The 144,179-nt window shown below is 39.3% G+C and overlaps 4 protein-coding genes and 1 non-coding gene across 6 annotated transcripts in view; 2 read left to right on the top strand and 3 right to left on the bottom strand.

Annotated features, from left to right (window-relative positions):
• Window positions 1-36,565: 36,565 nt before the first annotated feature.
• LOC137960487 (uncharacterized) lies at window positions 36,566-39,553 on the top strand. The gene has a single exon (XM_068808123.1). The coding sequence runs from the start codon at window positions 36,764-36,766 to the stop codon at window positions 39,197-39,199; it is 2,436 nt and encodes an 811-aa protein (XP_068664224.1). The 5' UTR covers window positions 36,566-36,763; the 3' UTR covers window positions 39,200-39,553.
• Window positions 39,554-51,442: 11,889 nt separating this feature from the next.
• Window positions 51,443-54,227, bottom strand: LOC137958990 (scarecrow-like protein 3). Its single transcript, XM_068806233.1, has one exon. The coding sequence runs from the start codon at window positions 52,941-52,943 to the stop codon at window positions 51,528-51,530; it is 1,416 nt and encodes a 471-aa protein (XP_068662334.1). The 5' UTR covers window positions 52,944-54,227; the 3' UTR covers window positions 51,443-51,527.
• A 23,052-nt stretch (window positions 54,228-77,279) lies between these two features.
• LOC137959811 (crossover junction endonuclease MUS81) lies at window positions 77,280-106,906 on the bottom strand. Of its 2 annotated transcripts, none has more exons than XM_068807175.1 (15): window positions 106,579-106,906; window positions 106,379-106,467; window positions 106,174-106,252; window positions 105,989-106,075; window positions 105,788-105,913; window positions 92,971-93,211; window positions 92,383-92,587; window positions 92,193-92,311; window positions 91,927-92,081; window positions 84,994-85,051; window positions 83,639-83,797; window positions 79,003-79,082; window positions 78,624-78,861; window positions 78,201-78,287; window positions 77,280-77,679 (listed from the first exon to the last, which is right to left on the bottom strand). In XM_068807175.1, exons 1-15 carry the CDS (start codon window positions 106,830-106,832, stop codon window positions 77,578-77,580), a joined length of 2,079 nt encoding a protein of 692 aa, XP_068663276.1. In that variant the 5' UTR covers window positions 106,833-106,906; the 3' UTR covers window positions 77,280-77,577. The 2 variants fall into 2 exon arrangements, with proteins under 2 accessions (XP_068663276.1, XP_068663277.1); XM_068807176.1 differs by having other exon boundaries at window positions 91,927-92,060.
• Window positions 106,907-110,251: 3,345 nt separating this feature from the next.
• Window positions 110,252-110,358, bottom strand: LOC137960706 (small nucleolar RNA R71). Its single transcript, XR_011114256.1, has one exon. It is a non-coding gene; the product is annotated as a small nucleolar RNA R71 (small nucleolar RNA).
• Window positions 110,359-143,872: 33,514 nt separating this feature from the next.
• LOC137959378 (uncharacterized) overlaps window positions 143,873-144,179 on the top strand; it is a 3,899-nt gene continuing 3,592 nt past the window's right edge. Inside the window, exon 1 of the mRNA XM_068806774.1 lies at window positions 143,873-143,986. Coding sequence (XP_068662875.1) covers window positions 143,873-143,986 — 114 coding nt within the window. The remainder of the gene's footprint in view (window positions 143,987-144,179) is intronic.

Raw genomic sequence — 144,179 nt, 5'->3', positions numbered from 1 at the left:
AAAGAGATGAAGTGCAAATCCAGAGAGCTCTCATCCGAATTGACCTACCCTTAAAGAAATTAGAATGGATATGGAAGGGACGAGATTGGCACTTCCGCACAATTTATCCAATCCACAGAGAAGATGTTTGAGATAATGCCCTCTAAGAGTATTTCTTCTAGGAACTCTAGGTTCTCTATTTTTATGATGCACTGGTATGCACAATTTCATGTGTTCCACTCCACAGACTTGTTTCTTCCAGGAACCAGCACTGCACGTCTTGGTTTTAAATCTGAAGCTTTTGTGTACAATGCATTGATTCATATTTGTGCAACGTTGGGTTGGGCCGCAGAGGCCTACCCCGTATGTGATGACAGGGCACACAACGATCTGGTAACATGGAACTATATGCTCCCTGCATATGGACAACAAGATGACCCACTAACTGAACCAGAATTTTTCAGTGGGGTGACCGATAGTGGTCTTCAACCGGATGTGTCATCTATTGCTTTTTTGAGCGGGGACACTCAAAGTGGGCAGTCTTCTCATTGTTTCGTTCTCACAAGAGGATGGTTGGCAGAGAATATGGTCTGGAATGCTCTTGGTGCTTGCCCAATATATATATAGGAATGCTTCGAATTATTCAGACAAAAAGCTGGGTGGAGGGTTGCAATCCTGCCAATTGAGATGGGAGAGGCAGTGGCAATTTTACCCTCCATTGAAATGGGAAGTCTTCACCTTGCCGAAGCAAGGAACACCAAATTCCCTACTGCTGCTATAGTAATTTACCAGCGAGCACTCACTGCTCTTCGTGCATCCTCTCAACAAACTTATAGCACCGTTGCTGCTACCAACTCTGGCCTAAACCATATTGGTCTGCAGATGGAGAAATTACTTCAACAGACGAAGTATGTTGCTGTTTTTTAGCACATCATCAAGTATGGCAGCTTTGTGCAAGATTTTATTAAGTTCCACCTCATGATTGTGAATGGACGTCTTCTACCCTATACAATGCATATCCACAATCAAATGCAGATATTGAATGTCTTTGCTGATCTCTTGACCTATACCATCCTCCTCATTGCCTATTGTTTGGCTGGGAGTGTAAGGAGGGCACAAGACATTTATGAGGCAGTCAAATTAGTTGGGTCTTGCAGATATCATGTCATCCCCTATAGCAGAATTATAAAGGTCTCTGTAGAGGCCACAATGTGGCATTTCGCACGGGAAATACAAGCAGAGATGGTCTCAGATGGTGTTCATCCTACTACTATCACCTGGTCATCCTTGCTTAGTGACTTTGCTACAGCAGATCTAGAGGAGTGTGCAATTCACACAGTTGATAAAATGCTCCTCCTTGGCTATGAACCTTCATGGAACTGGTATAACACTAGCACTACTTACAACACTGTCCATCATGTTGCTAGTTCCTCGCAGACAGGCGCTGCCACAAATGTGCATGTCCGGCTTGCTCTGGGATATAAGTCTATCATTATTTCAGATGCTGATATGAATTTTTGGACAACAAAAGCAATGGGGCTCCTCCCCAATGCCATCGCAGTGCTACATGGCCTCTACACGGACGGGTTGATTCAAGGCGCTATGACGCTATTTGGGTTAATAAGTAACAAGTGTACAATCCCTGCAATTGTAATCTATATGGTTGTGGTGGACGGTTGCTGCAAGGCACTCAAGTTTGAAGATGGCCAAGGGGTTTTCTGGAAAATGCAGATAATTGGTATCTCTTCCAATGCTTGCAGCTCTACTGTTTTTGTTCATGGATTGTGTCAAGGGCAACAGCTGAAAGATGGGATTGAGTTTGGCATTGATATGTTGGAGGTTGGGCATTCACCAATGGTTGCTACTTTAATTGGGTTGGTTGAAAGAGATCCGTAGATGCTCAATGTGTCATTCAACGGTTAATAGAGAAGGGGAAGATAGCAAGGGCTCACGTAGGTAGCTTGGTCAGCTTCACAGTCTGGATTTTCGTTACTGCTGTTGTGACAACGCAGCAATGGGTTCAACACTTTCCCATGTCTGCTGCTATCGCATTCTTGGGGTGGGCAGGAGTGCCACTTCTCATTTTTAAAATTGCTGCGGTGATGGCAATGCAGCAATGGACTCCACCGAAAAAACTCAAACCGGTTCGAAGTGATGACGATGAGCAGCACCTAGCATATGTAGGAAATGCACATATATCACAGGTTGCATCTATACCTCTTGCCAATCCAAGTCATCCTGTTCAGATATGTGCACACAAGTTGCCCAACAGAAAACTAATATGTCCCTCTTTTGACCTGTGGCATAGCCGCGTTTATTGGAAGAAGGAAAGTGCTACCTTTTGTTCCAGCTCCATCCAAGGCATAGCTAGGTTGTCCGGCGCTATTTTGCCCCAACACAAAACCGTGCTGCCAACAGTGGCACTGCTGAAAACAGTGCTCATAGTTCCTATTGCAATCAGCCTACTGCCCAGTGAGCAGCAACTGGTGCTGTCTGGAATATTGACAAGGGTCAATTGGTTCAATTCATGGAAAGCTGGGTTCTCTACTGATGATGGTGATGAGGACCACGCATGTCGGGACTTCCTAGTGTTGTTTCCGTTACCTGACTGCTCGTCTGAATTATAGGACACATGTAGCATGGATAGTTCTACAGGGGGGGAGGGCGAATGTGCCAGTTTTGGGCGTCCAATCAGCGGGCTTGGCTACCGAGGACGCTACTTGGGAATAGGTGGAGACACCCACATTCAGACCCTCCTTTTGAGCTTGAGGACAAGCTCTTTCTCTAGGAAGGGGTGATGTTATGGACTCCATAGCATCTAGAGTAGCTGGTAGATGTAGAGGGTAAGTTATGTAATTTTTAGATTCCTCAATTAAGTGGTATTGATGTAATTTCTTTCAAAACTATGGCCTTGTCGTTGGCCTTTGTTGGTGTGCGTCCTTAATCTTTTACAGGGACATCGTTGAATGAAGAAAGCAAGTAATGATCAATTAGAGTAACGAGATCGAGTTCTCTCTCTGACGAGGCCCAAGGTGGAGCTTCCTTCGAAAGCTCAATAGTTTCATAGATTGGTCGATCGAAGAACACAAAGTCGTCCTCCATGAAGCAGTTCAATCTGGAATCACGGGGAGATTTTCGGGTGACTCGATCCATGGCGAGGAAACTCAACATCCAGATTATGTTTGATAGTATAAACCCACGTGCAACCAACATGTTTTTTATCTGTGGGAAGAAGAACCAGTGACCAAGTATGATTGTCATTAAGGGCCTTCATTTATTCATCCATTGTTTCCTTCCATCCTGGATGTTGTAGAGCCTCCTGATATAACTGTGGAACAGATATGGAAGAAATAGAAGAAAGAAACTGAAAACATAAAGGTGAGAGGCGATGATGAGACACAAAATTGGAAATAGGATGAGAAGTAGAAGGTTGAGAGCATTATCAAGGTTCTTTCCATATAGCAATAGGGCGAGTATCATATTGAGGACCAAAAATAACTGGAGATGAAGGACTTACCTCTGGTGGATCTATTAACTCGGAAGGTGTGGTGTCGGCCACTTGCTTTGGGGGTTGAATGATTTCTATATCACGAGGCACAACCGGTCTAGGGGAACTTGGTACTGAGGATAGATCAGGAGGAGCGCTATCAAAATAATATGAGTAGTCTTAAAAAAATGTTACATCCCTGGACACAAATAAACGTTGAAGAGTAGGAGTATAACAAACATAACCCTTCATTATGAGAGAGTAACCCAAAAAAATACACTTGATAGATTTAGGATCAAGTTTTTTTGTTTCTAGGTAATGAGTTATGAACAGAACATTGACATCCAAAGACTTTCAATGGTAATGAAAATGGATCATCATTCGGTAATAATCTAGAGTAAGGAGATTTATTACCAAGAACAGTAGATGGCAGACGATTAATAAGAAATCAAGTCGTAAGGACAGCATGAGGCCAATAAAAGTATGGAACTTTCACGGCATATAACAATCCTCGAGCAACCTCAAGACTATGACGATTTTTTCGTTCGGCTACACCGTTTTGTTGAGGAGTGTAGGAGCTTGATGTTTGATGGATAATGCCATTTTCTTGACAAAAAAAGTCAAGGTCTTTGGAAATGTATTCTTTGGCATTATCATACTAGAGAATTTTTATTTTCTGACCAAATTGTGTGAGTACCATAGCATGAATGATTTAAAAATGTATGGTATCTCAGAATGCTCCTTAAAGACAAACAACCAAGTTGTGTGTTACGGTCTCGGATCTGACACAAGGATTCGTTGTTACGGTCCTGGATCTGCCACGGGTTATTGTACGGATACCATGTGAAATTGTAGGAAGACATGGAGAGGAAGACAAAGATCAAGCCAAAGGGACGCTTGAAAACCCTAGAGCTCGTTGAGGAGAGCCCTGAGCCTGTTTAACCTAAAATCAATGTTTTTCTATCTCATTACTCTTACCCCTTAAATAGGGTTCACCCTATTAGGGTTTAACATAAAATATTACAAAAATGCCCCTATAAATAAAATATTCCAATAATACCCATGTGGCCTAAAACTGAAATAAAATAATGTAAATTAAATAAAAAGAACTAAATATTAATATTACTGCGTGCATAACAATACACCCCCTGGAAGAAAAAGCTTGTCCTCAAGCTTGAAAGTAGGGTTTGTATGCCAACGTCTCCACCTATTCCTAAGTGGCATCCGCGATAGCTATGTCCGCCCTCTGGACGCCCAAAACTGGAGCATTCCCTCTAGGATTTTTTTTTTTGGTCACTTGTAGGAAAGTGTGTCGAATGTCGCTACATCTCACCCAACAGCAACGGTGCCCTCCCTCAATCCTAGACTGGTGTGAAAGAGCCCCTCACGGCGGCCCCCCAATAGCAAAGTTGCACTGCATACCCATTGCCAGCATGGCAGCAACAACATCATGACCAACATCACTTCCAGAAAACCCAAACTGCTAAGCAATAAATGACAGTATTCCCCCTTTCTGCCAGGCATTTCATCAAACCACTACCCGTCGTCTTCCATTTTTCTTGTCACCTCTGCAGTAGCTCCAACCCGACCATCTAGTGGAGCCCCTTTCTGCATTATAATAGCAGCCACCAATGGACCCTTCATCCTACTGTTCAATTCAGCCACAAAAGCCCAATACATCAAGTCATACACTAGGAAAAATTGTTCGTGCAGGGTCTTTCACATTTTCAAGTCCACGAAGAACATTTCCACCAGCAGATTCCACAATGGCCATTCAGGAGTCAGCTGGAGGCTGAACATGGTGGCCTATGCAGACATCGTATCCCTTAAGCAAAGCATGTCGTCTTGCTTGTGCTCTAAAAACTGCATCTTCTACCCCAGACCTGTACCTCTGCTCATAATCTTCATCTTTTAGGACAAACCATGACTCACCAACAAATCTTCCCTCCCTGAAGCTTGTTTTCTACCAGTTAGGTGAGACTATCCAAACACCATAACACAAGGCAGTCCAGAAATTAAGAGTTCTTCTTACTTTTCCTGTGATAACATGGGTGATAGAACTTCCATGAGAGGTAATAGAGTCCCCCCAGGTCCTCAACTATCTTTGTAAGTTGTGCTGTCGTCACATCATCAGCAATATTCATTAACATGACTACTGAATATTCACAGGAAGATCTTTCCTCATTACCAACATCTTTAAAAGAAGTGTTAGTCTCTGTAATTCCCTCACCATGAACTTCCATAAAATAAATCTGCAGAGGACTTCTAGGAATTACATTTTATATTGATTTATCCCTCACCATATCCAAAGATTTCTTGACAAAGTTTGTATCATATCTACATTCATTTTCATCAGCCAGATCCCAATGGAAATCTTTCTCACAGTTGATATGATGGCCACCTTTAACTTGGTTTGACCTTAATGAGGACAATGAGGATTCCCAAACTTTCCTCTTCTCACTTGGTCCAGAACAAGAACAATAATTCGCAGATGTACCACATCCAGTTTCTAGAGCTTTGGCAGGAACAGATATGCATGGTCTTTCACAAGACCGTAAAGGAGAGTGTAGGTCCACCTGCTTTGGAAGGTCAGTGGGAATAGAAGTGTCCTTGTCAAGATGAGAAACCATCAGGATAAATGCACCAAGACTAAAACCTTGTACAAGATCGGGCAAGGTTTTCTATAATTGCATCAGCATGTCACACTTAGGCCCACGCTCATCATTGCTATTGGTCCACAACTCATACTCCACCCGGTCGTCTGGGTGGGGCACTGCTTCTGTCCAGTCAAGGCTCACATAAACCATTTCCCCATTGGCAATTGCCTTCTGTGCAGAACCAAGAAATCTCTCTCCATACTTTGTCGAACCAAGAAATGACAAATTTAACTTACTATCCTGTGAATCTCCTTTTAGAGAAGGGCTTTTAGGACTACCTATTATGATAGCATATGATTTCTTTAGAACCTTCCCAAAATACCACTTGGTGTCATCAATTTGTATGTCATGAAGCCCCTCAATGGTAAAAGCAGCATCTACTGCATTCTCAAAATTAACACATCCAAAACATTGTAATTTCCCATCTCCTTCGCACATTACTACATCTCTTGTAATGTTTCCATACCCACCAAATAGTTTCTTCAAATCTTCATCACCAAAAGGCACAACACCAGCTTGAAGAATTATGACAAACAATGGTCGAGCATCATACAATTCATCCAAAAAAATTAACACCATTGTTTTAAATGGACTGTTACTACTGTAAAAATTACCCAAAACCACCACACTGCTGTTGTAGTCATTTACCACAATAGAAGACATCCCATTCAGCACGAACAGGGCCCAAGCAGCAGCACACATATTATCCAAAAAATTAGATACAACGAATTCAACTTGACGATGAACAGACGCATCAGTGTTGTTCTCATTAACCAAAAAATAAATCAGCACCCATAGAAATTTTGTGTTTACCATTCCTGGAATCCCAAAAAAATTTCCCTCTTACGTCGCAACCCCAAAATTTTCACAGAACAATTTCAACACCATTGGAGAGGAATTATGTAGAACATAAAGGGATTTGAGAAAAGAGAAGACGAAATTTGGAGAAATTCATCGCAAGAGTTTACCCCAATTTTTTTGGAATTTCGTTTTCCACTGTGCTACCGAGACTGAGAGTGAGGTTGAGAGGGAACGTGAGAGGTGGTGGCCGGAAGTCAAATCCCACCGGAGTTGTTTCCGACATCGCCGACGGAGCCTCCTCCTCAGTTTACGATGGCGAATAGCCCCTCGTTGTGGCTTCGATGCTTGAAAATTTTCCATGTCGATGGTGAAGAGCAGACCCTTATGGTGTCTTGCACAGAATCAATTTGAGGTCGAGCCCAAATCGACGAAATTCGCCGACAAAATCCTCTTTTTTAAAATTTCCAGAGAGGATGGATTTCCCGATTGGAGACCGAGAGCAGCAACGAGGAGTTGGCGCTTGTCGTATCGTCCCGAAGGCCGCTTTACCCCAAAACCCTCCGAATTTTGATTTTCAGTGTCTCCACCGTCTGATTTGGGAAGTATTGAGGCCGATTTGAGATTTGAAGTCAGAGTTCGAGTTCTGATGTGCAGGTCCCTCTCGTCTGCTTTCCCTGATTCAAAAATCAATTTTATTTGGCCCGTCGTTGTGCTCAAACATATTGAAATTTTCTGGCCCATGGCCATTCCACTCGTCTAAAATAGCGTATGCTGCCTCTTCAGCCCATATGTCAGGCTTGGAGAATTGAGATCGTATGACCTTCTTCTTTTCTGTGGCATCGATCTCCCTCTTTAGCGCAGAAATTTCAATAGAAGTTCTACGCATTCCCTCCTGTAATGATTCTTTCACTTCTCTTAATCCTTTGCATATTTTTTCCATTGAATCACATACTTTTTCCATTGAATCGCGTACCTTGTCCAGAACAATCCATTCTTATGGGGAAAATGAATAGCCTATTGTTCCTGCTCAGATACCAGTTGTTACGGTCCTGGATCTGACACAAGGATTCGTTGTTACGGTCCTGGATTTGTCATGGGTTATTTTAGGGATACCATGTTGAATTGTAGGAAGACATGGAGAGGAAGACGAAGATCAAGGCCAAAGGGAAGCTTGAAAACCCTAGAGCTCGTTGAGGAGAGCCCTAAACCTGTTTAACCTAAAATTAACCTAAAATCAATGTTTTTTTTCTCATTACTCTTACACCTTAAATAGGGTTCACCCTGTTAGGATTTAAGATAAAATATTACAAAAATACCGCTATAAATAAAATATTCTAAAAATACCCCTATAAATCAAATATTCCAAAAATACCCATGTGGCCTAAAACTGAAATAAAATAATGTAAATTAAATAAAAATAATTAAATATTAATGTTATTGCATGCATAACATTGTGTGAGTGAAATCATCAATAAAAGTAATAAAATATTTTGCTTGAGAAATATTAGAGACACTCAAGGGCCCCCAAACATCAATATGTATTAACGAAAATGGAGTATCACTTTTGGCTTTTGGACGAGGAGAGTATATACTCCTTTGATGTTTACCCAATTTACAGACCCCACAACGAAATTCTGACCTGACTTTAAGGGATGGAAACATATAATGAAGAGACTGTGCAGAAGGATGTCCCAACCAATTGTGCCATAAACATATCTCATTTTCAGTAGTAGAAACCATATTGATTTTTGGCACGTCCAAGTAGTAAAGCCCCCCTTGTTCATGGCCTCCACCAATCACCTGCTTCGTTACAAGATCCTAAAAAACACGTGAAGTGGGTGAGAAGGTAACCGAGCAATTAAAATATTTTGTGAGCTGACTAACAGATAATAGGTTCAAAGGAAAAGTAGAAACAAAAAGAATATCAGTGAGTTGTAGTGATGGGGTGACAGAAGTGGAACCTTTCCCATGGAATTTGGTTTAAGAACTGTCAGCTATGGTAACAAACTTGTGTGAAAGACTTGGAGATAGAGAATGTAATAAATTTTGTTACCTGTAAGATGATCGGAGGCTCCTGAATCAATTATCCAGGATGAAGATGAGGTAGATAGCATACCTGAAGCAGTAGTGGCAGCAGTAGTTGCAGAGGAACTGGGAGAAGAACCTAGCATGGTCTTCATTTTCTGAAATAGCTCATACTCTTCGTCAGTAATATTTTTCTGTGCAACTGTTGTTGTGAGATGTTCTTCTTTTGTCTCACTCATAAAGGCTTGATTAACCCTTGTCAGTTCTAATTTTTCATTTGCTTTACAACATATTTCTTTATAATGACTATATTTTCCACAGTAAGTGCATGCCCTGTAATGGCTCTGATCTATAGTGTGACCAAAAAATTTACAATGAGTACATTTGGTGTCATTTGTTCTGCCAGTATCAGTCTTTCCACCTCTGCCTCTACCCTCTATAACCTCTACCTCGACCTCGACCGCGGTCAGAGGATGATCCTCTATGATCATAATACATAGTGAATGATACATCATTAGTGGAGGAAGAAGTGTCTGGAATAGGAAGTAGTGTTGCGCACACATCATCAAATTTTGGGACAGTAGAAGCACTCAAAAGTTGAATTTTGGCAATCTCAAGATGAGGTTTAACATTTGCAAGACAAATAGCAGTAATTAATGCTTCCTTCTGTTTGTCTTGGATAGAAATATCAGTGGTGGAGGGCTGAGCTAACTTTCACTCTTGAAGAAAACCTCTAAAGCGGGCCAAGTACTCATGAATATTTTCTCCTTGTTTACTATTCAACATTCTTTGGAGAATATCATAGGGTCTATGTAGTGTATTCGGGCATGAGTATAGTACATGTCTCCTAAATTTGTTTAGCAGTGTCAAGATGAATAACATTACTAGAGACATGTTCTTCCATGCTATTTATTAGCCAACCAATTACCAAAGTATCGTTCTTCAGCCATTTCATATCAAAAATATCATCTTCATCAACAGGGGGTCCTCGGGTAGTGAGGTGACCAAGTAGGTCTTTTGTTATATGAAACCTCCAAACTGATGTGGACCAACATATAAATTTTGATACCCCACATAAGGGTATGGTGGTGATTCTCAGTATATCACCTTTGATATTCATATTTTCATTAGCCATGACAGGCTCTTCTTAAAAAAAAAAATCTAATAATAACACCAAGTAGTACTTCTTCAATCAACTCGATGTATGGGAAAATTTAGCATCAATGCTAAATTATTATTCTTATTTAAAAAAAAGCACTCATAAGAGGCTCAATAACAATCTTCTATATCAGGGAACTCTTATCCCACAAAAAAAATTCCATAATATGATAATGAACTGGTCTCGATTAACAGAATTTCCAAACCGATAAAACTGTTTTGATAGCTCCTTCTAGATAGAGAGGCATGCATATCCATAACATAATAAGATAAAATCATTCACATATTAATCCTTGAATCATCTTCTAAATTCTAAAGCCAGTAGCATAAAAAAAAAAAAATTGAACACTTATCTCTCGACTTGTGTTCTTCCTTCATAAAAGAGCCTTCTTTGAATGGTGTTGATCATCACTTCTCTAGAGCATTCCTTTGATGAGGGATCCTAAATATAATGCTATGATACCATGTTGAATTTAGGATCGCTTTTCCATAATTTAGAGCAAGAGAAAGAAGAAAGAAAAAGAGAAAAGGGAAGAAGAGCTCTCGGGTAGAGAGAAGAAAAAATAAAAGAGCATAGAGAGGTTGTGCCAAGCAAGGGAGAGAGAGAGAGAGAGAGAGTAACTCGAGAATGAGATGTGTAACTTGATTAATTCAGAATTAAAAAACCTCTATTTATAGTAGAGGAGGAGGTAGAGTCCTTATACAACTTGTCTTTCAATTCTAATTACATTGCAACTCTAACTCTTTAATATAAGTCTATTCAAACTAAACTACTAGAAGACTAACTTGAGTTGAACTAAGAGTCCTTTTTCATTCACGTGAATATAAGGGATAAGCCAGCTCGTACCCTTATCCTTGTGGGTCCCTCATGATCTCCTAGCGCATCTTGATAAGAGTGTCAGCTCATGAGATATTTGTGGGTCCCACTTGATCTTCAAGTCTTCTAACTCAATTCACCTTGTGCTTCTTGATTCCTTAACTCATGCTTGCTTTGGGTGAGGACTCTTCTTGGTGTCCCACGTCCTCTAGGACTCTTCCTGATGTCCCACGTCCTCATGGTGGGTCCCACCAGCTCGAGCACCATGGTGGGTCCCACATTGTAACAAGTGGTGAACCAGTTTCTTACTTAGACTTATGTCGCTCATGTTCTTACTATGGATTGGAATTTCATTTTGTTCTAAACCTTAATCCTCTAGTAGTTGTTTCATCCGTAGAAAATTTTCAAACCACCTCCACACGCTACGTACTCAGATTCAGTAGTAGGTAGGGCAACTGAATGTTGTTTCTTGGAAAACCAAGAGACATGCATATTTCCAAGTAGTTGACAACCCCCACTCTTACTCTTTCAATTAATTTTGCATCCAACAAGACCGGCAATGGAGTAAACTACTTGGTCTATGGTAGAAGAATTCTCTAGGGTTGGATTGAAATCTAGCACATAGGCATACTGAAAACATTATGTTCGGTCATGCTTCTATAATGGTTTTTATCTATGCCCTACCTGAATTGTCTGAGTAAAGTTTAGAGGACGAACTCAAGGGTGAGATAATTGATGTAAGATTTTCAAGGTTGAATCTCTTAAGAAATCCTTTAGTTTACTTGGACTGATTTATGAAGGTTCCATTTTTGGTTTGCATTACTTGAAGTCCAAGGAAGAATGTGAGTTCACCCATGCAATTCATTTCAAATTCATTCTTCTTTGAACCGAAGATGATATCATCCTCATAAATATGGACAATGATCAAGTTATGATCATGGTTCATGGTAAATAATATTTTATCTTCACTACCTCTCTTATATCCATTTCTCTGCAAGAATTCGCTTAATCTTTAATATTACGCTCTAGGAGCTTGCTTTAACCCATATAATGTTTTATGTGATTTGTATGCATGATCAAGCTTGCTCACGTCCTCAAATCCTTTGGGTTGTTCAATGTATACTTCTTCTTGAATTTACCCATTTAGAAATGCACTCTTGACATCCATTTGGTACAATTTGAATTTCATGTGACAAGTATAGGCCAATAGGATTCTAATTACCTCTTGTCTTGCCACAGGTGCATAGGTCTCTTCAAAATTGATTCCTCCTTGATTTTATTCTTCGATAACTAACCTAGATTTTTTTTCTCATTTGATTTTCCTCAATACCTTTGTTCCTAAAGGCCCATTTACTTCCTATGACTTGTTGTTTATGAGGTCTAGACACTAGAGTCCGAACTTTTTTTCATTTAAATTGGTTTAGCTCCTCTTGCACTGCCATGATCCAAAAATCATCTTTTTTGGCTTTGGCAAAGCCTTTGGGCTCTATTTGAGGAACGAAGGCGCTATTCGCCATAGCTTCATGAATTGTTCTTCTAGTTGCATATTTTCCTTGAGGGTCACCAATTATTTGTTCTAAGGCGTCATCAACCATGAACCTAAAGTTATTTCGCTCCATAGGTGGTTCTTCATGGTTATTTGGTTCATTTGGGTTTTCTTCAAGATTTTGGTCTTGTGGTTGAGATCCCAGAGATGAATCAAAGGGATTTGCCTCTTTGTCATTGGAAATTGGAGTTGGGGTTGGATTTGGTGAATCAAATTCATCAAACTCAACATGCACCGACTCCACAACTCTCCTAAATGTCTTGTTATAAATTTTATATGTTTTGTTATACCTCAAGTTTGGAAGGTTTGGGGTTGCTTTGTGACATCTAAGTTTTGTGATTTTCAAGACTTCCTAAACTCTAGTCTTCAATTCTTTTCTTCTTCTTTTTGAGGGTGCTTTGTCAAAAACACTTTGACACTATTATGTAGTTTGAGGTCTTTGAAAAGCTTTTACCAGTTAATTGCATAGACCTTTGACTTTTGTATATCTTGAAAGAAATGCATCTGAAAGGCTAAAATTACCATTATTAGATCAATTAATTTTTTATCGACAAAATCAAGAAGGGAGTCAATGCTTTGTCAACAAAAGCAATGTGACAACCTCCATGAATACTTTGCTAGATTTCGAGGTCTCTTACACAACTGTTAGAAGATGGGCTCAAGCCCACATGAGTACGGAGAAAGCCCACACATCCGCGACCAACTTAGCATAGACCGTTACTTAGGCTCCACAACTTAATAGGATGTGCCTCATATAAATGTTGTCTCCAGTCAGCACACTAAGGCAAGTCTATGGCTCAATCGGTCAGGACATCCATCTGCAGAATCTCTTTATCTTCTTTTTCCTACATTCAAAATTATGTCAAATTTAAATTGTGAAGCGTGTCAACTGAGTAAACATCAAAGGGCCACATACTTTCCTCGGCCTGAACTTAAAGGTGTTGCTCCTTTTTCGTTGATTCACACAAATGCATGGGGACCCTTGAGTATCCCAAATATTTCCAAGTCAAGTACTTCATTACCTTCATTGATGATTTTATTTGTACCACATGGGTATCTCTTTTTAAAGAGCGTTCTGAAATTTCATCAAACTTTAAATCCTTTCATGCTATGATGGTCACTCAATTTGGTTAGAAAATAAAAGTACATCAGTCTGATAATGCCAAAGAATATCTCTCTAGTGTCCTTGACTCTTTTTGTCAAGAAAATGGCATTATCCATCAGACATCATGTCTACACCCCTCAGCAGAATGGTGTAGCAGAATGAATGAATCTTTATCTTCTAGAGGTAGATTGTGGCTTATTATATACCATGAAAGTACCATACTTCTACTTGCCACATGCCATCCTTACTACATGCTTTCTTATAAATAGGCTACCCTATTTCATTCTCTGTCATAAATCCCCATATTCATTATTGTTACAATGTGGGATCCACCATGGTGCTCAAGTTGGTGGGACCCACCATAAGGACGTGGGACACCAAAAAGAGTCCTCACCCAAGCAAGCACGAGTTAAGGAATTAAGAAGCACAAGCTGAAATGAGTTAGAAGTCTTGAAGATCAAGTGGGACCCACAAATATCTCATGAGCTGGCAACCTTATCAAGATGAGCTGGAAGATCATGAGGGACCAACAAGGATAAGGCCATGAGCTGTCATCCTCCCTTTATTCACGTGAATGAAGAAAAAGTTCTATTTCAACTCATATTAGTCTTCTAGTAGATTGGTTTGAATAGACTTATCTTAGAGAGTTAGAGTTAGAATGTAATTAGGATTGAAAGGCTAATTTTATAAGGACTCTACCTCTTCCTCTACTATAAATAGAGGTGTTATAATTTGGAATTAATCAAGTTACACATCTCCTTCTTGAGTTATTCTTTCTCTCTCTCTTTGCTTGGCGCCACCTCTCTTTTCTCTTTTATTTTTTCTTCTCTCTACCCGAGAGCTCTTCTTCCCTTTTCTTCTTTTTTCTTTGTTCTTTCTCTTGCTTAGAATTATGGGAAAGGGATCATAAATTCAACAATTATTATTTCCACATGGCAATCCTTTTTCACTTCCCTTGAATGTCTTCAGGTGTACTTGTTTTGTTCATGTTACCCCACCACAGCGAAGTAAACTTTATCCAAAATCTGTCAAATGTACCTTCTTAGGATACTCTAGGGTTATCTTTGCTAAAATCCTATTTTCCAAAGGTTACTTGTGTCTAGGGATGTGACCTTTTTCGAAGATTCTTCATACTACTTAGAAAATGCCCCTCCAAGTCTCTCCTCTATACAAGCCTCTCCTTGACCGTTTATGCCCCATGTTGTGGAAACTATTCAACCCCTTGAAGCATTGGCCGACACCACACCTACATAGTTTGTGCTTCCCATCGAGGTAAGTCCATCTCCTCTTATTCCTTTTAGACCACAATATGATACTCTACCCATCGCCTTAAGTAAAGAACCCAAAATTTGCACTAGGCCTTCTACTTCTCAGCCCATATCCAATTTTGTGTCTCACCATCATTTATTTTCTTTATGTCGTCAATTTCTTGCACCTATCTCATCCATCCCTGTCCCACGGTCCTATTAGGAGACTCTGAGACATCTAGGGTGGAAAGCGGCAATGGAAGAAGAAATACAGGCACTCTATGAGAATCAGACATGGTTGTAGTTCTTCTTCCTTCGGGCAATAAACTTGTCAGTTGTAAGTGGGTATATACAGTTAAACATAATTCAGATGGGTCAGCTGCTCACCTTCAAACACGGCTCATTACCAAAGGCTATACTAAATGATATGGGCTCGATTATGAAGAAATTTTTTCTATGATGGCAAAAGTGAATGTGGTACGTATCTTATTATCCCTTGCTGGTAATTCTTCTTGGTCATTCTATCAACTTGATGTGAAGAATGCTTTCCTCAATGGGGATATAAAAAAATAAATTATATGCAAAAACCTTCTAGATTTGTGGTTGAGGGGTAGTCGGTATGTCAAAAATCCCTCTATGGTCTAAAACAGTCTCCTTGTGCATAGTTAATAAATTTATTTAAGCACTGATATGGGCCGAATTTCACCGATGTTCTGTAGATCACTCCATGTTTCTTAAATACACCCTCAAAGGCCAAGTACTTCTAGTCATCTATGTTGATGATATTTTCTTAACCGGCAGTGATTTTGATGGCATTCAGAAAACCAAAGAAAAGATATGTGAAGAGTTCAAGACCAAAGACCTTGGACTACTTAAAATACTTTTTGGGTATTGAGGTGCTACACTCCAAACATGGGATTATACTATCGTAGAGGAAGTATGTTCTTGATCTACTGGAAGAGACAAGAATGATGTGGTGCAGACTAACAGAAACTCCTATGGATTCCAATACAAAATTATTTGTAGGCATTGGAGAATATGTGGATATTAGTAAATATCAAAGACTTGTGGGGAAACTTATTTATCTCTATGTAACAAGGTCGATATCTCATATGCAGTAAGTATGGTAAGTCAAAATATGCACAAACCACAACTTACTCATTGGCAAGCACTGGAAAGAATATTGTGATACTTGAAAGGAGCTCTAAGAAGAGGGCTTCTCTATAAGAACCATGGTCACTTCAACATAGAAGGGTTCTCAAATGCAGACTGGGTCAGATCCCCGAATGATAGAAAATCTACTTCGGCATATTGTACAATGGTTGGAGGAAAATTGATTACATGGAGAAGAAATATGCAGAATATAATTGCAAGGTCCAGTGAAGAAGCAGAATACAGGGCTATGGTACACACAATCAGTGAACTTCTATGGATCAGGTCCCTTCTCACTGAATTAGGATTCTATAAAGGAACTTATATGGATTTATATTGTTATAATCGAGCAACAATTTATATCACCTCAAATCCGGTCTTCCATGAAAGAACAAAACACATTGACGCGGACTACCATTTTATACGAAAAAATTCTAAGTTGACATATTATCTCTCAGACATATCTCCTCACAAGGACAAGTTGCAGATATACTCACAAACCCAGTCACTCAAAAAATCATGTCCACCATTTGTAGCAATTTGGGCATCTATGATGTTTTCTCACCCCCAGCTTGAGGGGAAGTGTTAGGAGATGGGCTCAAGCCCACACGAGTATGGAGAAAGCCCACACGTCCAAGAGGAGTAGCATGATTGTAAATAAGGTGTCATCTCATAAGGATGACACAAGGGTGTAATTAGTGAAGGTAAACATGTCTACTTATGTCTTTTCTCATGTAAAGCTTGTAGTCCTAAGGGCATTGTAGGCATTGTAAATTCCTCTCAAAAACAATAAATAAAGGCCCTTGGGTAGAGGTAGAGCATCAAGCTCTCTCCTCTTCTATCAATTCGTGGAAGACTCTCTCCCTTAGCCTAAAGGCTTTCTTTCACTTTTTCCCTTCTCTCTTCTCTACCTGAGTTCCCTCTTACCTCTTCTCTCTTCCATCTCTTATCCCTCTCTTATTTTTCAAGAGGGTCTAAGCATGGGGTCCTAAATTCAACAATACCCATATACTACTAATACTGCAACCCGAGAAAGGCAAAGGGAAGCATCAATCTCTATCATATATTTTTCCTACTTAATGCCCTATCTTGAAGTTACAAAAACTCAAGTACTTAGCTCCTCTGCTAGACTTTCTTTTGATGAAATTTGTGCTCCAATGCTTAGGATCCCAAACAAAAAGGCTATCTTTGAGTCAAATCCGTCAAAAACTCAGCGATGTTGTCCTAAGGTAGGGGGAGTGGCAACTGTGGTAGAGGAAAAGAAAGAGGAGGTCTATTTGGTTGCAGAGGCTGAGGAAGAAGTAGTGATTCAACCTCTACCTCAAATTATGGACCCAATAGAAGGTGCACTTTTTTGAGGTCTTAATAACCATAAAATTGGGAAGTGTTGGAACTTACATGGAAAACCAAGTTTTTACAGTGCTAATCGGGCCTCATCATTAGCCACAGACATAGCTAATGAAGTTACTTTTGACCATTCTAAAGGAAAAGTGACTATTACACAATTTTCTTACAAAAACTCAAGACTTTAATGGTTGCTCCCTCAAGAACACATACAATCCTTGTTGCTACCATGGTACATACTTCCTTGTTTCATGTTCAAGTTCATCACCTTGGATCATAGACTTTAGAGCCTCTAAACACCTCATTGGAAAATTTTGTAACTTAGCCACCTTATCTCCTTGTCTTACGAACCAATTTGTATCTATTGCAAATGGTCCAAGACCAAAGTTCAGGGTACTAGTACATCTTATATATCCTCCTCTCTATCCTAAAAAAAATTTTAGTTGTTCCACATTTACCAATGAGTCTTATGTCAGTTAGTCATTTAACAAAAGCTCAATTGTTTTGTCACATTTTTGTAGTTTTATTGTGTTTTTCTGGACATCAAGATGAAACAAGTGATTGGTGGCAACCATCAGAGAGGAGATCTTTATGTTGATTTTCAAGACTCTATAGATTACATCATAGAGAAAGAAGAAGAACATACATTGGGGAGAAAAGAGGAGGAAGAATGAGGTTATGGATGTGTGTCCAAATCCTCCCCCTTAAGCTCTATTTATAATTGATAAAAGTACAATATTATAATTATGCCCTTCGCCCTAGTAAGAGTGAAGAAGAGACAAGAAACATAAACTAATTACATCAATGACACCCAAATTATATCATGTCTTCCAACACTCTCCCTCAAGTTGGGAGGTAATGGCAGTGATCCTAGCTTGAAACAAATAACATAGACCTAGTAATAAGCTCCTCCATCACAGTGTCCCAAGGATAAGTATGACACCAGATACACAAAGGGTAGATATGGGAGATAAGTCAAAACCAACCTCAAATGATTTTGAACAAATATAGTGATAATAATCACTAAAGTGGGAAATGCCTATCATTCACAAGAAGACGATAAAAAACCGAAGGGTACCAATAAAAAGTCTTAAAGTACTTAAAAACACCCATATAAATAAAGGGACCAACCACAGCAACACTCCAAAAAGGGTTGGCCAAAGGGGTAAGCGAGATTTAAATAAAAGGATGGTAGGAGAAAGGTTTTCAAAAGGGTAATAAGGAACCAAAGGAAGATAAGGTATAGAAGTTGGGGTCATCATGTGCTTCAAATTCTTCATCAAATGAACCAATGCCGACAATAGTCAACATATAATGAACCCCAGGCAAACAACTGAGGAGTTCTTCTTCAGTCATAATGTCCTAATCAAAGAGACACAATAGCAACAAAAAAAAATAGGCCAATGCTAAAATAACACGTACCAAATGTGCAGTTGTATAGCAACAGATATTTGATAAATAATGGAAGTCCTTAAGAGTAATAAGAACACTTGAAATAATCTCCAGCACGTCCATCCTTGAATAAAAAAGATGTGCACCAAATAATAAGTTGGAACCAAGTAATAATTTGCCTATACTTCAAGATAATAATCAAGTTGGAGCCAAGGGACTAAGTTAGAATGAGGCAAGTGATCGAGTCAAGTTGAGTCAGGTATCAGACCAATATAGCCAAGTCGCAGGAGGAATAAGTGGAGTACTTCGGACCTAGACCAATATAATAGAGGCAATGAACAAGTGGATTGAGTCAAACTGAGTCGATTCAAAGGAAAAATACCATTACTAGATCAGTATGAGTGGCTGGAGATCAAGTAGTAAATTCTAGGTCAAGACCGAGTTGACTCGATCCGAACCAACTTAGTCCGAGTTGACTCAAGCTAACCTAGCTTCCCTTCTATTTCTGCAACGGAACAAGAGAAAGAGAAGAGCCAAAGAGCTCACCAATGACACAAGCCAAACACAGCAAGAGATGTGATTTGGATTAAGTAGTAGAAATCTTCCCAGATTAACAATAGTAAGCCTTCTGAGGATAGTAGAAAGATCCCAGAGAGGTAGCAACGAAAATATTGTTGGATGCTGGCAGGAAATCAATAGTAGAGAAAGATCCTGGAGAGCAGTGATATACGAAATATCAAGATGGATGAAAGAGCATTGAATATTCACAGAGACATAAAAGCAATGTGAAACTTCCACTTGGGATGGAAATCTTTTTCTTCTAGAAATAGACAATCATCAAAAAAATAGCTGGGGAAAATCAAATAATGTGAGTATCAACTTCGACGATACCCAGCACAGAGAAAGATTATCGATAAATCAGTGTAATAACTATTGGAAATTAATTTGGAATAACAAAACACTGAACAGGCAGAGAAAGGCCAGTGAAGAACAAAGAGATTGATTTTGTTATCAATTAGAGAAAAATGGCAATGAACAGCGACGAGTGATATACCACCATAAGGGGGTGAACGCCACTGTAATAGAAGCCTGGAGACCAGGCTTCCAGTACCGAAACCGAAGGAAGACAACGATCGAATCACAAGTGCCAAAAATAGAAAATTATTGTTTCCAATTTATGTATAAATATATGATGTAATCTTGGTTTCCAAATTGTGGTGAATAAAGCTTTCTCATTAAAATCTCACATGGTATCAAAGAAGCTCAACGATCTCATCTCCTAATTTCTTCTTTTTTTTCTCTCGATGGGAACCCCTCCTCCGTTCCGCCACTCATCACTGACAACCTCATCACCACTCTCACCACCAAGCTAGCCTCCTACGTTTCTATTATTGCCCACCTCTGCGCATCGACTCTCAGTCTCGGCATCGCCATAGTCGCCGCCCCTCAGATTTCGTCCTAACACAACGGCCCCCAATGTTCCACCTTTCTCTACCACTGACTCCTCATCGCTTGCCGCAGCACCAATTCCTCTCCCGATCGATCACCGGCACTCCCTGATAAATCGATGTGTTTATTTTTCCTTCCATCCTAAGGTCATTTCTTCTTGAGCCTCCTTCGTCCAATCCAAGCAAGCGAACTTGGGTTTGCATTGGCTCATGGTTCAATCCTGTGACTGGTCCAGTTCACAAAGATTCAAAAAAAAAAAATCTAGTCAAACCTCAATGGCCTCTGAATCATTTTCTCATCTTCTCCCATTTCATACCCTAATCCACTTGATCTCAATTAAACTCTCCTCCACAAACTACCTCTTTTGGAAAATCCAACTTCTACCTCTTCTAGAAAGTCAAAATCTCCACAACTATGTGGACGGCACCCTCGTGCCACCACCTCAATTTACCGCCACAAATTCTACCACCCCTACAACCTAATATTTGGCATGGAGAGCAATGGATCAATGCCTTCTAAGCCTCCTCCTTTCCTCCCTCATAGAGGAGGCAATGGCCGAAGCCGTTGGCCTCTCCACTGTACGCGAGCTCTGGCTCACGTTGGAAAATGACTTTAGTCATCGGTCGAAGGCTTGAGAAATCCATCTCAAAGATGATCTCCAACAACTAAAGTGCAAAAATCAATTTGTTGCTTACACCCGTGCATTTAAGGATCTATGCGATCAGCCTCACGTAATTAGTAGACCTGTCGACAACACCAACAAACTCCATAGGTTTCTCCGTGGATTGGGCGCCGAATTTTCCACCTTCTCCATCACACAAATGACACTCACTTCTACCCCATTTCTCAAACCTCGTCACCAGAGCCAAGAGCTTTGACCTCTTTCAGAAATCTCTTGAGAGCTCTATTTCTTTTGCTGCTACTTGCACTGCCGCATTCCATGGATCTGACTGGTCGACCCATCGTGGCTCCGGCCGAACCAATGGTTTTGGCCGTCATTATGTCAATCGCGGCTGAACTCATTCTGGACAAGGGCTTCGCCTCCCCGCTATCAGATATGTCATCTTGATGATCACTATGGTGATAGATGCAACCAACGTTATGCCCGTAGTGAGTCCAATGAGTTGCATGCCCATCTTGTTGAGGCTTTCACTGGATCTACACTCTCTGACTAGTTCTTCAACACTGGGGCTTCCGCTCATATCTCCAATAATGCATCCATCATGGATCAGTCTGCTCTATACACTAGTAAGAACTCTGTAATTTGGGGAATGGTGCCTCCTTACCTATCTCACATACTGGTATTCTCTCTCCTACCCCAAATATTTATTAGTTAGATATTTTAGTAGTTCCACATCTCACAAAAAGCCTTCTCTCCATCAGTAAATTAATGTATGATTTTCCTTTAACCATGACATTTACTAACAATCTTTTCAGAATTCAAAATTGTCTCATAGGAATGGTGGTGGCAACCAGTAAGAGAGATGGAGGCTTATATGTGCTGAAACGTGGCAACCCTACCCTTCTTTCTATTCTTAAAAAATAAATCTTTACATGCTTCCTATGATTTATGGTATGCTCGCTTTGGCCATGTAAATCATTGTATTATTTCTTCTTTACATAAACAAAGACATCTCTATCTTACCTCTTTATTACCTTCACCATCATTATTTAGTTCATGTAAACTTGCAAAAAATCATCATATGCCTTATCCACGTCATGAACATATGTCATCTCATATATTAGATCTTATTCATTGTGACATATGGGGCCCTTCACCTGTCAAATCCTATTTAGGATATGCATATTATGTTATCTTCATTGATAATTTTTCCTGGTTCACATGGCTTTATACTTTGAAATTCAAATCCAATTTTTATGATATTTTTACCCAATTTCAAAAACTTGTGGAAAATCAATATTCGGCACATATTAAAAAAATTTAAAGTGATGGCGGGGGCGAATTTACAAATACTTGCTTCCAGACTCATCTTCGTACCTCTGGGATTTATCATCAACTTTCTTGCCCATATACACCTACCCAAAATGGACGTGCTGAAGGAAAACATCATCATGTGACTGAGACTAGTCTGGCACTTCTTTTTCACTCTCATCTCTCTTCTCGCTTCTGGGTTGAAGCCTTCAGCACTGTAGCTTACATCCGTTTGCTCACATCACTTCTTAAAGGTAAATCACCATTTGAAATTTTATATGCTTCATTTCCAAATAATTAAAATCTCCATCCCTTTGGTTGTCATGTTTATCCTTGCTTACGTGATTATATGTGTAACATATTTTTACCTTGTAGAATTCCCTACATTGTTTTTGGGTTATAGTCCCTATTATAATGTGTTTCGCTGCCTTGATCCAATCACCTCTCGAATCAACATTACCTACTATGCGCAATTGGATGAAAATAACTTTCCTTTCATACAATCATCTCAAGTTCAACCCCCTTCCTCTCCATTTTTCCAACTTTCTGAAACCCAGTCTTATCCAAACAAAAACTCTTCCTTCCACCTCACACCATTCTTCGCACATTACACAATCTGGATTTAACCCTTGTTCTATTTGTGCTGATCCAGTCGATGATTCCATGCATGCCACTAATTCTTTTGTAGGTTGCTCCTCGCCACACCAGACTTCTAGTTCGGAACCTACCGAGACACGAATCTCTTCCTGCTCCCATCTCTACACTACCGTTGGGTTCTGTTGGAAGATAGAGCCCAAACCCACACGACCATGGAAGGCCCACATATCTAAGAGTATTATAAGATGGGCCACACGACCAAGGAAGGTCTACAAGATGGACCCAAGCCCATAAGAGGTAGGACCCACCATGATTACCATGAGCAGGCATCCTTATCACATAAGTTGGAAGATCAAGAAGGACTCACAAAGGCATCCTTATTTTATGGTCACGTCCTAGAAGAGTTCTAGTTTGAGTTATGTTTGTCTTTTATCAATATTGAGTTATTTAATTATGCTAGAACTTATCATTAAGTGTTAGAGTTTGGGTGTAATTGGGACAAAGGTAGTTTTATTGTAATTGGACTCTACTACCTTCCTCTATTATAAATAGAGATTCATGTACTCTGATTATGATAAGTTAATAAAGTCAATAAAGTATCTCTCTTTTCCATAAATTCAACATGGTATCAGAGCAGGTTCTGTGAGTTGACTTGGTCAACCCACAAAGATAATGAGATTCTTTTCTCTAAACCCTAAACCCTAAGTCTAGGTTCGTAGTTATTTTTTTCAGTCTCTACACCCATAGATTGCTTTGTAATTTTCACCTCTATAATGAGATTTTCATATTTCAAATTATATATTGACGGAAAGATATTTTAGTCTACTTTCCAAGGAAAAGTATTTTCTTTCCAATAGGATTTATCTAAAATGATAAATCTATATTTGAATGAGCAAAGGTCAGAATGCAAAAGAGGTTCAAGCATCAGTAGAAAGCTTCAGCTTCCGAGGTATTTTATGCTCTCAAGAATGAGACTTTATATGGAGAATTATATATCAAATGAAATATATATAAGTCTATTTTATTACCTATCCAACCAATTCTCTATCTGAGATTTTTATAAGGAGATATTGATCTTGGAAGAATCAATGATCATGCGGGGAAAAAGGAGAAACAACGCTTAGTTCGGCCAGATGACAGAGACCGAAGTCTATCAAATTATTTATATTTTGATAATTATATTTTATGAAGTGAATTTATACTTGGATGAAATATATTTAAGTCTAGTTTCTGAAGAAAACATTTCATGCCAATCTGATCTATATTGAAAGATATATTCGAATTGGAAGAATCAAAGGTCATGTTGGTATCCTATTGCATTGAAAATCCGAATTTAAGCCCATTGTTTTTCGTCACTTTTTGAGTTGCTTTATCAGGAAAATATCTCACTTTTCCCTGGTTTGAGGGCTTATTTATACATCTATGTTATTTTGGCTTATTGCTACATCTATGATATTTGGTTCGAGCTGGGATCATTGCCATTACCTCCCAACTTGAGAGGGAGAAGTAAAAGAAGTACAAGAAAGAGGTATTGTATACCATATGTTGTGGATAAGTTTTATGTGACCAAAATATTCAAGAAAGGGGGAGAACAAATGAAGCATGTTCATCCAAGAAGAAAGTTTTATATCGGATTATTTCATGGGTTCTTTTACAAAGTTTATTATTTGGTCCGTGTTATATGTGTTGGAAGATGGTCGTGTTGTATTCAGTTACAACTATTATGTCTCTTTGGGGACATTATTATTGAAGAAAAGGTGGCGTCATATCATTATTTATTTGTCCTCGTCAAAAATATAAAAAATGTCAAAGGTTGGGATTTCGTGACAGAGGAACTTAATACGCACCAAAAATATCAAAAATGTCAATGGTTGGGATTCCATGATGGAGGAACTTAATACCCCTTCAAAAATATCAAATGTCAATGGTTGGGATTCCATGACGGTGGAACTTAATACCCCGTCAAAAATATAAAAAATATCAACGGTTGGGATTCCATGACGAAGGAACATAATACCCCGTCAAAAATATCAAATGTCAACGGTTGGGACAACCATGACGGAGGAACTTATTATTACATCTATGTTATAACCACCCCCCACCCCCCCCCCCCCCCCCCCCCCCCCCCTGAATTGGCCAGCTGGGCCTTATGGAAGAGAGCACCAGTGTGAGGGGGAGTGTTGAAAGATTGGAGGACTGCCATTTTATAAAAAAAAAAATTAATACATCATTTGCAGCAAGTTGGGAGTTCTTGATGTTCTCTCACCTCCAGCTTGAGGGGGAGTATTGGAAGATAGACCCCCAAGCCCACACGACCAAGGAAGGCCCACATATCTAATAAGATGGGCCACATGACCAAGGAAGGTCCACAAGATGGGCCCAAGCCCATAAGAAGTAGGACCCACCATGATTACCACGAGCTGGCATCCTTATCACATAAGTTGGAAGATCAAGAAGGACTCACAAAGGCATCTTTATCTTATGGTCACATCCTAGAAGAGTTCTAGTTTGAGTTATGTTTGTCTTTTATCAATATTGAGTTATTTAATTATGCTAGGACTTATCTTTAAGTGTTAGAGTTTGGGTGTAATTGGGACAAAGGTAGTTTTACTGTAATTGGACTCTACCACCTTCCTCTATTATAAATAGAGGTTCATGTACTTTGATTATGATAAGTTAATGAAGTCAATGAAGTATGTCTCTTTTCCATAAATTCAACAGGTTCTCACCCTATGCTTACACAAGGCAAAGCTAGTATTTTCAAACCACGTCATCCAGCCAACCTCAGTATCTTGGGCTCCTCTGGATTTCTCTCCGCTCTCCTTGTCTCTACTACATCTAAAGGATTCAAATCTACTGCTAAGAATCATTCTTGGCTTGCTGCCATGGATGAAGAAGTTCAAGCTCTACAAAACAATCGGACTTGGATTTTAGTCCCTAGACTTGCCAACACCAATATTGTGGGCTCCAAATAGGTGTTTCGGACCAAATATCTACCTAATGGATCCATTGAGCATCTAAAAGCATTCCTCGTTGCCAAGGGTTATACTCAAGTACCTGATCTTGATTACACTGACACCTTTAGCCCTATGGTAAACGCTACTACTGTCTGAGTTGTGCCCTCTATTGTTGTGACCAACAAATAGCTTCTTCACCAACTTGACATCAAGAATGCATTCCTCAATGGCACTCTCACTGAAAATGTTTTTATAGAACAACCTCCTGGGTATATTGACCCTTGTTTTCCTCATCACATTTGTCAGTTGCAAAAAACTCTCTATGGTCCCAAGCAAGCTCCTCGTGCCTAGTTCCAGCGCTTCAACTCCTTTGTCACTCAACATGGATTCTCCTGTAGTCGTGTTGATACTTCTTTGTTTGTCTTTCATAAGCACTCAGACACTATATATCTATCTACTCTTTTATGTTGATGACATCATTATTACGGGCAAAAACTCAACTCTTGTTAAGAATTAGACGCCCTAATTTCAAACTAATAAGAGAAATAATAATAAATGTGGAAGAAGGGAAAAAACAAGCACAAAAAAGCACAACAAGATTTATACAGGTTCGCCTCAAGGTTCTACATCCTGTCTTCCGTTGTTGCAATAATCCACTATGAAGATGAAATATTTTACAAGAGAAATCGCACACTTATAGGTGTGTCTCTCTAACCTCTCAGGCTGTAACTCGAGATGCTCCTTGGTATAAGACGATAAAACCCTAATAGCGGCAACCCTCAATTATAAAGAGAAAATTAGGGCAACTGCATTACAATAGTGAAATTCCCAAACTGCCCTTAATGAAATAACAATTAATATATATTGGACCAACTCAACGTAGGGCATTAATTAGGCTCCAAAACTTAATAGCTCTTATAACCAGGTTCACTCATGAGCTTAATTCTAAGTTTGCCACTAAAGGTTTGGGTCTGCTCAATTATTTTCTTGGCCTTGAAGCTTCGCCAACTACCGATGGATTATTTATGAGTCAGCTCAAATATGCACGGGATATTCTTACTTGAGCTCAACTACTTGATAGCAAACCTATTCCTACACCTATGGTCATTTCATAGCATCTATCCATTGATGGTTCTCTATTTTTGAATCTCACTCTTTACAAGTCTCTCATTGGCGCCCTTCAATACTTGACCATCACTTGCCCTAACATAGCCCATGTGGTCAACTCTGTTAGCCAATTCCTGCATGCCCCTACTGAAGATCATTTTCTTGTTTTCAAGCATATTCTTCACTATGTTAAAGGCACCATTCACTTTGGCCTTACCTTTCACCCATCTGTTACTCCTTGTGCACTAATTGCTTAATCTAATGCTGATTAGGTTGGCTATCCTGATACTCATCGCTCCACCTCTAGTTTCCATTAATCTTGGAGACAATTTGATTTCTTGGAGTGCTAAAAAGTAACCTACAGTATCACGTTCCAACTATGAATCTGAGTATCCTTCTCTTGCACACACTGCAGCTAAACTTATTTGGCTTACGCATCTCCTTTGCGCTCTACATGTTCATATTCCACAACCACCTCTTCTCTTATGTGACAACAAAAGTAGAATCTTCCTCAGCTCCAATCTAGTTTGTCACAAGCACGCTAAATATGTTGAATTAGATTATCATTTCCTTCGAGAACTTGTTATTACTGACAAACTTCACACGCAGTATGTGTCATCTCACCTATAGGTTGCCGATATTTTTACCAAAAGTATTTCATGCCCTCTCTTTGAATTTTTTGCTCCAAACTTCACATCTGTTCCAATCCGACGCTCAGCTTGCAGGGGGTTTGAACGATATACCATCGTAAGGATGTTAACGCCACTGTAACAGAAACCTGGAGACCAGGCTTCCAGTTTCAGAACTGAAGGAAGACAACGACCGGATCACAAGCGTCAAAAATAGAAAATTTCCTTTTCCAATTTATGTATAAATATATGATGTAATATGGGTTTCCAAATTGTGGTGAATAAAGATTTCTCATTAAAAGCTCACATAACCAAGTTGGGATTAACAAGGAATTAACCAACATTAATCTCAAAAATATTTTTTGGATTGACAGTTGAAGTCAACCGAGCAGAATCATTAGCCAACCAACTAGATACAGAAGCAACAAAAAATAATTCTAGTTGTAGCAGAGGCTACCGACAGAGTAGAGTGATGTTAATCCGGTAGAGCAGAGGTTGCGACCTTCCGACAATAGGAACACCTTACTTTTGACAACCAGAAATTGGTGATCGCAGTACTCCTGGGATGACAAATTAGAAGTTCTTCTGGGATGACATATGCGTAGGAGCCAAAGCTGTCATTGAAAAAATTGGTTCGCGCCTGCACCAACAACAATGGAACAATTGCATCTCTGCCAAAAATTGTATTGCATCTTCACTAGAAACAATGGCATCTCTGGGGCTGGATAAAGATACCAAGAGAACCAGAGAAAATAATCGTGCATCTGGTTTTCTGATCTTCGAGTCTACAACCCATCTTTCGTTAGTTGAGGTGTGTCATGGTCTTGAAGAATGTCGCAAGCGAATGATGAACAAGTGTAGCAGAAAAAAAATGTTGATACCAGTTCGACGAGATTGACGAAGGCTGACCTGTTAATTTATGCATAGGAAACAGCCGTGAGCTTCCTCCATTTCAGACTAGATGTAAGAGCATCAGGTGATATCTATGAAGAAGAACAGTGAGTTATGAGTTGACTCAGTTTGAGTTAAACCGAGTTAATAGAATCCATATGATTCTCCTGTCGTTGGCAGAACAATATCTCTCATGTCACTGGTTTGGATCCAGCAGAGTGACTCAGAAATAAGAAAATTATCAACTAGGGAAGCTATCTTCCCAATGGAAAACCTTCAACGATGGCCCTCCTCCTTCAATCAGATTACTGGCAACGTCGAAAAATAAAAACAACAAGATATGGGTAGAGCAACTCGGAATGGGCAATAGTAATAGTCCAAGCAGATAGCAAGATTGGAATTCTAAAAACTCATAGCTACGAATCTAAAAAAGCAATGCTCTGATACCATGTGATTTTCAGGACTCTATGGATTACATCATGGAGAAAGAAGAAAAACACACATTGAGGATAAAAGAGGAGGAAGAATGAGGTTATGTACGTGTGTCCAAACCCTCCCACTTAAGCTCTATTTATAACTGATAAAAGTATAATATTATAATTATACCCTTTGCCCTAATAAGAGTGTAGAAGAGACGAGAAACATAAACTAATTACATCAATCTTCCAACACGTTACTACCTAAATTCTTCAATCCCAATGATAGTAGAAACAACAAATTCAAATGAAAAATAGTGGCATAATAGTCTCACTCATCCCTCTTTGGTAAAGTTACAAACTTTGGTTCCTTCCCTTAAATCTATTTCTCAGTTAAGTTGTGAGTTTTGTGAGTTTGGAAAGCATCACAGGCCTATGTTTCTTCCTAGGCAAGATAAAGTAGCTTCTAGTTCATTTTCTTTAGTTTATTTTGATGTTTGGGGACAATACTTTACAATCTATGTATTTTGTGAATTTTTGGATGATTTTTCTCGCGTAACTTGGCACTATTTAATGAAGGGTAGCTCTGAAGTTTTATCCATCTATGAATCCTTTTTGTTTTTGAGAATCAATTTTAAAAAAATCAAAATTTTCAGGTTAGATAATGCCAATGAGTATTTCTCTTCTCAGTTTCAGTCCCTACATAAAAAAGAAGGGCATCCTTCATCAACCCTCTTGTGTTTACACACTGCAACAAAAATTATGTCAAAATGAAAGAATATGTATCTTGCTGATGTTACACGAACTATTATGTTGTCTATGAATGTATCTTTGTATTATGGGCCTCATGTTATTCTTACTACTTGTTTTCTTTCTAATCGAATGTCTTCCAATGTTTTAAAATGTCAAACACCATTCTCAAAATTATTTATAGATGTGTCTTCTTTTTCATTACCCTCTTGTATGTTTGGATGCATTTCTTTTGTGTGTAATATATCTAACATCCAAAACAAATTCAGTTCCAAAACTGTTAAGTGTATTTTGTTTGGTTACTATAAAACTCAAAAAGGGTATGTTTGTTATTCTCCATCTATGGGAAAAACCTATATTTCAGCAAATATCACATTTTTTTGTGGACCAACCCTTCTACTTTAGTGCTTGTCCACTTGATTTTGAACCCTTGATAGGGATGCCAAGACATTTTATTCCACCGGATCAACCAATACTACATGATGAGCTGTCCATTAAAATTTCCTCTCCCATTGCTAGTCACTCTCTTGTGGAGTCATATAATGTTCCTTAGATAAGTCCCATCCACACAAACCCCCCCCCCCCCCCCCCGGCCCAATCCTCTTTGGTCCAATATATGACACTAGGCACATTGCCCTTAACAAGGAGTCTCACTCCTATACCCATCATCCCCTCGCACATTTTTTATCCGTTCACTTTTTGTCTTCTAGGTGTGTCACTTTCTTGGCAGCCTTGTCTTCTACTAGACTACCTACCAATTATGAGGAGGATTCCCATGATCCACTATGGAAAGCTGCCACATACAAGGAAATACAAGTTATATATCACAATAAAACTTGGGAATTATCCTTACTTCCTTCCACAAAGAAAGTAGTGAGTTGTTGATGGGTATTTACCTTAATTTATAATCCGGATGGAACGATTGTACATCATAAAGCAAAGTTAGTAACCTAGGGGTTAATACTCAGTCATATGGCATAGACTATGATGAAACTTTTACACCATTGGCTAACTTAAATTTTGTATGTGTTCTTATATCCATCACCTCTAATTTTAACTAGAACATCTTTCAACTCGATGTTAAAAATGTCTTTCTTAATGGTGATTTATGTGAAGAAGTTTATATGATTCACCCACATGGTTATGTGGTGGATGGGGAGAAAGTATCTTGCCTCAAGAAGGCAATTTATGGGCTGAAACAATCATCCCTTACTTGGTTTGATAACTTACCAAGGTGGTGGTCGTCTTGGTTTTAAACGATGTGAAAGTGATCATTCCATGTTTACTAACAGCAGAAGATATGGCATCATACTTATGGCTATTTATGTAGATGATATTATCATCACATGAAGTGATTTTGAGGGCATTCATCAAGTTAAGAAAATTTTGAATAAGGTATTTCAAACAAAACGATCTTGGTTTGTAAAAATAAACCGACGATCTTGGTTTGTGAAAATATTTTCTTGGTATAGTAGTTCTCCAATCTAGCCGTTGCATAGTTTTCCTCAAGGGAAGTATGTGGGTCGATTTACTAAAGAAAATAGGAATGCTTGGTTGTAAGCCAATCAATACTCGTATTGAACCAAATATTAAGTTTTGTGCAAAATCTGGGATGATGTGGATGTTGGAAAATTTCAATGGTTGGTTGGGAACGTTTTTATCTCATAGTTACAAGACCTAAAATCTCTTACTCTGTTAGTGTTATAGGCCAGTTTATGCATCAATAGCTACAACCTCATTGGTTGGCATTAGAAAGAATTCTTCAGTATCTTAACAAAAATCCAGGTCAAGGCTTATTATATAAATGTCATATATGCACTAATATTGAAAGATTTGCATATGCAAATTGGGCTAGGTCACTTGATGATAAAAAAATTCAGTTCAAGATATTGCACTACTGTTTGAGGTAACTTGGTCACTAGGAGAAGCAAAAAATAAAATGTGGTAGATAGATCCGATGTTGAAGTAGAGTATAGGGTCATGGCACATGCAGTAAGTGAGTTGCTAAAATCCTTAATAACATAACTTGGTTTTTCAATAATGAAGCCCATGCAACTTCATTATGACAACCAAACATCTATTCATATTGCAACTAATTCGATTTTTTTATAAAATAACAAAGTGCATTGAAATTAATTGCTATTTTGTTCTAAAGAAGCTACAAGCTAGTATGATATGTATGCAATGTATTCCTTCTAAAAATCAGCTGGCAAATATTTTCACAATGGCCATTGACGCAAAACCAGTTGCTACTACTTGTACAAAGCTTGGTATATTTAATATATTTGCACCATCTTGAGAGGGAGTATTGAAGAAGCTCCAATGGCACATCTTTTAATTAAAGGATAAAGTGACATACATTGTAATTACTAAGTGTTTCAATTTCTTTTTCATCTTTATCATGTATTAAGGTTTTCACCCTTAATTAGAAATAATATATATTAGAAAGGGGAGGCTCGTACACGAGCTCTTCTTGTTTAAACCCTAGCTCATCCCCTCTTGATTCTCCTTCTCTAACCCTTCTCTCTTTTTTTCCTCCTTCCTACCTTTTCTCCACCTCAACTCCAACTCTTTCAAGCATAAAACCTTAGAATCTAACACATAATAGGGATGACACCCAGCTTAGGAGGGGCATTTTTTACTATTATGAAAAGTGTTGGTTAACCCTAATAAAAATAGAAACAAGCAGAAGACTGGGCATTCTAGATTCCCGCAAGAAAATCTGCCTCCTTCTCGTGCCTCTTTCCCAATGAGTAGTTAAATTACAGAATTTTTTATCAACTCTCTCCGTTCCTCTACTAGAATACAATATTACTCAACAGGTCTGTAAGACAAATCTTCCAAGTCCCAAGTTCCAAGTTCCAAGTTCCAAGGAAAGCACAACTTTTCGTCATATAACGCAATGTCCTTTGTCCCCATTTACATCAAGCTCATAATCAAAGATCCGTCTAGACCTGGTTAGAAAAGCATTATTGTCACTGTAAGAAAGGAAACCTTGACGAAAAGTTCATAAGGACTCCATTAACAATTCACTTCTCTCTGTAAGAACTTTTCGTTGAGCGTAAAGCTTTCTTCCATTGTTAGAGAGAATAATGGACAAAAAGCTTATCTGTTCTCGCAATAGAACAGGTCCTCTACGGTGGTTCTCTTACACTCCTTATGTGATCTTATCAATTACCAACCAGGTTGCTCATGTTCCAAAATGAACTTGAGAATGCTCAAGTTTTATACTAGTTTTTGGGGTAAAAAGTTATAGAAACTCGGGAACGAATTTCGACCGCTTCTGCATTTTGTGATGTACCCAGTGCAACCCGATGTTTCTTTTGTTTCTTATTCATGTTCCAATTCAGACTTTTTTTTTTTTTTTCCTCAGGGCGTGGGGGAGAAGGGGGGTTCTTAAATCAATTCAATTCTTGCTTTTACTCAGAACTGCTCTCTCTCTATATCTTTGTAGCTGTTCTTGAATCGTGATACTGGTCATGTATCGAGCAGATCTTCCATTGATGATTGAAATTGGCTCATGGGCATTGCTGATTCGATTTATAGATAGATGAGCATTCTACGACGAGCCTTACAGATTAAAGTATACATAAAGGGCACAAAAAAAAAAAAAAAAAAAAATTGTTTCATGCAAGTAGGGGTGGCTTCGAACTGAGCTGGCTCGTGAGCGGCTCGAGCTATGTTCAATTCGCTATACCTGGATCTCGAGCCAAATTCGAGATCCAGGATCAGCTCATTTAAATTAACGAGCGGAGCTCGATCGAATCAAGGTTCGGCTCGAAAACTCGCGGGCCGGTTCGTTAATTTAACGAGCGGCGCAGGATTCGGGAGAGTCGGGACCCCCCCCCCCCCCCCATGCACGAAGACGATTTTCGTACGTGTGAATTTTTCACACGTGCGAGATCATAAACAAGTGAAACCCCCTCGCGCGAAGACGATTTTCGCACATGTGAAAGCTCTTTGTCCCTTCTTCATGGTTCTTGAAAAAATTAAAAAGATATTTTAATAGAAATATGTTTCTAGAGACTATTAGTGGTTTTTTCAAGAAATATTAAAAAAATATTTTTAGTAGAAATATATTTCTAGGGACTATTAGTACCTCATGTTTTTTGGAAACATTTTTCTAATTAAATTTTTTTATTAAAAAATCATATAATTTTCTAAGTAAGATTTTCCTACCAAGATGGGCTAGAAAATCGTATAGAAAAATTTTGAATAAGTATTTGACAGTTGATGCTATAATACTTTTAGCATGAGGCAATTTTTATAGCAATTTTGTGTTTGACGTTTTATTTGATTAAAAATTTATTGATAAGTATATTAATATATTAGATTGATTATTAATTTTTATTTATTTCCCTATAAGAGGCAATAAGAGGTTCATTTAACTTTCCTAAGAAACTTTTAAAATATTTATTGTAATTTTCTAGTAAGTCTCTAATAGTAATAGGATTTTATTTAAATGTTTTTTTGGAAAATGTATCATAGGAAAAACATTTCTAATTTTTCCAAGAATATAAATTTTCAACCAGGGGTACTAAGGAAGCCATAGTAAATTTATGGCCAGATTCAAAATTTACAAAATAAGCTAGACAACATTTGGGGTAAAAAAAATTAATATTAATGGGTTCTAATCCATTATTGAGATTCAATCCTAAACCTTCCCTATCATTCTTTTTTTTTAAATGTATGCATAATTTTATAGATAATTTATTTGACATGTATTTTATGTAGAGTATTAAATGTAGGTTAAACTTGAACTCAGCTAGAGCTCGAGCTCGAACTCGGTTAAAATTATTAGGCTTGAGCTCGATTATAATTTTAGGCTTGAGGCTAGGTCGGCTTGAGCTCGATTATAATTTTAGGCTTGAGGCTAGGTCGGCTTGAGCTCGAGTTCGAAATATTTAAATGAAGCTCGGCTCGAGTTTAGGAAGGTTCAAACTCAACTGGATTCGATGCACCCTTATGCCTAATTTTATGTAAAATATATGCCCAATTTTATGTAAAATATATGCATAATTTTATATGTAATTTATTTGACATGTATTTTTTGAAAAGTTTTAAATGTATGTTGGAATTCAAACTCGAGATATGTAATTTTTGAAAAGATTTAAATGAATGTTGGAATTCCAGCTCGGTTAAAATTATTGGGCTTGAGCTCGATAACAATTTTAGGCTCAGAGGCTAGGTTGGGCTCGAGCTCAAATTCAAAATATTTAAATCAAACTCGGCTCGAACATAGGCAATATCGGGCTCGGCTCGGTTACATGCCACCCCTACATGCAAGTCGAAGAGGCCTCGTGATTTTTGTTTTAACTTGTGTTCTCTTCTGTTTTCTTCTGAAATGGAGATTCTTTCGTGTCATCGATCAAGCAAGCAGGACAGGAGAAAGAAAAATAATTCATATCCATCTCCATGAGATAACAAATCACAAGAGATTCAACAACCAACTTTTTTTATTAAGAAGACATTGCAGATTACAGAAGGCCAGAGCTGGGTCTTGTGGTGGCACGCGGTCCTCTTCTCTTTGATATTGATCCAGTGTTCTCCCTAGTGGATCACAGGGCTCGAGCCCTACTCTTTCTGCCACGGTTCCATTCATTAGGCAACCAGAAGCAAAATTTTGTTAATACGATTCTAATGCCAGCCGCAACATACACAGAAAGACAACCAGGCAAACGGAGCAAGAACCATTTTCTCTTCTCCTTTTTGTCCTACTAAGCTTTTAATGGGATCGTTTTTAACTTTTAAGGCTCTCGATTATTCATCCGTGAATTTAGTTGACTTGTTGTTCGGAGTTGGTGACTGACTTTGATCAAACCCATTCACGGAAGAAGGGAGAAATTAAATATCTACTAACTACTCCTATCTTCCCTGTTAATGCTTGTTGTTTTATTGGGTTTTTTCGTTGAATATCATATTTTTCTCTGGGCGTGCAAAATCCTTTTATTTTATTTTATTTTATTTTATTTTATTTGTGGGTGTTGTTTGGAAGGATGATTGCAGGACACAGCAAAACCAGAGCGTGGAAGTCTGTAAACGCTCAGTCTCGCTTTCCTTTCGATGAGATAGGGAGGATGAGGATGGCTGTAAAAGTAGTAAAGCGTGAGGAGTCCTAATAATGGAGTCCTTCTGCTGTGCACCATCTTTCTTTTGATTTTTAAGAGGGAACTTTTGCTGTATCCGATCGGAATCCTACCCGGAAACAGAAAAGCAGGAAAGGAGGAGAATGGAAATCCAAGTGGAGGGGGGAGAGTCGGTGGAGGAAGTCGTAATGTAAACAAAAAGAAGAATGTGTGAAGGAGATTAATCAAGAGATGCCGAAAGATTTTAAGGAGAGCAGAAAAGTGGTTTGTTTTATAGAAAATGATCTTTCTTTCACCTTTCCCGAAAAGGAAATAGAGGTGGAGCGTCACTGCCGGCCATTTTCTTCACTGTGTGGAGCCCAGTCCGGCGGTGCCTCCCAGCCGACCAAAGGCCCCTCCTCCCACCACCGGACTGGGCGACATCCCTCTCGACGGATTTCTTCTGTTTTGAGAAATGTCTCACTAGGAAAGACCGTCTGATTTATGTTATGTTCAGCCACAATTTGGCTGTCCCATCAACGATATCAGGATCACTTTATCATTTTCTCTGCTTCGGCCCTTCTTAACAGAGGAAGAACTGAATTTTTTTACTATTTCCTCTAGGGTTATTCGACGCCGACCCTCTTTAACTCCTTCCAAAGTCAAATACGGAGTACCTCAACAGCTACGCTTCCTTACGGTTGAAGAGTCTTCAGCCGTCCCTGTGTTCTCTCGTAAGAACATATGTAGATTATTAAGAACTCGTAGGTCATTCAACACATCAAAGGACGACGGTTGAGGAGCCATTACAGAGCTGAGAAGCATCTTGATTGCTAATTAAAATCTGTACTGACATCGTTGTTATTTGTAATAAAACATGGTTTTGGATTATAAGAAGCTGAAAGAAAAGGATAAAAGAGAATTGGGTTTGCCGTCGGCTGAGATTTAGCCCATGCAGTATTTGCAACGCCACCAGACCAAGTCAAAAAGACTCAATACTGACCAAAGACTACCTAATTCCTCTCCCCTAGTGCTTGTCCTTATCAGCCTCTCATCTTTGGCATATTTCAAACTTAGAAAGCTGAAAGACCCACTGTAGCAGAAACCAAACTTTGAATCCATCTGGTTGTTGGTTTTCTTTCTCGGAAATACTTGGCCAAACCTCCTTTGTTTGCCAAGGCGGAGGAAGCGTGGGCTTCCTCCGAAATCTTTCCCTCCTGTGATTAATTTCCCCAACCTGAAGTTTCTTTTCTTTCACGATGGTGCAGCGGAAACCGGTTAACAAGCTTGGTATCCAAGCTGAAACAAAGAACAGCATCAAATCCGAGAAGATGCCGTCTTCTCAACGTCAAGATGTTCGAAACAGAGGAAGTGATCATCTGATCAAGAAGATGAAGAAGGCCAGGTCGTTCAAGCTCTCAAACTCGGAGAGCAAGGGCCTGAGGAAAGAAAATTCGAGGTTCAATATGCTCACTATTGATATCTCCGACGCTGTTACTCCTCAGAGAAAGTCATCTCCAAGCAGAGTTTCGGATGGGTCGTCTCCAAATTACATGAAACCCACAAGCAGCTGGGACGCGAGAAAGGAAGGCTTACAGGTAAATCCTAAATCTCAGATTCATGATAAGAGTCGGAGTCCCAAGGGATTGAGTTTTTCCAAGCCCTCGACTTCTGGGCAAAAACCAGTTAAGCTTCTCAGAATAAATTCCAGCTTGAAGCCAATTAGACCTTCGATGAAGAAGAGCTCTGGGATTGCCCTGTATCCCAAGCTCAACGTGGGACGGGCTACTTGTTCTTCCACTTTGAAGGATTCAAAATTTCCGACATATGTGGAGCTTAGCTCCGGTGGGACTGAGTTGGAGGGAACTTCAGTTATGAAAGTTTGTCCATATACTTACTGCTCGTTGAATGGTCATCTTCACGAGCCTTTTCCTCCCCTCAAGCGATTCTTATCAGCAAAGAGGAGACTCCTCAAGGCACAGAAGAGTATGAAGTTTAGAGGTATATCTACCCCTAAGATGGAGGACCCCACGGAAGGTAAGGAAATTGATACGGGTCAGATGGAATTTAACGGAGCTATGTCCGTAGACGTAGATTTGGTTGGGTCTGTAATTCGTCTGATTGAAGACGACAACACAGATTTCTTCATTGAGATCTATGCCAAGTCAAAAGCAGAGGACAGAGAATCAAGACAGAATTCTGAACCGTTTAAAGTTTCCGATGATCCCGAAGAAGTGATGTTCATTGGAGATGATGAGATTGCACGTAGTGGAACGGAAGAAGGTGGTAACCAGAACGAGAAAGATGATCTAAACAGCCGGAAGACTTCGGAACCTGATTTTGACCACCATGACATCTCTGGTTTTCTGACCGAAAATCTCAAATGCTATGGACAACTTCGAGGTCTGAATGTGGGTGAAGCAGAAGCAGAATCCTTATGTGACTGTGAAAGTAGCTTAGATGGAGAATTTCCACCAGGAGAATCGAACTCTGAAGCCAGTAACATGGATTGGGAGGAGAAAGTCATTTATTCTCCAGATGATGAAGGATTTGATTCTTCCGCATCTTCTGGTGATGGATTCATTCTGAAAGTTAATCCATTCCTAGTGGATGAGGACTATGAAACAACAAATGGCGCTGCTCTTTTGGAAAACGATGCTGACGAAGAACTTATATTTCCGGAATCCACCATTGGAGATTCCGTAAGTAACAACGATGCTAATCTGGACGATGGGCAACTGAGTGTGTGGTTCGAGATGAGTGGCACATATGGGGATGAAGCATCTGTTGAAGTGACAGCAAAACAGCAAGAAGAAATGGTTGATAAGAAGAATGAAGAACATGAACCAGGTATCGTCGTCTTGTCAGAGCATCATCCTCTTGATGATCTTGAAGAACTCACTCACACAGATGATATTGTATCTGAATCACATGAGGACACTGAAGAAGAAGATGATGATTCTCTTAAAGGTGATTCACAATGGGATGAAGGTTTTTACATTGTATCTGAATTCCCTGAAGTCACAGAAGATGATGATGATTCTCTTAAAGCTGATTCACAATGGCATCCGTGTCTTTCTGCTGAAGATCAAAGGATAGCCAAAGATGAAGTTGATGTAGAAGAAAATGCACGGGAGCTTGGAGATCTTTGTGGGTTGCATGACGTCCAATTAGTTTTGGATTGTACGTGCTTTCCTGAACTAGTTGAAGCAAGTGCAACAGAAGAAGCCAATGGCCCTGATCACGCGCATCTGGAGACCGGAGGCACAGAGGAGGATGGAATTACGGCCACCGAATTCGAAGTAGAAGACCTATCTGACGAACCTCTGCATTTGGCCAGCTCTAAGACAAAACAATTATACAGGAGAAGTAACAGGCGGCGTACAGAGGTTCCAAACGCAGTGAAGGACTTCAACCTGCGGCCACCCCGCTTTCTCCCCCTAGAGCCCGACCCTGAAGCCGAAAAAGTTGATCTAAGGCATCAGATGATGGACGAACGGAAAAATTCAGAGGAATGGATGATAGATTACGCACTCCGGCAGACCCTCAACAAGCTAGCTCCTGCTCGAAAGAGGCAAGTAGCACTTCTTGTTGAAGCATTTGAAACCGTCATGCCAATACCCACATGTGAAGCTCATCTCCGAGGCTCAGCAGCGGGTTTCCCTCGTATCAAACACATCCAAGCTTGCAGTTAGTAATTGCAGGCAAGAAGCTACTCGCCTTTACTAAACAGTTTAGTTGCAGATGGATGTAGAAGGTGCTGAACGTGGGGTTTCAAATGTAAATACAGTATTGCGCGCACGACTAACAATCCAAGTTTGCAGGGATCAAGGCTTGGTGGAGTAGATTATAACGAGGGTATTTGGTAGATGTTTTATCATCGGATTCAATTGCTGTGTGTATGAACTGTGTTTAAGTTGATGTTTCCGTAGTTCACCAAAACCGTATTTATTTATAATGCGTGTTTGTTAAGAGATTAGCTAAAGAAGATTGACGCGACGTTTTAGAGGTAATTCTCTACTAATTGATTCTGAGATTGGATCGACACACTTTGCATGATATCCTCTTGAAACAACTTAATTACATCTCTCATAGAAATTGACAATACTGATTCGTTTAAGCTCAGCTACTTATCCCTGGCTTCCAACTTTCCAACCATCTCTTCCTTCAAATGATTTGGGTAGACAGGCAAGTGTACTTGATATAATTGCAAAACTAAATAAACTCAGAGAAGCAGAAAAAGTTTTTACCTTGTAACACCTCGAACAAGGCCAAAGTTATAACCAACAAACTCAGATTGCTTAAAAGCCATGCTGAAGCCTTCTTGAACAGACATCTCTTTCCCTGACAGTAGTCCATCTCGATATCCAAACTAATAAGTTGTCAAGAATCTTAAAATACTTTCTTCACTTCCCAAAGAAAAGGGATTACGGTAATATAAATACCAGTTTAAAGAGAATGGAGAACCTGGGAGTCTGTTGTACATGTCCCAAGTGTCATGGCCACCGGAGCAGCTGACAATGCAATATGACATATCCACATGGAGGACAGGGCACGGTCCAAAAAGAGCCCCAGAAAGAGCTCTGGACCTAGTTATTAATAAAGGCTCACCATCATCTTCATGTCACTACTCATCACATCAATAAGTCCCCCAAACTAGAAGCCCAAAAGGTATTCCTTTGCGGTGCATGGATCCTTGATTAGGATCACTCATGCTAGAGGTTGTCAATCTCTCCTAAGATCTGGCCTGTCTTAGCCTTATAAATCTGAAAAGGGAAGGTAGCGTAGGACAAACCAAAAACATCAGTAGACACAGTAGACAACTCTTCACAAGTAGATGCTCTAGCAATTCTAGACCCAACTTCTGTTTTCTCACACAATCAACGAAGCAACCAATCAAGAGTTGAGAAGAGCTCCCAAAAATCCTAGCACACTAGAAATAAATGTTAATAATAAGCTGCTAACCTTTGTTAGAAGGCTCTAATGCAAGCACCTCTATCTCTTGGTCGGTCTTAGCTAAGAGTTGCACCTTCCATCAGAGCACACCTACCAAATGGTGGGTATAGATGCCGAACAAAGCCATAGTTGAATTTTGAGCTCATCAAAAACCATTTGGAATTCCTAGAATAATTTCTTGTACAAGAGTTAGTACCTAACCAATATGCCAAATGCTCTAGAACTGATAGAACTTGGAAAGCTAGGCCCTTAAACCTATTCCGTACTACGCTGGCCTAACTCGATGGCCATACGCAAAGTAAGGCTCCACAGGACCGTAACAGTCCACCACACTTTTGTGCCAACATCCATAATGGCCTACTCAAATGACAGTTACCAATCAAGACAAAGTAACCTTTTCATCTTTGCAACAATTCGCACTCTGGCACTTTGTAGCCCTTTTCATAGCTCACCCCCTCTGGGATTTGAACATAAAACGTGGTGCCTCTGACACCAATTTTAGGTACCTACTTATATGCCCAAAGCTCTATAGAGTTGATAGACCGTGAAAAGCTAAGCCCCTAAACCTATCCTACAGTAGGTTGGCCAAACCCACACCCATACCACAAGTTGGGCCCCCAAAGACCATAACAAGTGTTAGAAAATTGGACACACTTGAGGGGAACGACAAATAAGTCATCTTCATTAGGCAGGATACTGAATAATTTTGGTTTTGCCTTCTCTCCCATTCTCAGTCCAAGTCAAGTCAAATTGACCCAAGGCATTATGAGAATAGTTTTTATAGGCCCTTAACACCAAATGTCCACTATCTGGAACCAAAATACTCACATATGTCAACCATACAAGTAGCTCAACAACAAAGCAAGGTCTATTCAGGATATAAAAACTAAGTTCAGCTATGAACTCACATCCACCCACCTTAAAAAGATAATTCTCAAATATCCATACAGTATCTGACTAACAATCAATAGAAAATAAAACTGAACTCTTAAATTAAACTTTGTTTTTTTTATGATAAAATTCAACTTTGCTACCCTTATTTATCTTTTCTACTCTTTACACTTGCACCTTCAATTCTTCCTTTTAAAAGAAACAAAAAATTATCTTATCTTTTTTGAAAGCAAGTCTCTCATCATACTACCTTCTAAATTCAGCTTACGGCTGTGATTCAACTGACAATGTTTTTGTACTATTACTATATGGGGTAAAAGGGGAAACAGTTATAGTGCTTGACAATGTACTAAGAACAAGAATAATTGAGAATTTTCAAACTTCAACAGCTGAATTACATGGTGCTTTCTGAAAAAAGATTGTCAGAATTCATAATTTTCGTAGTCTCACAAGGAGAAGAAAATATGATATATCTTTGGTCTCACCAAATACAAAAGAGAGCTTGATTATAAATGAGCAATTCCAAGTCAATAAAATTTCCAAGGCTTCTGCAAGGGAGTGTGTTCTCTGATGTATTATTTTAATATTTTTGGTTGAGCTAGCAGGTTGACTCACTATCAAGTGGTATTAGAGTAAGACAATCTGCATGAACATTGAGAAGACGATTTCTGATCCAGGTCTTCTTTCAAGGCAGTTCAAGGACTAGGAAGATTTTCTGTTCAATCTTCAGTAGCAAATGGCCCCAATTGAACTCTTAAAGGCAGTTCGTGGTCCACAGAGGTGCATACTTGCAGGCAGTAGGCACTAATCAATGATCTATGTAAGCTCAAGATTTTGTCCATTGAAGGTATTCCTGGCTTTGATTTTAATAGGAAATGTGGGGTCATTTCCTCCCTTTTGTATAAGCTGAAACATTGCTTACACTTTTTCTAATGTTTTTTTTCTTTCTTTCTTTTTTTCTAAGATGTTGATTACACGCACACTTTACCCAGTGAGGCTTGAACCAAGACCTCACATTAAAACCTCTCCCATGTTCCCATTGAGCCAAAGGCCCAACCCACACTATTCCAAGGGTTACCAAAGGGTTTGTACTTCTTTGTTTTGTTTTTCATTTTATTCACACCTTGCTATGATATCCCGCATCTGTGACTTGGATACAACTCATACAAACCCAACACAATGCCCACCCACCACAATACTAGAGAGTCACCCAGTGGGGCCAAATACACTTATCCGCCTGATTTAGAAAGTTCATTACACTCACTCCCTTCACCTCTTTGTGAGCTAAAAATGACATTTACCCTCAAAACAAGCATTTTAAGCAACTTAAAAAAAAAAAAAAAAAACCTATCTTAAAAAGAGGAAAGAGCACAATCCCTTCCTTGCTTTCTTTCACTATACTCAAACAGCAAGAACATGAGATATGTTGTAAAAGAGAGCTTCCAAGTGGAGAGGAAAGGGAGAGCTTGCAACCCTTCCCCCCACTCTCCTATTTCTTCTTTCATAGAAGAACAAGGAGGGTTGAGCTAGTGGCCCTCAAAAATGGAAGAGGGGGCCGACCTGTTCCCCCTGACAACTCTGAGCAGATGACATAATATTTGTTTACTCATTTTGCATATCAAAAACTTTTATGTGAATCTGAAGCTCATCCACACGTAAATTTTGCTTCATAAAAAACCTGGAAAATGTTTCAAAGAGTCCAATCACAACTAAAAATTCCTTCTGGAGCACATATGAGAATGATAAGTAAGAGCAAATTAAAAGGGAAAAAACCAATTAGGGCTCACAAGTAATAACGTAAGAGAAACAAATCTTTTGAACTAATTCAACAAGGACACTCAGACAGCAAGAACATGAGATATGTTTTAAAAGAGAGCTCCAGAGAGGAGAGAGGAAGGGGGGAGCACACACCCCTTCCCTCCTCTCTCCTCCTTCTGTCAGACAAGAACGAGAGTTGAGCATGTAGCTCTTGAAAATGGGAAGGGGTTCCACCTTTTCCCCCCTGACAACTCTGAGCAGATGCAGTAATATTTGTTTACTCATTTTGCATATCTAAACCTTCTACATGAGTCTGAAGCTCATCGACAGGCATATTTTGCTTCACAACAAACCCAGAAAAAGTCTCAAAGAGTCCAATCATATTTAAAAATCCTTCCAGAGCGCTTACAAAAATGATAAATAAGAGCAAATTAAAAATGAAAGAACCAATAAGGGCCCGAAAAAAATAATGGAAGAGAAACAAAGCTTGTGAATTAATTCAACAGGGACATTGTCCAAATTTTATAATGCCATAATCAAGAAGATAGAATAGTCAAAAACAATTTTCAGTTCACATCACCTCATAGCTCCTACTTCTACCAACAAAAATATAGTTCCTAGCAGTCATGCACATGTGTAAATTGTGCAAGAAACTGGCAGCAAAAGAAATATTAATGCAAAAAATTAAAACTTTAGGAGCACGGAAACTGCAACAAGAGTGGAGACAAATTAATTAAAATTAGAAGACAAGGAAACAAATTTTACAAACGGGATGCTTATCCCAATATGCAAGGAAAATAGTTTGCTGACATTTGTTAAATCTACCATTTAAATTTACCTGCACTTGGCCTGATACTAATGTTGTGCGACTTTGACAGGTCATTTCTATTAAATATTAACTGGATGGAAGCATAGAGAAATTGGAAATCATGTTAGTTGCAAAAGGCTACATTTAAACATATGAAGCTGACTATTTTGTGGCATTTCTAGATGTGGCCAGGATGAGCTTGGTAAGACTTCTTACATCAATTACCATTAATAAAAATTTCCTTTGTATGTAGTAAAAAAATGCCCAGGTTATCTAAACATGTATTATGGAACAATCAGCTGAGTTTGTGATCCACGAATGGATTATAAAATATGTAGGCGAAAACAAGCAATTCTTAATCTGAAATAGAATTTGCGAGTTCGTTTTATAAATTCAATAAAGTTGTAACAATTTGATTACAAAAGGAGTAATTAAGATAGGTGAGGTAATTTTATTTGTATTCGTGGACAATATGGTTGTTTTTGGAAGTGAGGTAGTATGTTTAAAGAAACAAAACAACACCTCGAGAAGCATTTCAAACCAAAGATTTGGGTTTGTTTAGATAGTTCTTTCAGATTGAGGTATGAAGGAGTAGATGGTGTTATGCCTTTCCAAAGTATATGACCACCACTTAAGCAGGTCGATATGGTTCAAAATCAATGGATAAAACCATAAATAATATCTGTCTACTAACCAACAATATAGGCAACTTGGAGAACTTTTTTTTTTCATAAACTCATATATTTGATTGTTACAAGAAAAGAATTTTATTTTTCAATTAGTGTTGTGAGTCAAATTTATGGAGACTCCTCGGTAGATGGAACCTATAGAGCACCAGATGTTTAAAGAAATCATCCAAGTAACGGAATAACATAAAGTTCGCATGGGTACTTCAATGTCATAGAATATTCTGATGCTGATCATGCTGGATTGAAATTTGACAAAACGATATCCTACTTGTATTGGCCTCATCTAGTCACAAGAAACTTTTGAACTGTAACATCACCATCATTTCTCACTGAATCCTTCTTGAGAATCCGTTTTTCCATCCCGTTAAATTTTCTAGTTAAAATATCTGTAAAAGCTAATATGAACTTTTTATGAAAGAAAATGCAAATAAAAATTAATAACCTTAATACACAGTCGACGAAGCAGCATTTAAAGCATTGCAAATTTAGCTATGGTTCAGAGAAAATGTTTTGCTTAGATGATGTGCTGGTATCCAAATTAGGAGGTAAGCGTAGCAAAAGTGCGCTTCCAGAAAAGAAGGGCATTTGAAGAAATGGGGGAGAAAGAGAGAAGAAAGATGCGTGTAGTCCACAGTTAGATATTTGAATGTTGTACTAAATCAGGGTGTGTAAAAATGCTTCACGTGCTAAGAAATGAAAAGTTCAATGCGTAAATGACAAACCAACGAGAATACAAGAAGAAGAGGAAAACTTTTGTTACCCTTGTACATAAGGAGAAGGCTTTTCAAAGAAAGACAAGAAGAAGAAGAAGAAAAAATAACGGAGAAGAAGAAATATATCCAAAGCTCACCCGTTCATACAGAGAGAAGGGGCTCCCCTACTCTCACTTCAATACCCTTGTCAGAATACTAGTTTCAATCTCCAAACATCTGCTTCTTGTTTGCGTGTCTTACACTCAAGTTTTTGTGCGGATGAAGCAAGTATCTCAATGAGAAAGAGGGGTGTTCAGAGGAAGAAAATGAAAATGTAGGCGAGACATTAGAGACAGCTAAATCTAAAAGTAAACGAGTAATAAACATAAAAAGTAACGGCAAAACATACATGAAGTACACGAAGGATCCTCGCACCCGAAGTAACACAAAAAATGTTTAGTGGCATTAAAACATAATAGTTAATAATTTTGCCACATCTGAATTACTAAAATATCTCGATAATATGATGCTCTTACATATTGTATTGCGGACTCTCTCTGAGTACTTCTTTGAGTATCCACATCATCTACAACATCATTACTATTATCACTGTCTTCATTTTCACTTCCATTGTTATCTTCACAATGTTTTCCACCACAAACACACTCATTTTCACTGCAAATGAAGCATCAATACTTATATAATAAATAGAAGTTACCATAGTGAAACTCCTTATTCCCTGTTAAGTCAAGCCAACCATGGACGAGGACCAAGTTATTTCAAATTAGAGACATACCCCAATACATGCTTAACTATGTAAAATATATTATTTTTATTAAATACTAATAATGATTTTTAATAGCTAATGCTCTAAACAAAGACCTACAAGACCAATTAACCATCGATGAACAGGAAGAAATTTTTATCCTACTTTCTTCTGAATCGATTCGGAGAGGTTGCAGAGAGAGGAAGTCGCCAACGGTCGTCGGTGCCGGGGACGGCAAAAGGAAGAGAGTCAAACGCTGGGGTGAGGTCGCAGAAGGGGCGATTGAAATCGCAGACGGTCGCGAGCGAGGGAGGAGCCAGAGAGGTTGTAGAGAGGAGAGAGATGTCGCCAAAAGTTGTCGGTATTGGGGACGGCGAGAGGAAGGGAGTCAAGCACTGAGGAGAGGTCGCAGAAGGGGCGATTGAAATCGCCGACGGTAGCGAGCGAGGGAGGAGCCGGAGAGGTTGCAGAAAGGGGAGAGATGTCGCCGAAGGTCGTCGGTGTTGGGGACGGCAAGAGGATGAGAGTTGAGTGCTGGAGACAGGTCGCACAGAGGGCGATTGAAATTGCTGAAGTCAGTCGCGAACGAGAGAGAAATTTTTTTTTCTCTGAAACCTTCGTTTGACAAAGCCTTCCTTCCCTATAGCCTGAGCCCGATGTAATTGAGGGAGGGAAAGTGAATTCAGAGCTCGACCCCTCTGAATTCACTCTCCCTCTCATTATGCCTAAAACGGGGAAAAGTGAAATACATTTGTATTTTACTTTCCCCCGTCACTTACGTTGGGCACTAACGGCTTTTGGCTACTTTCACCCAACATAAGTGACACTAACAGGTCCCTACCTAAAAATACTTACATAAAAAATCATTCAATTTTCTAGGTAACAATTTTTAGCTATCATATGCCAAAAAAATTTCCTTGGAAAACATCGGTCGAGCAATTGACCTAGCTTCTTTCAAAGTTCTCTGTGTCTATATATAGGTATTACTCTCCTTTCTCTCCCTCTCCTCTCCACCGATTTTTTTAATCTCTACTATTTTTCCTTTCATTTTTCATTTTTCCCTGAAGACTCGGTAGTTTTTACATAGATTCTCTTTTTAATTGATGTTCATGATACCTTGTTGCATGTTGTTTTAATTTGTCTTTCTTTAAAAAAAATAATCTACTCTTTTGGTCTTCCTTCCGGCATAATACTCTTTTTGATAATTCTCTTAGTTGTTTTTTGTGCCTAATCTATTTGTTTTGTATAGCGAAACAAAATAAATATATAAGTTTCTCCTTCTAACAATCATGTTATGAAATAGTTTCTTCGTTCATTCTCTTTACTTAATTTTTTCTTCATTTGCTTCATTTATATGTTTTTGGTATTTTTGCTTATATTACGTGTTATGTGTTTTTGCTTGTATATGTTTCACTCTTTGTTGTTTTTCATTGTCATTTGCAAGCACAAGTACAAGTAAGATCTTTGTCACTGGTTTTGTGATTTTTTCTTTGAAGGGTCAAAAGTTTTAAGCTTCTCCCCCTGGTTGCCATATTGCTTGGTTTTTTTACTTAGCAAACAGATATAATTGAGTTATCCCACCAACATATATAATAATTAGTGTCGGATAGTACTTATTTATGAGAAATTAGGATTATGGCTACTTGGGATGTTGTATTTTTTTTTCTTTTAAAACTTTTTGTCTCTTCTTCCACTGGGTAAAGAATTGCAACCCTCCACATTTTTTGTAAACGACAATTGGAAGAATTCTGAATTGAGGGAAAGAGAGGGAAGCTTGCTCCCTTTGATGTAGAAAGAAAGGAGAAGGGAGTTGATGGTATAGAAAGAGATAAAAGAATATTTCCCGATGATATTACTTTCACTGATACATGTATTTATAATTACAAGATGATAAAATGATTTACATGAATGTAGAGTTACACGTGTACATGACTGTAGAGGTAGAAGTTGAGACAATCTGAACTTTCTTAACCTGATCATCTTGATCTCTATCATGCCCCCCCAAGATGAAACTCCAAGAGGAGATTCCAATCTTGGTCTTCAAAAGGAGAAAGCGTGTTCGGTGAAGCGGTTTAGTAAAAACATATGCTAATTGATCAACAGATGATACATGAGTCACGTGAAGAGCACCACTCTGTATGTGTTCTCAAATGAAGTGATAATCCAAAGCTACATGTTTCATTCGTGAGTGAAAAACTGGATTGAAGCATAAATTGATAGCACCTACGTTGTCACAATAAAGGATTGATTGTTGTGGAAGAAAAACACCAAGGTCAGTGAGAAGAGAGCAAATCCAACGGATCTCAGCTGCAACCATTGCAACAGATCGATATTCCGCCTCAGTAGAGGATCGAGCCACAGTCCGTTGCTTCTTAGAACTCCAAGAGATAGGATTGCAACTGAGGTAAACAATATAGGCACCGGTTGAAGTAAAATCATCTTTGTTACCTGCCCAATCAACATCAGAGAACGCATGAAGGGACAAAGAAGATTGTCAATGTAAGACGATACCATGATCTAGAGTCCCACAGAGATATCGTAACAAACGCTTGACAACATCCCAATGATCAGTAGTGGGGCAATGCATGAACTGAGATAACTTGTTTACCACATAAGCAATGCCAGGGCGAGTGAGAGACAAATATTGCAGACTTCCAACAACCGTTCGATATTCAGATGCATCAGATAATGTCGTGTCAGACTAAAGTGTGAGTATAGATGATGTGGCAAGGGGTGTAGCGACATGCTTTGCATTAGTCATGCGTGTGCGAGCAAGGAGATCACAGATATACCGGCGTTGAAAGAGAAGAAGGCCTTGAGAATGAAGAACAACTTCAATACCGAGAAAATAAGCCAAGGGGCTAAGTCATTGATACGAGAATCTTCAAAAGCCATGAGTAAAAACTTTTTTTTTTTTTTGAGATCACACATGTGAAATTCGCCCGTGTGAAGATCTCATGTGTGTAGATCTTCTTCTTCCCGAAAATTAAACCGACCTCGGATTAAACCGAAGGTCGCGGGAAAATAAAAACTGGGAAGAAGTACCTGGCTAGCCGCAATGGCGAGCGACGACGATGTACTGCGGCGTGCGGAGGCGAGTGAAGTCAAGAGGCGATGAGCAGCAGCGGCGACCGACAACGGCTTGCGGTGGCGTGAGGTTGCCTGTTCTGGCGTGGCAGTGAAGTGATGGCGACGATTTTTTACGGCAACACGGCGGCGGCACAAGACCGTCAACAACGAACGATCAAAACAAAGTGTTGGAACTCTAGCTCACCGCAGCCGCGTGCAGCGATGGCGTACGGAGGTGGCATGCGGCGACGACGAGCGGCTACCAGCGGGACTAGAGGGACGAGAGGGGCTCACGGTATTGTCTACGACAACGGGATCAGAGGGGCTATAGAGAGGGACAGAGAGGGACAAGAGATCGCTATAGAGAGGGACCAAAGGCTGAGCTCAGTGTCGGGATGTCGAGACTCAGGTGCCAGTTGTCGGTGGTGGCAATGGCGGTGGGGTAGAGTGAAGAAATCAGATCTTTAGCTTTAATACCATATAGAAAGAGATAAAAGAATATTTACCGATGATATTACTTTCATTGATACATGTATTTATAGTTACAAGATGATAAAATGATTTACATGAATGTAGAGTTACACGTGTACATGAGTGTAGTGGTAGAAGTTGAGACAATCTCAACTTCTCTTAACCTAATCATCTTAATCTCTATCAGTTGGCTCCCTCCCCTCCTCCATTGTTGAATGGGCAGAATTTTTCACACAATAGATGACTTGATTGACCAGGCTGCCTCAATTGCCTTACCAATTGAGTTGGCAAACCCAATCTAATCAACCAAGTTTTGATCTAATCTTGGTCTTCTAAGACATTGATCTAGATAGGAGTTTTAGGTCTTGTTAAAGCTAGTCCAATTAATTTGAATTTTATTAAACCGACATTATTGTGTAACTATAAAACTAGTTTTACTGGTGTCCTATTAGACCTTTCAATATTGATTATGCTATGTATGACCCACAAATTGTATGGGTTTTTATATTATGCCTTTTATTTTAAATAAACACTCTCTGCACCATTGACTAGATGAGTGATATAACTCTTATGTTTGTTTGCAATAACGAGGATATAATTCTGATTAAGACGGCTATCTCTTTGAAAAGTTATGAAGCATAATTCAACTTTGCATGGAGATGTTAAAAGAGAAGAATTGAGACGTAAACGAGAAGAGCTTTGTTAAAAGATAATATGTGGTTGGTGGGAAAATGGGTTTGAGACATAAAAATTTATGAATCTCTTTGAAAAAAATATTTAATGTTATTTTTTAATTTTTGATATCTAATTTCTGATTTCTAAAGGTACTAGAATTTCTGATTTGTTTTTGAAAATCGGATTAGACCAAAACTAGTGATCCTACCGATTTGATGGCTGTTTCGATTTGATGCCACTTTTCATTTTTGCATGGGATTTTTCTTCCATTGGTTGTTTTTTTTAAAAAAAAAAAATTGAATTATATTTCCCGCAAAGACGCCTTATAGAAAGTTAAGTGGCGACTTTAACATGCAAACTGGGGCGAATTGATGGAACTTGGCCGATCCAGCTCGGGATGAAGTGGCAGCAGCAGAACACCCAAGTTTAAAACACTTGAAAGGGTTTTCGAGAGGAGACAAAACAGATAAAAAAAAAGTTGGCACGAGCTCAAAGTGACAAAAGAGACGACATGGAAAGCGAGAAAGGCCAAAGGAGGTAGGAAAGAGATTCCTGGATCAAACGAATTAAGTATAGTTATTGATGACTTACCTCTTAGAAAACTGGTCAAAGGGATTTTTTTTTTTTTTCCAATGAATGAGTTAATACTTAATTAGATGCCGTACCCAACTGAAGAAGATCCTCAATGAACTAAACAAGTTAGCTAAGACAAATTAATAAGGACAAGAAACAGCCCAAGAAAAGAAAAATAAAGAAACCTACGAGAAAGCCAAAGTTCTTCAAACCAGGTTGGACTTGGTTGGCTCATCCCAATGTTTTTCAAATTAGGTCCTCCAAGAACTAAATCAGCTACTAAAATAGAATCCAATCGGTCACGAAGAAATTGGGCAAGCATCGCCCCAATCCATAGAGAATTTTCTCAGACTCGGCAAGATGTAATCACGAAGTACAAGAAAAAAACAGAAAACCTGTGGATTAGTCGAATCACTTCGTAGCAGAGATAAAGACCCTCTTTTATCTACATCTAATAAGAAACTCTCTGCGAATCGCTCACCACCAGAAAATGGGCAGAGCAGAAACTTCATTACAAAGATCAAACCAGAGGAGTTAAAACTGATTAAACATGAAAAACAGAAGAAGAAGAAGAAGAAGAAGAAGAGAACTTTCCAAAAATGCTATTCATTTTCAAAGTAATGAAACTCAAATCCTTTATACAAAGAGGACAAAAAGAAACCCAAAACCTGGTTTTTAATCATACCTCCTCCTACACCTCCACGCTGAGAGAGAAAACAAAGCCCTGTCCTGCCAGCATATCACCAAAGCCCCATTCTCTTCCTTGATCTTGTACCCATCACACCCATAGTTCTGTAACAGTCTCCTGGCTTGTAACATGCCGTAGTAGCTAAGAGGCACCCGTCCATATCCAGTTAAATCAAAGCGCTGTATCCACTTCTCAAGCTTCTCATGCCTCTCCTTTCTTTCTATTCCCTCGCAAGCAATTATGTTCTTAATCTCCTCCCCAAACCACATCTTCTCTATCTTCAACCGCTCTATTGACCCCCTAGGCAAGGTCGATTCCAAGCAATCAAAGAGAGCTGCGTAGAAGTAGAGGGCCTCCAGCAGCCTGTCCATCAATGTTGATCCATTGTGGTTAGATTCTTGCTCAGTCACCACCATAATTTTTGGAGACAGGCCCAACAATGAGGAGAGAAAGCTCTCCATTTTAGCTGAGAATGGAGTGGAGGACCCCGAGTCAGGGCTTGTACTGTGCCCGTTTATTGATTCCTTCTCTAATAATTCTCCCAGAGTGCTCGGATTCATCTGAAGAGCTCGATGTAGGTGGGCGGAACTTGGGGTTTTCGGTGGCGTCGTCTTTCTCTGCCCGTCATCATCAGCAGCGAGAAGCGAATGCAACTGCAGAACCGAGCTGATGGCTAAAGCTTCCCCCGTCTTAACCCGCAAACTTTCCATATCGAGATTTTCCAATTTCGAGACGATAGGATTAAATTGAAACGGAATGTCCAGCTTCTCAGCTTCTTCGGTCAACCTTAGAGCAGTTTGCTCTAAGACCACCTTCTGCTCATGAATGCCTGTAATCCTCAAATGCGGTGGCCCTTCTGGTCGTGCGCTTAAAGCCTGTATGAGAGCAATCCACTGCGCAGGCTCTGCAGAATTGAGATCGATGATGTGAATCATCTTCTCCCCTTCCATGGCTTCGAGGATTGCTTGGTTTGATACGACATAAGCAAGCTTAAGGAATGGGCAAAGCTCAAAGAAGAGTCTGCGAACCAGAATAGATTCTGAGAGTGAGGAGATTTTGGTAGAATTGAGCGCTTTATAGAGACCCGGCCAAGATTTTAAAATCCGCCCAGCTAGGGCTTCAGTGAAGTAAGCTGACATGCGTTGCATAGAATCACCATCCGGGGAGGCCAGAAGAGAGATTTGCTCGAGACAGAGATTGGCATTATCAAGGCTACCCGCAGCTACATGATTAGCGCATGAAAGGAGGAGCTGGATCAAGTATAAACCTCTGTCTTCGGATTTAAGCTCGCGGAGCCATGGATATGGAGAGCCCATAGAGGGTGAAATGGACATTAAAGAGAAAATTTGAAGGGGGGATGAGGTAACAGACGAAGACGCGTCTTCTTGGACCATGCCGGCCATTAACGGGATAAGGAGTAGGCCGTTTTGCAGTGGGTTCGATAGTGTCCCGCCAGACCTGAAGAGACGGGTTAAAATGGGGTCTCCAGCGAGATCGATTGAAGAGAAAAATGTCGAATAAACGATCACAAAACCGAGGGGAGAACTTTCAGATGAGAAATTTTATGGCAAGCGAAAGCTCGAACAATTCAGCAAAATGGTTAACGGCTCAAGCGATCAAGTTTAACAAGTACCAGGATTCTTAGTTTTTCTAATGTTCAGTGAAATCAGCAAAAACGCCAGGTTCGAGGAAATCCCTGTTACAAAGCTAGAAAAACAGAATTATAGAAGGAATAGCGGCATCAAGCAGAGAACGCAAAGCTATGCACGGTTTACTTTCCAACCTCAAACCGCAAACCTTCAAAGAAGAACCAAGTTAAAAACTAGTCATTGTTTCCGAAGGTTTTCTGAGGACTGAAACTCCTGTTTGTAGCATATAAAGAGCAAGCGTAGACAGAAGATTTACAGAATGCAGGTAAACCAACCAATCGTTCTGTAAGTTTTAAGTACCAAAGGTTAAACCAGAAAGATGAACAAAAAAATGGACGCAAACTTGAGGAAAAATTCTGGCAGTTAACGGAAGAAAATCTACAAGGCCCAGAAATACCGAAGCAACAGGAGAGCCAATTCAAGAGCAAGGAACGGCCAAAGTTATAACGAAATCACAAAACAAGGAGCCTTGGTAGACTGTCAATCACATCTGATACCCAGAAATTTCCCTCAAAACCTATCCAGGACGAGAATAATTTTCTCCACAACTCGAACGAATCCCCATAATCCAGGACCAAATTTTAGCAACAGAGCACGCAGGGTCAAGCGCGTCTCGAAATCCCTCAACATTAAGACATGGCAAAATCAAAACCACCTATTTCACTCTTTTCCTTTGGCCTGCAATGCCTGAAAGAGAGACAGGAAGAGAGTTTGGTAGACATCCAGGATCTGGATTTTCAAGGGCGAGGGCATCCAAAACGGCAGTAACCCGTAGTGCTAAGAAACCTCTCCGGTCTCCAATACTGATTTGTCCTTATTGGTTTGGTGTCCTTGGGGGTGCAGGGGAATATGGAATTTGTGAGAGAAAGTGCCCTCAGACTCTCTCCGAGCGCTCCTTTTTATCTTGTCTTCATCCATGGGAATCAGAGACTGGCCTAGTTATTCCTCTTCTCGACTCCCCTCCAAGCATGCCCTAACAAAACAAAACAAACAAGGTCTTCCTGTTTTGTTTGCTCTTAGGCGATTGAGGAAAACGCAAGGTCTTCTTTTGTTTTATCTCCTAGCGCCAAGGCCTTAACATTTGGCCTTATCCCTTGGGGACAAAGAGACAAGGAGGTTAAGGAAAAGGACAAGAGTGGCAAGCACATTTAAACCTAGCTCTGGAAGCTAGGTGGCCATTTTCGGGACTCTTGTTGCTTCTGCTCTGTCACTTTCTGGAGAAGCCATTCCTCGCAACGGACCCACCGCACCCAAACACCTCTCTTCCCTTCTCAGTTCTCACACCAAAGCCAAAGCTACTTTGTTTACCTCTGTACTCCGTAGGTAAAATTAACACCTTCCTTTATTTGTCTTCTTCTCCATCCGCTTGCTGCTGTCTGCCTTTGTTTTCCACATTTCTTGTTCTAGTACATCATGGTGTCATATCCTGCCAGATCAACCAATGTACTGCAAAGCAGTTCTGGAACTGGAAGATGCATCGTTAGTCCGGCCTCCTTTATGGCCACTGCTCTACCCTTCAAACAGATCAGTAACTGTACAATACAACAGTAGAAGATATCGTATAAGAGTTGCCAGTTTTAACAGTCTTTTCTCACCTGTTCGTGATATAGAGACAGAAGATAATACGAGGACCTAACGCAAATTGTTCATAAGGAATTCAAATTTAATCAATTAGTTCATGCTTGTTAGAGTTTTCAATGAACCTATATTTGCAGAGATTCCTCGTAATAATGGAGCATGTGGAAGAAGGTGGCTGGTCTATTTCAAACCCTGGAAATGGTGGTCCTGACCGGCCAACAGAGGTGGATCCACGGGACGTTTTCTACCGTATTCAGGTCTTTTAAATCATTCAATCTTCTACCCATTTATACTCGGTTTCTCAAAGTTGCAGATGGCAGCCTTTCACTTGTCTATTTTATTTTTCCTTTCCCATTACTGTCTTTGTTCATATGTACTCTCCACCGGATTTCGTAAATCATGTGGAAAAAATCACCGTAGAATCGTTTTACAATTCTCTGTCGATTACTACACCTCAAAATGCTTTCTAATCTCTATGATTCTCTATCTGTCGATTGCGTTGAGGACTCATGCTTCCAGTATGGTCACAGTCTTCTATATTTTTTCTGTGTCAACCCCTTTTGTCGTTTGGCTTGACCCTTCCAAATCCCTAACGCCACTCCCTTCCAAGCGTTGCTTGTCTTCTACCGGCGGTGTTTTCCAGATTCAGCGATTTCTTATCTACGAACATAGAATGATCTACAACTACAGAAATATGATTCCTCTGTCATTTACTAGTGTATTTTAAGGCGTTTTTACTCAATGGGAGAATATTAATTAATTGAAATCCCTTCTTTCTCTGAAAATTTCTTAAAATATAAACTTCGCGACTTCTGGTATTTGTCCAAACATAGATTCCCAAACTCCTTTAGATCTTTAGAAAAATCTAGGGGATGTTTCGGAATTTGAAAAGAAACCAGGCATGGAGTCTCTGTGATTGTAGTTTCAGCTTGTCCCTCACGAGACATTATAGTGCAGAAGCACATGCCGGGTGTTTTTTTGTTTTTTTTACCAGGATAAAAGATTTGAATTTTTAACTTCTCGTTGAACTGACAAATGACTAGATGTTGAGGTACCGTGAACGTAGCATTATAAAATCCAGCTGGAATCTATATCAACCATTTTTGCGGTTCCATTGAGGATCAGCAGACACAGGCCAACGATCATCATCAGACGGCCGCAGCTTTTCCGGAACTGATCCTCCAGGTTCCGTGCAGCTCCTCTTGGTTTCAAAATTCCATCCAAGTAAAAATCATCTTCGACCAATTAATCAAGCTGAATAGACGAGAAACAAATACGAGATTGATTTTTTTTTTGAATGGTTAATATAGACAAACCGAAACGACATGGGAAATAACCGTAGCTGGGATGCGGACAAGGAGCTGGATTTGGAACTAAGAAATGAAGAGGGAATGGACGCGCAAGTTAAGCAGGAGAAGGAAAGACTGGGAAAATAAGTAAACAAAACGAATTTTTTAAGTTCATGATTATCTCCAACACGAAGATCATGTTGATCTTTATCTTCGCACTTGGTGTTAGTGTTGACGACTTCGTATGCACGGGAAAACAGTTTCCAGTGTTAATGCCTCAACATGAGAAAAACATAAAAAACAAGAGAATGCCTACCCCAAATTAAGTAAAACAATCATTATTATTACACGAATAAGTTATTTAACGTATAATTAAATATATTAATATATTTAATAATTAAATTAGATATTTTATTATGCATTAATATGATAATTACACGAGCTAATAAAATACGCACATGATTAATTACAAGTAAAAAATAAATAAAGTTATAAATTATTTTTTAATAACATAAGATATGTTTTAATATTAAAAACTACTAATTTAATACAATAATAAAAAATTAATATAATAAATAAATTTATATATTTATCAATAACATAATATTATATATATATTACTAATTAATAATATATTGTCACAAAATTTAAAACCATTGGTTTAATTAATTATAGCAATGGGATAATTAAACAAAAATAATTTATCAAATATTTATTTTAATTATATTTTAATTATGATTATTAAATCACTATTTTAATATAGTAATTAGAAAATAAATATATTAAATAAATAAATATAATTATTTTATAAATAAAAATTATAAATTAGTGATTTTTATGACGATAGTTTAATTTTTCCTAAGTTAGGAAATATTAAACCATCGTTTATGGCGACGACGGCAGGCAACGCTGATAGAGGCGACGCTCCGACAGGGGGGGGGGGGGGGGGTGGGTAAGTCAATAAAACGGATTTTTGAAGTTCATGTTCATCTCCAACATGAAGATCATGTCAGTCATCTATATGATCTTCATCTAAGCAGTTGGTGTTAGTGTTGACGACTTCATGTGCACTGGAAAACAGTTTCCAGTGTTAGTGCCCCAACATGAGAAAAACATAAAAAACAAGAGAATGCCTACCCCAAATTAAATAAAAAAACAATGATTACTACACGAATAAGTTACTTAATGTATAATTAAATATAATGATATATTTTTTAATTGAATTAGATATTTTATTATGCATTAATATGATAATTACACGAGCCAATAAAATATGCACATGATTGATTACAAGTAATAAATAAATAACGTTATAAATTATTTTTTAATAACATAAGATATGTTTTAATATTAAAAACCACTAATTTAGTACAATAATAAAAAATTAATATAATAAATAAATTTATATATTTATCAATAACATAATATATTTTATGTATTACTAATTAATAATATATTGTCACAAATTTTAAAACCATTGGTTTAATTAATTATAGCAATGGGATAATTAAACCAAAATAATTTATCAAATATTTATTTTAATAATATTTTAGTTATGATTATTAAATCACTATTTTAATATAGTAATTATAAAAAATATTAAATAAATAAAAATAATTATTTTATAAATAAAAATTATAAATTAGTGATTTTTATGACGATAGTTTAATTTTTCCTAACTTAGGAAAAATTAAACCATCGTCTACGGCGACGGGCAACGCCGAGAGAGGCGGCGCTCCGACGGTACGCCAAGAGGGAGAAGAGAGGGAGGCCGAGAGGCTCTGCAACAGATGTTCAGCCTCCCGTGCTCTGTGACGGAGGTCGAGAGGGAGAGGAGAGGGAGGAAGGTCGACGGGGGAGGGGTGTAGAGAAGCCGTCATCGAGGGAGGAAGGCCTCTGTTGGGATCTTCCCGGGTCATGGATCTTGTCACCCTTCTTCCCTCTCTTCCCTCCAGATTGGTTGTTGATGCTAGAAGAGAACTCCTGTTATTGGAACGTGTAATGGTGGAAAAGGATTGAGCGTTGAGGAGGCTCGACCTGGACCTCTGAGGGAGAATCTGACCTGGCTAAAACTAAATGATTCAATGCTTAATCTTCATTCAGCTCTTTGTCCCAATAAATAGGTTTGGGGACGAAATTACAACTCAGACCCATGGGTCACATAGTTCACGCAAATTCAAACCAAACCAAATTCAACATACATGCAAAGGGAAATAGCATAATTTAATTCCTATGTCTGTTGATAACTCGGGATGCTATGAAGTCCATAACATCACCCCCCTCATGGAGAAAGAGCTTGTCCGCAAGCTGGAAAGAGGGGTAGAGAGCCCTGAAAGCCGCTAAGGGCTCCCATGTAGTGTCAATGGGGTCAGTATCAGCCCACTGCACTAGAACCTCCCAATCGCCCTGAATGTGGTGAGCCTGCAACACTTGTGCTGGAGTAGAAAGGACCCAACCCTCATGTAGCGGTGGCAGAGGTATGTGTAGGAATGGGGAGTCTCCCTGGAAGGCCTTCAATTGGGAGACGTGAAACACATTATGGATCTTGGCTTTTGGTGTAAACTGCAAGCGGTAGGCGACTGTGCCAATGCGGTCCAACACCTAAAAGGGCCCATAATATTTCGGGGAGAGTTTGTGACGTTTGGAGGCTATCAGTGAAAGTTGCCGGTAATGTTGGAGACGTAGCCACACATAATAATTGGGACAATGGTAGTTTTATTATAATTGGACTCTACTACCTTCCTCTATTATAAATAGAGGTTCATGTACTCTGATTATAACAAGTTATTGAAGTCAATGAAGTATTTTACTTTTCCATAAATTCAACAGACCACATCCATACTCATCCACCATATTATCCACATAATATATTAACACAACAAACATATAAAATAAAAACCTTAACCATACTGATAAGTCTTGCAACGTTATAATTCAAACTTCATCTTTAATACGTAATAATCTTCCCAAAAAAGATAGTGTACTTAAAACGCATTACAAATATTTGTTTGCACAATATTTAAGCCACCCGACCCGCTCTTCCATTGTCATTTTTGCAAACATGGCCTTCTTACTTGGAGTATCCAACCATTCAAGAACGCCATACTTCAGGGCATCCAAAAGGTCCGGGATTTCCTTGAGGGCATTGACACAATTTTCTTTGACATCGCGCTCTTTATGCTTCTATTGTCATCAGTGGGCAATTCGCTTATCTTTCTACGGCGACTTGAAGATGACCCTTTACTTCTACGAGATTGATCCGCTGTCGAATAATTTCCGCTAATGAATTGCAGTGGAGTTTCCCTAGCTACTTCAACATTGTCGGGTTCGTCCATTGGGATAGGAGTCGACTCATGGATGAGTTCATTGCCCAGATCTATAGGAGTTGCACTACCAGACCCTATGGCTATTGAGTTTCCCACAACCAAAGCAAATTTTTCGTAAAGGGGGCAGCCTTATTGTCTATACTTTTCATCATCTTTATGCTCCTACAAGAATGAAACATCATTAAGACGACTTGGAATAGAGTTTTAGTAATGCGAAACAATACAAAGTGTTTTACAATATATCATGATTTACTGACCTTAATGTAGTCTTGCCATATAGAATGGCATGCAGTAATTCGCTGTGTGGTTGCATCCCAACCGAACCCACTAGTGTTGAGACAACTCGTTACCGTTTGGTATGTTTTCTTCTATGATCTTGTTCGATTCTTAAGCTGTTCAACAATTTTTTTATTGATTACATTTTCATTGAACTTATTGACACATTCCATATATACCTCATGCTTCCAAACCCATTGGGCAACTTGTTCCCTATATTTACCTGCTCGACTAAAAGATCGAGCATTTTGTTGTCTTCTTCAAAGCTCCAAAAGTCATATGATCGACCACTTGGTTGTCTTCTTGCAACCATTTACAATCTAAATCCGAGTTGTCCTCATGGAAAAAACTTAATCAAACAACCATTATCCGTCACAGAAACAAAAACCTCAAATAAGAAGATACCATATGGTGGATATTTATAACACCTGAATCTTCTCACCACATGACAAAAACATTTCATAGCACTTCAAAATTTTTAAACGACATTCTAAAACATTCCAAAATTAATCAACTATTTCCATTGCAGATGCACTAAACAATGCAAATACACACACACACACATCAAGTCCAAATTCACCGAACACCCCTAGTAGAGCCCCATATGACTTAACAGTCACTACGAACTGTACCTTGTTAGTGATGGGGGTTGGGTTTCGTTGGCTAATGGACACCCGTGTAGGCGACTCAACCTTGTTTGAACTAGACTAAACACCGTAAACTCTAAAAAATAATTGAGAACCTTAAAAAAACTCTAATAAACCCTAAACCCTAAACCCTAGACCCCATACCCCTAAACCTCCTAAACCCTATACCCTAAATCCTAATTCCAGAACTTTAAAAAAAAAACCCTAGATCTTAACAACCCTAAAACCACCAAACCCTATCACCCAATAAACCTTTACTTAAAACATTTTGAAAAAAAAAACTAAACCCTAATTCCAGAACCTAAACCCTAACAATACCATAAATCCTTAACCCCTAAATACAGAGCACAAAACCCTAAAAACACTAAACCCTAACCCTAATAAAAAATTTAGACCCTAAACCGTAACACTAAATCCCACAATTATGCACAAATAACCCCAAATTAGGCATTGAAATTAAAATTAAATCAAATACAACACTCATTTAATAAAAAAAATTTAGGGATTAGTCATACCTTATGAAATTTTGGGAAAACCGAAGCCGACAACTGAAATCGAAGCCGAATGGGGAAATCGATGCCGAATCGAAGTAGAAATTAAGAAATCAAAGCCCAAATGTCAAAATCGAAGAAAATCGAAACCGAAATAGGGAAAATCGAACGAAATCAGAAGGTATTTTGGGGGAAGAGAGAATAGCGAGAGGGAGAAGGGAGTGAGATGCCGGAAGGGAGAAGAGTGGGAGAAGAGAGAGAGAGAAGAGAGGGAGGCCGAGAGGGATAAGAGAGAAGGAGAAGCGAGCGGGAGGTTTAGAGGGAGAGCGAGTTCGAGGTGGAGAGAAGGACACCAAAAGGACGTTCGCAGCGAGAGATGGAGGTCGTAGAGAGGGAGACTAGAGAGAGGGAGATCGGAGAGGGACGGTGGAGACAAGAGACGGAGCAGAGAGCTCGGGGTTTAGGGAGATGAGAGAGGGGGTGCGGGAACAAAATGAGCAGACTGCATGAGAGGGCGTGCGGCAGAGCGAGGGGCGCGATCGTTTCATGTGCATGAATGGCAAATTTGGGTGGAAAGCACATTCCATCGTTTACGCTTTGGACATGATTTTCGAAGACATGTTAGTCATGTACATGACTTGAAGTTTGGCTCTCCACTAACGACCTCATGAGATGAACTGAGTAATGTGGCTGAAGTTCATCTCCTGAGTCAAGTTGACCAACCCCCCCCCCCCCCCCCCCCCCCCCCCATAAATAGGACAATGAAAGACACCAATGTCCAAAAGCAGCTTCAAGGGTGGAGTCATTTGAGGCAAAACTTTTATTGGACCTTATGGGTGACAAATGGAAAAGAGTAGAAACGGTTAAACTAGGGAACACTAAATACATCTATTTTGGTAAAGGGGCGACTAATGATGCAAATGGAAGTTATGGTAAGGGTAAAGTCTCCACAAACAAAAGGGGGGACAAACATTTTGAGGGCCACTTTTCTATACAAGAAAGAATAGAGCCATGGACTACTTCAGTCCCAGTGTCTCCAAGTGCTGCTGGTACTAGTCCCATCCTCTGCAAGTGCTTCAAGTGCATGGCTTAAACAAGAAGTGAAGGGAAGATGAGCTAATTGGCTCATCTTCCCTTTACATATTGGGTCTCCACTTTACCTTTAACTTCCATTTGCATCATCAATCATCCCTTAACCCAACTTGTCTTCCATGTGCTTAATCAGTTACCTCTTTACCCTTATTCGAATTTTGTGTTTGGCACTTAGGCCCACAAAAGGATTTTCAACATCTAATAATCAGCTTATTCAAGTCTTGGTTGGTTTACAGTTTGTCAGGGTTACCTTTTTTTTTTTTTTTACAAATAAAGCTCAATAATGCCTCTTAGTAGGCAGATATTACAAATTTTAATCAATGGAAATATACCCATCCTAAGATGAATATACTAATATATTCAGCAATTCAATGATTTAATGAGTTCCGAATAAACTCCACACACAAGGGCTACAAAACTAGTATTAAGTAGAAGTTAATCACATGAACACACTAGGTGAAAGAGCTGAATCAAATACGATTTGAAGATTACTAGGTACACATAAAGCAATAAGAAACTTAAGCATTCGATCTAGATTTTAAGATACAAACATTGAAATACTTCTCTCAAGGATAAAAATCTTCAAATTTGACTTCTTATGAAGCTTTGTGTTGATAGAGTGTTGACTCCATTCTTGATTTTGATTATAAAAAAACTTAATAGAGCTGACAATTGTAAATCTAGTATTTTAGATACTTGTCCTTCAAGATAAATTCATTTCAAGGTCTCAAGCATAAAAAAGAATCAAGTTTCTCAAAGACCTCAAACATCATGGAAAGTCAAGAAATATTGAACAAACACCCTTGAAAGATGAGGACAAATTGAAGACAAGAGTTTTAGGACTTATTGAGAAATGTCAAAACTCAGTCTACGTAAAAGAGAGTTGTCCAACTCCTTCCGATATCATATACAATACAAACTTTAAGATTTAGGACATAACATCATTCAAATATGTTTTAAAACCGTCATAAACACATTTTAAACATGTTAGAAGCACTTAGAATCATTCATTCTGATGCTTTAAAAGTATATTAGACGAACTAGCATTGAAATGTGTTAAGTTGTGGAGCCTAATCAATGCCCTAAACTGAGTCGGTACGCGGATCGACCTTTGTGGTAAGGTTTCCATACCCCTCTCTCGGGGATGTAGGGACGGAGCCGCCACCTGGTCCATGATATATTAACAACTTTTTCTTTAAGGGCAGTTTGGGAATTTTACTCTTGTATTGTTGTTGCTCTAATTTTTCCTTTATAATTGAGGGGCCCCACTATTAGGGTTTAATCATCTCCGAGAAGGAGCTAGAGTTGGAGCCCAAGAGAGGTTAGAGAAAACACATGTAAGTGTGTGCGATTTTTCTTGTAAACTATTTCATCTTTATAGTGAATTACTGCAGCGGCGAAAGACAAGACGTAGTCTCACCTTGAGGCGAACCTATATAAATATTGTGTTTGATTTCGTGCTTTCTTTTGCTTTCTTCCATGATTATTATTATTGCTCTCGTTAGTTTGGAATTAGGGCATCTAATTCCTAAAAAAATGATCGATTAGCATCTTGCAATGGTTGATCATGTAAAAGTGCTCAGGTCAAAATTGTAAAGTATGATCGATCAACCAAAGTCCATTGATCGATCATCCCATTTGAACTGATAGATCAATATTGTTTAGGCAAGGGAATTTGATGTTGATTGATTGATCAACCTATAAGACTAATCTACCATTAAAAACTTTGCCAATCAAGGACATGAAGCATGATGGATCATAGGAAGTTCATTGATCGGTCACACTAGCAATGTACTACTAGACGAAATTCTGACTGATCGATCATATCATGACATTCATCTATCAAATCATCTATCAAGTTAAAATGTCAAACCCAATGGGAAGATATTGATCGATCATATCATCAATCAATACGACACATTCAGATAGAAATAGCCATTACAATTGATCGATCGATTAGTCACTTTACAATAATCCATCAATGTAAAGTCTATTTTTTGAAATCGAGTAAAGAAATAGCTAGTTTGGCTTGGGGAACTTATAAGTACCCCACCAAACCTCCCTTTGAAGAGTTAATGAGCATTTATTGGTATATCTATGTTGAATTTAGGACCCCATGAATAATACCTCGAGTAAGGGGAGAGAGAAAGAAAAGGAAAAAAACAAGAAAGACTCTCGGATTGAGAGAGAAGAAGAAAAAATAAAAGAGGTTCGGAGAGAGAGAGCTTCACACTACAGAAGAGAATAAACACCTATTTTTAACCAAAAAGTTTCTTATCTGATGGAAGTGGGACTAGAGTCCATGTCTAATTTTCATAAAGGGCATGCATTTCTTCATCCATAGCCGCCTTCCACCCTGGATGTTTGAGAGCTTCCTGATAGGACTGTGGAACAGGTATGGAGGAAATAGCAGACAAAAATTGACAACAAACAGGGGATAAACGATGATGAGACACAAAGTTTGTTATGGGATGAGAAGTAGAGAGCATGGTGCATGATCTAGGCTCTTTCCTAATTGCAATAGGACGAGTATCATAATGTGGGCCAAAAATAATTGGAGAAGATGGACTTACCTTGGTAGGATCTGAAAACTCAGCAAGTGTGGTGTCAGCCAGTGTTTCTAGGGGCTGAGTAGTTTCTGTAGCACAGGGCACAACCAGTCGAGGAGAACCTGGTACAAAAGATAAACCTGGAGGATAATTATCAAAAAAATATGGAGAGTCTTCAAGGAATGTGAGATCCCTAGACACAAGTAAACACTGAAGAGTGGGATTAAATCAAACATAACCCTTTTGTGCATGAGAGTATCCTAAGAAGATACACTTGATAGATTTTGGATCAAGTTTACTTTGTCTTGGGGAGGAAATATGGACAAAACATTAATCGCCGAAGACTCTCAAGGGAAGTGAAAAAGGATCATCATCAGGTAATAATAGAGAGTAGGGAGGGTTTTTCCAAGAACGAAAGAGGGTCACTGTTATGTACACAATAACATTAAATGTTATGCATGCAATAACATTATTATTTTAGTTGTTTTCTTTGATTTACTTTATTTTATTTCAGTTTTAGGTTACAAGGGTATTTTAGGAATATTTTATTTATAGGGGTATTTTTTTAATATTTTATTTATAGAGGTATTTTTAGAATATTTTATTGTAAACCCTAACCGAGTGAACCCTATTTAAGGGGTAAGAGTAATGAGAAACACAAGCATTGAGTTAATTTAGAGTAAGCTTAGAGTAAACAGGTCGGATTCTCCCTTTGAGATCCAGGTCGAGCTTCCTTCAAAGCTCAATCATCCCATTCTTATTCATCGTAAGGAAGACGATGACGATGAATAGGAATGGGATGATTGAGCTTTGAAGGAAGCTCGACCTGGATCTCAAAGGGAGAATCCGACCTGTTTACTCTAAGCTTACTCTAAATTAACTTCAATACTCAAGCGATGTTCCTTTCAAGCGATGGTGAGACATAAAATTTGAGATATGATATGAAGTAGTACAAGAACGGTGTTCCTTTCTTAAGGCAATTTCTGAGTACCAAATTCAGGCCCATACATAGGAGCAGAAGGACTTACCTCTGGTGGATCTGACAACTCCACAGGTGAAGGTACGACCGGTGCATCAAGGGTTGGGTTAACTTCAAGATTGAAAGGCACAAGTAGACAAGGAGTGGTAGACGGAGAAGTCCATCCTAGAGGAGCATCAGGGGAGGAGTAGAAGTATGTGTCCTCAAAGAAAGTCACATCCCTAGAGATAAGTATCCTCCGAAAGGTAAGATAGTAACAGACATAACCTTTCTGGGTGGGAGAGTACCCCGAAAAAATGCACCTCATAGATCGAGGATAGAGTTTATTTTTATGTGGGGATGTAACATGAACAAAACACGTACATCCAAACACTTCCAAAGGAAGAGAAAAAGGATCTTCAAAATTAAATAACACAGAGTAAGGAGTTTTATGATGAAGAATTGATGAAGATAACCTATTAATAAGAAAGCATGTTGTAGGTATAGCATGAGGCCAATAGAAATAAGGTACCTTCATGGAGTAGAGGAGGCCCCGAGCAACTTCAAGAAGATGATGATTCTTCCTTTCAGCAACACCATTTTTTTTAGGAGTATAGGCGCATAATGTTTGATGAATAAGCCCATTACTCTCACAAAATGATTTGAATTCATTAGACATGAATTCCTTAGCATTATTAGATCTAAGGATTTGAATTTTCTTCCCAAATTGTGTCAAGACCATAGCATGAAATTTTTTAAACAAAGGAAGAATTTTTTAACACTCTTTAAATAAATATAATCAAGTCACTCAGGTAAAATCATCAACAAAAATGACAAAATATTTAACTTGGGAAATATTTGAGACACATACAGGTCCCCATACATTAGAATGTATTAGCTCAAAAGGAGCAGTACTTGTAGTTGTAAGACGAGGAGAATGTGTACTCCTAATATGTTTACTTAATTGACAAACCTCACAACTGAAATTAGAAAGTTTTTTTAAGGACGGAAGCAAAGAACGAAGTGAAGGGTAGACGGATGACCAAGTCGGTTGTGCCAAAATTGTGCCTTGGATGTAGTGGATGATAATGCAGCTAATGGTGGAAGAGTGAAGTAGTACAAACCCCCCTTTTCATGGCCGCCACCAATCACTTGCTTCGTAGTGAGATCCTGAAATACACAAGAAGATGGTGAGAAGGTGATAGAGCAATTTAATTATTTGGTTAATTGACTAACCGACAGTAAATTTAAAGGAAATTGAGGGACAAACAAAACATCTTGAAGGGGAATAGATGAGGTAAGAGAGGAGGAACCTTTGCCAAGGACCTTGATTTGGGTACCATTAGCAATAGTAACGAATTTTTGAGGATAACAAGGAGATAAGGACTGCAACAAGTGTTTGTTACCTGATAGATGTTCGGAGGCCCCGGAGTCAATGATCCAAGCAGAAGAGGAAGAAGAGGAAGAAAGCATACCTAAGGCAATAGTTGTAGCAGTAGAAGATTATGAGAGAATAGAGGATTCCATGAAGGACTTCATTTTCTGAAATGCAACATAGGCTTCTACAGTAAGAGTCACATTTCTGGAGGATGATTCAGCCTTATCTTCATGTTTCTCAACAGTAACAGAGACTGGGTTAGCCGTGGCCCAATCAGGTTTGCCATGAAGTTTCCAGCATGTTGCCACAAGGTGGTTCTAACCATCACAGTAAGTGCAAAGTCGAGGCTCAGTATGGGAATTATTCGGACCCGTTCGACCACCTCTATTTTTAGCCCCTCTCATAGTTCGACCCCCTCTCATATTTCTGCCGTTTTCTCTTTTTGATGAAGATGTACCCCGATTTCCAGAGAACATCACCGATGGGGCATCAATAGGAGAAGAAGGGGATGGATCAGGTATCCGAAGTAATGTAGCACTAATGTCATCGAAGGATGGAAGAGCGGAAGAACTTAGAAGCTGAGTTTTTGAAACCTCAAGGTAAGGTTTAATATTCGATAAGAAAATGGCTACTGCCAAAGCTTCTTGTTGTCGTTCTTGAACGACAATATCAGTGTAGTATGGCTGAGCTATTTTCCATTCTTAGAACAAGCCTCGAAACTGGGCCAAAAATTCGTAAATATTATCTCTATCTTTCGTATGCAACATATTTTGTAAGACATCATATACTTTTTTTGATGAGGCAGTATTTGAGTAAAGCTTCACACAAGTATCCCATATGTCCTTGGCGGTTTCCAAGTGGACCACATTGTTGGCCACATGATCTTCCATGCTATTGATGAGCCAACTTATCACCATGTTATCATTTTTAACCCACTTGTGGTAGGTCTCATCTTCTTCATCAATCGGAGGAGGAAATTTAATAACGTGGCTTAAGAGGTCACGAGTAATAAGAACCCTCCGAACCGATTGTGACCAGCTCATGTAATTGGAGAGACCTCTTAGTAAAATCATAGTAATATGAAGTATATCACTCTTATTACTGTTGTGTCCACTCTCCATGACGAGGCAAGTCAAATGTGGAGGTCAAAGGAAGGGGCCTTCTTCAAATAACAATTACTCAATGTAATTTGAAGAACTCGTGGACCAAATCAGTCACCAAAAAGGAGAACAAGGACCAATTTCTTTCACGAGAGAAAACACCAAATTATCAAAAAAATTGTGCCTTTAGCAAGTGAGAATAAAATCCAGCCATCACTCAACTCCTCTTGTATTCTTTAAAAAAGAGAGAAGAAGGTAGATGCAACCAATTAAGCCTTAATCCAAACTCCAACACAAACCGAGAGATAGAAAAAAATATTTAGAGAAGATTTAAAGGCAAATCAAGATACTTGGAAGAAATTTATCTTCAGCTCATGGGATACTTCAATGTAAAAAAAATTCAATTGTTGAAGTTCAAAAGAAACTACAAAGGGTAAATGATTGCTGGAATTTCACCAAACATATAATGGGCGTCCAACAACATAATACAAACCCATGAGCAACGCTAAGTTAGAGAAGTTACAGCAACATGTGCTGGAATTCTACCTCAAATGAGATTAATCCAAGTTACATAAAGGTAATTGAATCTCACCCATCAATCTTAATAAGACGCAAACAACAAATGATCTTGATCACACTTGTAATTGATTTACAAGAAGTTCAAGATTATAACATCAATTTAGTCATAAAAATAAATCTTCACAACATAAAAAGATTTATCTTGACTTGGTGTGATTCAAAGTTCAAGAAGTAGAAACACAGTAAAGAGGAGTATGTAAATAAGGAAAGGAAACAAAATGTAAATAAGAAGAGAATGAAATTGTCTCTTCATGACTGGACTCCTTCTTTTACAACTTCTTGAACAGATTCCATAATAACTTTATCAAGAGGGATCCTAAACTCCTTGCTCTGATACCATGTAGAATTTAGGATCTCATTAAAGGAACTTTAGATCAACGAGGAAGAAGAAGAAGAAGAGAGAAGGAGAGGAGAAGTACGTGCTTTGTTCATGTTACATCCCCACATAAAAATAAACTCTATCCTCGGTCTATGAGGTGCATTTTTTTGGGGTACTCTCGCACCCAGAAAGGTTATGTCTGTTACTATCTTACCCTTTGGAGGATACTTATCTCTAGGGATGTGACTTTCTTTGAGACACCTACTTCTACTCCTCCCTTGATGCTCATCCAGGATGAACTTCTTCGTCTACCACTCCTTGTTCACTTGTGCCTTTCAATCTTGAAGTTAACCCAATCCCTGATGCACCGGTCGTACCTTCACCTGTGGAGTTGTCGAATCCACCAGAGGTAAGTCCTTTTACTCCTATGTATGGGCCTGAATTTGGTACTCGGCAATTGCCTTAAGAAAGGAACACCGTTCTTGTACTACTTCATATCATATCTCAAATTTTATGTCTCACCATCGCTTGTCTTCCGAGTGTTTTCATTTCCTTGCGTCTCTTTCTTCTCCTTCCATTCCACAGTCGTATCAGGACGCTCTGAGACGTCCAGGATGGAAGGCAGCTATGGATGAAGAAATACACTCCTTATACAAAAATCGAACATGGTCATTAACATCACTCCCAAAAGGTACAAGACCGGTTGGTTGTAGATGGGTTTTTTCGGTAAAACATAATCCGGATGGATTGGTTGTTTGACTCATTGCTAAGGCCTATATGCAGTGCTATGGGATAGATTATGAGGAGACCTTCTCTCTTGTTGCAAAATTGAATTCGGTACACATTATCTTATCTATTGCTGCTAACTCATCATGGCCTGTCAATCAGTTGGATGTTAAAAATGCTTTTTTAAATGGTGATATAAGTGAGGAAATTTATATGGTTCAACCACCTGGTTATGTGGTTGAAGGGGAGTCAGTATGCCGGTTAAAAAAATCTTTATATGGGCTTAAGCAGTCCCCTCAGGCTTGGTTTGATAAATTAGTCAAACACTTCTACGGTTTGGTTTTCATCGGTGCTCAATTGATCATTCTGTATATTATAAAGATAATGTCAAAGGGAAAATATTATTGGTCGTATATGTGGATGATATTATCTTCACCTACAAGAGGTGAAGAAGATGATATATCAGGAATTCAAGACTAAAGATCTTGTATGCTTAAATATTTTTTGGGTATAGATGTTCTTCAATCCAAACATGGGATAATATTGTCTCAAAGTAAATATGTCTTAGATCTCCTCGAAGAAACAAGAATGAAGGGTTGTAGACCAGTCGACACACCTATGGATACAAATGTAAAATTATGTGCCACAAATAATGAAGATATTGATATTAGCAAATATCAAAGACTCGTGGGAAAATTGATTTATCTCACGGTAACTAGGCTAGACATATCATATGATGTAAGTATGGTGAGTCAATTCATGCACAAACCACAAATTACCCACTGTCAAGCGTTAGAGAGAATATTACGATACCTAAAAGGAGCTCTAGGAAGAGGATTGAAGTATAAAAAACATGGGCACTTCAACATAGAAGGCTTCTCAGATGTAGATTGGGCTGGATCACTTGATGATAGAAAATCTACATGAGGATATTGTACTCTAGTTGGAGGAAACTTGGTTACATGGAAAATTAAGATGCAAAATGTGGTTGCAAGATCTAGCGTTGAAGCAGAATACAGAGCTATGGCCCATACCGTTAGTGAACTTTTATGGGTTACGACCCTTCTTATCGAATTAGGTTTTTATAAAAAAAGGGTACATGGGTCTGTATTGTGATAATCAAACATCCATTCATGTTACTTCAAATCCAATTTTTCATGAAAGAACTAAACATATATTAGGTGGATTGTAATTTTATACGGGAGAAGTTTCAAACAAGAATAATCTCTCTCAAACATGTGTCATCTCAAGAGCAAGTAGCTGATATTCTCACTAAACCTGTTACATCTAAAATCCTATCGTTTATATGTGGCAAGTTGGGTATTTATGATGTCTTTTCTCCTCCAGCTTGAGGGGGAGTATTGGAAGATGGGCTCAAGCTGACAAACTCAAGTCAAGAAACTCACACATCAAAGGAGTTGCATTTGTGTGAAATATGATACTTCACTTAAAGATGGCATAGAGGTGTGAATATGTGTTCTTTTTATGTCTTTTATTTCATCAAGTTGTAGCCCTAAGGGCATTGTAAAGACTATAAATATAGGCATTGGCTAAGAGGTAGAGCATTGAAACACTCTCCTCTCTTTCCACAAATTCGTCCAGCCCTCATTTTCACTTTGACGCAAACCTCTTCTCCCTTAATCCGAACTCTGGCCTTCCACGTCCTTCTTCTTCTCCTCTCCTTCTCTCTTCTTCTTCTTCTTCCTCGTTGATCTAAAGTTCCTTTCATGAGATCCTAAATTCTACAGTGAGCAACAAGGGGTCATCCCCTTCCTGTCCGAGAGTAGCAAGGGTTCTCAACCCTTACTGAGATCAATAGCCAAGCTGCAAAAAGAAGACTATTTTCCTCCTTACGAGCAACAACTCTCTTACAGTGCTGGATTCACCAATCCCATGCCGAGTTACTCGATCCATGACCAGGGACCATAACAATGGAGTATTGTCATGATCCTGGGGTTAAGTGTTTGGCTTTCCGCTACGTACCAGGCCAGTTTTTTGGGTAGTATTGGCTAGGTACTTAACATATGACTAGTAAAAAAGAGGTATGGAGGCATAATAAAGAAGAGAGAAACCTGTTTTGACAATATGAAGATATCATCGTTCAGAAAACCGATGGTGTTTAGGTGTATGTGGAGGAAATGTAAGATGAAAGATACCATTAGTTGCAAAAAAAGAGGAAATTGCTTTATATTTCCCTCTCCCCCCATTATCAGAATAGAGTGTCTTGATCCGTTGACCAAAGAAGTTTTCAACATGATATTTAAACCGAATAAAGGTATCAAACACTTGTGATTTTTCTTTTGAAAGGGTAAAACCAGATATACTTTGTAGAGTGATAAAAAAATGACATAATATTTGAAATCATCAATAGAATAAATTGAAGAGGTCCAAACATCTGAGAATATAATATGAAGAAGGTAAGAAGAGACAGGGTAGGAGTGGGAGACCGAAAATTTGTGACTTTTATTGCATTGACAAGAATTGCAATTAAAATTAAAATTCAGAGGGTGTCATTAATCAACTGAAAGGTGGACAAGATGTGCTAGGAAAATTTAAACAATCGATGACCTAAATAATTGTGCCACACAGACGAAATGGTTTTGCTATTGGAGAAAACAATTATTGGTGAAGACTGAACTAAGGACGATGACCATTCATATACACCATCCTTAGTTCGACCCTGCAAAAGTGTTACCCCCATATAAAGATCCTTCACACGAAAAAAAATAGGTAAGAATTCAATGGAAGTATGATTAGATTGACAGAATTGAGAAATAGAAATAAAATTATTTTGCATGGTAGGAAGACAAAGAACATTATTTAAGGAAAATTTGCATGAGGGTGTAGAGAGAAATTTAAAACCAGTATGAGTAATGGGAAGACCCATGCCATCACCAATCATAATGTCACCAGTGCCGTCATAAGGAGTGTGAATAGAGAGTTACTCAAGTTAGTGGTAACATAGTGTGATGCTCCATTATCCAGAAGCCAAGTAGAACTAGTAGGAGAGTTGGCGTTTGCAAGATATGCTCGTGGTTGCCATGATGCCGAAGGGTGGCGAGGAGCCAGGGGAGGTGGCATAGGCGGTTGCATCTGGCAAAAGTCAAGACATTATGGGACGGTGTCCTTTTTCCCAGCACCACAAGCAACGACCAAGGTAGGGTCGAGGTTGAGATCGACCATCCAGAGTGACGATGTTAGTGAGACTTGAGGCAGTATTTGGTTGTGGGCGGTCCATGTTGTTGGTGATTAAGATTACCTGACTTTCCGGAATTGGAGCAAGAACTTGTGGGATTTGCAGAGGCTGGAAGTGGAGAGGAGTGAGCTTGCTGGACACGTAACGAGAGTTCCTGGTTGATGAGTTTTTCATGCAGTTCATCAAAAGAAATTGGTGTCATAACCATTGATAATATCAACAAGTAGTTTGTACTCATCGTCGAACCCATCTAAAATTTTCTTAATGAGATCCTCTGTATCCGTAGGCTTTCCTAGGGCCACAAGTTCATCAACACTTTTTTAATAAACTGAATATACTCATAAATTGTTTGAGATCCCGTAGTGGTATGTTTGAGTTGTTCGTTGATCTGTTTGATGTGACCATGCAAAGGCTGGGCATAGGTACTAGCCAAAGTATTCCAGGCTTCATGAGAGGTTCTTGATTGAGTGATAAGCGGAATGAAAGATGGTAAGAGAGAGACGATGAGAGCACCAAAAATCAGTTTATCCTAATGAAGTCATGTAAGGTATTCGGGATTGAGAGCAGCGAGATTATTGATTATCTTTGTGATTGAAGGCGCAGATAAGAACCATCAACGAACTGTAGAGATTATAACCAATAAGAATAGCTTCCATCTGAAGCTTCCAACAAAGATAATCGGTGGAGGTGAGTTGAACAAAATTGTGGATGTTGATCACCGTAAGAGGTTTGGATGGGTCATAGGCATTGGGAATAATGGTTTTGTTGATTTCCAGGACTCCATGATTTAGGTCATGGAGAAAAATGAGAGCAACACCATTGGGAGAAAACTGGAGGTTATGGACTTCTTTTAAACCCTCCCCCATAAGGTATATTTATAGATATCAAAACTACCAATATTATAAGTATACCCTTCACCCTAATAAGAGTGAAGAAGAGACAGCAAATGTAAACTAATTATATTAATACCACCCTAATTACATCATATATTCCAACCCCCCCCCCTCAAGCTTGGAGGTAATGGCAGTGATCACAACTTGAACCAAATAACATAAATGTAATAATAATCTCCTCCATCACGGTGTCCCAAGGATAAGTACGAAACTGGACACAAACTCTCAAAAGGTAAAAATGGGTGATAAAACATAAGTCGAAACCAAACTTGAAGGATTTCAAACGAATATAGTGACAATAATCACTAAAGTGGGTAATGTCTGACATTTACAAGACGACGATAAAAGACCCACGGGTACCAATAAAAAGTCACAATGGACTTAAAACACCCATATGAATAAAAGGGACAACCAAAGCAATGCTTTAAAAAGGGTTATCCAATAAGGGTAAGTGAGAGTCAAATAAAGGATGGTAGGAGAAAGAATGCCAAAGGGTAACGGGTAATGGGTAAAGAGAAAATACGATGCTAAGGCCACCATGTGATATATTTTTCTAAGAAATTCAAATTTTGTATAAAAAAACCAATGCCAACAACAGTCAGCAAATAATGAACCCAAGGCAAGCAACCGAGGAGTTCTTCTTCAAAAATAATGTCTCAATCAAAGAGACATAATAACTGCAGCGAAAATGGGCCCAAATAACATGCACCATATGTGCAATTTTATAGTAGCGGATAACCTATAAATAATAGAGGTCCTTACGAATAATAAGGACACATGAAATTGTCCGTAGCTAGTCCATCAGTAAAGAAGGAAGCTGCCCCAAATCCGGGTAATAATCCACGATAATAATCAGTTGAAGACAAAGAACCGAGTTGGACCGAATCAAATAATAGATCAATATAGCCGAGTTGTCGGAAGAATCAGCATAGTACTCGAGACCTAGACACCTATACCGAGGCCTTTTTCAATTTGACCTGGGACGTGTTGACTCTGTCCGAGTTGACTCGGCAGAACAAGAGCAAGTGCTGACCCATCACTGGGTGAACTCGACCCAGTCCAAGATGGCTTGACTTAACCCGGGCCGAGTTGGGCTGGAACAGGCGTTGAACCGGCGCTTGATTAAGTCCGTTTCCTAAGTTAGGAAAATCAAATTTTCCAACAGTTTCTTCTTCTTCCCCCCCGGCACTGGTTTTCAACCAATCCGGCGATTAACCAGCCAGCTTCAATACCTACTGCCGACGCCTCGGAAGTGTTTCAAAACCACCAGAATAGTGTCGTTTCTCCGACAACGGCAACAAGACTGATTCTCGGCAGAGGGAGAAATATGGCAGTCGTCTTCCCCGCTTCCGAATAGAGCGGGATAGCGACAAACCACGGCATAACGTAAATAATCCAGCATATTAATAGATGTGAGAGGAGTTTCCGGAAAATATTTTCGTAGATAGTCAGTAGGACTTTTCGATCACAACAGTGCGTCCTTCTCGGCGCCGAAGAGATCGGGAGATCTCAGCCGACAATCACGGCAGGATCTTGGAGAATCAGCAGAGGAGTTTCCGAAAATAGAAGTTGAGATATCTCCCAGAGAAGCAGTAGCGAACAAAAATAATCAATATACCAGAGAATCAATATAACTTCAACGATGCAATGGCAGTATACCAGAGGATGAAGACGATGACCAGAGACTGTTATCGTCCAGCCAGAGCCTCAATAGTTTTCAACAAAACCAACATATTTCAGCAACAAACATGTCTCGTACTACTGAATTCCAGAATTGAAGAAACATGTCTCGTACTACTGCACCACAATGGTTGTACACATATTAAATTTTCAGAAAAATAGAACCTTCCCAAGTTCAGAAAGGTTTTCTTCTTCATCGTTTCCAAATTGGAAACTATGTTGTTTAAGCTTCTTTTGAAGCTTGCATGAACGAACATTGAGTCCCAGAACTTATAGAAACAAGCAGTTCTGGAACGGAAAAAGAACCTTACCAGTAGAGAGTTGAGTTTTGTAATTGCATTCCCCCCCTTTGAGAATTCATTTGATCTTTCGTAACAGACCCAAATAGAGTAACGAGGCACAATCATACAGAGAAGCAAACACTAAACACACCAATGAAGAGTCTGATTATGTTCAAACTCATTCCCCGATAAAATGATGTTGTTTTTTTTTCAATCCTAAAAACCATAAATGTGAGTCCAACGACACCATTGGGAGAAAACGGGAGGTTAGACTTCTTTTAAACCCTCCCCCCATAAAGTATATTTATAGATATCAAAACTATCAATATTACAAGTATACCATTCACCCTAATAAGAGTGAAGCATAGACAGGAAATGTAAACTAATTACATCAGTATCATCCTAATGACATCATATATTCCAACAGGTTTGAGTATGTTCAAGAGCCATGAGTACAAACTGCGACGATGGGTAGGGGAGAGAGCTATGGGAAGAGGGGTTGTCAATCGAGTACTCTGATGCCATATAGAAGAAGAATGAATATTTTCTTGATTATTTTCATTCATGTATTTGTATGTTATAAAGAGATAAAATTTAACATGATAAACAATATCATTAAGATGAGTTTACATTGCTTCAGAGTTATAATTTGAGGCAATCTCAAATTCTATCGGCTCTTATCTTTACCTTTATCATTTTAAGTACTGAATTACAAAATCACAGACACTAGTTTAGGCCATTTTATGAACTTGAGTTTAACCTAAACAGACCCAAAGAGGCCTCCAAAAGAAATAACAAACTAGATGTACAAGTGACAACGCGAAGTAATCTTTGATGGCGGTCAAGCAGCAGAACCACAACATCGCGTCTCTTTCTGATAATAGACATCATTCCCACACGCAGCACGCGAAATCCCCAAATCTGATTCAGTCAATCAGTCTTTAACTGAGTCTTCATGTGCTTCTGGCTCCCGCAGTTCCATGTAAGATTAGACGCGGAATTTTCAAATGTCCACTTCAAAATATAATAAACTTACATGCCCTTGGAAAGCAAAATGTGATGAATGAAAGCCAAGGCCATGCCGGAGGTTGTCTTCTCTGTGGCATTGACTCAAGGGGGTGGCGGGGTTGGAAGTGCAGTTCAAGTTTACAGAAAGTTAGCTCCTCCATTATCTTATTTTGCTTGCTGTTTGTCCGAATCCTCTGGATACAAGTCTGCAGTGGACTGACTTCAACGAAGTATCTGGGTTTGCGAAAACATTACAACCATATTTGATCGAGTGTGGCAGGATGCAAAACGAACGAGTGATGGAAGTGGCGTTCAAATGGTTGTAATGTAGAATAGCACCAGGAATGGGTGAAGCTCGCTTAATCTTCATTTTGTCCTGTAATAACTTATAATTACTTACCCTTGACGCTTGGATCCTCTTTCATGATGCAGTTGTTCCCTTCAGCCAGGTCCACCACTGTATGGACGTTCTTTGCAAGGAAAACCTGGAATACAAGTACACAATAACTGAAGGCGCATAAAGATCGAACCATCCACCAGAGGGTGCATCTGCAAGGCATCTGCAGAGTACAAGTCCAGTGAGAGGGTCGGAAGGATGGACTTCTGGGGACGCTCAAAGAAGTTGAAACCGATCTCCTGGCTAACCTTGATGCCTGCGCGTGATGAACATTTCTTCTCCGTCTTCAACATTAAGTGTCTTATGAGGATGCTCAAGAGGACAAACTATACCAACCTTTTATTTATAAAAAAAATGTGTTCTGAATTTATTTTCTGGAATTTGGATCACTCCATCAGATCAGGGAGCTACATGAGGACGTATTTTTAGCCTTTCAAGGCCCCTCTGATTTGATAAGACCAACTGAATGTAATACTGTACAGAGTAAATGATAGAACATGGCCAGAATAGGCGAAACATTTCAATACAACAATATATTACATAAAAAATCAGCATCGGGAAAAAGAACTTCCTGGTTGTTTACTGAACAGCGTGAAAGCCTAATCTTCTCAACACTGGAAACGTGTCAGCATCCCCACACTAGCTTGAAGATGTTCTTACTGGCAGCTGCACCTATCACACTTGTTTGATTCTTCAACATCTCTTCCTGTGCCCGAAGATTGCCATCCTTCAACAGGAAAAATTGCAGTTGTTCAATGAATAAGACAGCAGAAACTATTAACAAGATCTACAGCCAAAAATTGTAATCCTCAGGTTACTGAAATTGATTTTCAACCGTTTAAAGTTCCCACTAGATTAAATGAACTGTTCACTGGTCAGTTTTCAACAGCTTGTAAATTTAGTATGAAGTGGCTTCCCCTTTCAGTTCTTCCCCCACTTTCCTAACAAGTTTAAAGTTAAAATTCAATAAGAAAATCATCACAGTTGACTTCAAGGAAATTAGGGAATTGGTTCTACTACTGACAGTTAAGGCAAGATATTATTGAAAGAGGCGAGAGGGAAAAAAAACACAAAGGAGGGGTTAAGAGCAGTGGGGTACAATAACCAGAAAAAAGAAGGCGAAAGAGTTGCTTTTACTTATTTTGCATTTTTTTAACAGCAGCACATTGATTGGAGGAAAAGAATAACTACATATTCACTTAGAAGACATGATTATGCACAAGAAAGGGACAGGAATGTTGGACTTACAAGGCGTGAGTATGCACGAGCAAGGGACAGAACTGTCGGATACAGCTCTAAAACTGCATGCACCACTTCCTCTGTAACTTGTGGAACCTGCATGTTACAAACTAAATGAATCACCTCTGGCATCATGTCATAATAAGCACATGTCTGGTTTCACTTTCCTGAACATAATGTCAAACATTAAAAAAAAAAACTGAAAAGAAAAAAAAAGGAAGACAGATATGTACTGAAGTAGAACAGACTTTCAACAAAAATGGAAGCCATGAAATAATTGAAGCAACAGAAAAGGATTCCCGGATAGATAACCCCAACACAGCAAGAGTAAACCCTATTGCTATTCTAACAACTACCAAAAATGATTACTATTAATTCAGGATGATAATAATCTTCCAGTTCTACTATGACTTGCATGGGAGGAACTATTACCTGCATGAGTTGGACAGCAAATACATCACTAACAGTCATTTTGTCAAGATCTTGACATTTCTTAATAAAGTCATAAAATGATGGGCATATCCTACTGCTTTTATTTGCCTCCTTCGAAAACTGCATTTGGTAATAATCACTAATAGAATGAGTTAGATGACCATATTTCTTGAGGGTTTCAGTCAAGCCACTTGTTCTCTGTACATCAAACCCTTCAAGAATCTCAGTGGTGAAACAACTGCAAGAACAAACGTAAATTAACACATTAAAAACACTTTAAAACAGGCTAAGGCATAACCACTTAAGCAAACCAATTTTCACTGCAAATGCATAGTTAACAAATTCAAATAAATAAATACTGTAAAAAGAGAATACTTACGCAGTTTTGATGCCTTCAGCAGCATCACACAAATTTGGGTTGCCTTCCACTAGATATATCAGTTTCTGAAGTCCACATCTCTGTAGACAGAATTTAATGTAGACCTAATCTTTCAGGATCTTGATAAGCTGAAAATTCATGGAGAAATACAACACTGTTTCCATGCTACTAATGGTAGGGACTAAATACTAATAAAAGATGGATACAATGTGAAAATTTACAATCGAGTTTATACATGATACATTCATGACACAGATAAATTTGTTAGTTATTTAGAATAATGTGCCAATCAATAGTTTAATTTTTGAGAAATCAATCAAAAGTTTACACATTGTTTAGATACAAACTGGTTCTTAAAATTTACGAACTAGCTTGGTGGCTGACCCACACATTTGAAAATCAATAGGAAAGGATGAAAAGCACACTGCACAGAGTATCATAACTACCCAAGAACTCGTTTCAAGGACCTCGTAGTTCAGAAATGTTTAATCTTGGGTAAAAATAGATCATGTGTGTGAAACCAATGATTAGGAATGGGAAGTTACCTGGATTTGGAATTCCTCAAGCTCATCTCGAGGTGTAAAGTGAAGAGATTCCAATGGGGGTATCCTAGTCAGAATTGATAATTGGTTTCAACTACGAAGTCATACAATGACAACGTACACCAACCATGAATAAATCAGGTAACCTTTTATCTGTTAAGAAACGTATTTAGAGGTAGTTTAGTCACTTTTCAGATTTGTCTTTTGTCCATAGGGTATAATTGGAAATTGTCCTTCTCTCAAGTTTAATCAGGATTACTTAATTTCTGGTCTTAACTTATTGTTCTCTGTACTTGAAATAAATTATAAGTTGTAAGTGAGAAGTGCATTTCTGTCCATGTACTTATATAAGAAGGAATAAGTGGCCAATCTTTGATCTTAACTTACCCCTCTCTGCCACCACACATTGCTTCTCTGTCTGCTCTCTGTCATCAATTTCTCCAATATAAAACTATCTCAAGCTTCAAATCTCACATGGTATCAGAGGAAAAACACAATCCTGGTAAGATCTTTCTTATACTTCTCAGACTTTGTTTATTTCTACACCCTCCGTAAACCTTATAGAGAGTAAAAATCCAATCATTTGGCCCGGATGGACTTCAATTCCTTTTTTGCCCTTTGCTGAGCCAAAACCAATAGGTTGCTGCCTGCTGGTGTAATGTGAAGTTTTTTATTATTATATGATGCTGTTGTGTCCCTCAGTAGGTCAATTTTCCCTATCAGACCTGCGAAGACAACTTTCCTATGTCTTATTTTCTGCTTGAGATCACAAATGCAGTTTCTGATGAACTTGGTTAAGAAATACAAATAGTTGCTGACACAGTACTGAGTGAGGACTAGGTATACTGATTTAGTTGCTGAAGCGTCAGACATCTGTTCAGTTGGGAACACTAGGCTTGTCTTGCTGGCATTCTATGGGTAGGTTATCGTGTTCTGATTTATCCTGATTGTGTTGATATTGGTGTCTTTATCTGCTTAGAGACTTGATGTGGCACAATTAATTGGTAATTAACCTACCTGATTTGAAGATCAATTGAGTAGTGGGAGAGCTTTGTTGCTGGAAGGAGAGAAGAAGAAGAACTGAAAAGAGAAGGAAAGAGACAGGAAGAGAGGCTTGAGAGGTAACAGAGAATTTTCATTCATCAAAATCAATCTCTAACGCTTCTGTTAAAATCATTTAATAAAAAAAATCTAAATTCAAAATTCAAAAAAAAATCTACAAATGACAAAATCTCGTAAAATCAGGGAAGATAAAATAAAAATAAAATAAACTTTTTTATAAAAATGAATAATTACCCAACCACAACATGGTGGGTCCTACTGAAGCCCGATGCCTCCAAGTGTACACTCGGATCGAGGGTATACGGGTGTCCCCACCAACTCTCCCGGGGTGGGCCAAACTCGATCCTATCGATCGTAACTTGATCCCATCCTTTTGTAACATGCTAGGCTGATATATATGCCCTAAGTTGAAGGTGAGTGTTATTGATTTCAGGATTCCATAATATTAAGACCTTCAACTTAGAGAGTAGGAGAGAAGAAGGAAGGAGGAAGAGAAGTGAGGACTAGTGAGAGAGAAGGAAAGAGAGAGAGATGGTCATGTAGAGCGGAGAAGAGAGGGAGTGAATTAGGAATTTGGAAGATATCCAATCCCTCTCCCTTAGCCTTTATTTATAGGTTTCAGAGTACATAAATTAGAAGTATACCCTTCACCTTAGATAGAGTAAAATGAAGAGATAAAAAACATTAGATATTTACAATAATGACACCTAAGCTAGTCAATGTCTTTCAACACTCCCCCACAAGTTGGTGGTGAAAATATATCGTGTATCTCCAACTTGGTACATGCAGAGGAGAGAATTTTGGAGTTGACTAACTTCGTGAACATATCAGCAAATTGTCTATGAGTGAGACATGTTTAAGACTTATGATCCCTGCTTGCAACTTTTCTCTCACAAGGTGATAGTCCACCTCGATATTCTTAGTTCTTTCATAAAAAACTGGGTTGGAGGCAATGTGGATCGCTGCTTGATTATACAATAGAATTCCATAGGGCCTCCTTTGTGGAATCCCATTTCTACTAGAAGAGATTTAATCCATAGAAACTCACTCACCACATGTGTCATGGCTCTGTATTCTACTTCTACACTAGACCTTGCATCCACATTTTGTTTTTACTCTTCCATGTAACAAGTGTTAAGTTGTGGAGCCTAATCATCTTCATAGTGGATTACTACAGCGGCGGAAGACAGAACGTAGTCTCACCTTGAGGCGATCCTATATAAATCTTGTTGTCTTTTTCATGCTTGATTTTCCTTCTTTTGTGTTTATTATTATTAACCTCGACTTTAAAGTGATCTAATATCTGGAGTAGTCGAGTCTCCAAATCCCAAACACGATTGCTATGTTGGAAAGCCACCTTTGTCTGTTCTAGCCTGACCTTTCCTTCTTCCAATGATAATTTCTCCCTATAGAAAAATTAGATTGAAAAGTCTATTTTTGTGTAAAGTAAACTCATCAACCTTTCTTGGTGGTATAATTTGAAATACAAAAGTACTGTTCTTGATGGCACAAATTGTTATGTGAAGTTTCATTCTATCACTCTGAACCTTCATCTTACCCAACTTTCGCTGCTTTAGATACCGATCTCTCTTTGTAGAAAAATCGGAATGAAATATTTGTTGCGTTGGAAAGTAGACTCAAAAGGGCTTTCTCGCAAGTATAATTTGTGATAGAAAAATTGTGCCAGCAAAGGGTCTCTTGTCAACAAAAAAACTTCTACTGCAACTATAGGACTTGCGCTAGTAAACCAAACTTCCACTTCATCCTAAGAACAAAATGCTCGATACCAATTGTCTCAAACCTCCTAAAGTCTCCAATGGAGAGGGACAATAGTGTTGAGGAAGATAATGCTCAACAATGCGAATAAAGGTTTCTCAAGGAAAACTAAGAAAATCGGCTAGCCAAAGCTTGTGCTGGAGCTTTTGCAAAAAGACACCTACAAAAACAAAAAGAAGAACGGTTTTCTTTGGCTGCCCTACTTAACCACGAATTTCTCATTAAATAGATGATTAGATCTCTAAGATTCATCCTAATTGATACATAATAACTATACTACCCTTATGAACTGAAGTTATTCCCCTTACTGTCCAACTTACACCAAACTTCATAAACAACCCCAACATAGACTTAAAATAACATAAATACCCTTAGGTCGGCATCTAACAGGATAAGTGGTCAGCCTTTGACCCAAGTAACTCCTCTTTGCTAACGTATGCTTCTCTCGCTCACTACTCTCTCTCTTCAATCTCTTCGCTGTAAAACTTCTTCAAGCTTCAAATCTCACAATATCCATGAAAAGGATTAGATTTGCCACTACTACATTGAATAACAAACTTGCAATGAAAGATGCACAACATTAGTCTTTTACAAAAAATAAGTGTGAGGTTAGGTTCATAAGTGGAAAAAGCATGTGACTGATTCAACCATTGTCGAGCTTTCTGGGTTATATAATGGTTTGAAACTTTTTCATCAACGGCTGGTGGGGCCTCTTTGCGTCTAAGGAGATTCAAAAGTCATCATCAATTGGTGCAAGAAGTCTTCTAAGCCTCCTTGGAGGCACTGGGATCTATTTGAGGATATCTGTAATTTAATTTCTCATTTACAATGTAATTGGAATTATATTCCAAGATCCGCTAATCACCTAGCAGATAATCAGGCTAAATTAGGCGTTTCCCTCCAACATCTTGTTGTGACTTTTGTTTTGTAAGGTATTTGTATATGTTCTCTTTTTTTAGTAATATATTCATACCTTTTTACTCAAAAAAAAAAAAAAAGTCTGTGACTATCAGTATAAAAGCCCAAAATAACAATAGATATACCTATATACTACTATCTGTGGGATCGACTGCCACCCAACAGCCTAGTGATACACAGCAATTAAGCGCATCATAAAAGCATTAATTGCAATGAAATTATCTTTTTAATTAGTGACAAATAGGTCACCAGAAAACTCATATGGAGCAATTTATGTCGTATGCTTCAGGAATGTTTTTATATTGCATATATTCCTATATAAGGATCAGAATATATACCAGGAGCCTCAACTTCTGATCTTTGTATCGATTATCCCTGATAGAACCATGCAAATCATCCACTTCCTTCCTTTCAACAATAAAATCCAGTACGTATTCTGTATGAAGACTTTTATGACGAGCTATCCAAATTCCATCTCCAACAGGTAAGCGTCTAATCTGTAGGTAACTAAAAAGTCAACTGAATAATGTCTATTCGCTTTCAGAACTAAAAAAAATATCAAATCCATAGAAAGAACTTGTATGTGGGCATTGACTTTCTTTTAAATCAAAACAAAAAATTAAAATCATGAATGGTCTAAATTTAAAGCATACATTGAGGACCTATGAGGAATAGGCTCAAAAGTAACAATCACTACATAGCGCTACGCAACAGAAGTGTTTGCACCATCCACATTAGCTGCTCTTTACCTAGGATGGATACCTCACTGAAACAAATTGTTTTTCACCAGATACATTAGGTATTTTGAGGAAGGCGTGATGTTAAAGCCTCCTATGTGATGCGGGACAAACACGTTACAAAGTGTGAATTTTAATTGTCCTATGCGATATCCGTCAATTGCTAGAATTAGAAAGAGAAAGGAAGAAAATAGAGAGAGAATAATTTAGAAGAAGAATAATAGAGAAGAAAAAAGAAGAAGAAGAAAGGGAAGGGAGAGAGGGAGAGAGGCAGGAACATGGAGATTTCAAAAATTCATTATCAAAGTTGTATACCACATCCTGTTATAGCCTATACATAACTAAAATTTAAAATGAAAATAGATAAGATGAATATCAGATCAAATCCACTAAAATTAAAAAGATTAACTAAAATTTAAATTTAAATTTAAAATTCAAAATAGATAACATCACTATCTGATCAAATCCAATAAAATCAGAAAAAATATAATAAAAATAATTTTAACTATAATTGGTAGATCCACAGGAGCCCAATGGGCATACTGCCTCCCCACCACTATGACAATCCTACTGATTATAATGATCTTATAGTTACATGTAATGCCCTCTTAACATTCACAGAATGTATAAGAAAAATCTTGAATATTACATAACACATAACATCCAAAACATATTGGATTTATGACAACTCAAGATGTTTCGAATATCTGGAACAACAACTCTTGGTTAGGTGTTAAAAAAAAAACTGGTCAGAGTAGATCAGGTCTTTATTTCTCTTGCAAAGCCTTATCCAGATAATTTTAGGGTTGATCACATGTTGAGTTTCAACAAACCGAACAAGCATCTTCTGACAGCATCAAACATTTATCTAGCATAGATTTTTTTTCTTTTGATAATGAATCTAACATAGACGAAGCAACAACAAGATTCAGTGACTCATTTCCAAATGAACTAACCTCAACTTGAATTTTGAATTGTGCAGATATACTTTCAACTACTTTTCTGGATCGAAACCTGAAAAGGAAAACAAGCATTAAGTTAAGATGGAATTTACAAGGAAGAAAAGCCCATCCACATTTAGAGAAGATTAAATTAGGAAAATTCATTAAATCAAGATGGAACCTAAGAACATTATCTCTGAAGAATCAAGAAAGAATGAACAGATGTGGAACTAGAGAAAAACAAATGCAGGTTGAGAAAGTTTTCATATAATAATTTCACGTGCAAATAATGACTATATGTTTCATACAGAACTCAAAATAGCTGTGCAGTAAGATTGACCTATTTCAAATTATTTACTTTAAAAAGTACACACCTGAAAAAATTATTTCGTAAAGCCAAAACTTTTGGCCATTATAACGAGAAAGAAAGAAGGTCATGACACGAAGTCATGAAATCATATTTCAGTATCTAGTAATGAAAAACAGATTGCATATAGGTAGAGAGTCAGACCACTCAGCTCCATTGAAGGATAGCAGAAGACCATGTCACCAATATACATGTAGGATTTAATATGGAAATACATGTATTTCCACTATTGACAGACAAGGCAGGGAAATTTACAGTTTTTTTAGCAAGTTATGTTACCAAATTTATTTTTCTTCTTTTGTAAGAGGGAATACGGAAAATGCAGAGTTACCTTCGAGAGAATCTTTTGGAAATCAGGTCCGGTGATCCGTATCTCCTCAGCCGACAGATCAAAACTTCCATTCATCTGCATCCCCGTAGAAGCGATCTACAACTTCAGGCTTTAATTCCAAAGAGCTACCACGGAAACTAAGAAATCCCGTGAACTCTGGTCACGAGACTCAACTTTCCTCTTCTCGGTGACTACCTTCCGTGGTCACCGGGAATGTCGGGTCACCCACAGAAGAGGAACCTCCATTTTAGCCAGATTATTCATACCCGAGGCCACAAACTCAGGTTTTGGTTGGAATGAGCTAGCCGCTGCACTCCAAAGCCTCTCCCCGGTGCTAGACACAACAGAAGCGTCAAACCGTCCCGGTGATGCCAGAGTAAGATTTCCACCTCTCCACCCAGCAACCTAGCGCCACCAAAACACCCCCTCCTCCCCGAAAATTCCTGATTTGCCCCAAAACCATACCTCAGTCCCCCCTGCTCCCACAGAAACACCCGAGATCATCCAAATCCTACCAAACCTTCTCCATGACAGGCGCAGAATTTTGACTCGCTCCATTCTCGTCCAAACATCCCCCAAAATCATCAAATCCAGCATTCTTCACTGGCTGATTGACAAACTTCACCTCCCTTACACTCCCAAAATCTCCTATCTCAATCCCCAAACTTGGCTTGTTCATTTCGGAACCTAGCAGGAGTCTTTTGCGGCTCTTGCCATCATACCCCACACCAGCTCTGGCATCATAGGGGTCTCAGAGTCGCTCCCCTCGGCACCCTCCAGCCAGTACGGCCAATGGGTCACAGTTACATGGCTTCCTGCTAAGCTATGGTAGAACGCGGTCTTTTCGAGAGTCATGTCGAAGTTTGGCTCTATCATTGCTTTGGACCCACTCACGGAGCACTGGCACCGTCTGGATGAGGCCCGGTCCTCATCAATCCTCTTCACCCATGTGAAAGGCAATATTTCAGATGCGTTATGGTGGATAAAGCGCGATACTGGATCCGTATCAACATCGATGTGATGGATGATTTTAAAGATGTGGTCTCCAAAAGCACAATCAAACCTCGGGAAATCACGCAGCCAATCAATGCGCTGGGAAGTGCACCTCTCGACACTGCCCCCTCCCAACAAATGCGATCCCCCCCAGGCAGCTTTATAGCTAGCATGGGAACTATACTCGTTGACCCCCCGGCATTCCCCCCCCCCCACTTATCCGACACATCACTCACCCCAGTCCCTCACAAAAAAAAAACCTTGGCCCAGATCCAGATGTCATTCACCCCTCTGTCTTAACTCCAGAAATAACCTTACCCTCACAAACCCTCCTATAAATCGTCCCCATAACCCCCACACTCCACAAACTTCCCCCTGGATATTGGAATCCCCCCCTAGCTCACCCCCGAGAAATCCCCACCATGAAAAATTACCTCTCCGACGTAGAGTCCGGAAGTAGTGAGCGCAGTCCTCGTGCCCACAAGCAAAACAATTCTCCCCCTCCCGTTGTAACCTACCAGCACCGAGCTAGCGGTCAACAGAGACAGCTTCTACATGGAAGACCCATTGCCACCACTCGATACCCCTGCAACCCAGAGACAGGAGATTTCATCATTCCAGAGCCGGGTGAATGAGCTCAAGTGTTTGTGGCAGCTCTCCAATCAGAACAGCACAAATACGACCCAAAAACATGGGCCCAGATAGTGGAACTTGCCAAGGTGATGGGCACTATCTTCACGGAGCCTCTCCCGGGAGATAACCACCCATCTGAGAAGTCAAAGAAGATGAATAATGATCAATGATTATTCTCTCCTGGAATGTCCATGGAATTGGGCCCTTGCATCGCCGTACCTCCATCCGGGACCTCCTTGCCTCTACCAAGGCAAATGTTGTTGTTCTCCAAGAAACCAAGGTGGCTTCTCTACCCCTTAGATACATCCGTGAGTTGTGGTACCTAAAGGAGCCCGGCTGGGCTTCAGTGGATGCAGTGGGATCGGCAGGCAGTATCCTTCTGATGTGGGACACCAGTACTACTGAGGTGCTTGATCGTTGTTGTGGCTCTTACTCCCTTGGTTTCAAGCTGTGAGACAAAGGTTCGGGGAACATTTGGTGCCTAGTTGGTGTCTACAGCCCTACCAGACACCATGAGCGCCAACTATTTTGGGAGAATTTATTGAGGACTTGTCAGATGTGGCATATTCCTCTGATGCTTGTGGGTGACTTCAATGTCACTCACTTCTGCCACAAGAAATCCCCGCCGTCCCGGAGAATCACAACCTCCATGAGGCTATTTGCTGATTTTATTGGTAGCTAGGACCTGGATGAGATTACCCTATTTGGGAAGGCCTTCACTTGGTCACATGGTAGGCAGTCCCCTATCCTCTCAAAGTTGGACCGATTCTTATCAATGATTAGCTTCAGCTCTATAGCAACGTCTCCAGCAAAGTGCTCAATCGAGTCGTCTCTGATCATTGTGGTTTATACCCATTTCGGTACCCCCCCTCTTTTGATCTATCTCTCCAATCCTTTTGGGAGAATATGACCGTTGCTAGCCTAAGCGGGTGGACCTTCCCAATCAAGCTCAAGATGTTGAAACCGTTGCTGAGCTCCTGAGCCTCTGAAAAGAAAGCCTCTTCCTTGGCTATGAGAACCAATACCCTTGCTCAGATAGTCGCTCTCGACTCTGAGGAGGAAGTCAGAGGTCTCTCTTCTCCGGAAGTCTCTCAGGGGTATGCCCTTCAAGGGCAATTGCAGTCCTTCGCCCACAGCAAGTTAGTGCACTGGAAGCAACATGCAAGATTCAAATGGCTCTCAGTTGAGGATGCTAATACTAAATTCTTCCATGCAGTCGCCTCTGCACAAAGAAGGGCCAACCGCATTGCCATGTGACTCACTGGTGAATTTTTTTGCAGGTTTATACTCTGATCACCAGCCATTCTGCCCCTTCTTCCAAAGGGTTCACCTCCAGGTTATTCCATCAGCTCCAGCTAGTCTCATCGAGCTCCCCTTCTCTAGTCGGGAAATTGAAATTGCAGCCCTTGGTCTTCCCTTGGATAGTACTCCGGGCCCGGATGGATTCAACGGGGAATTTTATCGTCGTTACTAGCCCTTCATCAGAGAAGACATTTCCAACATGGCCCACTCCTTTTATCTCTGATCACCAGCCATTCCGCCCCTTCTTCCAAAGGGTTCACCTCCAGGTTATTCCATCAGCTCCAGCTAGTCTCATCGAGCTCCCCTTCTCTAGTCGGGAAATTGAAATTGCAGCCCTTGGTCTTCCTTTGGATCGTATTCCAGACCCGGATGGATTCAACGGGGAATTTTATCGTCATTGCTAGCCCTTCATCAGAGAAGACATTTCCAGCATGGCCCACTCCTTTTATCAACATGGCATCAGATATAGGAGTATCGGAGCCTCTTTCATCGCCCTCATCCCTAAAAAAGATGGGGCAGAGCTCCCATCTGACTTCCAGCCGATCAGTCTCACTACCTGTCCATATAAGGTAATTGCGCTCCTTGCTAGTCGACTCAGGGCAATTCTCCCTATTGCCATTCACCATGGCCAGGGTGTTTTTATTAAGGGAAGAAACATTCTTGATTCAGCCATGGCATGTCATGAACTTAGTCATCATTTCAAGGTCCGAAAGTTCCCCAGATTCATCCTCAAGCATAGACTTCGAAAAAGCATTTGACAGAGTTAACTGGAAGTTTCTGGACACCCTCCTGGGGAAGATAGGATTCGGAGAAAAATGGCGCTTCTGGATCCAAAGCTGCATCTCCTGTGCAAGCTACTCCGTCCTTCTCAACGGAACAATTTGTGGGTATTTTAAGGGAACCAGGGGAATCAGAAAGGGAGACCCCCTCTCCCACCTGCTCTTCAACGTGGTGGCAGAATATCTATCCTCCTTGATCTACTCGGCCAAGAACATGGGATGGCTCCTCCCCACGACTGATTGCACAGCCTTTGATATTCCGATTCTCCAATTTGCGAATGATACTATTTGCTTTGGGGTTGGTACTATGGATCAGATCAGAAAATTGTGTGTTGTGCTGGGATTATTTGAATTGGCTTCCGGTCAAAACATAAACTGGGGAAAAACCACTTTTCTTGGCTATCACATTGATCCAGCTGGGCTTCGGGATATGGCGGACTACCTGGGATGCTCTGTGGGAAATATGCCAGCCACATATCTTGGGCTCCCACTTTTTGATTCTCGGCCTTCAGCGTCACTATGGTCCCCCCTCATTGAGAAATTTGAAAAGAGGCTAGCCACTTGAAGGGGTAAACTCTTATCAACAGCAGGGCGTCTCACTCTCCTCAAGTATTGTCTGGCGGGGCTGCCAAATTATCTGTTATCATTCATGCACTGTCCGGCCTCCATTTGCACCAAAATTGATGTCATCCGTCGACGATTTCTATGGAGAGGTTCAGAAGATACCTTCAGATACTATCTGGTTAGTTGGAAGGATATTTACATGCCTCATAATAGGGGAGGATTGGGCATCCGGCCTACAAGAGAAATGAACAAAGCTCTTATGCTCAAATGGATTTGGAATTTCAACAACAAATATAACAGTTTATGGAGGAATATGGTGAAATTCTACCTTCAATTTTCGGGTGCCTGGTGGAGAGGGCGGCGCTGCTCGCCTCCTATCCCCGATATGGAAATCAGTTTTCAAGCTCTTTCCAGTATTCAGAGATGTTACCTCGTTTCACACGGGCAATGGAAGGACCCTTCTCTTCTGTCGGACGAATGGTGTGGCCCCCGATACCTCTAGGAGGACTTCCCGGGGTTGCATAAGGTGGCAAGCGACCTCTCTTGCTCTGTGGCTGATTCATGGAGTCTCCCGTTCCGTCGGGGATTAAATGATGAGGAATCGTTGGCTTTTTGCTCTCTTTACTAAACTCAGCAGTACTATTATCTGGGAGCACTCAGTTGATAAGCTGATTTGGAAGCCTAGTAATAATGGTTGATTCACTGTCACATCAGCTTACTCTCATATCAGAAAGCAAGACTACAATACTCATGAGCACAAGGCGAATCTGGCATGGAAACTCTCAGTGCCAAGCAAAATCAAATTTTTCGTGTGGTCAGCCATTAGAGAACAGATTCTCACTTCTGACAACCTTCATTGAAGAGGCTTCACTGCCCCAATCTTTCTTGCCCCCTTTGCGGTGAGTGCGAAGAGATAGTCCAGCATGTCCTCTTACACTATGGATTTTCGTGGCATGTTTGGACGAAGATCTTTCAAAAAATCGGGCTCCAAGTGGGGCTACATTAGGACCTCTTTGGCACCTTTGAGATGGTTCGAGGGATTCTCCTTCCTCAGCTGGGCAAGTTAATTCTTTCGGCCTGTCTTGCGATTGCTCCATGGTGCATTTGGCTCGAGCGGAATAACCGGAGATTCAACTCCAAAGCTAGCACCCCAGACAACACGGCCTCTCATGTCGTTGGCCTCATCTCGAGTTGGCTTCATACAAAGAAGAATTTGCCCCTCTATCAGGGGTTTCCCTTCGGGAAAATTGGAATTTGATCGCTCCCCAACAGAACTCCGAGTATGGCTATCTGGGATCCTCCTCCTTGCGACTGCATAAAGCTGAATTTTAATGGTAGTGCTATTGGATATCCTGGGCCAGCAGAAGCAGGTGGTGTGTTCAGAGGTTACAATGCAGACCCTATTATTTCTTATGCTGGTCCGGTGGGCATTGCTGATTCTAATACTGCTGAAGTTAGTGCTCTGCTGTTCAGCCTCCAAATCTTCAGGGATCGTCTCTATGGCAAATTAATCATTGAAGGTGACTCGAAGACGGTTATTAGTTGGTGTTCCAAAGACAGCTTTCCCCCTTGGCGCCACTGGCCCATCACTGATAGTATTGCTAACATTGTATCTTCTACACATTGTAATTGGAATCTCATTCCTAGATCAACCTACTCTTTGGCTGATAAATTGGCAAAATTCGGAACTTCCCAGCAATCTCTCATTGTTTGGGAAGGTTTCCCTGCTTTGTAATATGCTCTCTTGAGCTTTTGCCTTAATAAAAATCAACATCATTTCAACAAAAAAAAAGTACTTGTTTATTGGTTTATATTTGTTTTGAGACTTAACAGGAAAAAGAGAGGAAGAGAGAGAGAGAGAAGAAGAAGAAGATTTTTCAATTCTACAACTTGAGGCCATTACAAAGAATAATGAACTAACCATTGCAAAGGATAATGAACAAACCATTACAAAAAAAAAAAAAAATAAATGAACGAACCTGCATTTAGTCTTTACAAATTGTTCCCGATCATCCAGTATCAAGATCACATCATAAATATCCTCAAATTTTTCTCCAGTTCTTCTAGGGGGCATTGCCAAGGAATTAACATTGCATTCCAGATCTTTAGCATGCTGCGAACCACAGGCAGGATCCTAAAAATGGATTTCAATTATATGACCCAACTAAGTGTCATCCAAGATATCCTCCCAAAAGTACCAATAGTATGTAACATCATGATGCCTACTAATAATGTGTAAACATACAGATGATGAGCAAGCTCGCAATGTTAGAGGTGCTGGTGGTGAATCAATAGATATTGAGCAATCCAGACCGTGTTTTGTTCCATCAGAAGCAGTATTCATTATACCATTCTCTTCTGCATCTGAACAGAACCAGAACATTTCAATACTCCTCCAATAAAATCCTTAATGGATTTAAAAAATGACAGCCCACCTATATCAATTGAGATGCATTGGTTCAATAGCACAGGATATTGCTTGTCAGGAATTTCCTCAGAATCAGAATCCAAGATATAAATATGATCTTTCTGGGGATGACCTGAAATGGCACATCCAACAGAGGGAATAGACTTCTCAGAATTAGTAGATTCTGGAGCTTCCATGGAAGTTTGTTCCCAAATTCGCCCTAGAGGAGCATGCTGCAACAATATGGTAGACAATGAAGAAAATCAGGTGAAAGTCAGCCAAGAAACATGCTCATTGTAATTATTTACAAGATAAGGAAACCATAAATGTAATCATGATAAAAAAAAAAAAAATTAGAATGGATACCTAAAAGCACAGAAGTATTTTTCAGAGTGACAAAGACGGTTAGACAAATAAACTAGGAGAACATAAAGAAAATAAACTTACAGAATACCACAAATGTGGCAATAGAGCCCTCAGCATAAACTCATCCAGCAAATATTAAGATAAGGTTCTGGGTTTATAATTCACTCATGTCTATGGACATCTCCATGAGGATATAAGCAACCGATCCTGACAAAAGAAAAAAATGTTCATAGCAGTAAAGGCACTTTACCTCTTCAAGAATGCCAGTTGAAATATTATCTGATTTCTTCTGTTTAACAGAAACAGCAGATATCCCCGTTGCATCTTGGTGATCAAGAATTGTATGATGAATCAAATTTAATGCATCATGAGAAGCTTGACAATCCAGTTCATCTTCATCTCTTGCAGTCAAATTTTCTGAGGAATCGATTAAACCAGACCTCAAAAGACATTCACGTGCTACATCTTGCCCTTCTTGAGTCAACATGTACCTAAAAAATGAAAAAGATGTTACGAATTAGACGCTCTAATTCCAAACTAATGAGAGCAATAATAATAATCGTGGAAGAAGAAAAAAGAAAACACGAGAACAAACAACAAGATTTATACAGGTTCGCCTCAAAGTGAGACTACGTCCTGTCTTCAGCACCATTGCAGTAATCCACTATGAAGAGGAAATAGTTTACAAGAGAAATCAAACACTTATAAGTGTCTTTCTCTAACCTCTCAAGGGCTGCAACTCAAAAGTCTTTTTTTGTGATAATAAAACCCTAATAGCGGCACCCCTCAATTATACAGGAAAATATAGGGCAACTGCAATACAAGAGTAAAATTCCCAAACTGCCCTTAATGAAAAAGCAGTTAATATATCGTGGACAACGCGGGGGCTCCACCCCCCTTCCAACCCCCACAGCGACCTTACCACGAAGGTCGATTCGTGTACCAACTCAGAGTAGGGTGTTGATTAGGCTCCACAATTTAACAATCTCCCACTTGGAGACTAATCCATCATCAATATCTCCTCTACAGAGGCAACAACTTCTCAATCCACAGAGAGAAGTCCAACTGAAGTTGCACACAACTTCAGTTTCTCAATCGTAACAGTCTTTGTCAACATATCAGCCGGATTATGACTTCCTTGAATCATCTCAAGTGCTAAGGCTCCATCCTCCAGAGCATATTTGATGAAGTGATAATGCACCTACATGTGCTTTGTTCTTGTTGAAACCATTGCGCTAAAAGGCTCGAACCTTTAGGAAAGCAACCCCACGGATCTTCTACAAGGACTGGCCCAGTTGATACAAACAAATATTCCAACACTCCCCAGCACGGGGAAAACCCGTGGACAAATTCACCGGAAAAACCCGGGACAAATTCCTAGAAAAACCCAGGACAAATTCACCAAAAATACCTGGGACAAAATTCGGTGGGAGCGGGACTCGAACTCGGGACCAACCTGCTCTGATACCATGTTGAAACCATTGCGCTAAAAGGCTCGAACCTTTAGGAAAGCAACCCCACGGATATTCTACAAGGACTGGCCCGGTCGATACAAAAAAATATTCCAACAGTTCTGGCACGATAAACAGGATTCTTTGCTAAATGAATAGCACTCTGACTGTCACAATACAACACATTCTTCCCATGCTTGAGACCTAATTCTTCCCAGAAAGACTGCAACCATACCATCTCTTTGTTGGCTTCGATCACGGTGACATATTCTGCCGCAGTAATGGAAAGAGCAACTATCTTTTGCAACTTAGAGACCCAGCTAACTGTTGTACCACCCAAAGTGTATACATACCCTGTGGTACTCTTCCTACCATCAATGTCTCCAGCCATGCCAGTATCTAAATAACCCTATAATCCCAAGTCTGACTTTTTGAAAAATAAGGCTTAAGTCTGCAGTGCCTCTCAAATACCTGAGAATCCACTTCACTGTTCACAACTCCCATTGCATGAGCTATGTCTAGTCTAGCGCACATCATGGCATACATGAGACTGCCAATAGCAGAAGCATAAGGCACATTGGCCATGTGGGCTCACTCCTGCTCCTTAGATAGCCTAAAGTGACTAGCCAAAGGAGTACTCACTAGTTTTGCATCATTCATGTTGAATCTACTCAGCACCTTCTTCACATATTCTTCTTGTGACAATTTCCTGTTTGCAAACACCTACTATCAACATGTCACCAACATATAGCACTAGAATGATGTATGAATCATCAAGCTTCTTCACATAATAGCAATGATCTGCCTGGCACCTCAAGAAACCATTACTACTCATAAAGGTGTCAAACTTCTTATACCATTGTCTTGGAGCTTATTTAAGACCATACAAGCTCTTTTGAAGTTTACACACCATTTTCTCCTTTCCTTAAGCTTTGAAACCCTGTGGCTGCATCATGTAATTTTCTTCCTTGAAATCACCATGAAGAAAGGTTGTCTTTACATCCAACTGCTCTAAGTGCAAGTTTTCATTTGCCACCAGTCCAGTACAATTCTAATAATAGTCAATTTCACTAGTGGAGAGAAAATCTCAGTGTAGTCAATGGCTTCTATTTGTTGAAAGCCCTTTACCACCAGTCTTACCTTGTACCATTTGTTGCCATCATGTTCGTCTTTTATTCGGTATACCCATTTGTTCTGCAAGATCTTCTTCCCTTTTGGTAACTCAGTCCACTGCCATGTCTGATTGGATAACAGTGAATCTATCTCATCTCGCATGGCCAACTCCCACTTGGTTGATTCATTAGCTTGCACAACTTCCTCATAACTCTCTAGTTCACCTTTATCAATCAACAGAATATAACTCAGTGCAAGGGAGTACCTTTGTGGTGATCTGCTAGTTCTGGCAGATCTCCTAAGTTCAGTCACAAGAATGTCCTGATTTACTTCTGGGGGTATGTTTTCCTAGTCTTCCAGAGCAATATTCTACATCTCAATAATTGGAAGATCTGTCAACTGAGTCACTTCAAACTTCTTGGCTTCATCACTTGTGCTCTCAGACTCTATTCTCAACCTGTCTTTATACATGGCACCTTCATTGAAGATCACGTCCATGCTCCAGATAACCTTACAACTTTGGTCATCCCAAAAGTGATAACCAAACTCGGTACCACCATAGAAAATAAAAAAACATATCTTAGATTTAGCATCAAATTTACTTCTAACAGCAGAATCAATGTGAATATAAGAAACACAACCAAAAACTTTTAAGAAAGAAAGATTTACCTCTTTGCGGCTCCAGACCTCTTTTGGTATTTTGCAATTCAATGGTGTTGAGGGACCTCTATTAATCAAATAGGCAGCGGTGCTAATAGCCTCAGACTAGAACATCTTTGGCAATCCCGCATGCAATCTCATGCTCCTAGCACGCTCGTTCAAAGTCCTATTCATCCTCTCTACCACACCATTCTGTTGAGGTTTTCCAGGAATGGTCCTCTTCATCTTGATTCCATTATCAGCACAGTACTGTTGAAATCATCATCTATGTATTCTCGCCCATTATCTGACTGCAAGCACTTCACCTTCAAATCTATCTCATTCTCAACCATTGCTCTCCATCTCTTGAATGTATCAAAAACATCGGATTTTTTTTTTCAGGAAATAAACTCATACCTTTTTGCTTGCAGCATCAATAAATGTCACATAGTAATTTGAACCACAAAGGAAGGTAACAACTGAAGGCTCCCACACATCTGTGTGAACTAACTCCAATTTTGTTATCTTTTGCCCCTTACCAGCCTTAGAAAAGCTAACCCTTTTCTGCTTGCCGAAAATACAGCCTTCACACAAACTGTTGTTTACAATTTTCAACCCTGGTAGCTTCCCTTTGGACCGAAGCACTTTAATTCCCTTCTCACTCATGTGACCGAGCCTATAAAGTCATAGATCAGAATTAGTAACAGCATCAGCAACTGCAACCGTGTCTCTGCAACTAGAAGTAATGTAAAGAGTTCTAGTTTTAACTCCGTGTAACAACCATGGCTCTCTTAGTGACTTTCCAAGTAACACCATTAAAAGTCACATTATGACCTCATCATCAAGCTGCCCTACTAAAATCAGGTTATGCATATCATCATCATTTCAAAAAAAAGAAATCAGGTTATGCATTAGTTTTGGTACATGTCTCACCTTGTGAATTTTCCACATTGTCCCATTTGACATCCTTAAACTGACATTACCACGACTATCAATATTCAAAGGTTCTCCATCAGCAAGATACACCTTCCCATGATTTCCAGCAACATAATTCTCCATGATCTCACGATGTGTGGTGGTGTGAAAAAAAGCTCCTAAATCTAACACCCAATAGTCAATAGGGCTATCAACCGACAAGAGTAAAGCATCTTATCCCTCTTCAGTCACAGCATTTGTAGCATCGTTTTTCTTTTCATCCTTCTTCGGTGCTATGCAGATCTTCTTTATGTGACCAGACTTGCCACAATTCCAGCATTCCACATTCCTTCCGAATTTGGACTTGCTTCTACCATTCTTTGACTTCCCTCTACCATTGCCCTTGTTGGAATTCCTCTCGAAGTTCTTGCCCCTAGTATCAACATTTAGGGCAGAATTAGATGTCAACAATTCTCTGGAGTCTTTTCTACAAACTTCCTCCACGAGAATGGTATCCTGAACATCATTAAAGATCAACTTCCTGTTGCCTACAGAGTTGCTGACCGTAGCCCTCATAGGCTCCCAACAATTTGGCAAAGACACCAAAAGAATCAAAGCACGAACCTCATCATCAAATTTAATTTGAACGGAGTTCAATTGATTGACAATCGTACTAAACTCATTCAAATGTATTTTCTATCATCTTTAAATTGAAGAGTTTTTTCATGAGATGTACCTTATTATTTGCGGTAGGTTTCTCATACATGTCGGACAGAATCTTCATCATCCCTGCTGTGGTTTTCTCCAATGCCACATTGTGAGCAACGTTCTTCAACAGTGTTAACCGGACTACTCTCAACACGTCTATCGAGGAGATTCTACTCATCATCTTTCATACCTTTTAGTTTCATATCCACAATTGGTGCATGCAACTTTTTATTGTACAGATAATCTTTTATCTACATCCTCCAGAACGCAAAATCCAAACCATCGAACTTGTTGATTCCAAGTGCCGATCCTTCTCCGTCAGCTATTGCTCTCAATCACAAACCAAAGCTCTGATACCACTTGTTAGGAATTAGACGGCCTAATGCCAAACTAGCGAGAGTTATAGTAATAATCGCGGAAGAAGGAAAAAACAAGCACAAGAACAAACAACAAGATTTATACAGGTTAGCCTCAAGGTGAGACCATGTCCTGTCTTCTGCACTGCTGCAGTAATCTACTATGAAGATGAAATAGTTTATAAGAGAAATCGCACACTTACAGGTATCTTTCTCTAACCTCTCGAGGGTTGTAACTCAAAGTCCTTTTCCATGATGACAAAACCCTAATAGCGGCACCCCTCAATTATAAAGGAAAATAAGGATAGGGTGTTGATTAGGCTCCACAACTTAACAAAAGAAAGAAAAACTAAGAAAGTAAAAAATATGCATTCCCATAGCGCACCAAAACTTGAGGATTAGAAGTGTGTGACAAGAAAGTATCAACATTTGTATGGAAAGAAATTTTAAAAAATGATATAACACATCATCTGGAGTCACCATTAAGGTACTCCTATGCCACTAGAGTTTCACCTGTTCCTCCTAGGAGATCTGTAGACTAGGAGTTGCGTGAAGGAACAAGAAGAAGGTATTTCCATTGATAGTTGCACCAGGTCCAGAACACATATCAAGTCCGATTACTTGAACCGGGAATCTTGAGCCACATAAGACTGCAAGAAGAATTAGTTGCATGTTTGAATGGATAGGGTCCAAGATGCATATCATGTCCAAATGGCTGGACCCTGTTAGTGAAGATGGAATATAGGCAGAGACAATTCACTAAGAAATGTGTCAAAAGTTTGTCCAGCGCACATGGAAAGTATGGGTGGAATTAAACATGCATAAAGTGACAGAAAGTGAAAATTCCACTCTAGGGTGTGGAATTAAACTCTCTCTAGAGAATGTTTTAAGTGGAGATGAGGTAGGATGATGTCATCCTCCATCTCCGCCTTCAATTTGAAATAAAAGGTGAAGTGCCCCTACCCTTTAAACTACATTTTCTATTCACATTCAACACAAAAAAAAATTAGAGAAAGTGTCTCACTTTGAATGAACTCGCTCTCCTTTTCTTGGTTATCTACTTTTTTCTGTGCATAAATACCCCTTTAATCGTATGTGATTATAAACAAAAGCACACTCAGGCATGGATGTTTGCACGTCCATTCCAACAAATGGGAAAACTATTGTTGAATTTATAAGTGAATAAAATCATGTTTGATTGACAATTCCAAATTCATATTTAGTTACATATTCAAACAAAGATGACAGCAGATTTTATAGTGATGTGGCCCGAGAACTTGAATTTGGCAACCATAGAGGTTGCTTTCTATGTTTATGCAATAACCCCAAATATCCAAGTCTCAAATATAAATGTTTGGAGTACATACTGACAGTTTCAAACAAGACTAAGCTCTTCAGCAAAAATTCAAAATGTGTGTGATCGTGCCCAAGCGTACAGGGGTAGCCCTGCTGGCCATCGGCCCCACCCGACCCCACCTTGCCAAACACCACACCGACTGCAACCCCGCTGACAGCAGCTCTGGCGCCAGCCATTAACACTCCGAGCATCACCTAGAAGAAGGAAGGTTGTCCCTTCCATCCAGAACTCTAACCGGAGGTCAGATCTCTCCGACAACCATGTCAAAGAGCATCGGTACCTCATGACGGAAGAAAACAGTGCGGAATGGACCAGTCTCCCAGCATCGGAGGCAACAGCTCCTATTCCGTTTCCCCTACAGCAAGAACATGGTGACTATAGAAAGAGTCAACCGCACATCTAGCCCGCTCATCCGCATCAGTTCAGAGAGTGGGTCAAAGATGCCCTTCATTTGCGTGGCGTTAATCGCCATTTTGACATTTGTCCAACAGTTTGCACACAGCACCAGATCCTGCAAGCTCTAGTCCGGGAATTCGGCTTTTTTCTTCTCGGTGACCACATTCCGTGGTCGTCAGGACTGCCGGATTACTCAACACCGGGGAGACTCCATTCTGGCCAGACCAGATTTCAGATGGAAGAGATTGACAGAAGCCCTGCAAAGCTTCGCTCCGACACTCCCCCCCCCCCCCCCCCCCCCCCCCCCCCGCTCATTCCTGAGCTCTGACAACAGCGTCCCCATCTTATTCCGAGCCCATTTTCTGGACTCGACCCCTCTGTCTCACATCCTCCTCCCCCCCTGAAAAAGCATGAACCAGTGCATACCCTCCTCCCCACTGCAATCCCAGAAATCGTCCACCTATCCCCAAACCTTCTTCAAGACGGGTGTCTTGTGCTAGCGCGATCGATCGTCATCCTTTTTTTTTTAAATGTGCACTTGATCGTCATCCATGCAAAGCCAAAAACTGAAAAATCCAGTATTATCCAGTGGCTCAACGCCAAATTAAGCCTAACATATGCCCCCAGAATCTCCTACTTGAATGCTCAAGCATGGCCCGTCCAATTCTGTACCCAGTAGGAGATGACAGGGGCCCTTGCCCTCTCACCTCACCTATCCTCAGGCATCACGCAGATATCTGAGTGGCTTCCCTCAACACCGTCTAGCCAATTCGGACAGTTATGGCAATCTTCAGTTTTCTCAACCATCATTGCTGAGTTCAGGTCTATCATTGCCTTAGACCCACTCATGGAGCATTGGCACTGACCTGATGAGACCCTCATTCTCATCAATCCCATCTGTCCCTGTGAAGGACAGTTCTTCAGATGCATTATGATCGAAAACACCAGCTTCTGGGTCAAGATCAACTCCTCCCCAGGAAGGCCGATCCTCCCCATGCACTCTTGGCGCTAGACAAGCAGCGGTCCCCTCAGAACACCCCCCCCCCCCCCGGCATGCCTATCCCCCTGCCTACCACGCTAGTCCACATCACCGCCTACCCACATGCAAAAAGAAACTCCTCACTCTTCCCAACTGACCATCTTGTCAACCCCCAACCGACACCCACCCCATATTCACTCTGGAAATAATAGCAACCCCACCCCCCCAGTGTTTGTGCCCCGGAAGCCTCCCTCCCAAGCATGGACCTCCCTGCCCCCTTCTCCCCTCCCGGCATCCAGCCCCCTGAAACTACCATTCCGACACCAAATATGTCTCAGAAACTAGCAAGCTAGCCCAAGGCCGCCCTCGAAACCGCACCCCAACCCCCCTAGCCACATACCAACGTCAGAATAGAGGCCAGCCTAGGCAATTGATTCAGGGAGAGCCCAATGCCCAAAGCCGATTCCCTCACGATCCAAAAACAAGTCTATACATATTTCTGGAGCCAGGTGAAAGATCCCAACGCTTTGTTGAGGCCTTGTAATCCGAATAGCACAAATTTGATCCAGAAACCTGGGCGCAAATGGTGGAGCTAGCCAAAGTGATGGGTACTGTTATCTCGGGGCCTCTACCAAGGGATAACCACCCCTCTGAAAAGTCAAAGAAAAAGAAGAATGATCAATGATTGTGCTTTCTTGGAATGTTCGTGAAATTGGGTCGACGTGTCGTCTATTCAAAGCCTCCTCGCCTCTACAAAATCAAGCATTGTGGTGCTCCAAGAGACCAAGGTTGCTTGCTCCCTCTCAATTTTGTTCGGGATATTGGGCCCCCCCTCCCTTCAGATTTAACAATGTGTGGATTAAAGACCCCAAATTTGATACTTCCATCCAGTCATTTCGGAAAGAAATTGTTGCAGTTGGCCCAGTGGGTGGTCCCTCCCGGTGAAGCTCAAGCTGCTAAAAGCCCCTTTTCCGCGCTTGGGGATTGCAGTGCCAGTCCTCTCGTTCGGCTGAAAAAGTTGACGCCCTTGCTCAGGTGGATGCTCTTGTCTCGGAAGAGGAGTCCAAAAGCCTGACCACTGCTGAAATGGCTCAAAGCTATACCCTTCAGGGACAATTGTAATTGTTCATTCACTGCGAACTCGTGCACTGGAAACAGTGAACTCGGTTTAGATGGCTCTTGAAGGGGGATGCTAACACTAAATTTTTTCATGTCGTCGCCACAGCCAGGAGAAGAGTCAACCGGATAACCTCACTCAGCATCAATGGTGAGGTTACCTCGGACCGATTCCTTATTTCTAACCCTTTAGTGAGCTTTTTTGCAGGTCTTTATATTGAATGCCAGCCACTTCGGCCTTTCTTCCAAAGCGTCAACATCTTGGATATTCCTACAACGGGCGCCAATCTTATTGAGCTTCCCTTCTCTAGGCGAGAAATTGAGAAAGCTGCTATGGACCTTCCTCTAGACAAAGCTCCGAGGCTCGATGGTTTCAATGGAGAATTTTACCAGCATTGTTGGCCCTTCATTGGCGAAGACATCGCCCACATGGCCCACTCGTTCTACCATCGTGGCATCGCGTTTAAGAGTAAAGGGGCTTCCTTCATTGCCCACATACCCAAGAAAGATGGGGCAGAGCTTCCTTCGGATTTCCGACCTATTAGCCTCACCACCAACACCTATAAGGTGATTGCTCATCTCCTTGCCAACCGTCTTCGGGCAATTCTTCAGGTTGTCATTCATCAAGGGCAAAGTGCCTTCATCAAAGGGAGGAATATTCTGGACTCGGCATTGGCTTGCCATGAGCTTCTTCATCACTTCAAGACTTTGAAGCAACCTAGATTTATCCACAAGCTAGACTTGGAGAAGGCTTTTGACAGAGTAAATTGGAAGCTTCTGGATATTCTTCTGGGAAAAATGGGGTTCGGAGACAAGTGGAGATTCTGGATTCAAAGTTACATCTCCTCAGCCAGCTATTTAGTACTTCTTAATGGGACAGTTTGCGGCTACTTTAAGGGAACTTGTAGCATCCGTCAAGAAGACCACTGGTCCCCTCTGCTCTTCAATGTGGTTGTCGAGTACCTTTCCTCTCTAATTTACTCAACCAAAGGATTTGGGTGGCTTCTTCCCACAGCTGACACAAAGGCCTTTGATATTCTGATTCTTCAGTTTGCGGACGACATCATCTACTTTGGTGCAGGCACCATGGACCAGATCAGGAAGTTGAGGGCAGTTCTTGGCCTATTTGTGTTGGTTTTGGGTCAGAGCATCAACTAGAAGAAAACCACTCTTCTTGGATACTATATTGACGGCCCAATGCTTCGAGATATGGCAGAATTCTTGGGTTGCGCACTAGAGAGTACACCTACTACATATTTGGATATGCCTCTATTTGACACACGCCCCACAGCTGCACTTTGCTTCCCCCTCATAGAGAAGTTTGAGAAGAGACTTGCCACATGGCGGGACAAGCTTCTATCCACAATGGGACGACTTACCCTGCTAAAATCATGCTTGGCGGGACTACCCAATTACCTCCTATCCTTCACTCATAGCCCGGCCTTGGTATGCTCAAAGATTGATGTCATTCGTCAACATTTTCTCTGGAGAGTAACTGAAGACACCTTCAGGTACCATTTGGTTAGTTGGAAAGAGATAACTCAGCTCCAGATCAAAGGTGGCTTGGGCATCAGGCCTACAAAGGATATGAATAGTGAGCTCCTTCTTAAGTGGATTTGGAACCTCAATTTCAAGCACAATAATTTGTGGAGGAACATGGTGAGATTCTACCTTCAGCTCCCAGGCCACTGGTGGAGAGAGGGGGGAGTACCCCCCGCTACTTATCCTTGATTTGGAAATGCGTTTACAAATTGCTTCCCACGTTCAAGGTTGCAACCTCCTTCTATCCTGGTAACGTAAGGACCCTTCACTTCTAGACCGACGAGTGGTGCGGTCCCCGGCCATTGTCTGAGGATTATCCGGGGCTAGCCAGGATCGCTATGGATCTATCTTACTCAGTGGCTGACTCATGGAGTAATCAGTCTCGAAGCCTCTTCTTTCGTCGTGGTTTGAATGATGATGAAGTTAGTGTCTTCTGCTCGCTTCTTTCCAACCTTAGCAGCACTGTCATTCAAAACCAAGTGCACGATAAATTGATCTGGAAGCCTAGAATTAACGGTATCTTCTTGATGGCCTCAACTTATTCCCATATCAGAGAAGATGACCCCAACATACCTGAGCACAAGGCAAATCTTGCATGGAAGCTCTCAGCGCCTAGCAAGATAAAAAATTTCATATGGACAGCCATCAGGGAACAAAACCTCACAACAGACAACCTTCAAAAGATGGGCTTAACCGTCCCTGATAACACTCGCCCTCTCTGTGGAGTTTGTGAGGAGTCTGTTCAACAAATTCTCCTTCACTGCGGGTACTCATAGCAAGTATGGATGGCAATTTTCCAGAGAGTTGGTATTCAGGTAGGCTTTCATCAAGACCTTTTTGGCACCATTCAGATGGTATGGGGGACGCGTTTGCCAAGAATTGGCCAGCTGCTGCTCTCTGTATGCCTTGCCCATATTTTGTGGTGTCTTTGGCTGGAGTGAAACAATAGGAGGTTTAACCTCAAATTCAGAAACCTGGAAAGCACTATCTCTTGCATAGTGAGAATGATCTCCAACTGGTTGCATACCAGGAAGGAATTTACCCCTCATATGGCGGGTCCTCAAAAGGTGGCGGCCATGGCCGAATGGGAGCCTCCCCCTAGCGACTGCATGAAGTCAAATTTTGATGGAAGTGCTTTGGGGTGCCCAGGACCAGCCGGTGGAGTGGAGTCTTCAGAAATCATAGAGGAGAGACTATTCTTTTATATGCGGGGCCGGTTGGTATTGCCAACTCCAACACCGTGGAAGTGACTGCCCTTCTCCATAGGTTGGAAATTTTCAAGGACCATCTTCACGGAAAGTTGATGATTGAAGGGATTCAAAAGTTGTCAGTAGTTAGTGCCCGCCCTCCCCCCCCCCCCCCGTCCGTGGCGACATTGGCCCACCATTTCTTCCATAGAAAGAAAACATTGTATATCCTATTTCTTGTACATGGAACCACATTCCTAGGTCAGCCAATTCATTGGTTGATCTTTAATATAATCCAACACTATTTCAAATATATATGTTTGGACATTAATTTGGCATACTAATAATGACAAGGATCCATCAACTTTATTTCAACTTTTAGGTTTGCAAGAAGTTCATCTGTGTATTCCTCCATAGGAAGAAGCAATTGTAGATGGTTCTACAAGATCAAGAAAAAATCAAGATAAGTCAGTTGAATGATCTATAGCTCGCCTTGTTGCAAACAGATAAACTCAGATTTATGGTATTAATTACGTTAACACATTTTCAACCATAGCACAACTAAATCCCCTATGTATTCTCATTCCGAAGGCTGTGACTCAAGGATGGTCCCTTAACTTTCATTAACTCGGCCATTTTCTCCAAAAGATTTAGAAGACTATGTGGCAGCTTTTGAGTGGACAATATGAGTAGTTTCCCTTATCGTACATGTAGCAGATCTATTCTCATTGTTTTATGCGAGAAAATGTGCGAGAGAGAGAGAGAGAAAGAAAAAGAGGTTAATGCAGTATCTACTTCCTTATGTTTTATGTCTTTTTATTAGGAAAATTGATTTGACGATTTCTGTGTTAACCCTTGTTTTTTAAGTTTGCATGAGGAGCATGAGGGATCAAGCAGAATTACCCACCCTAACCCTTCCCCCCCAATCCCCTCCCTAACACTTTACTTTGTTAAAAAAATGAAGTGCTAAATTTCTGCCAGAAGTTTTTCAAATGGAAAAGGGAAGTAAAATCAAATATTTCATCTTTGCATATGAAATATTATTAGCTAAAAACTGGAAGAATTAAAATGGCCCTTAATAGCTAGTCCACATATAAGAACATTAAACCCCCTCCCTAACACTTTACTTTGTTAAAAAAATGAAGTGCTAAATTTCTGCCAGAAGTTTTTCAAAAGGAAAAAGGAAGCAAAATCAAGTATTTCATCTTTGCATATGAAATATTATTAGCTAAAAACAGGAAAAAAAATTAAAATGGCCCTGAATAGCTAGTCGACATATAAGAACATTAAAATTTAAAGAAGCCTTACTTTGCGGGGCAACTTGATTTCACAATTAACCCCTTCATTATTAATGTCTTCATGCAGCTCCATCCACTATACCATTCTCGAGGTGAACTTCCAAATTGAGTGAGTTTTCCTTTACCTTTCTCTGGACTATCAAGATGAAAGTTAGTTCTTGTATTATTTTATTATTTAGTCATAATAAAAAATGCAAGTATAAACGCTTACGCAATTGGAACCCGTGACAACCCACTTGCATCAGCGGCATCAATAAGCTCTTGTTTTCGCATAAAAACGTTTCCATTTGAAATTCCCCTGATAAAAATTACTCAAAACAACCACAGCAGATCAAGATCATAACCGCAACAAGTAACAGTAATAAAAGAGTGAAAATTGGCTAATTCAGAAGATACCTATAAAGAGTAATCAGAAGAGCATATGCCACAGAATTCCTCTGAGGAATGTACCGTTTGGAACCTTTAGTCTTTTTCCCTTGAAAAATAAAAAAGGAAGACAAATTTTCAAAAGGAATAAGGTCAACAGTAATTTCTTATCTCTTTCGACATCCACGCTGAAATATGTGGATCATACAACTGAAACAAAGAAGGAGAGAAAAACCTTTTCCTGTGTGCTCTTTGGATGGCGAAGTTGTCGAATCACTCTGGAAAAATTGTTGCATAAGCCGCAGTATCCAATGTCCCACACTCCTACCAAGGAATTGAACGACATTTAATTAAAAAGTAATAAAAATGGAAAGGAAAGGACTAAGAACAAAAAAAAAAAAAGAGAGAAGAACTCCCAAAGTCCGTAGGACACACTTCACTTGAGAGAAATCTTTCATGGTTTTTATGTGATTCTTGGAACTGCAGACACTGGCGTAAGCTCTGGAAAGTGTGGCATCTATCCGGTGCGAAATAGCGTTCGCTTCCACCATTTCCTGGCGTTTTTTCCACATAAATGCAGCAAGGTCTTCGTTTTCGGGACAGACAACCGGTCTTTGATTCTCCATCGAAAAACCAGAAAGAATAAGTCGCAGAAACAACAAGTAGAGCTCAGTACAAGGATGAAGCATGTATGTTCGCCTGTGAGTCTTGATTCACCATCTCTCAGACCGGGATAATATCCGAGGCATAATTTCAGGGCGGGCGTTTCTTTTTCACCACAGACGAAGCAAGTTTCAAACTTGGACGACGCTAGCGCCGTTCCACTAACCAAGCCAGAGCCCGAAGGCCCCCGAGCAGGCTAACTGACCACGCACGCTTCCCGTGGGCAACACCAATGACTCACGTACGAATTATGATTTTTGAGGTTTGAAAAAAATGGAAAATAAATTAGATAATTTTAAAAAAATGGAAAAAAGGTTAGACTCAAATCCAATTATCCTTCCTTACACCCATCATATACTTCTTTAGAAAAGCTACTTTATTTAGAAGAATGTCATTACTATAATAGTCAAAACATGTTATCACATCAATTTTTATTAATAATGATAAAATAAAAAATCTAACATGACATTAATACAAAACATCAAATAGTAAATAAATATAAAATAAAATTATTATTGTAGTCAAATTGAAGCATTTGGTATATCTAAACTTATATAGACTTAGATCCATACATCTTTTTTTAAATATGGTAACTTTTAAATATGACTTTTTTATACAATCATCTTTAAAATGTTTGTTAATTCCATATATGGTTAATTATGATTATAGCCAATGGATTTTGTAAAATTTAAGGATAAAGCAGATATTAAAAGTCAACTAACTGATTTCAAATATCAAAAAATTAAAAATTAATATTTTTAAAACCCAACTTGTCATCCGAAAATAAGTTAGTTCTAGTCTAGGTCCATAAGACTAGGTTCAAATATTGGTTGAACAGAAATATGATATTGCCTAAAATTTTATGATATATATATATGTGTGTGTGTGTGTGTGTGTTTTCTTCTCATTTAAGCAAATATTAGTGCTAGAGAAGGTTGGTTAGACCTTTGCCTAAGTATATTTGAGGTCAACAGGAAACCTGCTCCTACACTGTAAAATTTCCACTTGTCTACCAAATCATGTATGTCCAATTCCTAGGACAAATTAATTTGACCAATGAATTCATCAATTTTTTAAAACAATAGTAATATCTAAGAATTGAAAAGGACTTTGATTTGTTGAACAAGCTGGTTCAGTTAGCTTTAGGCTCTAATAATAATGAAAATGGTTCTTTCTACAAAAAAAAAAAAGACAGTGGGGAGCCTCCCTCCTATATCACCTGTAAAAGAGGGGGGATCTCTGATAGATGCCAAATTCTGACATGAGAACTAGGTTAATTAAAATAGAATAGCCCTTACAATTGTGTTATAGGTGGTTATTTATCGGTTTTCAAATGAAACATGCATTTATTGAATTTGGCATTAATCACTGCTTATATTGCATATTTTTCTCTCCTGAATTATATTTCATTGCTTTTAGGGTTTATTTCATTGCTTTTAATGATTTTTATGGATTTAATTATGGAATTTCAAGAGAATTCTGTGTGGAGAAGGAGATATTTACAGAAATGTCATTAGTGAAAGGGATAGGTGAATTTTAAGGAAAAATCGATTTGAGACCCGACAAGAGGGGGGAGGAGAAAGAGGGAGCTCGAGAGAGTCTCTCAAGCTACCGCCGACCGATCGAAGGGAAGACTCGAGAGGGGTCCCTCTAGCCATCGTCCACCGCCGTCCGGCAACCGAGAACAGACCCGAGGAGACCTCGAAAGAGTCTCCATCATGGCGAGTTTGACATTGCCGTTTTCTGCTCGCCAGGCCGAGAGGTGACCCAAGAGGGCTCCTCCTGTGCCGATTCCAGATTCCGACCATCCTCCGGTGTCGATTCCGCTCTTCCGACCAGGACTCAAGAGAGCCGATCAAAGGATTTCGGCTCCATTCCATCTTTTGCCGCACCACCTCCCTCGATGGATTTCTATTCTTCTTCGCTGGTGTCGTCTCCACCTCCGGCCGCTCGCTCTTGCAATCCGAAGCCCTCAATTTCTGGAAATCGCAGCAACCGTGAGAACGAAATTGCTGCCCGAGCGAAAGGAAGAAGAAGGGGAGTAATTCGTCATTTTATAATTTAATTAGTTTCCTATAGTCTGAACTTAGGTTTTTAATGCTTATTAAATTTGATTTGAGAATGAATGTTTATTGAATATTTATTTTCTGAATTTTTGAGTAATTAGCTAGTGAGGGCAGGATTATAATTTAGGTTGGATTCTGGAATCTTAAATCCAATCTCTTCTCCATGATTTAAATTAAGAGAATGATTTGTTGTGGGAATGTTTGGATTAAAGTTTTAAGTGAATTGAATAGGAAACCTGAATTACACATCTGCCTTATTTTGTAATTTTAGCATCATCACAATTGGAAATTGATTCTCTGCATTCTATTGTAATCCGATCTTTGTCATTAACTCTAGGCACCCGAGAGGGGCTAGACGCAAGGATTGAGAATCTGGACTCGTAGTTATGTGGTGCTCGAGAGAGGCACGAATCACGATAAAATCCAGAGTTGATGTTTCCTGTTGTGTAAGTAGTTAATTAGATCATTGCTTGATAATTTAGGATATAATCAATGTTAAGTTCAGATTAATTCATCATATTTGGTTAGGCTAGTTGACTGAAGAATACACAAAATTCAGTCCTCCCTGTGGATATGACCCTCGCTTACCGCTAGATTATATGAACGATTCGTACACTTGCGAGGTATAAAAGCCGACATAATTAAATGTCACACCAAGTTTTTTGCGTCGTTGCTGGGGAGGCACGTATTAAGTGTATTTCTTTGTTCTCCATGGTCTCAGGTTAGATTTATTTTTCTGCTTTCGTAATTTTATGTTTTTGTTTTATCTTGATGATTTTGTGTGGAGTTATTTTTATTTCTTCTAGTTAGTTCGTATTTTCAGTAGTTAGTTTGTTAGCATAATTTGATAGTTAGTTTTGTTTCTTTTTGTGTTTTTATACACTGGCGCCGCTCCTTAGGTGAACCATTAGCTCCCTTTGTTGAAGAGGTAGAACATAGTTGTAGGAAAACACCAGAAGTCAAGTTAGGAGCTACCATGGCCAAGCAAGGTGAACCATCATAGTTACCTGCTGCAGGTGACCGTAGAGCCCTGAGGGATTATTCTATCCCATCCCACTTCACATCACCTTCTTGCATTATATTGCCACCCACTACTGCCACCAGTTATGAGTTGAAACCAGGTGTGATCCAACTCCTCCCTACATTCCATGGGTTGGAGAAGGAGGACCCTTATTACCACATCAAGAAATTCTTAGATATCTGTGCGACTTTCAAATTCCAGAATTTCAGATGACTCCATCCGGTTAAGACTTTTTCCATTTTTACTTAAGGATAAGGCCAAGTCTTGGCTTAATTCCTTAGAGGTGGGCAGCATCACTTCATGGGACACATTAGTCACGAAATTTTTGTCCAAGTACTTTCCCATTCAGAGAACTACAACCCTCAGGAGAGAAATCTCCAACTTTATGTAGCAGGAGGGTGAACATTTTTATGAGGCTTGGGAGAGATGAAAGGATTTGATCCGTAGGTGTCTGCTTCATGGGTTTGAGAAATGGCACTTAGTGTAATACTTTTATCAAGGTCTTACACCCCCGGTTAGATCCATGGTAGATGCAACGAGTGGTGGGAGTTTGATGGGTAAGAGTGCTAGTGAGGCGTGGGACTTCTTTGAAACGTTGTGTGATCAATCTTGGCAATGGGGTTCATCATTTAATGTTGATAGGAGATCCCATGAAGCCAAAAGAGGGGGTCTCTACGAGGTTAATGAAACACCCATGCTCATGGCCAAGATTGAGGGGTTGGCTAGAAAAATTGATGCCCTTATGGTGTCCAAGAGTGCACCTGCTCCTAACCCATCTACTGTCTGTGCCATATGCTCTAGTTCATCTCATCCCACACAAATGTGTCTGTCTAGTTCATCTTACCCGGAGCTCATTGAGGACTTGAATGCAGTCCAAAATTTTCATAGACCAAACTGGAACGAGCCGTTTTCGGAAACATATAATCCGGGTTGGGCTAGGTACCCAAATTTCTCATGGTCCAAGGGCCCACATGTTGGGTGTCCTTCAGGGTTTATTCAACCCCAAGCTCCGCGCCCACACTTCACTCAACAACCATTGATTCCACAAAAACTTTCTATTGAGGATACACTTCAATTATTCATGCAGAATACACAGTCCTCCATTGCTAAACTTGAAATGCAAGTGAGTTAGTTGGTCAGCCACATGAGTGAACAGGCACAAAATAGACTCTCGAGTCAAACCATTCCTAACCCCAAAAGCACATATGCAAGTGGGTCGAGTTCCAATCCCACCACGAGCAAGCCAAAGCCATAACCACCCTTAGGAGTGGTTGTGAATTGAACAATGGGGTAGGGACCACTAAGTCAAAGGAGTCAAAGGATGACAATGGGGACACATCATTGAGTGAAGAACCTCCAAGTTTTCCATCAACAGCCAGGCATATCCCTAACCCAAGTCCCACCAGCTCCTTATCCACAGAGATTATCGGGCCCACCTAGGAAAAGAGATAGCATGCATGAAACATTGGAACTGTTTAGTAAGGTTCACATTAACATTCCACTTTTTGGTGCTATTAGGCAAGTCCCTGCTTATGCCCAATTTTTGAAAAACCTTTGTACACAGAAGAGAAAACAACATGTTAACAAAAAGGTCTTTCTTACTGAGAATGTAAGCTCAATTCTGAAGCACAACACTCCTCCTAAAGTTAATGATCCTGGATGCCCCACAATTTCATGTGTCAATGGTGACCACACCATCCAAAGAGCTCTTCTTGACTTAGGGGCAAGTTTGAATTTGCTTCCTTTCTCTGTTTACCAGCAATTAGGTTTTGGGGAATTGAAGCCTACCCCCCATCACACTTCAACTAGCTGACCGTTCTGTCAAGATACCACGAGGAATAGTTGAAGATGTTTTGATAAAAGTGGACAAATTTTTGTTCCCGGTTGATTTCATTGTTCTTGATACAGAACCAGTAGTCAATGTGACCAACCAAATTCCTATCATCTTAGGACGTCCCTTCTTAGCCACATCTAATGCTGCCATTCATTGTAAAAGTGGTGAGTTGGAGTTGTCTTTTGGAAATTTTAAGGTCACGTTGAATGTGTTTAATGTCGGGCACCATCCACTTGAGTCTGATGATCTGAGTCCTGCATTTAAGATAGAGACTGTTATGCTTGATGACAAATCCACTCTTGAATCTTATGAGTCTTACATAACATCTTTAGACATGGACTATTTTGATGAGGAAGCATATTTCCAAGAGGTTGACTCTTTACTTAGTTTTGTACCTCTATTGGAGGAAGCTTATGATGTTGTCACAACTTATCATCCACAGGATCTTCATCTTGACTTGGACAAACCTCTTGAAACTTCCAAACTAGATCTTAAACCACTTCCTCCCACGTTGAAGTATGCGTTCTTGGGGCCCATGAACTCCTTGCCAGTCATTATTGCCTCTGATTTGAGTACTGAGTAGGAGGAACAATTGACTGGAGTTTTACAAGCACACAGAGATGCATTGGGGTGGACTCTTGATGACTTATAAGGGATTAGCCCCTCCATATGCATGCATCGTATTCATTTGGAGGAGGGGATTAAAGCCTCACGTGAGATGCAACATAGGTTAAATCCCCATATGCAAGAGGTTGTGAGAGAAGAAGTCATCAGGTTGCTTGTGTCAGACATCATTTACCTTATTTCTGATAGCACCTGGGTGAGTCCAATTCAAGTTGTCCCTAAGAAAGGGGGAGTCCCTAAGAAAGGGGGATCACGATAATGAAAAAAGAGAGTGGTGAATTGATTCCCACAAGAACTACCACCAAGTGGCGTGTCTGCATTGACTATAGAAAACTTAATTCCGCCACTAGGAAGGATCACTTCCCACTACCTTTCATTGATCAAATGCTAGAGCGATTGGTCAGCCATAGTTTTTATTGCTTCTTAGATGGATACTCCGGCTACAATCAAATTCCCATTACTCCAGAAGACCAGGAAAAGACCACATTCACGTGTAAGTTTGTCACCTTTGCTTACAGACGCATGCCTTTTGGTTTATGCAATGCGCCTGCCACTTTCCAATGGTGCATGATGAGTATATTTTCTGACATGATTGGTGACTTTTTAAAGGTCTTTATGGATGACTTTTCTGTGTTTGGCTCTAGCTTTGAGACATGTCTGCACAATCTTTCACTCGTAATGTCCCGTTGCACTAAGTCCAATTTAGTCTTGAATTGGGAGAAATGCCACTTCATAGTAAAAGAAGGAATTGTTTTAGGACATGTAGATTCTGAGCGGGGTATAGAAGTGGACAAAGTCAAGGTTGACCTAATTGCCAATCTGTCACCACCTACTTCTATGAAGGGGGTGCGTTCTTTCCTTAGCCATGTTGGGTTCTATAGGCGCTTCATTAAGGACTTTAGCAAAATTTCTCGTCCTTTGATGAATTTGCTTGCTCAAGATGTTGCTTTTGCCTTTGATAATGCATGTATTCATGCTTTTGAGACACTAAAGAAATGTTTGTCCACTGCACCCGTTGTCCAACCCCCTACTTGGTCTTTGCCTTTTGAATTGATGTGTGATGCCTCTAATTATGCATTGGGGGCTGTTTTGGGGCAAAAGGCGGATAAAATTTCCTATGTCATTTGATATGCTAGCCGCACTCTTCATGATGCTCAATTGAATTACATTACCACTGAGAAGGAGTTGCTAGTTGTTGTGTTTACCGTGAACAAATTCAGATCATATCTGTTAGGGTCAAAGGTTATAGTGTTTACTGATCATTCTTCTTTGAAGTACTAATTATCCATCACGGACACTAAACCTCGCTTGATTAGATGGATCTTGCAATTGCAAGAATTTGACCTTGAGATTCGAGATAAGAAGGGTTGTGAGAATGTTGTTGTTGATCGTCTATCTAGGATATGTGTAGCACCTCAGGAAAGATCCCTTCCTTTAAATGATTCCTTCCCTAATGAACAACTTCTCCAAGTATCTCAGTTGCCTTGGTTTGCTGACATAGTCAACTATCTTATAACTCGTAAGATTCCTGATTATTGGAGTAAACAAGATCGGTTGAAATTCTTTTCCCAAGTCAAACATTTTTTTTGGGATGACCCTTATTTGTTCAAGGTGCATCCAGACCAAGTCATTAGGCGTTGTGTACCTGTGCAAGACTTTGCCAACATTCTTGAATTTTGTCATTCCCACACATGTGGTGGACATTTTGGTGCTAGAAAGACCGCGGTTAAAGTCTTGCACTGTGGTTTCTATTGGCCTTCATTATTTAGAGATGCCCATGAGTTTTGTCATGTGTGTGATAGATGCCTACGGATTGGTTGTTTGTCTAGAAAGAACTTGATGCCTCTTAAGCCCATTCTTATTGTTGAATTGTTTGATGTGTGGGGTATTGACTTCATGGGTCCTTTTCCTGTCTCGTTCGGCTAGCAATACATCCTTGTTGCTGTTGAATATGTCTCTATATGGATTGAAGCCACTGCATGTAAGACAAATGATAATAAAGTGGTGGTAAAGTTTTTAAAAGAAAACATCTTTAATCGGTTTGGTACCCCGAGAGCGATCATCAGTGATGGGGGATCTCATGTTTGTAACAGAGCATTTGAGACCTTGTTGAAGAAATACTCCATCACTCATCGGGTGTCCACTCCGTATCACCCGCAAACTTGTGGTCAAGTGGAAATCTCTAATAGGGAGATCAAACTGATTTTGTAGAAGTCAGTTCGCTTTGATAGAAAAGATTGGTCCACTCGATTGGACGATGCTTTATGGGCCTATCAAACCGCTTATAAAACTCCTATTGGGATGTTTCCATTTCGCCTAGTGTTCGGCAAAACATGTCATCTACCTGTTGAGCTTGAGCATAGAGCTTATTGGGCCATTAAGGCTTTGAATTTTTATTTGGCTCAAGCGGGTGAGGAGAGGAAATTGCAATTGAATGAGTTGGAGGAGATACGTCATGAAGCTTATGAGAATGCCAAACTGTATAAGGAGCGAATAAAGCTTTTACATGATAAATCTATTTTTTGCAAGTCTTTTACTATTGGGCAGAATGTTTTACTTTATAACTCACGATTACATTTGTTTCCAGGGAAGCTGAGATCCAAGTGGTTAGGTCCATTTGAGGTTACACAGGTGTTTCCTCATGGCGCTGTTGAGATCCGCAATCACGGAGACGGGTCGGTCTTCAAAGTTAACGGTCAGAGGCTCAAACCGTATCTTGAGAATGTCCCAACACCGTAGGAGGTGATGGTGATTCTCTTGGAGGAACCCGTCCACTCATCTTGACTGCGTCAGAGTCTTGCTTAAGACTATAAACTTAGCATATTGTGGGCAATCCCTACGTTTCTATCCCTTTGTACAATAAAAAATTTTAGTTTTGGTTTATTTATTCTTGCTTATGTTGATTTTAGTGATTGTTAGTTGGTTTGTTTGATGATGTGTCATGCTCTAGGTTTGGGAGTGTTTGCTGATATCTCTTTTCGTTACACTGTTTTCGCTTTGCTTTACTTCTTGTGTTGCCAATGGAGCATGTGGTTTCCATGAGTTTTATTATTCTTTAGCTGTTATTCCTTTTTGTAGTTGCTTTGGTGTTTTAAATTTTCCCCATTGAGGACAATGTCAGGTTTAGGTTTGGGGGGGGGGGGGGGGGGGGGGGGGAACGACTCTTTTATGTCTTAGCGATGATTTTCTTTTGATTTTTTTTGTGGTTTTCAAATTAATCCTCTTAGTATGTGGTTAACTTTAGTAGAGTTAAAATAAGTTGCTCAAATGTATTTCAATTTTTTTTGTAAAACTGTGTAGAATATGTATATTAGAATTTTGATATCATTTGTTGTGATCCATGAGAATTCAGTGGGATAACTTACTATTGCATTAGACTTGGAACTCAATTGCAAAAGAGAACATGTAAATCTAGTGTTGATCTATGTTAGTCTGAATAGTCTTGTATGCCTATTTGATCTTATTCTTTTTTATATCTCAGTGAAATTCTTTGTTGTAATGTATGAATGCAAATGGAAATGCTCTTCCTTGCAAAAGGCAGATAACCTCAGAAGCAGCCTGGGCAAACCCAAGGACATGCATCGGAATAGTTGGTTACTTAAAAAATAAATGCATGTGCAGTGAGGACGAATACAAAATGGTGGTAATACCAAAAGTATTCAGTGAAAAAAATTATGCTAGCAATAGCAAAAAAATGGGTTTAAATCTGGAAGCAATGAGTTCCCTTAACTTTGATGATGAATTGTAAGTTGAAAGAAGTTGCAAGTTGAAATATATATACTTCTTTTGTGAGATTGTCAGACAACAGGCTTACTCTACTATTCTCTCTTAATTGTGATGTGACCAGGATTTTATTGTTATTTGTTGCCTCTTTGTTCTATTGAAGTAATTGCTTATGGGTCACATTGGTTCAGGTGGAGTAACAGTGAGTGTATTTGGATTGACAATGTGTTATATTTTACACAGGTTTTCAAATTGAGCAGGGTTTCAAAAGATTTTCAGACATTTTACGATACTAAGTGTTAGTCATATGCTAATGAGGAGTAGATTTTCTTTAGTTTTCTTTTTATATTGTTGATTTAGATGAATTTTGTGGGTAAATTTCATGCAAACCCTCATGAGACACAACTCGTCCACTACCGTAAAGTAAGGGCTTAACGGCTTGTTGCATACGCTAAATGCAATCGTGTTCCCTACGAAAGTGGCATTTTGTTTTCCTAGGCTTAATTTTGGTTCTGTTGTTGTGTTGCTAGGGACTAGAAAATACTTAGGTTTGGGGGTATGATAGATGCAAAATTTTGACATGAGAACTATGTTAATTAAAATAGAATGGCCCTTATAATTGTGTTATAGGTGGTTATTTATCGGTTTTCAAATGAAACGTGCATTTATTGAATTTGGCATTAATCACTGCTTATATTGTATATTTTTCTCTCTTGAATTATATTTCATTGCTTTTAATGATTTTTATGGATTTAATTATGGAATTTTAGGAGAATTTTGTGTGTAGAAGGAGATATTTATAGAAATGCCATTAGTGAAAGGGGTAGGTGAATTTTAAGGAAAAATCGATTTGATACCCGAGAAGAGGGGGGAGGAGAAAGAGGGAGCTCGAGAGAGTCTCTCAAGCTACCGCTGACCAGTCGAAGGGAAGACCCAAGAGGGCTCCCTCCAACCGCCGTCTGGCAACCAAGAACAGACCCGAGGAGACCTCGAGAGAGTCTCCGTCGCGGCGAGTTTGACACTGGCGTTTTCTGCTCACAAGGCCGAGAGGTGACCCGAGAGGGCTCCTCCTACGCCGATTCTAGATTTCGACCACCCTCCGGTGTCGATTCCGCACTTCCGACTAGGACTCGAGAGAGTTGGTCAAAGGATTTCGGCTCCATTCCATCTTTCGCCGCACCACCTCCCTCGATGGATTTCTATTCTTCTTCGTCATCGTCGTCTCCACCTCCGGCCGCTCGCTCTTGCAATCCGAAGCCCTCAATTCCTAGAAATCGCAGCAACCGTGAGAACAAAATTGATGCCCAAGCGAAAGGAAAAAGAAGGGGAGTAATCCGTCATTTTATAATTTAATTAGTTTCCTATAGTTTGAACTTAGGTTTTGAATGCTTATTAAATTTGATTTGAGAATGGATGTTTATTGAATATTTGTTTTTCGAATTTTATAGTAATTAGCTAGTTAGGGCAGGATTATAATTTAGGTTGGATTCTGGAATCTTAAATCCAATCTCTTATCCATGATTTAAATTAAGAGAATGATTTGTTGTGGGAATGTTTGGATTAAAGTTTAAAGTGCGTTTAATAGGAAACCTGAATTACACGTGCCCTATTTTTTAATTTTAGCATCATCACAATAGGAAATTGATTCTCTGCATTCTATTGTAATCCGATCTTTGTCATTAACTCTAGGCGTCCAAGAGGGGCTAGACGCAAGGATTGAGAATCCGAACTCGTGGTTATGTGGGGCTCGAGAGAGGCACGAATCATGGTAAAATCCAGTGTTGATGTTTCCTGTTGTGCAAGTAGTTAATTAGATCATTGCTTGATAATTTAGGATATAATTAGTATTTAGTTTAGATTAATTCATCATATTTGGTTAGGCTAGTTGACTGAAGTATACATAAAATTCAGTCCTCCCTGTGGATATGTCCTCGCGTACTGCTAGATTACATGAACGATTCGTACGCTTGCGAGGTATAAAAGCTGACGTAATTAAATGTCACACCAAGCTCCGGTCCTTATTTCTCTATGATGGAGGGGAAGGGAGTTTTGACCCCTTCATCCCATAAGAAAATGAAAAATAAATAAATGAGGAGGATGAAAGACATAAGACATGGAGGAGGTTGCCTCTTCCCTCCCATTTTTCAACAAAAAGAGGGTTGATCACCAACCCCTCTTTTTTCTTCATGGTGCGTCTATTTGTAGAGTTGGGTCAGAATGGGGTCCCTCCCTCTCTTGCTTTGCATCATAGGTTCTATCATTGTGCAAAAAGGAGGTGGAGGGGCAACCTCTACTCTTCTCTTGCTTGTTCAGAGGGAGGGGAGGATAGCCCCTTATCTTTCTCTATTTCTCTCTAGAGTGTAAAGGAGAATTTGAGAAGTTTTTTTTTTAAATTATTGTTTTTGATGTTTAATAAAATATTATAATAAATATTTATAAAAAATGGAAATTAATTGTTTTATTTATTTTTTAAGATCTAGCAACAATGTTACCTCAATTTTCTAAAAGATTTGAGGCAAAAGTTTTTTTTTTTTTGGAATTATGGCATCTACCAATCACATTTAAAAGACAACATTAAAGAGGGTCATATTTGAAAATTATCCTTTTCAAATACGATAGTGTTAGACATAGTATTTTCAATATGGCTATCTAGATGGTGTATTTAAAAAAAATCTAAAAGGAGCAACCTTTAGCTTAAGAAGTAGTATCTAATGGTGTATTTTGACACAATCTTTAGCCCTTAAAATGGTATCTAATGAACAGTTAAAATCCTAAGAATTAGTAATCATAATGGGATAAAAAAAATTAAGTGGCATGAGTAAATGACAAAACTACCTTAAATTTTACACATCATTTTTTTTAAATGCTAAAAATACCTTCACATTGTACCTTTGGCATTCTTCCCTTCAAACATCTACTTAACATGGTGAGGGTTTATGTGAAGCAGAAAGTCAAGAAGGATAGTACCTAGAGTAGGGGGTTGCATGTGGATTAGTTTATTCAAAACATAAATTTTTGTCTATGAATATACAAGAAATTGGTGTTTACTACTCTTTCTTCTCACTTCTCTTCTAGAGTGCATACTATGAAATTGTTGAATTTTTGGAAAAAAGAAAAACTTCATTGACTTTATCTTAACTGAGTACAATGAATCTCTATTTATAATAGAGAAAACTAGTAGAATCCAATTACTTTTAAATTACCATTGTCCCAGATACAACCAAAGTTAAACACTAAAAGATAAGTCATAAAACAATTGAACAACTGAACATAAATAGAAGACTAACATAACTAAAACATCTTTAATTGAAACTCTTCTATGAGACCTCCATCCATGAGACTCTTCTTAGACTCCACCATATTAATTATGGCTTTGTGAGACTTCTTATTATGAGAATCATGCGAGACTCTTTCATACCTGCTCTTCAACACTCCCCCTCAAATTGGAGTTTATAAATTCAACTTGTAAGGAAAAATATTCTTGGTCTTCAATTTTCTTTTTCTCAAAAAAGTATTCATCTTTTGTTCTCCCCCCTTATTGAATATTTTGGTTACATAAAAATTACCACAATATGTGGAATAAAATACTTCTTTTTTGTATTTCTTCTTCTTCTCGCCTTCAAGCTAGGGATAAAAAGGATATAGAGACCCAACTTGGACAAAACACAATATGGGAGAAAAAAATCACTCCTAGTCGTACAATAAAGCTTTAAATATCAGTCAAAATGGTCAAAGTCTGAAACACACTCTACTCAATTTTAAAGATGAAAAAACGGCCCAACTTGAGGGCACAACGAAGTGACTATTCACTTTTGAAGGGTAGCTTAAACACAAATCACCTCTTGGGTAAAGAATACAAGACTTGACTCGAGTTAAATGTTGAGCACATAGTAGTGGGTATAGGCCTGTATTGCTATGAAGTGATAAAAACACAAAATGATAAACTAGAGAAATATTATAGGAATATAACTTTAATCGAAAGGAGACAACTATGCAACACTCATCCTTCCAAATAAATATAGAATGTGACCTTTTTTAAAAAAATAAACTAGGGAAGAATATAACATAGAACTTAATAAACTTGACCAAGGATAACTATTTTTTTGGGGTGACCACAATTTTTCGTAGTTGACTATGAGAAAGATACACAAGAAAGTAACAAAAAAGTAAAACTTGAAAAAAACATCGAAGCAGGATATTGTATTTCTTGAACGAGCAAATCATGGAGTGATTAAATATGACCAAAATCTCTGATTATATGAAAAATTTGGCTAAAAACTAGGTTTCTAGAAGAAAAGGAAACTAAATTCACTTTAATGCATTGAGAGATAATAGGAGAGAAAATAGGGAGAAAAGGAGAGATTTTTGGCAGAATTGACCTTTAGTACTTCTAATGGCTAAAGAAGCTTCTTTGAATCCTTCCAACATATGAGATGGAACCTCAAGAAGTTCAAGAAGAGAAACCCAAAAGAAAAACCGTTGCTCTAAAGGCCAAAGTGAGTGCTGAAAGCGTCTCTAGTGAAGAAAGCTTTGATGAAGTGAGTTTCATCACTGGACATTTACAGAGAATGTATAGGAAAAAGAAGAACTTTTGAAAAGGCCAAACTAGAACTCAAAATGACAAATCATTTAAGAAATTTGGCATTTGTTTTGAGTGTGATAAACCAGCACATAGAAGGAACAAATACCCAAATATAGAAGGAAGAACCCCATCCTCAAGCAAGGACTCCAAGAAGAAAAAGAAGAAGGTCCCTTGATCTCATCTTGAGATACTATGTATGATGAGTCAAGCCACTCCTAGGAAGAAGAAAGCGATTCTGGACTCATGTCTACTGAAGATGAGGATGAGTCTACCACTTTCGAAGAGGTAAAATGACACGGACTATGAAAACGAGCTTGAATTGTTATTAGAAAAAATAATTCATAGTATAAATAGATATAAATAAAAGTGCAATGCTCAAACACACAAGATTGCAAAGCTCAAGGAAGTGCTTAGTGCCTTGAAGAAAGCATATGTGAGTCATATGGCCAATGCTTCAAGGCAAAGTGGATTGATAGACAAACTATCATGTGATAAACTTGCATTTGAAAATAAGAGCATAGATCTAGAACAACAAGTCAAAGCTCTATCCCAAAAAATCCACACCCAAGAGGAAGGTTGGGAAGAACAACAAAAGATAAATTATGAAGTTCGCTCCCATTCCTCACATTCGATGCCACTATTTCAATGAAGTGGGTTATTATGCCCACATTTGCCTAATTAAGAATGCAAATGGCATAAAAAAATGTTGGGAAGACAACCGAAAGAGTTGTGGTAATTGACAAGAACTTGGGCAAACAAGTTTGGCAGCACAAATCACCTAGTTCTTTAAATGTTATCTCAATGGGACCCAACTTAAAATGGATCTCTAAGGGCTAAATATCTTGTGATGTAGCTTTGTTTCCAAGCCAAGGTATAAAAAAATGTTTGGAGTTTAGATAACGGTTGCTTGAGGAACATGATTGGTTATAAGAAGAAGTTCCTTGAACTCAACTCTAAATATGGTGGCCACCTAGAGACTATAACAAAGGTACCATCAAAGGAATTGGTCAAATCGGTACCTCAACCTCTTTCATATCCGATGTTTATTACATAGAAAGGTTGATGCATGATTTACTTAGCATTAGTCAATTCTGTGACAAAGGTAACAAAGTTTCATTTGAAAAGTACTAATGCTTGGTAAAGAATGAAAACAACGAACTAGTTCTAGAGGGATATAGAAATAGGAACCTCTATGTTATGAACCTTGTTGACTTACCCTCAACTAGTGCCATTTGCTTGGGTGCAAAGTTTTATGAATCTTGGTTATGGCATAAGAAACTAGGACATATAGGAATAGATTCCTTGAAAAAATTAGCAAAGGAAAGCCTACTGAGAGGACTATCGAATAAAAAATTTGTAAGAGGGAGACCTTGTGATGCTTGCCAACTTGGAAAGCAACACAAAAATTCTTTCAAACCAAAGAATATAGTTTCAACCTCTCAACCTCTTCAACTAATCCACGTGGATTTAATTGGACCTACTCGAACCTTAAGCCTAAATGAAAAATGTCTTAACTTAGTGGTGGTAGATGACTACTCTAGGTTCACATGGGTAGATTTCCGAGCTTACAAAGATTATGTTTTTCCAGCCTTTGCCAAATTGTGTGAAAAGGTTAAAAAAGACCAAGGCTATAGCATTATCAAAATTAGGAGTGACAATGGAGGAAAATTTGAAAATTCACACTTAGAGGAATATTGCACAAAGCATGGTATAAACCATACATTCTCAGCTCCTCAAACTCAACAAAATGGTACTATTGAGAGAAGAAATATAACCTTAATTGAGACGGCTAGAGCTATGCTACCTGCACACAACATGCCACATAAGCTTTGGGCTGAAGCTGTAAACAGTGATTGCTATATCATAAATCAAGTATGCATAAGGCCCCTTATCAAAAAAACTCTTTAAGAGTTGTATATGGACACCCTTCCCAAACATTACCTACTTGAGATCCTTTGGATGCAAAGTGTTCATATCAAAAGAACCAATGGAAGGATTAGGGAAGTTTGACTCTTGGGATGATATAGAAAATTTCTTGGGTTATTCAACTCATAGCAAAATATATAGAATTTATAATAAGGCATCTATGAGAGTCGATGAGTCAGTACATGTTGAGTTTGATGAATCTAATTCACAAAATCCAACCCCAACTTGAATTTTTGATGACGAACAGGGAAATCCCTTTGATTCATCCCCGGATCTCAACCTCAAGACCAAAATCTTGAAGAGAGCCTAAATGACCCGAATAACCAAGAGGAGCCACCTATGGAGTACAAAAGCTTTGCTCATGGGGGGAAAAGTTGGCTTTTGGATTAAGGCAACACAAGAGGAATTGAATCAATTTAAAAGAAACAAAGTTTGGGCTCTTGTTCCTAGACATAAAAATCAGCAAGACATAGGAATTAAATGGATCTTTAGGAACAAAGCAAATGAAGAAAACCTAATTGTGAGAGACAAAGCTAGGATAGTTCTCAAAGGATATAACCAAGAAGAAAGAATTGATTTTGAAAAGACCTATGCATCTTTGGCAAGACTAGAGGCAATTTGAATACTTTTAGCCTATGCTTGTCACATGAAGTTCAAATTGCACCCATTGGATGTAAAGAGTGAATTCCCAAATGGGTGAATTAAAGAAAAAGTTTATTTTGTACAACAAGAAAGTTTCAAAGACACAAGTAAGCTTGGCCATGTGTATAAACTATATAAAGCTTTATATGGGTTAAAGCAATCTCCTAGAGTGTGGTATAAAAGATTAAATGAATTCTTAGAGAAAACAATTATAAGAGAGGTAGCGTAGATAAATGATAAGAACCTCGTCAAGGTCTTATCTTCTTAGCTTCCAAAGAAAGAATTAAGGCTCTTCTAGGCAAGGAAAGAGAGACTTGAGGGATAGACTTGATTAATTTTTCCTTCAACCAAGACCCCTATTTATACTTTTTCAATTACATATTTAGGGAAACTCCTCAAACAATTAGGCTCCCTAAATACAATAAATCAAGGAAAAATTATAAAATCAAATGAGAGAATCTAGGAAATTTCTAAATCAATTACAATCTTATCTTCTAAAGATTATTTAGCAAAGGAAAGTAGAAATTCTAGTAATCCATCAAAAGTAGGAAGTAGGACTCTCGTTTCTACCCTTGACTTTTAACCTTATTTTCACTTTTGCCCTCAGATTATGCCCTTGAGATCATACACCCCACATGCATGTGCATGGGTCCACATGTGTACCACCTTTTTCTCTTGCTTGTTCTTCCTTCTTCCTTGATTTTTTTTGGAAATTTGAGGGTTCCTATTATTCCACTTCTCTTGAAGATCCACTTTGCCCTCAAGGTTGACAATCGAAAAAGCAAAGAAGGAAGTCATCCTCATGTTCTCACATGGCTTCTTCCAGTGGGGTTTGATCCCATTGAATGAGGACCTCTGTATGTAAGTGAGAGTCATGTCATAGTCAACATTTCTTCAATATCGCCAATGGGAGAGTAGTTGTTTCGGCTTTGATGGATGGCAGATTGGTAGAAATGGTTTGTGCTATTCTGAGTCGGTTCTTTATTTGAGAGACGTGGAATGCTGGATGGATGGTGGATTCTTTTGGTGGCTACAAATGGTATACCACTTTGCCAATTCGTTGGAGCACTCCAACAAATTTTGGGGAAAATTTCTAATCCCATCTAGCAGCCAGTGATTGTTTCTGATATGGATGAAGCTTGAGATAGACCCAATTGCCTTCAGAAAAATCAATTTCCATGTGTGGTCATGTTGACTCTTCATGCATTTTTGTGCTAAGGCAGGATTGTGCTTGACTAGTTTCAAGGTCTGATCTCGACCTAGCAAGGCTTCTTCTAGAGCGAGGATATGTGTGGTGCCTTTCACATATGATGAAATGACCGGGGGAGGTTTGACATATACAAATTCAAAAGGAGACATCTTCAAGGAAGAATGATATGAAGTGTTGTAAGAGTATTCTACCTAAGGAAGCTAGAGGCTCCAGGAAGATGGTTTGTCACCTACGAACATGTGCAAGTAGGTCTCTAAACATCGATTGACCACTTTGGTTTGACCATCCATTTGAGGATGATAAGATGTACTCATTTGTAGAGTTGTGCACTACAATAGGAATTCTCTCCAAAAGGAACTTAAGAAAATTGAGTCACTGTCGAAGTCATAGTTCGTGGCATGCCATGTAGTTTAGCTATATGAGTGACACATGCTTTGGCTATAGTGTTTGTAGTGTATGGGTGCTCTACGACACAAAAATGAGCATATTTTCTTAGCTTGTCCATGATGATAAATTCACTGTCTTACCTTTTGAAAGAGGAAGTCCTTAGATGAAATCCATCGATACATCGTCCCAAACTTTGTCTGGGATAGGTAAGGATTGCATGAGACCTGATGGTGTTGCAGTGTTGTATTTAGTTCGTTGGCACACATAGCTAATGGCCACATATGCATTGACATCATTTTTAAGGCCTGGTCAAAAGAAAGATCTTTGTACTCTATGGTAAGTCTTTAGAAAGCCTTAATGTCCAGTGGTGGGAGAGATGCATTTCAATGATTATTGCTTGGTCTAAGGGTTTTTCAAGTAGTAAAACCACTGCTCGGTTATGAAAGAAGAGTAGTGAATTGACCTCTTTGTGGTGGGGCATTGTGGAGTGATCTTGACAGATTTTCTAGAGCATCTCTGGTATAGTTGGATCCATCGTACAAGATTCTTTAATATCTTGTAACAGTAAAGGAACAAGTGAAGTATTAAAGTAGTGGAGAGTAGTATCATAATGATGGGAGAGACTATCAACCACTGTGTTTTTTATTCCATTTTTATAATTAATTTCATAGTCATAGCCCATCAGTTTCACCAATTACCGTTGTTGCATTGGAGTAGTGATCCACTACTATAACAAATATTTGAGTGAACAATGGTCGGTTCAAACCGTGAACCTTCTCCCAATTAGATAAGGTTGCCAATGTTGTACAACTTGGACCAAGGCATAAGTATTTTTCTCATAAGTGGACCTAGAGAGCATCCTACCTCTGAGAGGTCAGTTGTAGTAAGCAACTGATTGTCCACCCTGCATCAAGACTATTCCAATACCTGTTCCCGAAGCATCACATTCAATAAGGAAGGGCTTCAAAAAATTTGGAAGAGCCCACACCAAAGTAATACACATTTTCCGTTTGAGACTCTCGAAAGATTTGGTGGCATCCTCACCCCATATAAAAGTATCTATTTTTAGTAGGGTACTCAAAGACCGAGCAAAATTGGCATAATCCTTGATAAACCGTCAATAATATCTGGTTAGACCTAAAAACCCTCAGAGTTTTTTCAAGGTTTTTGGTAAGGACTAGTCTAGCATAGCTTGGACCTTATCTTGTTTGGCCGATGTTGAATTTAGGACCCCATGCTCAGAACCTCGAGCAAAATAAGAGAGGGAGAAGAGAATGAAGAGAGAGAGAAGAAAAGAGAAGAGCTAAGAGGGAACTCGGGTAGAGAAGAGAGAAGAGAGAATGACAAAGAGAGCATTTAGGCTAATGGAGAGAGTCCTCCATGAATTGTGAGAAGAGGAGAGAACTTGATGCTAAGGGCCTCTTTTGATAGTTTTTGAGAGGAATTTGCAATGCCTACGATGCCCTTAGGGCTACAAGCTTTACATGAGAAAAGACATAAGTTGACATGTTCATCTTGACTAATTACACCCTTGTGCCATCCTTATGAGATGACACCTTATTTACAATCATGCCACCCCTTTTGTGTTAGGAATTAAACACCCTAATTCCAAACTAACGAGAGCAATAATAATAAATGCGAAAAAAGGGAAAAACAAGCACGGAAAAGCACAACAAGATTTATACAGGTTCGCCTCAAGGTGAGACTACATCCTATCTTCCGCCACTGCAATAATCCACTATGAAGATGAAATAGTTTACAAGAGAAATCACACACTTACAAGTGTCTCTCTTTAACCTCTCAGGCTGCAACTCGAGATGCTCCTTGGATTATGATCATAAAACCCTAATAGCAGTACCCCCCCAATTTAAAGAGAAAGCTAGCATAACCGCATTACAAGAGTGAAATTTTCAAATTGCCCTTAATGAAACAATAGTCAATATATCGTGGATCGGATGGGGGTTAATCCCCCGCAACCCGGGAGGGGAGCTTCCCGCCCCCCTTCGGACCCCCATGGCGAACTTACCTCGAATGTCGATCCGCAACCAACTCAGCGTAAGGTGTTAATTAGACTCCACAACTTAACATCCATATGAGGCCTTGAGCCCATCTTCTAACAGTCGACACACCTTTTTGAGAGACCACATGTCCAAGATAATGGACTTTTGATGATGCAAAAGTGCACTTGGATATTTTGACATGGAGGTGATGGTGTTGAAGTGTGCTCAAGAACTTATGTAGATGGTGCATATGGTCCTCCAAAGTCTTGCTATAACGTAATATATCATAAACACATCTTTCATCAAGCTTCGAAAGGAAGTCAGTGCATTTGTTAGGCCAAAGGGCATTATTGTTAGAAGGCATAGACAAGCTTGGGTATCATTGACATGATTACCCTATGATCTTTGCCTTTTATTCACTTCTACTAGAGTGAAAGGTACCATTATTTTTTGTATTTTTGGCATCTATAAATTAAGCTTAAGGGGGAGGATTAGGACAAGTTCAATACTCTAATCCTTCTCTCCTCTTCTCCTCAACGTGCTCCATTCTTCTCTCCTGCCTTTTTTTGGCCGTCACCTTCTTTCCTTCTCTCCTCTTCTCCTCTCTTCTTCTCCTTCTTCCTTCTCTCTTTAATTACCTTATAGTTGAAGATCTTAAAGGTTATGGAATCCTGAAAATTAACATCATATCAGAGCAGTGATTTCAGGATTCCTATTGCTCGGTATTGGAAGATACGGCCCAAACTCACATGACCAAAAAAGGCCCAAGTGTGTTAGAAGATGGGCCCAAACCCATAAAACCAAGGAAGACCCATGCATCCAAGAGATATAGAAGCTGAGCTCAAGGCCCACATATCAAGGAGAAGGCTCATAGGCCCACATACAATGATGGCAGGATGGTAAATAAAGGGTCATCTCATAGAGATGACATTGATATAATTAAGTTAATTCCAAGGTTAAAACCCTAAACCCTAAGTTTAGGGGTATTATTGTAATATAATAGTTTTATTAATCTATAAATAACGTTTCAAGGGGAGGGTTAGGAAATCAAGTCTATAACCCTTCTTCCTTTGGTTTTCTCCCAATGGGTCTATCTCCCTTTTTCAAAGCCCACATACAATGAAAATCAACATGGTATCGGAGCTTTGATTTTCAGGATTCTGACTATGGTTTTTTAAGTTTCATTCTCCTCTGTTTAGGTTTAGAAATTATTTTTTCATATATTTCTTAGTCTCATGCCCTTTTTTGCATTGGTGTTTTGATTAAATTGTATCCACCATCCTGCTCTCGCATCTACCTCATTGTTTGGCTCCAGCCATCAGCCAGCATCCAAATTTTTTTCTGTTGCTACTCAACAGTAATTCAGCGAGTTTTGGTCTCCATCCTTCTCACGGCTTTTTCTCTCTTGATAAATCAAAATTACATTAGAAGCTGTTAGTTTTATTCAAATTTGATCAGGGTTAACAACTGGGGAAGCCTTGCTCGATCAAACCAGTGCATGCTTTCTCTGTTTCTCTTGCCAAACAATAGTGTTTCATTCTCCTTTGAAATGTTTTGGATAGATGTGAAAGAACTAGAGCCCAGCTAGCAATAGAAAACTGGTGTTTGATCCTCTTTGAGGGTATTGCAACAAATTGACCCGTCTCGGAGTATCATTCGTTTCCTTTGCCGTGAAGAAACACTGGTGTACATTTTTGGTATTGTTGATCTCGCTCATTCGGCGAGCGGGAGGTTTTTCTCTATCAAGAGTTTCTACCTGATCTCTTCTCTTTGCTGATGCCACCAACCTGCTGCCATTTCAAAAACTCACTGTCTGGAAAGTTGCCACTCTGTTCAGCCACGGGGGAAGACTACCCACCATTGCCGAAGAAGAAGAAGAAGTCAGCCATCGATCCCACATAATTATCATCGACAACCATCCGCTTGCAAGCCAAAACTATCTCGACCAAATTGACAGGATTTCTTTCCGTCATTACGTTGCTGTCCATTCTTTTCTGGTTTACGGAGCTGTTCGGTGCCACAGGGAAGAAGGAATGTGTTGCCTTTCTGGAAGATGATTCCGTTGCGGTTTAAGGAGTTGTTGTCTCTTTGTTGGTGTTTCCTTTCAGCAGTTGCTACTGCGAGATCTCCTGCCTGATTGAATATCTGGTTTTCTGCTCTGTTCGGAAGCGAAGAAGAAGAAGTACCCGATTTAATGCTTCTAAGTTAGGGGGGTTAGTCAACTTGAAGGACGAGATGATCTTCAATCCCATAACGCCCTTCAACACTTGAAGTCGTTAGTGGAGCGCAGATGAAGCTTCATCTCAATGTAGGAGATGAAGGGGTCCTTCATCTCCATGGTTTAATTCCGATCATCTAGAAGAAGGCCTTGTTTGATCTTCTTTGAATTGAAGGAAGGGCGATGCTCGCTTTTTCTCCTCTCTCTCCTCGTACCACCCATCGCACGTCGTCATTTCTCATTTTTTTCCCTCTCTCCAGCTCTCCCTCTCTCGTCTCCCTACGCGCCCAACGTCGTTGCTGCCAAAATTGATCTCGTCCTTCGTCTCCGGCCTCATCTCTCGGTCTTCTCTCGGCCTCGTCCTCTCTCGCACCCCCTCTCTCGTCTCCGTGACTCCCTCTCTTCTCTCGGACTCACTCTCTCTCACTTCTCTCTCTCTATTCCCTCCCAGCCTCCCTTTCTTCTCTGTCTTCTCCCTCTCATCACCCTTTCGGCCTCCCACTCCCTTCTCTCTCTGGCTAGTCTGCTTTTCCCCAAAAATACCTTTCGATTTCGTTCGATTTCCCCATTTCCATTTCGATTTTCTTCGAATTTGGACATTTGGGCATCGATTGCTTAATATCTATTTTGATTAGGCATCAATTTCACCCTTCGGCTTCGGATTTCCCCAAATTTCAGAAGGTATGCCTAAACCCTAATTTTTTTCATTAAATTAGTGTTTTATTTGATTTAAATTTATTTTCAGTGCGTATTTGGGGGTTATTTGTGCATTATTTTGGGATTTAGGGCTACGGTTTATTGTCTAAATTCTTGATTCGTGTATGGATTATTTTTAGGGTTTGCTGCTCAGTATTTAAGGGTCCAGTAACAAGGGTTTAGGGTTTTTAAGGTTTTGGGAGTTTTGTGTTTTTAAGCTATATGGTTTTTTGGGTTTAGGGTTTGGAATTAGGGTGTAGGGTTTAGGGTTTAGAGCTTTTAATGTATTAAGTTCTGGAATTAGTGTTTAGGGTTTAGAGTTTTGTAGGTCATAGGGTTTGATGGTTTAGGTTTTTTTTATGGTTTGTGTTTCGGGTTTAGGGTTTAGGGTTTAGGGTTTAGGTTAAGGATTTTGGGTATTTTAGGGATTAGGGTTTTTAAGGTTTAGGGGGTTTATGGTTTTTAAGGTTTTGGGGGGTTTTGTGTTTTTAAGCTCTAGGGTGTTTTAGGCTTAGTGTTTGGAATTAGGGTTTAGGGTTTTGGGCTTTAGGTATTAAGTTCTGGAATTAGTGTTTAGGGGTTTTTAGTCCAATTCAAACAAGGTTGAGTCGCCTACACGGGTGTCCATTAGCCAACGAAACCCGACCCCCATCACTGACGAGGTACAGTTCATAGTGACTACGAAGTTATATGGGGCTCTACTAGGGGTCTTCGGTGAATTTGGACTTGATGAGTGTGTGTTTTCATTGTTTAGTGCATATGCATTAGTGAAAATAATTTAATTAATTTTGAAATGTGTGAGAATGTTGTTGAAAATTTTTGAAGTGCTATGGAATATTTTTGGCATGTGGTGAGGAAATTCGGGTATTATACATGTCCACCACATGGTATTTTTTTATGGTTTGTGTTGGTATTTTTTTTTATGGTTTGTGTTTCCGTGACGAGTAAAGGCTATTTGATAAAGTTTTTTCCGTGAGGACCGTCTCAGATTTAGATTATACATGGCTGCAAGAAGACAACCAAGTGGTCGAACATATGATATTTGGACATTCGATGATGATAGCAACATGCTCGATCTCTTGGTTGAGCAGGTCAATCTAGGGAACAAGTTGCCTAACGGGGTGTGGAAGCATGAGGTATACATGGACTGTGTAAATAAGTTCAATGAAGACACAGTCATGAAAAAAATTGTTGAGCAGGTGAAGAATCGAACAAGAGAATGGTAGAAAACATACCAAACGGTAACGAGCTGTATCAACACTAGTGAGTTTGGTTGGGATGCAACCACACAACTAGTTACTGCATGTAATTCCGTATGGCTTGATTACATAAAGGTCAGTAAATCTGTATGGCTTGACTACATGATGTACTATAAAATATTTTTTATGTTTTCCTCGTTAGTATAACTCTATTCCAAGACGTCTAAATGATGTTTTATTCTTGTAGGAGCATAAAGATGCTGAGAAGTACAGACATAAAGGCTGCCCCCTGTACGACAAATTAGATGTGGTGGTGAGAAACACAATAGTGGTAGGGTTAGGAGCTGCAAACTTTGTAGATCAAGGCGATGAGGTGATCCGTGAATCGGAACATGTCCCGATGGATGAGGCAGAGGATGTTGATATAGTTAGGGATACTCCATCACCATTATTAAGCATGGATGAGTCTCTAGGTAATCAATCTGAAAGAAGTAAACAGTCATCTTCAAGTCGTCGTAGAAAGAGTACCGAAATGCCCGATGATGACACTAGTAGAAGAATCTTTGATGCAATAGATCGAATTGCTAAGACATTTGAGAATTTCAAGATGAAATACGATATTGTAAGAGATTGGGTCAAAGCCCTCAGGGAAATCCCGAACTTGCCTATAGAATTGAAGTTTCACGCTCCTTCATGGTTGGATATGCCAAATAAGAAGGTCATGTTTACGGAGATGACAGTGGAAGAGCGGGTCGAGTGGCTTAAATTTTGGGAATATTGTTATGTATTAGGTATGATATTTGAATTATGATGTTGCAAGACTTATTAGTATGGTTTGTATTTAAATTTGATATGTTGTTGCGTTTATATATTGCATGGATGAATATGGTACTTTGAGTATGGATGTGGAATGTGGATGAATGTAGGATGTGATTGAATGTAAGATGTGGAATGTGGATGAATGTAGGATGTGGGAATGTGGATGAATGTAGGATGTGATTGAATGTAGGATGTGGGAATGTGGATGAATGTAGGATGTGATTGAATGTAGGATGTGGGAATGTGAATGAATGCAGGATGTGGGAATGTGGATGAATATGGTTATTTATAGGTGTGATTGTAAATAGGTTATGATTGAAGATTGATGTTTACTTGTGTTTATGAATTTTAGGCGATTGAATTTGTGGATTTCCATGGATACTATGACAGACGATGAAAAGGTTGCAACTATGGTTGCATTCACAACTTTGTTGATCGACATGGAAAGATACTATCTGTACCATTGCAACAGACGTGTACATGTTCTTGTGGGAGGAATGGTCCATTGTATTTGCAAAAGGCACTAGACAAATCACCTGTTAAATTTCGAAAAGTTTATAGGATGAACCAACTGGTATTTCACAAATTGGCAGATATACTTACTAGTAAAGGGTTTTTATCAGCCACAAAGACCATCTCAATTGAAGAACAACTTGCATATTTCCTCCTAACTGTTGGTCAAGGACAAGTGTATAGTGTCACAACAGAGATGTTTGATAGATCAAATTGGACCATAAGTAAGTATTTCAACAAGATGTTGGATGCAATCCTCAAACTTTACTCTGATTACGTCAAACGGCCTTCAAAACGCACACACTCGAAGATTTTAACCAATTCAATGTTTTATCCCTACTTCAAGGTAACATCACTTCCTATAACTAAATAATTTTAGATTAATATACAAAGTTAGTAAATATTAATTGAAAATGTATAATTAGGATTGTATTGGAGCTATTGATGGAACTCATATCAAAGCCAACATTCCACTTGAAGATCAACCAAGGTTTTGGAATAGAAAAGGTTATCTCTCACAAAATGTGATGGCAGCATGTTCATTTGATATACAATTCACTTATGTACTTGCTGGATGGGAGGGGTGAGCAACAAATTCCCGTGTACTAAAGGACGCATTGACTCGTCGAGATAAAATCTTTGTACCTGAAGGTAAGTAATATATTTTTATGCATTCATTTTTTATCTATTTTATCTTCAATTATTTTATGTGGTATATAATTTCTATTATAGGAAAATATTATCTAGTCGATGCTGGTTATGCAAATCTTCCGGCATTTTTGGTTCCATATCGAGGAACCCGATATCATCTACAAGAATTTGGAGATAATATTCCTAGAAATGAAAAAGAATTATTCAACTGAAGACATTCATCTTTACGAAATATTATTGAGCGAACTTTTGGTGCTTTAAAAGTTCGATTTCAAATGTTAAAAGGCACTCCTCCATTTTCTTTTAAGATCTAGGTGAAAATTGTACATGCTTGTTGCATATTGTACAATTATATACGTGCAGAAGATTATGATGATATATTTGAAGATGAAGATGATGATTCGGGTGGCGAGCTCGGTGGAGGAGGTGATGCGGTCCAATTAGGTGCAATGGATGATACAGACAACGATGATTGTGATGATCTTGAGGATGTGGGTAGCCAAGTAACAAGCATTCGGAGGCAGAGTGCATTAGAATCCACAAGAGCTGCACAATTTCAAGATGCCATATCGACTTCCATGTGGAACGATAAATGATGGTTTACTCTTATTACTTTTGAACATGCATCATTTATATGTACTAAAATTGTAACTTGTTGATTTTAATATTAAAGGCACAAACTCGTTATTTGAATAATTTTTTTTAGGTTATTTTCAAAGTTGTATATGTATTTATTTATTATTTCTTTCAATTTTATTACTATATTAAACTTCATATTTAAGTCTCTGGTAAATAAAATATAATTAAAGTATGCATTTGATTAATTAATTAATTTTAATTTTGTAAAAATATTTTATTAATTAATACCATGCTAATTTATCTCATGTAATTAATATCTAATTTTTATTCATTAATCATAATTTTTTTTATTTACTCTATTGTATTAGTGATTTAATAGTGGTAATTAAAATATTATTAACTCAAACACTTGGTTTAATTAAATTATTTATATAATTAATAAAATCAATGGTTTTAAATTTCTAAGATGAAGATGAAGATGAAGTTGTCCACACTAACACCCATTTCGAAGATGAAGATTATGTAGATGCATGAGATGAAGATGAAGATGAAGGTCAAATTTTCATTTTGTTGACTAACCCCCCCTTAGGAAACATATTAAATCTGGGTCGCGCGCCTGTTCTAGCCCGCCCGGACCGGGCTAAGATCACCCACCGAACCCAGCTCGGTTTTTTACCCATCTCACTGCTGTAGAGCAGCACCAACATGACTGAGTCAACCCAGACCAACTCTGGCCGAGTCAACTCGGTCCGGGTCTACTCAGGTTCGGGTCAACTTTACTCAGGCCACTTATTTTTTGCTTGGTATACGATTTAGGATCAAGTTTGTAGTGTCTAGGAAATGAATTATGAACAAAGCATTGATATCCTAAGATTTTCAAAGGTAGTGAAAATGGATCATCATTTGGTAATAATCTAGTGTAAGGAGATTTATTACCAAGAACGGAAGATGGTAGACGATTTATAAGAAAGCAAGCCGTAAGGACTGCTTGAGGCTAATAAAAGTATGAAACTTTCATGGCATATAATAAACCTCGAGCTACCTAAAAAATATGACGATTTTTCATTCGGCTACACCATTTTGTTGAGGAGTGTCGACACATGATGTTTGATGGATAATGCCATTTTCTTGACAAAAAGAGTCAAGGTCTTTGGAAACATATTCTTTGGCATTATCAGATAGGAGAATTTTTATTTTCTGACCAAACTGTGTGAGTACCATAGCATGAAATGACAAAAAAATAAATGGTATCTCAGAATGCTCCTTAAATATAAACAACCAAGTTGTACGAGTGAAATCATCAATAAATGTAATAAAATATTTTTCTTGAGAAATATTAGAGACACTCAAGTGCCCCCAAACATCAGTATGAATTAAAGAAAATGGAGTAACACTTTTGACTTCTAGAGGAGGAGAGTGTGTACTCCTTTGATGTTTACTCAATTGACAAACCTCATAATGAAATTCTGACCTTACTTTAAGAGAAGGAAACATATAATGAAGAGATTGTGCAGATGGATGTCCCAACCGATTGTGCCATAACCTTGTCTCGTTTTCAGTAGTGGAAACCATATTCATTTTTGGCATGTCTTGGTAGTAAATCCCCCCTTGGCAACTGACTAAAAGATAATAGATTCAAAGGGAAATTAAGAACAAAAAGAATATCGGTGAGCGGAAGTGATGGTGTGACAGAAGTGGATCCTTTCCCTTGGACTTTGGTTTGAGAACCGTCAACTATGGTAACAAACTTGTGTGAAAGACTCGAAGATAGAGAATGTAATAAATTTTTGTTACCTGTAAGATGCTCGAAGGCTCCTGAGTCAATTATCCAAGATGAAGATGAGGCGGATAGCATACCTGAGGCAGTAGTGGCAGCAATAGTTGCGGAACAATTAGGAGAAGAACCCAACATTGTCTTCATTTTCTAAAATAGCTCATACTCTTCATCAGTAAAATTTTTCTATGCTGCTAATTTTGTGGGTTCTTCTTCTTTTGTATCACTTACAAAGGCTTGATTAACCTTTTTCAATTCTAGTTGTCCATTGGTTTTTATAGCATATTTCTTTATAATGACCATATTGTCCACAGTAACTGCATGCCTTGTAATCCTTGTAATAGCATTAATCTGTAGTGTGGCCAAATTTCTTACAATGAGTACATTCTTTCCCATCTACTCTGCCAACATCAACCCTTTCACCTCTTCCTTTGCCTCCTTTATAACCTCTAACTATGCTTCGGCCGTGGTCAAATGATGGTCCTCTATGACCGGAATACATAGCAGGTGATACTTCAGTAGTGGAGGAATAAGTGTATGAAATACGGAGTAGTATTGCACAGACATCATCAAACTTGGGGACAACAGAAGCACTCAAAAGTTGACTCTTGTCAATCTCAAGATGGTGTTTAATATTTTCAAGGCAAATAGAAGTCATTAAGGCTTCCTTCTGCTTGTCTTGGATAGAAAAATCTGTGGTTGAAGGCTGAGCTAACTTCCACTCTTGAAGAAAACCTCTAAAGCGGGCCAAGTACTCGTGGATATTTTCTCCTTTTTTAGTATTCAACATCCTTTGGAGAATATCATATGGTCTATGTAGAGTATCCGAGCAAGAGTATAGTTTAGCACATGTCTCCCAAATTTGTTTAGCAGTGTCAAGATGAATGACATTGTTGGAGACATGTTCTTCCATGCTTTTGATTAGCCAACTAATCACCATGGTATTATTTTTCAACCATTTGTTATAAAAAATATCATCTTCATCAATAGGTGGTCCTCGGGTGGTGAGGTGACCAAGTAGGTCTTTTGTTATAAGAAACCTCCGAACCGATGTGGACCAACACATAAAATTTGATACCCCACGTAAGGGTATAGTGGTAATTCTCAGTAATCACTTTTGATATTCATATTCTCTTCGGACATGATAGGCCCTTCTTCAAAAAACTTCTAACAATAACACCAAGTAGTATTCTTTAAACAACTCGGTGTATGGGGAACTTTAGCATTGATGCTAAATTATTATTCTAATTTTTTTATAATACCACTCATAAGAGACTCAATAATAATCTTTTATATCAGGGGACTCTGTTTCCACGAAAAAAAAATTCCAACAATCTGATCATGGACTGGTCTTGGTTAACAGAATTTCCAAACCGACAAAACTGTTTTGATAACTTCTTCTAGATGGAGAGACATGCATATCCACAATATAATAAAATGAAAAGCATTCACATACTCATCATTAAATCATCTTCTAAATTCAGAAACCAGTAACATGAAGGAAAAAAAATTAAGCACTTATCTCACGGTTTGTGGTCTTCCTTCACAAAAGAGCCTTATTTGAGTGGTGTTGATCATCACTTCTTTAGAGCATTCCTTTTGATGAGGGATCCTAAATTTATTGCTCTGATACCATTTAGAATTTAGGATCCCTTTTCCAATATTCTGAGCAAGAGAAAGGAGAAAGAAAAAGAAGAAAAGGGAAGAAGAGCTCTCGAGTAGAGAGAAGAAAAAAAGAAAAGAGAGATGTGCGCCAAGCAAAGAGAGAGAGATTTACTCAATCAAGAGATGAGTAACTTGATTAATTCTGAATTACAACACCTCTATTTATAGTACAGGAAGAAATAGAGTCCTTATATAATTGGCCTTTCAAACTCCTAATTACATTCCAACTCTAACTCTCTAAGATTAGTCCATCGACATAATCTACTAGAAGTCTAATATGAGTTGAACTTGAACTCTTCTTCAATAATGTGAATATAAGGGAGGAGGCCAGCTCGTGGCCTTATCCTTGTGGGTCCCACATGATCTTCCAGTTTATATATATAAGGTTGCCAACTCGTGGTATCTTTGTGGGTCCCACGTGATCTTTAAGTCTTATAACTCATTTGAGTTTGTGCTTCTTATCTTCTTAACTCGTGCTAGCTTGGGTGAGGACTCTTCTTGGAGTCCCACTTCCTCATGGTGGGTCCCACCAGCTTGTGTACCATGTGGATCCCACATTGTAACAACATACAATGAAGGTAGGACGGTAAATAAAGGGTCATCTTATAGAGATGGCATTGATGTAATTAAGTTAAAGTTCTAGGGTTACAACCCTAAACCCTAAGTTTAGGGGTATTATTTTAATATAGTAGTTTCATTAATCTATAAATAGAGCTTCAGGGGCAGGGTTAGGAAATCAAGTCCATAACTCTTCTTCCTCTGGTTTTGTCCCAATGGGTCTCTATCACTTTTTCTCCATGAGCTAAATTCATGGAGTCCTGAAAATCAACACTTGGTTGAGTACAAGATACCAAAACTCAGTATGGTGGTCTTGATAGAGTAACCGACCTTGGAAGTAAGATAAATTTTTCTTTTTTTCTGGTTATTGATCCATTATCTTTGGAAAATGTGATCTTTGCTACTGTCATGCATGGAATCCATATTTTTTTTGTTAATCCTTCACAATCCAGCCCATGGTAGTGATTGCCCATCACTTAATTTCTATTGTTGATGAAACACATTTTGGTTTTTGGTTCATGTTACTGTTGTGATTCTGTTGACTTCTCTAGTTTCTTCTCTTCAAGAAAATCTTGCTAACGTATGGCTTGTTGATGAAATTAAGCTTGACAAACCACTAGTTTAATCTATTACTAATGGAAGAAGTTTTTTCTTATACTTGCTTGAAGTGTTGGAATATTGAATGTCGAATTGCTGGAATTCTTTTCCTTCTCGACCTTTCGTTGCATGCAAAAAAAAAAAAAATTGTGCTTCAAAGATTTCGATGAACTCCAAAAAAATGAATTTCTTTTTCTGAAGCCTCTTTGAATTTGGCATCTTGGTATGGTATCTCTTATTTTTGGAAACAATTTCTTATTCAAAGATGCAACTAATTAAGTCAAGATCAATGATTAGAAACTTTCTATTTTTAATCAACAAAATCTAGAAAGTATCCCTGATAAAATATTTTGAGACTTCTATTTCTAAAAAATTTCCTATAATAAACTTGTGTCTTAATCAAGCTAAAGATACTTCATACTTCTAAGATATTGGCTTACCAAAACAAGACTCATCTTTCTTTTGTTGCTGCTTGATATGAGGAAATTATTTACACACTTCTCTTGCCTCTTGCTTCTTGACTTAAAGCTCGTTTGCAGAACTTGTTCTAGTTTTGTAATTATATCTCTAAGATGCCAATCATTGTAGCAGTAAGGTGGAGCACATTCAGAAACAAGAAACATATTATATTCAGTCATTGGCTGCTAATCAATTAGTTTGATGCGGCTAGCTCTCGGTTTACAACATCTACGATTCAATCTCGACATAAACAACAACAATGTTTACAACAACATTGGTTTCTCTTTTATACCAGTATCGGTTCACCTCAGGCTTCTTTGACATATTCAAAGTTGCTAAACAGAATTTGGAAGGACTTATTATTCAAGAATGTGAACTACAGCTTGCTCAACTAGAGTTTTTTATTTATCTTTGAAAGTTCCTTATTTTGATTCCCTCAGATTAGTAACTCTCTCTTGAGCTTGCCTTTTTTGAGAAAGGAATAAAAACTGGCAGTATTCTCTATTTAGAACATTATTATTATATTATTGGAAAGTTATTATTTCTTGCTTAATCATATCAGGAAAGTATCTCAAAATCTATCCTTAGAAAGTGTATGTTTTTGAGTAACAATATTTGGGGAGGATCACTTTTATTTTCGGAGACTTTTCTTGAATTGAATGAGATATATTTGCCAAGATAAGAGGCTTTCTTATTCTTGATTATGATTGGTTTCCCAAACATATCTTCTTTGTTTTAACATTGCCCAATTTGAACAAGCATTTACGACAAGTGATTCTGATTTAGGATCAGATTGAAATCGTGTCTCTTCTCTTTTTCAGGAAGTCATTGCAGCAATGGCTAATGTGTCTCTTTGATTGAGACAACATCTTGCATCTCCTTCTAGATAGAACGAAGCTAGAAGCACTTTGTGGTTTTCATCTGTTTGTTGAAAAGATAAAAACAATTCAGCCATTTACGCCCACTCCATTGGGTCATCTTCGGGTTTATATTTTGGAAAATCTATTTGGGCCATGCTAGCTTGTACTGATCCTCTTATATTCATGGTTTCATGTGGGGAAGAGTGGTGGTCAATGGAAGGTGAGTTGGAGAAATGGGAGAAAAATCAATGAGGCATAGATTTTGTAGCATGAGGGTGATCAAGAGGATAGGAAGTCGGATGTGGTGGCTGCCGATAAGTGGGTAGGAATGTAATTGGAGTTGTGATGTAATGGGGATGATGATGGAAGGTAGAAGTGTTGTGAGGAGGTAGAATATTTGGAAGAGAAGGGGTTGGTAGGATTGGTGGTGGAAGGTGTTAGGAATTAGATGCCCTAATTCCAAACTAACTAGAGCAACAATAATAATCACGGAAGAAGGAAAAACAAGCAATGAAAAATAACAACAAGATTTATATAGGTTCGCCTCAAGGTGAGACTACGTCCTGTCTTCTACCACTGCAGTAATCCACTATGAAGTTGAAATAATTTACAAAGAGAAAATGCACACACTTATAGGTGTTTTTCAGTAACCTCTCGGGCTACAACTCTAGATTCTCTTCGGGATGATGATACTCGTCAAGGTGATAAAACCCTAACAATGGCGCCCCCATAAATAAAGAGAATATTAGAGCAATAGGATTACAAGTATGAAATCTCCACACTACCCTTAATGACACAACAATCAATATCGTGGACCAGCTGGGGGCTCCTGCCCCCCTTCCATCCCCCATGATGACCTTACCGTGAAGATCGATCTACGACCAACTCAGCGTAAGGTGTTAATTCGGCTCCACAACTTAACAATCTCCCATTTGGAGACTAATGCATCATCAATATCTCCTCTGCAATGGCAACAACTTCTTAATCCTTAGAGATAAGTCCAACTAAAGTTGCACACAACTTTAGTTTCTCGATTATAACAATCTTCATCAATATATCAGCTGGATTCTGACTCCCTTGAATCATCTCAAGTGCTAAGACTCCATCCTCTAGAGCCAATCTGATGAAGTGATAAATCATCTTTATGGGCTTTGTTCTGGCATGTTAAACAAGATTCTTTGCTAAATAAATAGCACTCCGACTATCACAATACAACACATTCTTCCCATGTTTGAGACCTAATTCTTGCCAGAAAGACTACACTAAACCATCTCTTTGCTGGCTTCGGTCACAATGATATATTCTACCTCAGTGGTGGAAAGAACAACTATCTTCTATAACTTACAGACCCAACTATCTGTTTTACTATTAGGAATTAAACACCCTAATTCCAAACTATCGAGAACAATAATAATAATCACGGAAGAAAGGAAAAGAAAACACGAAATCAAACAACAAGATTTATACAAGTTTGCCTCAAAGTGAGACTACGTCCTGTCTTCTATCGTAGTAGTAATCCTCTATAAAGATGAAATAGTTTACAAGAGCAATCGCACACTTATATGTGTTTCTCTCTAACCTCTCGAACTGCAATTCGAGATGCTCCTCGGATTAAGATGATAAAACCCTAATAATGGCGCTCCTCAATTATAAAGAGAAAATTAGGACAACCGGGATACAAGAGTAAAATTCCAAAAATACCCTTAATGAAACAACAATTAATATATCGTGATCGAACAGGGGACTCCGCCCCCTTTCAACCCCCATGGAGACCAACTCAATGTAGGGCATTGATTAGGCTCCATAACTTAACATGTACCACCCAATGTGTGTACATATCCAATGGTACTCTTCTTGCCATAAATGTCTCCAACCATGTCAGCATCTATATAACCTTGTAATCCCAAGTCTGACTTTCTGAAATATAAGGTTGTGTCTGCAGTGCCTCTCAAATACCTGAGAATCCACTTCACTGCTTCCCAATGTTGTTTACCCATAATTACTCATATATCTGCTCACAACTCCCACTACATGAGCTATGTCTGGTCTAGTGCACACCATGGCGTACATGAGACTACCGATAGTAGAAGCATAATGAACATTAGCCATGTTGGCTCGCTCCAACTCTATAGAATGCGACTGCTCCTTAGATTGCCTAAAATGACTAGCCAAAGGAGTACTCATTGGTTTTTCATCATTCATGTTGAATCAGCTCAACACCTTCTTCACATATTCTTCTTGTGACAGTTTCAAGACATCAATGTCCCTAGTAATCCTCATCCCAAGGATTTGTTTTGAAGCACCCAAATCCGTCATTGCTAACCTCTTGGACAACTCCCTTTTCAACTTTTCTATTTCATGTTTGCAAACACTTGCTATCAATATGTCATCAACATATAGCAGTAGAATGATATAGGAGTCATCAAACTTCTTCACATAACAACAATGATCTGACTGACACCTCAAGAAACCATTACTACTCATAAAGGTGTCAAACTTCTTATACCACTATCTTGGAGCTTGTTTAAGACCATTTTCTTTAGTAGTTTGCACACCATTTTCTCCTTTCCTTGTGCTTTGAAACCCTGTGGTTGCATCATGTAATTTTTTTCCTCCAAATCACCATGAAGAAAGGCTATCTTTACATCTAACTTCTCTAAGTGCAAGTTTTGATTTGGCACTAGTCCAAGCACTGTTTGAATAGTAGTCAATTCACTACTAGAGAGAAAATCTCATTGTAGTCAATGCCTTCTTTTTGTTGAAAGTCTTTTACCACCAATCTTGCCTTGTACTTTTTGCTGCCATCATGTTTATCTTTTATTCAGTTCACCCATTTGTTCTGCAAGGCCTTCTTCCCTTTTGGTAACTTAGTCAACTGCCTTGTCTGATTGGATAAGAGTGAGTCCATCTCATCCCTCATGATCGACTCCCACTTGGTTGATTCATCAACTTGCACGATTTCCTCATAACTCTCTAGTTCACCTTTATCAGTCAATAAAATATAATTTAGTGCTGGGGAGTACCTCTATGGTGGTCTGCTAATTCTGGCAGATCTCCTGAGTTTAGTCAGAAGAATGTTCTGATTTACTTCTAGGGGTATATTTTCCTACTCTTCCTGAGCAATATTCTCCATCTCAATAACTAGAAGATCTCTTAATTGAATCACTTAAGGCTTCTTAGCTTCATTGCTTTTACTCTGAGAATTTGTTCTCAATCTGTCTTCATACAAGACACCTTCATTGACGATCACGTCCTTGCTCGTGATAACCTTTTGACTTTGGTGATCCCAGAAGCGATAACCAAAATCGGTACCACCGTAGCCAATAAAGAAACATATTTTAGATTTTGCATCAAGTTTACTTTGAGCAATAGAATCAATATGAATATACGAAACACAACCAAACACTTTCAAGAAATAAAGGTTTACCTCTTTGGCGCTCTATACCTCTTTGGGTATTTTGCAATCCAATGGTGTTTAGGGACCTCTGTTGATCAAATAGGCAGCTGTGCTAATACCCTCAGACTAGAACATCTTTGGCAATACCACATGCAATCTCATGCTCCTAGCATGCTCATTCAAAGTTCTGTTCATCCTCTCGGCTTTTGTTGAGGTTTTCTAGGAATGGTTTTTTTCATCTTGATTCCATTATCAACACAGTATCACTTGAAATTATTATCTATGTATTCTCCCCCATTATCTGACTACAGAAACTTCACCTGCAAATCAGTCTCATTCTCAACCATTGTTCTCCACCTCATGAAAGTATCAAAGACATTAGATTTTTTTTCAGAAAATAAACTCATACCTTTCTGCTTACATCATCAATAAATGTCACATAGTAGTTAGAACCACCAAGGGTGGTAACAGTTGAAGGCTCCCACTGTTATAAATAGCATCTAGAGTAGTTGGTAGACATAGAGGGTAACTTATGTAATTTTTAGATTTTTCAATTAAGTGGTATTGACGTAATTTCTTTAAAGAACTATGGCCTTGCCGTTGGCCTTTGTAAGTGTGCGTCCTAATCCTTTATAGGGTCGTTGTTGAATGAAAGAAACCAAACATTGATCATTTGTCTAAGTTAGTTGTATATGAGATCGGGTTCTCTCTCTCGAGGCTTAATGTGAAAGCCTCCTTGGAAAGCTTGATTCTTCATCTTCTTCCTCCCTGTGTTAGATCCCGGCATACCAACTGGTATAGGAGCGGGAATACAATAAGCAAGGCGAATGGACGGCAATGCGTAGAGAAATGTCCATAGAAGAATGGATGTCGGGGAACAAAGAAATGGAAGAGCGACAGTGAGGGCACCTCTCTTTTATGGGAGGGGAAAGAATGCGAGAACAGCGTGCAGTCTACATAAATTTTTCTTTTGCAAGGAAGCGACTGGCTCTGTCTCTCCAGCAGCTTTTTTCTGGCTCTACCTCGGACAGGCAGGAGACTCAAAAATGGATAGACTCAAAAATGGATGTCGGTGATCCAAAAATTCAGCGAGCTCACTGTCTCTCCAGCGGCGGTGACACTTGACATCGGAGACTTCGCTATTCCGAAATCAGAAGGGTATTCAGCACGACCTTCGTCGGTACAGGCTGATTTGGGTTTGACGAATTCCCTTCTCATGGACAACAGAAAATCTTCCCGCACCGCAGATGGAAGCATTCCGATCTGACTTAATCCCTTCTTCTATTCGTCCTTCCGAACAGACGACGCCAGACATCCGTGAGCTCGTTGTATCAGAAAAGCTTTCAAACTTCCAAAATCTGACGACAGAGACC

This window comes from Aristolochia californica, unplaced genomic scaffold (genome assembly GCF_029961685.1).
Source record: "Aristolochia californica isolate CCGP_79_NKW_82.1479 unplaced genomic scaffold, dmAriCali1.0.hap1 SCAF_3, whole genome shotgun sequence".
Classification (NCBI taxonomy): domain Eukaryota; kingdom Viridiplantae; phylum Streptophyta; class Magnoliopsida; order Piperales; family Aristolochiaceae; genus Aristolochia; species Aristolochia californica.
This window is presented reverse-complemented; position numbering and strand designations above follow the sequence as displayed.

Coding starts and splice junctions, on each gene's coding strand:
- LOC137960487 (XM_068808123.1), top strand. CDS start 36,764: ATGGTGCAGCGGAAACCGGTTAACAAGCTTGGTATCCAAGCTGAAACA.
- LOC137958990 (XM_068806233.1), bottom strand. CDS start 52,943: ATGGCCGGCATGGTCCAAGAAGACGCGTCTTCGTCTGTTACCTCATCC.
- LOC137959811 (XM_068807175.1), bottom strand. CDS start 106,832: ATGCTTCATCCTTGTACTGAGCTCTACTTGTTGTTTCTGCGACTTATT. Junction 106,468..106,578: donor AAAGATTTCTCTCAAGTGAA/GTGTGTCCTACG, acceptor ATTCCTTGGTAG/GAGTGTGGGACATTGGATAC. Junction 83,798..84,993: donor AATTCAAAATTCAAGTTGAG/GTTAGTTCATTT, acceptor AGTTACCTACAG/ATTAGACGCTTACCTGTTGG.